The sequence below is a fragment of the Maniola jurtina genome, chromosome 20 (assembly GCF_905333055.1).
Source record: "Maniola jurtina chromosome 20, ilManJurt1.1, whole genome shotgun sequence".
Classification (NCBI taxonomy): Eukaryota; Metazoa; Arthropoda; class Insecta; order Lepidoptera; family Nymphalidae; genus Maniola; species Maniola jurtina.
The window spans coordinates 1,912,398-2,014,103 of record NC_060048.1 but is presented as its reverse complement, the minus strand read 5'-3'; the positions used below and the strand labels follow the sequence as shown (position 1 = coordinate 2,014,103).

At 36.8% G+C, this 101,706-nt stretch overlaps 4 protein-coding genes across 5 annotated transcripts; 2 read left to right on the top strand and 2 right to left on the bottom strand.

Moving 5' to 3' along the window:
• Nucleotides 1-4,664: 4,664 nt before the first annotated feature.
• LOC123875424 (augmin complex subunit dgt3) lies at nt 4,665-17,069 on the top strand. Its single transcript, XM_045921237.1, has 10 exons — nt 4,665-4,930; nt 5,409-5,621; nt 5,742-5,931; nt 11,774-11,949; nt 13,025-13,135; nt 13,481-13,633; nt 14,313-14,490; nt 14,965-15,185; nt 15,927-16,092; nt 16,912-17,069. The coding sequence occupies exons 1-10, from the start codon at nt 4,749-4,751 to the stop codon at nt 17,002-17,004; spliced, it is 1,683 nt and encodes a 560-aa protein (XP_045777193.1). The 5' UTR covers nt 4,665-4,748; the 3' UTR covers nt 17,005-17,069.
• Nucleotides 17,070-19,260: 2,191 nt separating this feature from the next.
• LOC123875427 (A disintegrin and metalloproteinase with thrombospondin motifs adt-1-like) lies at nt 19,261-96,051 on the bottom strand. The gene is made up of 18 exons (XM_045921241.1): nt 95,549-96,051; nt 36,076-36,148; nt 34,831-35,093; nt 33,210-33,957; nt 32,117-32,222; nt 30,974-31,108; nt 30,179-30,285; nt 29,478-29,620; nt 28,774-28,958; nt 28,405-28,468; nt 27,864-27,978; nt 26,959-27,089; nt 26,371-26,474; nt 25,767-25,932; nt 24,800-24,911; nt 23,868-24,016; nt 23,334-23,520; nt 19,261-19,567 (listed from the first exon to the last, which is right to left on the bottom strand). The coding sequence occupies exons 1-18, from the start codon at nt 95,627-95,629 to the stop codon at nt 19,437-19,439; spliced, it is 3,000 nt and encodes a 999-aa protein (XP_045777197.1). The 5' UTR covers nt 95,630-96,051; the 3' UTR covers nt 19,261-19,436.
• LOC123875426 lies at nt 46,590-48,270 on the bottom strand. 2 transcript variants are annotated; one of them, XM_045921239.1, is made up of 2 exons: nt 47,274-48,270; nt 46,590-47,231 (listed from the first exon to the last, which is right to left on the bottom strand). In XM_045921239.1, the coding sequence occupies exons 1-2, from the start codon at nt 47,759-47,761 to the stop codon at nt 46,964-46,966; spliced, it is 756 nt and encodes a 251-aa protein (XP_045777195.1). In that variant the 5' UTR covers nt 47,762-48,270; the 3' UTR covers nt 46,590-46,963. The 2 variants fall into 2 exon arrangements, with proteins under 2 accessions (XP_045777195.1, XP_045777196.1); XM_045921240.1 differs by having other exon boundaries at nt 46,590-47,401; nt 47,486-48,270.
• LOC123875425 lies at nt 52,331-53,951 on the top strand. The gene has a single exon (XM_045921238.1). It carries the CDS (start codon nt 52,451-52,453, stop codon nt 53,672-53,674), a length of 1,224 nt encoding a protein of 407 aa, XP_045777194.1. The 5' UTR covers nt 52,331-52,450; the 3' UTR covers nt 53,675-53,951.
• Nucleotides 96,052-101,706: the final 5,655 nt, after the last annotated feature.

The following is a 101,706-nucleotide window of genomic DNA, read 5'->3' as shown; positions in this document are numbered from 1 at the left end:
GTCTTAAAAATTCACATACAAAAATTTGAGCCCCCGTAATTTTAAAACTACATATTTTTAGAAAAATCTAAAACACCACAGGCACACATATTAGTTTCCAGAATACGTCTGCAAAATTTCATGTACTTTGGTTGCTTAATATTCAAATGAAATTGGAACTACGATTGTATGGAGTAAGTGACGGAGAGAGCCCTGTTAATAGCAATTTAGGGGACGTTGTTATTAAAGACTGGCTGTCAACTGTTAAGATTTTAAACGTTCATGCCTTATTTTTGTTTGTGCAGGATTTGAGACAATATTTTAGACTTTTCGAGCAAGAGTGTAAAAGGTATACGACTTTCAGTAGTGCCAGAAAGTTTATCCACCCAACTATTGGTTATAATTAGAGTTTTTTGACCCATAGAAAATTATTCTCTGTCTTTAATATTGTATCAATTTTAACAATCATTGTATTTGAGGTCGATTAGTCTGGTTCGAAAAAAAAAACTATTTTTTAATACAGTTGCTCAAAAAGTGGCGTATTGCAGGGACGTATAGCGTTCGGGATGTGGGCTATTACATACTCGTGCTTTTTCTTTACCTTTCCCGCACTCGTGCTTTTTCTTTCCCAACTGTCAAAATATTAAAAAGAAAAACCAACCATGAAGTTTTTACTAAAAAAATTCATAGAAGTTTTTATGATTCATGCAAATACGTATATTTCTAAAAAGAAGCTACTAATTTGTTTCAATATCAGATTTAATGAGTTTGGTTAGGTTTCATTTCATTTCATCTCATTAAATTTCATTTTCATTTCATATCAATTAAAAACTTCTACTGAAGACTTGGCTGTATGGGCATAGTTCCCTTTGCCTACCAGAATGGGTGAAGAAAAAAAAAACTCTACTTATATTCTACGGTTGGCGCCATTTTTCAGAAATTTTCTTTGCGAGTTTAGTTGTTGGTTGCCTAAAATGAGTAATTTCTACCCTAGTTTTTTATATCTATTAACAATAAAGTTTTTTTAAATTAAATTAAATTAAGTTAGTTGAGTTTATTGTGTTTTTATTAAATTGCTTCATTTTTTGGCAACTGTATTAAAAATAGTCGTTCAGTACACGTGCGGAACCGTCATTGCAACTCGTTCCGACTGTCAACCCTCGCCTTCAGCTACGCCTCGGCTCGGGTAGACATTTGTCGGAACTCTTTGCAATGACAGCCTTTCCGCACTTGTAATGAAATATACTATATCACCACAGAAATACCAGGCTTTCATAAGGCACGAAGAACTTAAAGAGCTCTTTCCACTTGATAAGGAGTGCATTTGTACAAAACTACGAGTATATGCCGTCTAAAAACAAATATTTAAGCGATTATAGACTTTATTCCATTGGTGTAAGAACTTTTAAAGTGGTTCGTTAGTTGCTAAAATAAACTGGTTAATGGTAAAGGCTTGGACTAGGCGTACTCTATTGTTTTTCTAGCGACGTCTCTTTGCTGTCGAGGATGCTTATGTAGCCTACTTCAACTTTATATTGGATGGGGAGCTTATGTCCATTATGCTGTCTAATAGGCTTTTTTGAAATGGTGCCCCATTTACGTGGAAGAAAAGACGACCAAAGAAAAAGTAGATGGATTGCGTGGACGAGGATATGCGTATAAAAGGGGTGGATGATACGTTGACGGATGACAGAAGAGAGTGGAAGAAGTCAGGAAGAAAAGGAGAAGGTACCCCTTAATATTTACCCTTGGTTTATAGGTTTCAAGGTAGATGAACAATATAGACGATATTACAGGAAGCTGCTGGGCATAAATCTGTGCAATGGAAATCCTTTCCAGATTCGACCTACAATCTACATATTTCCAATAGTTCCAGGGTTCGTCCATATATTGCGTAGACGAAAGTTCGCAAGCGCAGGACTTAGAGTGTGAATAGTAAGGTAGTTGCATGGTGCATCATTACTGACCGAGCGAAGTGAGGTCTCTGCATTTGCGCTTGTCCGTCCGTCTGTCAGAGCCATAACTTCTGAATTACCCAACATAATTTTAGAATTATTATTATTAAACATGTAAACTGATGGCCTTCAGCCGAATATTGCATAAAAAATCTTTATTTTTTCAATCTAGCACTTACGTATGGGTTTGCATGACAACTCCGTAGAATATGGTATGGTATGGTATTTATGGCTGTTTTCATAAAAGCTTTTAAAACTATCACAACCACGTTTTCTGATCAAAAATGCTCCTCCTGAAAGGTAGGTAGATCTTTCTCCAAAATCGTCTGCTATGATAGTGGAACTGTACCCCATAGAAAGCTCGGTCAGCGTTGACGGAAGCGTCGTGAATAGTCTCCGACGCCCACAATGCACATAATGCCCACAATGAGTACTGCTGATAAATACTTTGTTACTTGCTACATACTTGTGAGCTGGACGTGAGAAGTAGGCAAGACACCACTTGTTCGTTTGTGTTCTATAAAAATGCATGTCATTACTGGGTAGGGTCTGACAGATTTTTTATATTAGGTAAGTAGGTATCTAATCTAATAAAATTAATAAACTAATACCTCAAAAACCAAACTAAGTAAGTACTTCGATTATATTTCGGTAGGTATATAGTACCATCTAAATACCTATAACTGAACACAACAAATAAAGTAATTTGTAAGCTAGCTGTGACCAAAACAAACAAACACATTTTTTACCCAACTGCAGCAAAGTAAAAAGGAAGGGTTATGATTTTAGCAGTCTATATATGTATGTGTGCATGTATGTATGCATGTGTGTATTTTTGTATCCAGATTCTGTGTGTTCCACCGTAGCGCCTAAACTACTGGGCCGATTTTGATGAATGAGGTGTCAATCGATTCGTCTTAACTGTCCGGATGTCATAGGCTACATTTTATACGAAAAAATTGACCTAACGGATATTACATGAAAACAAGTGTAAATTAAAAATTTATTACACCCCCGACAAGTGAAGGCATCTTGACAGCTTGACATAAATTTGTCAATTGACATAGTAATATTAAGAACCTAACGGTTATCTAACCTTCTTTTCTACAAGAAAACTAGAAAAGAGCTGATAACTCTTAAACGGCTGAACCAATTTTTTTGGATTATAGCTAAGAACATTCTCGATCGAGCCACCTTTCAAACAAAAAAAAGTAAATTAAAATCGGTTCATTCGTTTAGGCGCTACGATGCCACAGACAGATACACAGATACACAAATACACACGTCAAACTTATAACACCCCTCTTTTTGGGTCGGGGGTTAAAAAGTGGCGGGTCTCCGAATTTTTTTTTTCTATTGTATCGAAAGGGGTGTCAAATGAAAGAGGAGAAAATTCTGAGTTCCTAAATATAAAATATGTACTACAACATTAAAATGAAAAACAATTTTACTATAATAATATTTCAGCATTTATTAAGACGATCGCAGTCGGGTTTTAGTTTTCAACTTTATTTGAGTTTTTCTTTCACAGTTTGTTGTGATGTCTAGCTCGAAAATGAAATATTTCATACCCGAAATATATTGTACCCGAATTATATGTAGGGAAGGAACCCTAAAAATAGCAAGGCCTGGCTCGCATTTGGGAGATTTTTTCTAACCGGCAACCCGACAACCCTGGTCGGAGTAGACTGACCAATCATATGGCCATGCTGTAAAATTCCCGAAACGTAAAAGATCTCGACCTTGAACTGAGATCCCGTTCAAGTGCGAGGGTACATTATAATATTCCAAAACGGAGAGGGGCCTTTGAATTGAATAATGTGTCAATTATTGGTCACTCTCCATTTGTGTTTCTGTCGCAATTGATTTGATATCCACTTTAATTGACGTATCAGAAATAGGTGCATTACTATATTATAAAACTAGCTGATGCCCGCGAGTTCGTTCCCGTGGATATAAGTTTTTAAAAATCCCATGGGAATTCATTGATTTTCCGAGATAAAAAGTAGCCTCTGTGTTAATCCAGGGTATAATCTATCTTCAATCCAAATAGCCAAATCTGTCAACTATTATTTCTTTGACGATATTGATTGACCCCTTAATTATAATAGAGTAGGTAGGTACCTATATTGAATACCTAGGTACATTGTGTATATTCTAGGTCTTACATAAAAACTCCAAAAAACAGGATAAACTCACGTACTTAATTCTTTTACAGTAGGTATGCCCGACTAGTTATCTATTAGAGGTATTTAATTGGTGCATTTACCTGACGATAAACTGAGTAATTAATAATTCAATAATATCCTGTACACACCTACATAAATGAAAATTTGTCCTGTCCACTTTGAACGTAATTAATTATTACATTACCTGTTTATTGTTAGAATACGCTAAACTTCTTTCGCAAAATAAAAAACGTATTTTCGTGTAAATCCGTAAAGCGAAACTAGTAGCGACATCTAGTGAGAAGTTATCAAATTGTTTTCTTTGTCTTTATTTAAATACCTATAATATTAAGATATTTCTAATTAACGTCACAGTAAAAGTCAATACAAATGTAGAATATAAAATAAATAAATAAATTGGGCATTTCTATTATTATTTAAACAAAAAGCAGCCAGCTTGAATTTTGTAAAACTAGGTATGTGCCAAGTTTTTATTACTGAACTGTTACAGTCAAAGTCATTGAACTACTCGTTGACAGTTGACACTGACAGTGACTTTTGTTTGAGTCGTAAAATTCAAAAATCATAACGGAAAGTTGATATTTCTAATTTCTGTGTTTCAGTGAATTTTGGTGTTACAAATATAATGAATGAAAACAGTTATATTAGTGATGAGGAATTCATCCCATTTCTTCGTAGTTTAGGCGTGGAAACTTATAATAAGTCGTTTGAATGGTTGCTGAGTGATCCAGACTATGCAGGTGTTTTGGGGTGGATTTACAATAATTTAGATCAAAACAATGCATTAACTGCTCGAGAAGAATGCAGGTAATCTAAAGTTTAGTTAGAAAAAACTGTTTTTCATAAGCATAATCATATTGAATACAACTATTCAACAAAATATGACACGCAGAAGTCCATAGGAATTTCCATTTTTGAGCAGCAATATACTGAATTCTCCTAGTAATTGAGTTTATAGCAGCGTATTATTGACCTTCTCTCAAAATCTGATGATTGATACTAGTAGTAGTTATGAAGTACTATTCCACAACATTCCCGCCTCAGCATAGCTCTTGCGTAGCTCCCCAATCTTCATCAGGATGGTGAACTTCCTGTTGAATTGATGCAAGTTGTGGCCTTGTTATGAGTAACTACTAATATTTTTATAGAGAACTTCGACTTCTGCGTTTTATCCTGGAAAATCTCACGGCATTTAAAAACTCCTAAATCCACGAAGTTGCAGGCATCATTGTGTATTCAATAAAAAAAAATTGTAATGCAAAATGACTGTTTATGTTCCTTTCAGATACTCTGAACTTGAAAAACAAGGCAAAGTGCTGTCATCAGAGGACTTGGAAGCCAGCTTGCATAATATTCAAAACGAGTTCAAGGGTCTGTGTCTACCAGGAGACCAGGATGGCCTGGCAGACGTTAGACTTGATATCAGTTTGCAGAAACAGAGGCTGGAAATGTTAAACAAACACGATGAAATTCTTAAGGAACTGATACAGGAGAACCAGTAAGTATATTTACAGTTTGCTTTCTTCCCTTCTTCCTTCTTAGGGCTTTTTCTACACTTAGACAGTTTGGCTAATTTTGTTATAGAATAAACCGTTTTGACTTTGATTTTGACTTCCAGAGCAACAAATCAAGAACTCACAATGGAGTTATCAAAACTGTATGCAGCTCAACAGCAAGAGGCAGAGGATGAAGCCTCACTTGGGGAGGAGTGTGTGAAGCTGGCTCAGCATGTGGAGGTCATCACCAGTGACATAGTGGACACTGTTGCTGGTGCCTTAAATGTGTATGGCAGCTGTGCTGGGGATAAGGTATGGGGAAGAAGAGAAATGTGGGTGATGGATGGGCTATAAAGACTGCAAAAGTTCTTCTCTTTATGTTCTATGGGAATTTTGATTAATGTTGGTTCTGATATGTCGGTATAATTAATCAAACCTAGAACCCAGAGCCACTTTTCCTTTAATTAAAAAATAATATGACTTCAGAAATGCTCCTTTGGTGCATTTTAGAAGACTCACCTCTTTTCTTGAATAAAAACAAAATGTATTTGCTTATAATTTTATTTTTTGATTTCTACTAGACTTGCAACGAATATTCGGTTACTATTCGGTATTCGGCCTATTCGGCTGCTTTTATTATATTTGGCTGAATACCGAATATCTACATAATATTATTCGGCCGAATACCGAATACTTAAATAATATATTTTGTCGTTGAGAAATAATTGGTAAAATGAAAAATTAAAATCGATTGATTACGTATAAATTCATATTTTCATTTCTGTTATAATGCATTTAAGTAGTCATTGGTGCATAACACAGGTACATAATTATCTTCTGAATTGGAAAAATGGAGGATTCTATGTATTTGAATTATTGTGGTAATCAAAATTTAGAAGGGTAAGGTTCTCATTTCTTTTATAATCATTTATTAAGGCTATCCTTGTCAACGAGCCCCCGTCGATTTCCTACGTATGATATTATTGTTCTTATCTCTATTTGCCCTGGTTCGTGCATTCTCGGTTCCTAGATCGTGTAGATAAGTAGTGTAGATTGTGATAACCAATTCAAATTGCTGTGATTGGCTGAATTTACCATGTTCTTGCTGCGACAGTGAGTTTGAGCCACTAGCGGAACAATGTTAGCCGGTCAGAAATGATTGCAATTAGTCAACCTGTTTGACGTCCGTGTTCTGTTTTCGATTACAAAAAAGGAAAAAATTGTTGTTGCAATCATCAATTTTAGCAAATAGTGAAAGAGAGTCGGCCAATCAGAGGTCACAACTACCGTCACACTTTCTGTCACACTATGGCAGTAGGCATACCGAGTAATGAAAACAATTTTTCATTCTGTCTAGGTCGAAGTAGGGTTGCCACCTGGCTCTTTTTGATTTACAGGCTACCACCATCAAAAATACGGGGTTTAGATTTGAAGAATTTTGAAAATTTGAAGTATTTGAAGAAATAGGCGGTGGTTCTCTCTGAAATGCATGGAAAGCCTATTTAGATATTTCAGTTTATTTGTAAGTTTTGTATTTTTTCTCTGTATGTTGCCGTGTCTTGATTGGTGAACTGTGTTTGCAATGTGGTTTTAAATAAAAGATTTATTTATTTAAATAGGTTTAAAAAACTCTTAGTGTTGTAAAGCAAAATGTTATACATTTCATGCATACAATCTTTTCATTTCAACTTAAAATTACATTTAATTTGTAATTCCACCTTCACAGTATCAATACTATGGCCGTAGCCAGAAATCGATTGCGGGAGAGGTTTTATCAGGGCCGGAACTGAATCCTGTCATGAGGAAAAAACATTCGCTCAACTTTATGGGCTAATTACCTGGTTAGTGGAATTTCGCCTTTCAATTTGACAGTGAGATAAAATACAACAATAAAAAAGCGCGAGCGCAGTGAGCGTAAGTGTTTTTGGTTCAATACAGAAAAAAATAAAGTGAAAGGGAAACGAGTGTAGCCATAGCAAGATTTTATTTTTAAAGCTTCCTATCCATACTAATATTACGAATACGACAGTATATCTATTTACCTATCTATTTGTTACCCTTTCACGGTCCATCTTCTTTACCAAAATTTTGGTACTTACTATTCAGAGGTAACTTGCATCCCAGACATTTTTTTTTAGGCGGCTTTTTAGCCCGGAAAATCCCCCACGGAATTTTTAAAAATCTAAATTCATGCAAACGAAATTGCGGGGTTTACACCAAGTAATAGAAATTCAAAGCGCGAGTGAAGTGAGCGCGAAATGTTTGATATATTTCCAAAAAAAAATTGGTAAGCAAATGCAAGAAATAGTGTAAGTATTATTTTAGGCTTAGGTTTTTGACGGCTTCCCAGGCGCAGTCGCCATTTCAAAATTTCTGGTCTGGTGGGAGGCTAGTTATATGGTTAGTATGGCCCTAACGGCCAAGAAATTAGACTGCATCATCACTTACCACTAGAAAAGATTAAAGTCACGGGCTAACTTGTATAAAAAAAGGCTTACATCCTCAAACCAAGCCCCGCCGCCTTGACTACGACCATGATCAATATCGAGTGGGTTTCGGCTACGCATTGCCGCAAAAGGAAAATATTCTTTCTACTGGACATTACGTCAGTGTTTGATTTCACCAGCCAGCTCCTGCTGAATTTGTAAAAAACCGGCCAAGTGCGAGTCAGACCCACGCACCGAGGGTTCCGTATTCGGGTATTTTTTCCGACATTTTACTCGTGAAATCAAAAACTGTTATGCATTAAAAAAATATGCATAAAAATAAATAAAAATCTGTTTTAGAATGAACAGGTAAAGCCCTTTCATATGATAACCCACTTGATATATGTAGTTACCTTACTTTGAAAATTGAAAATACTAATACTTGTTCATGAACACATGACAGACGGATAGAAGGACAGATGGACAGACGGAAAGACTGACAGACTGACAGACAACGAAGTGATCCTATAAGAGTTCTTTTTTGCTTTTGAGTTACGGAACCCTAAAAATATTTAGTTTTATTTGCCCCGTATTTTATTTTCATAATTACAGGTTTCTGTATCCTGAAATACGGGGTAACCAGTAAAATACGGGGCCTCTGGCAACCCTATTCGGAAAACACTGTCACATTCAATTTAATGTCAAATATTTTGTTTTCAATTACAGAAAGCTGTATCAATCATTATTACAATATTTTCTTTGTTGTGATTGGCTGAATTTTTGAGTTTCAGCCAATAAACAGACTGTTTGCCAATTAAACGTCATAACAATATAAATGCCAGAAAGTTTAACCAAATAAAACAAACTTAATGAGAACCTAGTGAGAATGCAAACGGCACACAATTTATAATACATATTATGTTAGTCGTATATAATAGATATTATAGTAGTCGTTCACTTTGGTAATAGTCAGATTGTCATCAGTAAAATTGATATTGGTTGATGTATCGTAAATTATTGTTTCGGTGACAAATATTTTTATTATCTATTTATCTTTGAACAGAATGGAATAGAATGAAATGGAATGGAATACAATGATAAATTTTTATTCCTGTAAACTTTTAGGTAAACTTCAAAGTGTTTTTGGATGGTCAGAAAAATTTACCACTGGTTCGGAATGCCGTTCCTACGTTTTCTAGGGTTTCGTACCTCAAAATGAAAAACGGAACTCTTATAGGATCACTTTGTTGTCTATCTCTCTGTCTGTCGTGTGTGTCAAGAAAACCTCTAGGGTACTTCCCGTTGACTCAAAACCATGAAATTTGGCAGGTAACCTAACTGCGTAATTTTGGGTAGTTTTTTTAATCGATAAAGAAAGTTTGCGACATTGTTCAATAAAAAATTTGGATTCCAACTCCTCAATCCTGATGTTGCAGGGGACCTGACTACTAAAGCTAATGGGATTTAAAAAGTTTCGATTATTAATTGATATTGAAGGTATCTATACCAAGTAAACACTTTGTCGTTGACCTCAACCCTGATGCTGTAAGAAATTGCATTCCTAAATCCTGGTGATCCCTCGGGATTTGAAAAGGATAATCCGTTTAAATATTCTTACGTGATACAGAAACAAGTTGCATCCCGGGGACGGGCTATTACGGAGAGGCAACTTTTGTTCTGGGAAATGAAAGGATCGGGATTTTTAAAAACCTAAATCCACGCGAGCGAAGCTGCGGGCATTAGCTAGTTGTAAATATATTTAGAAGCTACTATAAGATAATAGATAAGGTACTTATTTCCTTATATTTTTATTGTATGGCAGCGCGCGGTTTTAAATTATAAATTGCACGTCCTGTCCTTTTCTGTAATACATTTTTTTCTCAATATCTACCGCTTTATCTCATAGCAAGAGTCTGTAAGACATAATACAGTGAAAATAGGCAAAATATACAATTTTTGCAGTTTCCACGTCAGTACCTGTCGAATTTTTCTAACAGTGTAAGCAGCAGAGCTGAGTTTACCATCAAGTGTTGATATGTGGGTGTTCCATAGAAGCTTTGCATCTAACATTATACCGAGAAACACGGGGTTCTCCTTTATTTTCAACATATGATTATTTATCAATGAATTTATGTCATTTAAGGTCCTGGTATTGGGCAGTGTGAATTCAACACACTTAGATTTCTTTGCATTTGGAAGTAAATTGTTAGCAATAAATCAGAGAGTGACCTGTGATATGGCATTACATATAGTATACATTGTCAAAAATTATAATATTAAAGCTGTGCGTATTGCGTGAGGAATAGGTTGCAAGAGAGTTGCAACTTGCAGGGTTTGATGCATGCGCTATTGCCAGCAAACATGAGACATATTTTTATCTACAGGCAACGTCTGAGTAGGTAACGCATACGTCTAACGCAAGTTGAAATGTACCAGTGTATTTAGTTAGACCTATCGACAAGTTTGGAGTTGGGTGCAGTCTAAATGTGGCCCGTGTGTTTAGACTGTCCGTTTCTGTCAGTTTCACGTGTCGTCCCCCGCACTTCACCACCCCGCTTGCACAAATCGAGACAGCACGAAATTTTCAAGATTTCTGGGTGTAATTTCTGGTTTTCGTAGTTCCCACATAATTATAACAATATAAAATATATAACGATAATTTTTTTACTACATAATATTCATTAAATTTTCTAGGTCTGTGGTTTTTCCAAATTTCTTTAAATTGCTTCGTTGTCTAGAAAAACGAGCACAAAGTTGGGCCTTTTTTTAAAGAAAAATACAAATCTTTGAGCCCCTGTAATTTTAAAACTACATATTTTTAGAAAAATCTAAAACACCACAGACACAGATATTCGTTTCTAGACTATGTCTGCAAAATTTCATGGACTTTGGTTGCTTAATATTCAAATGAAATGGGAACTACGATTGTATGGAGTAAGTGACGGAGAGAGCTCTGTTAAGTAGTCATTGGTACATAAAACAGGTACATAATTTAATCATTTTCTGTATTAAACAAGTTAAGAATTTTTCTATGCATTTGAATTATTTTCATAATCAAAATTTAGAAGGGGAAGGTTATGGTGCAGAAAGACTAACTTTTCTGCATTTTTAGGAAGTAGTTTACTTCTTTTTTTCTCGTAGACCATCCCAACTTCAGAGCGATGAGTACATTAGAACAAAACAAAGGAGCGCGAAACAATCACGTCTGTACAAGTTTTTGGCGCTAAAATCCGGCCGAATACTTTTGCCTAATATTCGGCTATTCGGTCAGGGGCCTCGCCGAATATTCGGTATTCGGTATACGGCCGAATATACTATTCGTTGCAAGTCTAATTTCTACACAACATTGTACTGGAATGCTAAATCTCTTGGCGGCATGGCTTTGTCAGTAGGATGGTAACTAGTCACTAGTTGTGGTCATGAGGACGGAAGGATCATCATATTAATCGCGTTATGTACCCATTATTTACATAATGATAAACCCCTACGTTAGGAACAGTTTAAATCACATATTGTTATAGTGCCGCCAAGTGATTTAGCCTGGTATGATGCTGTGTAGAAACCAAAGGGGTCTGGGTTTATTAAAAACTGCCATACCCCTTCAAGGTTAGCCCTCTTCCATCTTAAACTGCATGATGCAGTTACCAGTTACCACAGGTAAGATTGCAGTCAGGGGCTAACTTGTATCTGAATAAAAAAATTGTATTGATTCTGTGACCTGGTTTCAGGAGGCAAGCAAAAGATTCGTCACATACGGCCCCTTTGACTCGTACCAGCAGACAAAGGAGCTGTTCAAGTCACACGTGGACTTGTTCACGTTGCTGAAGTTCGACAGCAAACACAGTGATGGCCTGGACAGTGAGGCCAAACTTGCAGTCATTGAAGCCAAGAGTATGGAGGACAGGTTTGTTGAATAATCGCATCTCAACCTTTAGTGATGTGCACCGGTTTTGAAGCCAGGTTAGGCATTTTACATAGAAACCTATTTATTTGCGAGTCATACTGAAAAATATGTGTTGAGCTATTTACAGCTAGGGTAAGCAGTGCTGTTATGCCTATATTTCACGCCACTGGCGACCTTCCTGACCCTCCAACGAATTTCTTTCTTTGATGACTTCCATGAGTCTGATAAACTTGCTAGTACTTTGACTTTCCTAGCATTTTGACTACATCCCTGGCCTTTTGATGACCTCTCTGGCTCTTTGATAAACTTGCTGGTGTTTTGATGACTCCCTGGCACTTTTACAATCTCCCTGACCTTTTGACAACCTCATTGCTTCAATGAATTCCTTGGCCCTTTGAAGAGCTCCCTGACTTTTCGACAACCACATTGCTTTGATGAATTCCTTGGTCCTTAGATGAACTCAAGGGGGTTGTCATCCAACCTCTTCTGGCATTTTGATGATCAAAATGAAAATCAAAATTTATTTATTTTACAAGGACAGCTTTAGTAGTAGTAGCTCTTATGCTACATCTGTGACTCTACCACCGGTTCAGAATGCAGATTCTACTAAGAAGAGCCGGCAAGAAACTCAGCAGTTGCTCTTTTCAAATCATAAAAAGTTACAATATGTAACAATACACTACGCCATCTTGTGGGCAACTGAAAGTTCAGCCAGGAATTTGTCTTTTAATATTCAACTTTAAAGTTTGAACTTTAAGTTCAATATCTAAAACTAAGGCTATGAATGTTGGATCTTTTTTGCATCACAACATCTAATCATTCTTCTTTTTTTTTCTTGTCTGGCTTTACAAAGATTAGCCAATGTCAAGTTTGTAGTTATTTGTAACACAAGTTTGTTAAACTATACAAGTATGGACCCCGTCTGTGTCGGCGCTCGCCGACATATGCACGGTACCCCCTTAGAGCGCTTTCCAGTCAGTTTTAACAAAAAAAAAAAAACACTCCAAAAAAGCAGAGCACGCCTGCCAGCTAACACCAACACAGACGAAGTCCATTATTCTTCTTAATTATTCAGGTTGTCAGGTGCCATTGCTGCCTACATAGAATCAAAAGCGGACTTATCTGGGGAGCAAGCGAAATTGGCCCTTATTACTAACTACAATGGTGGACATTCCAGTCCATATACGTAAGTTTGTTACTTATTTATAGAAAACTTGCTGATGCCCGCGACTTCGTTCCCGTGGATATAGGTTTTTAAAAATCTCGTGAGAACTCATTCATTTTCCGGGATAAAAAGTAGCCTATGTGTTAATCCAGGGTATAATCTATCTCCATTCCGAATTTCAGCCAAATCCGTCCAGTAGTTTTTGCGTGAAAGAGTAACTGACATTCATACATACATACAAACTTTCACGTTTGCAATATTATTAGGATTAGACGATGCCCGCGACTTTGTCAGTGTGGATTTAGGTTTTTAAAAATCCCGGGGTTGTTTTTTAATTTTAAACAAACACATTTTTTTTAATTTCAGCACACAGGCACCTCACAAATGTGCAATTCAGTTATTGGAACAAGAGGAGTCAATATTGGAGCAACAGATACAGAACGCCATACAGCGCTTTGTGGACAGACGCACCAGTCTCACTGTGGATAGTATAGCTAAATCTACTCTACTTGTTAGAGAGTAAGTTATTATATGTTACTTAAAAATTTTAGTGAGTTACTATAACATATTACTTTTAGTAAGTTACTATACGTTACTTTTAGTAAGTTACTATACGTTACTTTGAGTAAGTTACTATACGTTATTTATAATAAGTTATTACACGTTACTATTGGCAAGTTACTATACTTTTAGAAAGTTGTAAGTTCGTTTTAGTAAGCAGCAAGAGGAGTCAATATTAGACCAATAGTTACGGAACGCCAAACAGCGCTTTGTTGACAGACACTAGTCTCATTGTGGATAGTAAAGCTCTATTTATGAGATTAAAGAGTAAGTTACTTTACATTACTTTTAGTAAATTACTCTACGATACTTTTGGTAAGTTAATATATGTTACTTTTAATAAGTTACTAGACATTAAGTTACTTAGTATACACGTCATAAAGGTTTAAAATGTTCGCTTAACCTTAGATGAAATCTTAACAGGTTTTGAAGATTCCAACATAGGAACCTACACAACTGCATAGCCCTAAATCCTCACTAAGTTTTACCCGCAACTTCGTCCGTTAGGATTTCTCAAAACCCTTTCTTGCTGGTCTTATATGGAAAACCTAAATACAAAATCTTAAGTTTCTAGTAGCTGTCCGCTCTTGTGTCAGTCAGTTTATCTTCTTTTAAACATGTAATTTTGAATTTGCAGACAAATCTACAAAGATCTGACATTTCTCAAAGACGTAATAAACGAGGCAGCCGCAATAGACCGCTTGCTGTACAACGCCCTGCAGCATGAGTTGTATTCTGCTCAAGAACTGTTATGCTTCGCCTCTCACCTAAGAGGGTATTTACTGCAGGAGGCTGACTCTGTTTCTGAGAGAATTGTAAGTATACTACATCCTCCAGCTTGACTCAAAATCATCATCATCATCATCCCATCCCTGGCTTACTACAGAGCCAGTCTCCTCTCAAAGTGAGAAGGGTTTTGGCCATAGTCTACCACGCTGGCTAAGTGCGGATTTGCAGACTTCACACATCTTTGAGAACATTATGGAGAACTCTCAGGCATGCAGGTTTCCTCAAGATGTTTTCCTGCATCATTAAAGAGATATTTAATTACTTAAAACGCACATAACTCCGAAAAATCCCTCCGCGATTTAGATTTTCGAAAATCCCATGGGAACTCATTGATTTTCCGGGATAAAAAGTAGCCTATGTCACAGGTCTTTAACTATATTCTTGCGAAAAATCTCGCCGATCCAATGCTTTAATAAGGCGTGATTGAAGGACAAACCAACAAACTAACAAACAAACACACTTTCGCATTTATTAAAATGGGTCGTGATTTTTTTTTTCAGAAATCAATGGACGATATATGTATGGCACAAGACCAAGCAGAGAATAAGCTGCAAAATTCGGACATCGTGCTCAAAAGTCTATTCTCTATACTAAATGCAGAACCTGTTAGCGACCCGTTGCTACCCATCAAACTTTACAACGATATACGCAGGAACATAGGACAAATGAATGAGGAGATATTATATGGGTATAAGATGAAGGAAGCGGCTATAGAAGAAATGTAAGTAAACTAAGCCTGAGATCTATATAGTGTACTCTACTTGTTAAAACGAGATGGTTATATGCCTGTAGCGCTTTCTCGTTTTAACAGTGTTTTAAGTCTAAGCAAAGTGCTGCAAAAGTCTAAGCAAAGTGCGCTCTATAAATCTCAACGTACCCAGCAGGAAAGATCGATTCATCGAAGAGGATCAAGGGAGCATCGATTTTTAGAAAAATACTGGTTTACGTCCGAAACTTAGCCCGCGTGTTTTGGTTTTTAAAAAATCACTTGGGAACTCTCTGATCTTCCAGGATCACACTAATATTATAAAGGCGAAAGTTTGTATGTGTGTGTGTGTGTGTGTGTGTGTGTGTGTGTATGTTTGTTACTCCTTCACGCAAAAACTACTGGAGGGATTTGGCTGAAATTTGGAATGGAGATAGATAATATCCTGGATTAGCACATAGGCTACTTTTTATCCCGGAAAATCAAAGAGTTCCCACGGGATTTCAAAAAACCTAAATCCACGCGGGCGAAGGCGCGGGCATCGGCTAGTAAAAAATATTGATTGGCCTATGTTACTCTCTAGGTCTTAGCTTAATCCATCCAAAAATTCACGCCGATCCGTTGCTCTTTCGCGGCGTGATTGAAGGACAAACCAACAAGCTCACTTTCGCATCTATAATAATATAGGTAGTGATGCTAAAACCTCATAATTAATATCAATAACCGTATAAAGAAGTTCTGGTCTGAAAATTCCAGCAAAAATCAAGCAGAACCTCTACACAAATTGATTTGGGACGGATGCACCAAACGGCCGAGCTGCCACAAGAGAAGCGTCTCCTCCCTGAAACATGCGTTGACCCAGGAGACCGCAGGAGTTGAAGCCAGGGTGTTAAAGATCAGTGAATCCTTCAATACTGTTAAGGTAAGCTATAATGCATACAATTTGAGAACTCACTCGCCATTTTAGATCTGTGTCAACTGTCATGACAAAAGTACGATTTTAGTCCTTAACTAGCTTATGCCCGCGACTTCGTCCGCGTGGACTACACAAAGTTCAAACCCCTATTTTACCCCCCTTAGGATTTGAATTTTCAAAAATGCTTTCTTAGCACATGTCTACGTCATAATAGTTATCTGCATGCCAAATTTCAGCCTGATCCTTCCTGCAGTTTGAGCTGTGCTTTGGTAGATCAGTCCCCACTGATAATCCCCATGAATGGGGATTAGAGAACTTCTTTTCCACAAATCCCCATTGCTTTTAAATACCATAAAAAAACTAGGGTTAGTTTAAAAGATAACATCAGAATCGACACCAATGTTATTATTATTATCATACTCTTTATTTGTACCCACCACAAGAAGGATTCAGTAATAGAACAAAAAAACACAGACAGAAGGAGGATACAAAAGGCGGCCTTATCGCTAATAAGCGAATCTCTACCTTCTACCTTAAGAATATGAGAATACTAGCTGATGCCCGCGACTTCGTTCGCGTGGATGCAAGTTTTTTAAAATTCCCGTGGGAACTCTTTGATTTTCCGGGATAAAAAGTAGCCTATGTGCTAATCCATGGTATAATCTATCTCCATTCTAAATTTCAGCCGAATCCGTCGAGTAGTTTTTGCGTGAAGGAGTAACAAACATACACACACACACACACACACACACATACAAACTTTCTCCTTTATAATATTAGTGTGATGAAGAAAAACAGATGAGAAATGTTGTTTGTTTGTTACAGAATGGCGATAAAAATAACTTAAGAAAGCTCTGGCAGTGGTTCCTCACAGATCCCACGAAGTTGTTAGCAGCTATAAGGCACGTGAGAAACTAAAGATATACATAATATTGAGCGTATTATTTTATGTAAATTTTTAAAATATAAGTTATAATATTTTATTGGTGTTTGTTTTCCATATGAACTTCTTTTTAATACAAAAGAATAATAATTTTCTTTGATATAATTACTTACCTTTCAATGAATTCACATGGTTTTGCAATAGTCTAGTTGCCAACAGAATCAGTAAGGTAGCATTGTGACTAATTTTGTTAACTAATCTTCAGACTAAAATGACAGATCTAAATGTGCTGCCAGTCCTTTCAAAATGCATCCTGCGAAAAGGATAGCACTAGATTAAAATCTGTCAATTTAGTATAGTTTAGCGATTGTCTAAAACAGAATTAGCCACATTGGCGTCTTTCTGACATTTTTCTCTAAACTAAATTTAGAGTATTTGCATCCTTTTCTTTTTAATATTCCTAAAAAAGGACGGAAATAATTTTAAATGAAAGACTACAAATTTTGGTGCTACTCCACACTATGCTAAAGACTGGCACCTAAAGTCATGAGGTTTGACAGTTTTAAATTAAAAGGTTGTCTATCTTTTTTTTTTAGTACAATGGTAAGAAAATCATGCAAATGTTCTAAATTTTTGTTACTGGTATCAGAATCAGTAGCAGTATCATTATTTTAAAAATAAATAAATAAAAGCATTATCTAACATGTCTTTTGGATGAATAAAAACAACAAAAATCTGTAAAAACTATTTAATAGTAATAATAATATACATAATAGGATAATAGGAAAATATAAAAATAACCCTTAACTAAATAAATACTAAAACAATCACAATTATTACCGTACAGTCGCATAGAAAGCGTAAAATTGACTATACACTTAACAGGGCTCTCTCCGTCACTCGTTTCATACAATCGTAGTTCCATTTTCATTTGAATATTAAGCAACCAAAGTCCATGAAATTTTGCAGACATATTCTAGAAACTAATATCTGTGTCTGTGGTGTTTTAGATTTTTCTAAAAATATGTAAGTAGTTTTAAAATTACAAGGGCTCAAATATTTGTATGAAATTTTTTAAGACCGCGTAACTTTGAAACCGAATATTTTAACAGAAATCTGGAAAACCACAGACATAGATATAAGTTTCTAGAATATGTCTGCAAAATTTCATGGACTTTGGTTGCTTAATATTCAAATGGAATTGGAACTACGATTGTATGAAACGAGTGACGGAGAGAGCCCTCTTAACTATTTACATAAACAACCTAAGTATTCGGAGCACCATTTATATGAGGCAGTTTAAATGATAAATTCGTTAATTTACTGTCACCACCATAACCACCACAATAAAGGACCACAAGTCTTGTGGGATCAAGTGAGCAATTCTGTCAAACAATATTTGAATACTGGCAATCGAAGGTTTGCCCAACCGTATGGCAGCTAAACTGTGCTGCTCTTACCAGTAATTTTTTTTGGTGTTGTAATAAAGGTGGACCCACACTTGCGTATGCGCAAGAACCATCCACACAATGCGAATCGAACACCTAACGATGCATCACTGTCTATATTTGCATATTATGTATGTCACGAAAGCGTGTATCATGTTTGTACTCCCTCTCAAAAACTCACGAACACGTGCATGCCGTGACTTATATAACACTAGCGACCCGCTTGGACAATGTACGGCCAGTGTGGTTATTTTGTATGAAAGTTCTCAGTCGGCCTGATTTCTTCCGACATCATGACCAATTATCGTCATATTTCAACTACACAAAACAAAATAACACTATAGTGTAAACCTTCCTTTTGAACCACTCTATCTATTTATGATAACCGCATTAAAATCCGTTGCGTAGTTTAAAAGATTTAAGCGTACAGAGGGACAGATGACGGGAAGCGACTTTGTTTTATACTATGCACACAAACCGCTCGTGGCTATTACGTACCTTCTTGTAATGCGCGTTGTGTGTAAGGTTCGTGCGCAAGTGTGGATGTGCCATAACGATTTTTTATTCGGTTCATTTTATATCAAAGACTGTTCCTTTAATTTTTGTATTAATCCTTAGAGATGTATTTTTATTAATACTTCATCATCATTGTCATCAACCCATCGCCGCCGGTCCACTACTGAGTACGGGTCTCCTCTCAGAACGAGTAGGGTTTAGCCATAGCCCACAACGCTGGCCAAGTGCGGATTGGCAGACTTCACATATAGTTTCCTCTTCTTTATAGTCGTATTCCTCATTTCTGAGGGCCATACCCCTTTCCATTAAACCTATAATGGTAGGTAGTTCTCTTGGGATAATAATGCGGTGGTTTCCCAGATCCTTCCGCATACAACTCGACTAAGATAACGTAGACTCTTAGGTTAATTAACAGTTATTATCAGATGTTAACGATAATAACTGGGACCGAACGGCTTAACTTGCTCTCTGAGGCTTTTAATAAGTCGTTATTTTCAAAGAATTCAGTCCCAAGTGGGCCGAGGTATTTTCCTCAATAGAGTGTCTTCTGGAGAAATGTGTATAGGATTGGTGAAATCCACTTCGATGTTCTCTGGTATACTCTGAAAGTATGTTATATGTCCTTTGTTGTTATCTGTAAAAGAAAAAGATCGTTCAAGTTAATTTACTAAAAGGGCTTGGAAACATAAGTCAGTATAAAAGGCAAGATTGATAAAGGTTTTCCATACAAAAATTGTCGAAACGGTGAAATTCGTCAAACTGGTAATTCTTGGAGTTAGAAAGTTGACAGTATTGCAGCCGCTATACCTCGGAGACCATGCAAAGCCGCTAATGATCCTGCGCCTGATTTTTCTCCGGTCGTGTCAAATTGCTGACTCATTCAATTGCAGTTTAGATTGAGAGTTAGGATAGAGATAGAGATAGAGTCGTCGTGAGATTGGAATTACGCACTAGACGGGTCATTCTTCGGGAACTTGTTTTTGCTTACAACTGGATTTGAAACAAAGGTGATTTGAAACAGTACCGATTTCTCAGAATGAGAAACCGTTAGCGAATTGGCAACATCGCTTTTCAATCACTTCCCTCCGCCCGCTAACTCGTCAGTTCGCGTCAGTGGCGTAAGACGCGCGGTTGTGGAGTTCTGCGTGCCATGTGACAAAAATCGAGAAAAGTAAGTTTTTAACGATTTTTTACGTTGGCCATATTTTGATAAGGGTTTTGTATTTTGGTTTAAGTTATATATGTTTCCAAAGCTTATTAACTAAAGATTCATTATATATGTTTGATACAATTGATTTCTGTGCATTTGCTTCTTGATTGTGGATTATATACAAACTGGGAGGATTTTTCTTACCGAGGTGATTTGAAACAGGCTGTTTCAACTCTCCTCGTTTTCAATTTTATACCAGACAGAGTAAATAAATAACGGGCAGAAGATATAAATGATGTTTTGGTGATTTAATTTGTTTATTTTGTTTCAGAATGCCTACTGATTATAAAAGAAAGACTGACAGAGGTATGGCGAGTCGCGAAATATATGATCTCGCAGCAGAAGAAGTAACTTTGCGACAGAAAAGTCTACGTGACGCGGCTTCAAGCTATAACCTGAACCATACTTCCCTCTACAGGTATATTAAGAAAAAAAAAGCTTATGAAGCTAACCAAACGGCAACTTCTCCAACGGTTGGATATCCGGAAAAGACTGTTTTTACAGCTGCAGAGGAGAAGGTACTGTGTGAGTATCTTTTAAACTGCGCTGCTGCTAACTTTGGCCTTAGAACTAAGGAAGCCAGAACTTTTGCCTATAGGTTGGCTGTAGAATATAATAAAAAAATTCCTTCTTCTTGGACTAAGCACGAAATGGCTGGAGAGGTTTGGCTTCGATCTTTTATGAAACGTCATCCTGTTCTTTCTCTGAGACTACCTCAACCTACAAGTATCGCTCGAGCTACGAGTTTTAATAGAACAAACGTGGAACTTTTTTTTCAAAATTATACCGCAGTAGTTGACAAACACAAGTTGCAAGGAAAAGATATATGGAACGTTGACGAATCTGGCATTACAACTGTTCAGAGACCAGACCGCGTCATTGCCCGACGAGGACAGAAACAAGTGAGTGCCATGACTTCCGCAGAGAGGGGAACATTGGTTACTATAGCACTAGCAGGGAATGCTCTTGGGAATCACATACCCCCCATGTTCATCTTCCCGCGGAAACGATTTAATGACCATTTTATTCGCGATGGACCTACTGGATCAATTGGCACTGCAAATGGGTCAGGGTGGATGCAAGAAGAAGACTTCTACACATTTCTTAACTTTTTCAAAGACCAAATAAGGCCATCAAAAGAAAATAAAGCACTATTATTATTAGATAACCACGCTTCACACACAGCCATTAAAAACATCGAGTTCTGCAAAGAAAATGGCATCATTCTATTGACGTTTCCACCTCACTGCACCCATAAGTTGCAGCCGATGGACAGAGCCGTTTTTGGTCCAGTGAAAAAGGCAGTTAACACTGCCTGCGACAATTGGATGCGGTCAAATCCCGGAAAAGTAATGTCCATCTATGATATTCCTGGCATAGTTAAAACATCGTTTGACATAGCCGTCACGCCGCGCAATATATCTTCCGGATTCATCCATACTGGACTTTGGCCAGTTAACACTGAAATATTCCAAGAAACCGATTACCTTCCGAGTCAAATTACTGATCGACCTTTGGCAACTTCCGTTAGTCCTGGTCCATCTAGCTCTAGCTTAGTGGGAATTTCAAGAAGTGAAGAACTCGCGCCATGTCCTACTTCTGCCACAAGTGAGGAACGTCCCCTTAGAAACGATATATTACATGATTCTCGTACACCAAGTCCATCAATCTTAAATTTACCAGCTACTCCTCCTCAAATCGGCTACGAAACAGAAGACGTACCCAAGTCTGCAGAAAACCCTAATAAGAATTCACCTGAACTGGCGATATCTGAAGTAATGTTTAATAGTATCACGATGCCTTCGACCACTGAAGATATAATACCTGTAGCATCTACATCACGACATACTTCAGTGACAGCAATTCCTTTCTCACCTGAAACTCTTAGACCCTTGCCTAAAGCCCCACCAAGGAAAGGTAATCAAACAAATAGACGCAAAGTGAAATCCGCTATTTTAACAGACACTCCCGTAAAGGATGAACTAGCTGCAATCGAAGCAGCTAGAACTGCTAAGAAAAAGGTGAAAAGACCTAACTTTGCAGAATCAAAAACAAGAAAGAAATCAAAACCAGGCACTAAAACCAAAAAGATCAAGACTGTCAAGAAGAGAGAACAAAAAGGAAGCGAAGACAGTGCAGAAGAAGAGGAATCCTATTGCCTTTGTTGCTTAGAGCCATTTTCAAACAGCAGGGCCAAAGAAAAATGGGTGCAGTGTCTAGAATGCCACAACTGGGCTCATGAAGCTTGCACTGGTGGGGAACTTTCTTATGTTTGCCACAACTGCTTGTCAGATTGATGTTTTTTATTTTATTAATATTTCTATGTTTGACATTAATTGTGAGATTATTATATATAACTTAAATATTTAAAAGAAATATTGATCAAGACTGATTGTAATACTTAATTAAAGACTGAAAATTAATGATTATTTTATATCAACGATTTAGAAAGTAAAACGTTTTGTTTATCTGATTTTAATTAATGTTACGAAATGGATGTCATGGTACTTTTAACTATTTTAGAAGTTGATTATTTGTCTTAGACCTGTAGTTACCTACTTAACTGGTATAGCAGTGCAAAATTATTAATAAAAACTTTTTTTTCGTACTTGAAAGTTTAATTTTAATAAATACCTTAAAATCATATCATCATTTATATTTTACATCACATAAAACCTCTCAAAAATCATATGTTTCAACTCTCCTCGACCCCTGTTTCATCTTACCTCGGCATGAGGGGAGTTGAAACAAGCTGACTTGTTACGGTTAAGTCAATTTTTCACCACAATATTTAACGTTTACAATTTCTACATGTTAGTCATTGGCACGTGTAAAGAATGACCTATCTATTGATACTAATATCATACGATTACTGTCTTTAATATTTGATGCATCAAACAAAATGTGAAAATTGTTTCAAGTCCCCTCGGTCTCCCCTATACCTAATATTTTGACAATTTCATTGTACACGATTTTTGTTTGAAATTCCTTTTCTACTACTAGCTTAGTAAAATGTTTTTTTTTTTGTAAATGTAAATAGGAAGCAAACAAGCAGGTGGGTCACCTGATATTAAGTGATTACCGCCGGCCTGAACATTAGCAGTACCAGAGGAACCGCCAATGCGTTGGCGGCCTTTCAGGAATTTGTTGGTTTCCACTTTAAATAACTGCATGTTGAAATCTATTTTACCTGTGAAATTGAGTCTCGCAATGATTTCATCCAAATGCTGTCTATCCAATGACGCCTTTACAGTGAGTCTGTCCCGATACAAACTCCGACGGTGTCGCGAGGAACGCCTGGCTTCCTCACTAGTGCGGTTCAGTAGAGGCAGTGTGAACACCATCTCTGATAGGGGAGTTTGATCGGGACCAAATTCCTGAAAAACAAGAATTATTTAAGAAATAATCTTGTTCCCGAAGTGGCTTTCTATTACTGCAATTTTTTATGGTTCCGTACCTCAAAAGGAAAAACGGAACCCTTATAGGATCACTTTGTAGTCTGTCTGTTTGTCCGTCCGTCCGTCCGTCGTGTCTATGAAGATGATCTTGTATGGTCTAAGAACCGATCTTGGCAACTTACCAAGCATTTCCGCCTAACATGTAAGAGTTGTTGGCCTGTGGAAACCAGCCGTCATAACCATTTACAAGGTAGAAACAAATCACGATTGATTTGTCTTGCGATGCGATGTCCAGTATGGTTTGAGAATCGAACTTGGCAACTTACCAAGCATTTGCCGCTAACGCAATAAGAGTTATTAGCTCTTCCACATGATGTGCCCAGAGGAAACCATCCATCATGTCCGTTGACGAGGTAGAACCGATGCGCCACGCGTTCGTCTTGACAGGCTATGCGACATGGGCGGTCGGGATCCTCTGAAAAATATTGGACAAATTATATTTGTTGAATGCGACCATGTGAATAGTAGAAGTAATTGATTAGAGCGAGATATCAGACCCCAGTGAGGTGCAATCTCTCGCTCTCGCTCGGCAGTCGAAGTGGGATAGCGATAAGCAGGTTTTGCATCAAGTAAATATTACGAGTAAATAATCCAGGTATATATTCTCAGCAGGCAATGAAGATGTTATTCGGAGATGGCTATGTTATAAATGTTGGGGTCCCAAAGTGCTACAATGGTGACCTCACGCTGGAAAGCCCAGCATTGGAAGATGATGGAAAAGTTGTTGAAAAAATTGGAGTCGGCAGCAAAAATAAGTCCTGGTTAGGTACCATCAGGGAGTAAACGGGAACCGCTAGTGCCCTTGAATTATTTTGCCTCACGAATAACAGGTAGCTGTTCATGAAACTGACTGCTAATCTTCGCTAATCGGAGAGACATTGGAAGAAAAAGAAGCGACCAACAAGGATGAATATGGGGTCTAAATATGAATATGCAGTTCAAGGTCTTCAAGGACTTCAAAGTCGTTGGGGTAGATGTGTTCTGGAGTGGTGACCATGAACCAGTAAGTTCAACTTGGGGCGACCGGTCAGCCGGACTGATGATCTTGAAAAGGTAGCAGGAAGAAGTAATTGGATGGGAGTGGTGCAGGTCGACCTTGTGTGGTCTATGAAAGGCCTATGAACCTATGAAGCCTAAGAACTCACACCAATGACGCGTCACATAATTTTTATAAAACTTTAAACTTATTATTCGTTACCTAATGCGGGTGATATCTGCATGCCCAACCCTGACAGTCTTCTTACTCTCTCCTTGTATTTTGAGCAGACCATTGTCGCGTACTGGTATGGCGACATTAATTGACTGCAACCCTGAAATTATAGAACAATAGAATTGGTAACTGAAACTATCGAAAGGACGTATGTCACGTAGCTCACGTTAATTTGGAGAGTGAGCTACGAAACTTATAACCTTGTCCCTTTTTCACCGTTCTACTACAGAATAGCGAGAAACCACTCTTATGTGGTCACATACAATCTACTCGTACGAAACGTTTTTGTTTAACGTTTCTGATACCGACCGCTAAGGCGTGGAATGACCTAGCGTCAAATTGAAGAATATTTTGACCCTTGTTAGTGACCTCGAAGCCTCGACGTTTTGTTACAAGTTCCCTAACTGTCGTGAACAGTGACTCTGTCAAGGCAAGAGTGAATAGGCATCTTCTAGGCAAGGGGGCTCATCATTGCTTTTTATTAAGCATAATTGTCGTCAAGCGCAAGCCTTGCAGAAAAGAAAATAGTCGTCTAGGCCCTCTGACCTCAAAACAAATGTCATTACCAGATGTGTCCGTTCTCTATCCGGCTGGCACAGCTGTATAGTTCGTCGTGAGGAGAAACTAACAAGGCGTAGGCTAGAACCGCCCTAAACACATCGATAGTGACACCCACTGCTGGGATGCGCCTTTCTCGCAATAAAAATTGAAAAAAAGTCATCTAGGCCCTCTGATCCTTTGAGCCCACTGGGCGTCGCGCAGGGGAGGCACCGGCGCACGTTCGTAAGAGTTTCCGGAGCCTCTTAATATGCGCTGAGGATGGCCATCGAGGGGGTTTTAGTGGGTACAAATCCCACATAACCCGATCTCTCCTCAAAGAGGTCAGGTATCTTGTGAAGATTTCCCCCCCGTCAACAAAAAAAAAAGGCCCTCTGATCTCAACAAGTATCCTTACTATATGTGTTCGCTCTCTATCCGGCTGGCACAGCTGTATAGTTCGTCGTGAGGAGGAACTAACGAGGCGTAGACCAGAACCGCCCAAAACGCATCGATAGTGACACCCGCTGCTAGGGTGCCATTGCGCGCCGACCGCCCGGCGCCAAGTGCCTGAGGTTTTTGTTCTGAAAAGTAAAAGTTTATTGGGATAATAAACGCAACGCATACATGTTCGTACGCTAAACTTGGCGTTTAGAACGTACGAAGTTACGAACTCAGATGATATCTACGAATCGATTCTTAGCAAAGCTGATGAACAAATAAAACAAACAATGTTGATTTTAATTTGATGTTGGCCGGACCTCTTCTCCAGCCCGCTGGACCGATGACCTGAAGAAGGTGGCGGGGAGCGGGTGGATGAGGAAGGCGGAGGACCGTGTTTGGTGGCGCACTCTTGGAATGGCCTATGCCCAGCAGTGGACGCATACAGGCTGATGGAATGGAATGGACCTCTTTGATCCTCCCCTTGCACCCTCTGAGATCAGTTTTTTGCCTGTGGATCCCCATTATTAACACCATTTAGGTTCCTATCGGCTAAGAAGTTTCGCTTCAAAAATACTTACGATGTAGTGTGCTGTGTCACAGTCTGTACTTGTAAGGCTTCCCATTCACATTCTCCTGCCGTGAGAGAAAACTCTGAGTCCGCATTGACAGTGCAGCTAAACTTCTGGAAGTAGAAAATAATCATAGTATAAAATTACTGCTTCGTGATAGAATTGTGATAAAAACAAATCACTCTCATGTAAAATTTACACATCCGTTGAATTCTCATTTGCAAATCAAATCAGCAATCAATATACTTGCTTTATAAAAAAAAGTTCATAATTTACTATTTACATAAATATTTTTTGCTGAAAAAATTCACAACGCACATAGGAAAGACATCACAATGTTTTCCTAACCGAATTTCATATACTCTGGCGGTCAATTTCAACGAAGTCTAGCCAATATTATAGGTAGTGCCAAGTGTGCAGGTGCACTCTCTATTCCTTAATTTTTAGTTTATGGGATTAAATACCGATAGTAGGTATATGTGCTCGTATTCACTATATTCCCTCACTCTCAGTCCGGTGAGATGGCCCGAGAGAGATCAGGCGCAGGGCTGGCGGTTTTCTGTACTCTACAAGGCACGGGGATGATAAAATATTTACCCTGCAAATACCAGCGATGCAAAACTTAGGGGATAGTGTGGAACAAGAAGTCCCATCAGGTAGGGTCCATCCTCGAGACTTGTATCCTCCGCCGCGCGTGTCGCACCACACTGCGCAGGCGCTGCTTGCATCTGTGACGTCACAATCTCTTATCTAAACCAAGTTATATCTATCCCTTTCCACAGGGAGCATTATGAAGGGGACAGAAATTAGAATTGAATAAGTTCTTAACTTTTTCACGCACTGAACTTATATGTGCTTACTCAACAACAATATCGGCATTCGGAAAATATACTTGTCCTGTCGGCGTCCGTGTTTCCTGCCTAGTATAACTTGAATACCTTTAAGGCAGAGTGAGTAGGCATCTTCTAGTAAAGCGCACTCCAACTTAAACCTCATCGTCGCTCTGTTTCTCAGGCATGATTGTCGTCAAGCGCAAGCCTTACCTATGGTGCTGAAACGTGGACACTGACAAATGGCCTTGTTCACAAATTCAAAGTTGCTCAGCGAGCTATGGAGAGGGCTATGTTAAGAGTTTCACTGAGGGATAAGATCCGAAATGAGGAGATCCGCAGGAGAACCAAGGTCACTGACGTAGCCCAAACTATTAGCAAGCTGAAGTGGCAGTGGGCAGGCCATGCCAGTCGTAGAGGCGATGGCCGTTGGAGCCGGAAAGTCCTTGAGTGGAGACCGCGTTTAAGCGAACGTAGTGTGGGACGCCCTCCAGCACGATGGACCGACGATATAAAGCGGCTGGCGGGAAGTGGCTGATGAGGAAGGCTGAGGACCGGGTGTGGTGGCACTCTATAGGGAAGGCCTATGTCCAACAGTGGACGTCCACAGGCTGATGATGATGATGATGATGATGCAAGCCTTACACACTTCAAAGTACATAAAGTACATACCATCAACATCCAACCTCTGCAGACCAGTTCCAATGAGATCAGGATCCACGTCTCGAGCTCTCACACAAATCTGATCGGCAAATTCCCTCACCGTCATTCTCGGGACATTTTTACACTAAAACCAAAAAAAAATCAACTTAGCCATAATTGTACCGTGTAAAAGGGGCGAATAGGTAATGCGTTGATTGATAAACACATAGAAAAGTGAGTGGAAAAAGAAAATACGTTGTGCCAACCCCATATAGCGTGAGATAAGGTCAAGAAGAAGAAGTTATAACTTTACCACTTGCTTTACCACTAAGATTTTGAACGTTATATCAGCAGCGTCCGTATTTCCTGCTACGTATAACAAGTAAAATACCTTCAAGGTAAAAATAAATAGGCATCTGCTAGCCAAGCGTGCTCCAATCATTGCTTTATATTAAACATGATAAAAGGGATAAAGCATGATTCCCTCCAGCGCAAGTTTATCTTGCAATTAACGTAGAATATAATGATATTCCTATATTTTTTTAATTGCAGGCATTTTGAATTATCTTACCGTGACATGGCAGGATTGATATTTCTTGTCGTGTCCTTGGCAGAAATTTTTACCGTTTTCATGTCTGAAAAAGAGTAAGGAGCCGTACAGATATGCATAATGATGAATTAGCTTCAAAGATATCATATGAGATATTGTTTGGTCTGATGGTATGCTGGCTGAAACATTTTCTGTAGACTCCTGGCAGAGTGAACCAGAGTGAAGAAACCCTCGGTATCCTGAGTCGACATATTCTATCTAGGGTTGGCGTGAAATTAAAGATAATTAATCGTTTCACAGCTAGCTAGCCTACCTACATTCGCTTACCAGTATAAGCCAGTAGGTGAAGCCTCGACGTTTCGTTACCTTAACTGTCGTGAAAAGTCTTACCTCGGCCTAGTACATCTTCTGGTAGCGATAGCCACCCCGGCAGCGGCGGGCGCGTGTTCCTCATCGAGCAAGCATGCGGACGCGCACTCCGACCACCTGGACCAGCGGCCCCAGCTCGCGCTGCCCACTAACACGCCAACTCCCCGCGCGCCGCCGCGCTCCACACATTCACCACCCCTGCAGTACTGTTGGCACACATTACAATAAAAAATACATGACGTATTGGAATAAGGCCTTCTTTGACCTAGCATGTTCTCGAAGAAATATCGGGAATACTATCAGGTCGAGCTCACTAGGTCACGTGCATCAAGATGCAGCTCTTGATTCCCTCGGAACTTATAAGAGAGAGTTTAAATATCAGGAAATATCAGGAATACTAACTTTAGACTGAATTGAACGACGAAAGTAAACCCTTCCAAGTTAGTCCGTTTCCACCTGAGACTGCATCATCACTTATCACCAGGTGAGTTCGCAGTCAAGGGCTAACTTGTAATGGAATAAAAATAAAAAAGTAAACGCCCAAATCTATTATCAAAATATGATCACTACAAAGTTTGATTTATCATTGGTAGAGAAGGCAAATTTTTTAAGCATATTCAATGAGGACTGAATTGTATTTACTCGTATGTCAACGTGTTATTAAAACTCAGATTCAGATTTAATTTTATTCGACGTTTAATATTCGACTTAGTGAAACTTCCTACCATATCTTCACCACATCTGGTCCCTTCGAGCGCAGGATGCGACGTCCAGGTATACCTTTCTCTTTGGCAATGTAAATCTCTGCAAATATCTTCTAAATTCTGCGCACCAGAGTGTCTACTACCACGGCCGTATTTGAGCATACCTAGAACAATTACAAACAAACTAAAAAACCATATTGCCAATTTTTAGTGCACTAAATTGACACTAAAATCGCACTAAAAGCGGTGATAGCCTAGTGGTTATCGGCCAAAATTAAATCCAATCTATCTGTAATCTATACTAATATAATAAAGAGGAAACCTTTGTATTTTTGTATGTTTGTATTGAATGGGCTCAAAAACTACTGGACCAATTTCAAAATTTCTTTTACCATTACTTAGAGGGATTCTTCCGAATCCGTATAGGCTATATTTTATCCCGGAAAATAGAAAAAATAAATGTCCACCCGTGCGAAGCCGGGGCGGGTCGCTAGTCTGTCGATAAGTTACTTAGCAATGTTGTAACTAACTAACTTATCGACAAGTTAAAGATAGTTTGAGCATTAATTTTGGCCGTAAGACGTCGGCCACTTCTTCGGATGTGAATGACAATTTTGCACGTGATATTGAATTTAATTCTTGCTTAGTAAACTAGGGTTTCAAAGAATCGACAGCTTTTACTAGAGTTTCTGTTAGAAATTTTGATAGGGTTAAAAACTTACACTGTTGGTCTGCATCAAATCTTTCACCAGGAAGGATACCTTCTGCGCTATGATCCAACTGTCCTGCCGAGTTACCGTGGTCCAGAAGACATCTAGATTGTGATGTGCTGTAAAGACAACAACAAAAATTATGGAGACCACACATTATTAATTTACATTATAGGTACCTACCAGTTGCAGTAAGTGTTGAGTTTCCCGTAGACTTAGCACATAATCTGCCGGGCGATACAGAACACTCGATTCGGTACGTTATCGTACGATTAGAAGGATTCGGTAAGATATCGTACGATCTGAATCGCTCAGCTGATGTTAAGTGACGGCGTGGTCTTAGTTGGACGCGCTTGTCCAAAAGATGCTTATTGACTCATGATTTGAAGGTAGTCATGAATGAATGAGGTAAATGGTAACCGGAAAAACATCGACCATCCGTGGAATATCGACTAACTAGGCAGAAGATTAGATTTCAAGCATTTATCAAGATGTTACGAAACTGTAGTGCATCTTATATCTGTACAATGATTTTTAACCCCCGACCCAAAAAGAGGGGCGTTATAACTTTGACGTGTGTATCTGTGTATTTGTCTGTGGCAGCGTAGTTCCTAAACGAATGAACCAATTTCAATTTAGTTTTTTTTTGTTTGAAAGGTGGCTTGATCGAGAGTGTTCTTAGCTATAATTGATTAAAATCGGTTCAGCCGTTTGAAAGCATTTTGAAAGTTATCAGCTCTTCTCTAGTTTTCTTATAGAGGTTTTTGTGTCGAGGGTTTTTAGAATAGGTATAATATTTATACGTACTCAAGGAATTTTTGTAGGTAGTTTCTACTGCATTGGGACCAGGTAATTTTGCCGCTTCCAAGAGTAGGGCTCATGATATACGCAGTGGGGTCGCAGCCATTATCAGCTAGAGGACCATCATGACGCATTCCTAAACTGAAAATAATACAAATCAGTAATTAAGTTGGGTTTTTGTTCAGGCCCATGTTCAGGCACAATAAAATAAATATGCCTTTTTGAATATACCTACTTAGTGAGTCTCCGGGTAAGTAATTTAGAGACTATACAAATCACGATTTTAAGCTTATTTCGTGGTTTGACGACATTTTGTATACTGTAGATAACGTGTAACTAGGTACCTAGATTAACTTGGTATTTTTCGGCAGTTTAAAAAACACCAAGTTAATTGTGGTATGTACCCGTTATCTATAATATACAAATCGGACTTCGTCTGTAATGGCGTTTGCTGGCGCGCGCGCTGTGCTTGTTTGGAGTGTTTTTTTTTGTTAAGAGTGGCTGGTTTTTGTGTTAGTTGGTGTTTTTTGGTGGTGGAACTGACTGGGAAGCGCTCTAAAGGGGCGCCGCGCGTATGTCGGCGGGCGCCGGCGCAGACGGAGTCCATACTTGTATAAATTCAATAACTTGAAAATATCACAAACTTGACATTGGCTAATCTGAGTAAAGCCAGATTTAAAGAAAAAAAAAATACAAATCATGGCCAAGGCAAAAATTACTGCTTTGACTTCACCATCATCATCATCGTCACTCCATCTCCGGCTCACTACTGAGCACGGGTCTCCTCTTAGAATGAGAAAGGTTTAGCCATAGCCCACACCCTGGCCAAGTGCAGATTAGCAGACTTCGCAGACCTTTGAGAACACTACGGAGAACTCTCAGGCATCAGGTTTCCTCACGATGTTGGCCTTCATTGGTAAAGCAAATGATATTTAAGGCCGATTCACACCAAGCACGTACACGTAACACGTACGTAGTGATGCGCGTACACCTCTAACACACCGGGTTACGCATTCACGCTTTACGCAAGCGGTGTGCCATGTTTCATACAGTTCCATACGTTACAACGCACTGGTACGCGCTACGTCTACACTTACGCAGCCTGTGTGAACGAGCTATTAATTGCTCACAGAATTGCTTTTGACTTACTTGTGTCCAATTTCATGTGCGACGACATAAACGCTTTCAAAATGTCTTCCTTCGTTTACAGTGCAACTGCTGGTCACCGTGCACATTCCGGCTACAGGAGCTAAACCTACAAAAAAAAAATTATACTGATACAAGTTAGCCATTGACTACAATCCCACTTAATAGTAAGTGATGATGCGGTCTAAGATGGAAGGGTATAAAAAATATTAAGAACTCAAAGTACATTACGACAATTTCGACCAAGATTTCGTGGCTGTTTTGGAGAGCTAATAAGTTCTTAGTGATAAATTATTATTATAAACTTACGAAAATCGATTCGCTTACTAATACTTTTCATGATCATATTTATTGTTGGCAATATAATCAATTTGATACAATAAATAATCCACTTTTGCAATTTGGTGGTTATGGAGCAATGATCATTATTTTTAACTCATCTAAAGATTGGACGCGATGCGAATGAGAGCGTGTCAAAGAATGATACGAAATCAATGTAAGGTTGTACAAAATTTATTTGCCCAATTACTTACCTATGTTTTTTAGTTCTTTTTTACTGATTTCAAATTTCTTAGCTAAATTCTTTTAAGTCTTGAAAAATATTACCCTGTTCACTATTAACCCTACAGAAAAGGATTTTTGTACCTTAACATCTTCCAATTTAGTTAAGAAATATGTACAACAAACGATTTATCCAATGAGGATTATAGTCATACTAGGGGATGCCCGCGACTTCGTCCGCGTGGATTTAGGTTTTTAAAGACCCCGTGGGAACTGTTTGATTTTCCGGGATAAAAAGTAGCCTATGTCCGTCCGCGGGATATAAGCTAACCCTGTACCAAATATCGTCAGAATCGGTTCAACTGTTGGGCCGTGAAAAGGTAGCAGACAGACAGACAGACACACTTTCGCATTTATAATATTAGTATGGATTCCTCATTGCAAAGAGTCGCGACCTATTTCCATTAATTACAGTCATGATGGTAAGAGTACTCTAGGGGATAATAATATGGTGAGGGATGGGGGTTCCCGATACTTCCGCATTACGCAAACGATTAATAGCAACCAAATTATGTAATACCATTGCATTACTTACCTACAACTTGGCTGCTCACTTTTCCATTTTTATTGACGACATACAAATCCAATCCAGTCAATATCAACGCGTGGTCCCAATGCAATGGATCATTATCCCCTGGTGGATTCTCCAAGCGTTGCCACGTACAAAAGTTACTCAAAAACCTATCAATGTCATGAGGTCTCTTCAAATTGGAAGGATCTTCGTGAAGGATCTCTAATCTCTTCAAAATAAAGTTTACTGGCCTTCCCAAACTTGGGTCGTGGTATAGTAGTTGTACTGCATTGATCATGGCTAGTACAAATCTGACTAATTCCCTCTCTGTATCCATTGGAAAGTTAACTGTCATGTGCTTGTATAGATCTCTATCTACGAACACAGCTGTTTCGACGAAAATTGCTGGTAAAACAGCTCTTTTCTGTCTATTTTCTCCCATTACTAGTTTACCCACAAAATCTTGTATAGTTTTATTCCTATGAGCTAAATTTAATTTAAATTGGTCTAAGCTATTCCCATTTGTTATTGTATCTGCTATAATTTCTCGTTTTCTTCTATGCTTAGTCCATGTTTTAGTTTCTTCAGGATGTTCAATGAATGTAATGTTATGTTTCTCAATACAAATGTCTACACCTTCGTCATTTGTATCCTTATTGTGGTCAAAAATAGATTTTTTGACTATGATATGTGGTTTCGAATGTTCGTTGTGGAATCTTTCCGGCAGTGGATGTATATAATAGTAACTATCGTTTGACTTGACCACCCCTCTCTGAAATGTTATAACTTTTTGGATTACGTGAGCAATGAAGCGATGAAGCATAATATTACAACAGATGATAGCAGGCATTGTTACGGTATTTTTACGAAAGATTTCTCGGTTAGTGAAACTATAGATATTTGATTCTACGATTTCAGTATTGTGTTGCCTTATAAAGTTATATCTATTTTCAGATTTGATCGAGAGATAGGTAGTTCTTTATAAATAGCTAGGAACTATATTGAAAAGATGTAAACTGGTAGTCAACTAACTCTACCAACACAACTCTAACAAATAATCTAAGTCAGTATACAAAATATTATGTATGTTTTGAACATTATACTTATTAAACTATATTAGGATTAGGATTTTTAAGAATCCCGTGGGAACTATGATATTCCGGGACAATTAGTACCCTAAGTTCTTTCCTGGGATGAAAGCCATCTCTGTACCTTCAGATTTCAGTAAACAGATGTTCCGTGAAAGCTAACAGATAGATAAACACACTTTTGCATTTATAATATTAGTGTGGGTTAATATGCATTTTTTTCTTCACAGACCCTTGACCCAGCTAGGTTATCTCTTATTTTTTTTTAAAGAATTTTAGCCATGCTTATCATGACTAATACTCGCCTTTCCCCTCCAATTAAGCGTAAAGCTTGTGCCAGGAGTGGGTACGACAATAGTGCAACGGGTGGGGTTTGAACCGCCAACCTTTCGGAATTCAGTCCGCTCCTCAACCGTTGAGCTATCGAGGCTTAAAGGGAAGGTCAAAATAAGAGATGCCTCCGATTGCCATGTCGCGAACTATAGATGAGTCAAGGGTATCTCATTCCTTTGCAACAAAATAATATCATACGAGAACCAAAACTTTACAACACTTACCACATCTTCACAAACATACAAGGCAGCGTGATCGCTCCTAAAATAACACAAATCTAACTCGTCGTCGGTATGCTGGTCCAGACCAGCTTCTGTGCCATTTGACCATCTCTTCAGCAACAAGAACTGTGGATCTAGGAAACTGTTTCTAGGACTTCGTTTTATATTCAAGTGTTTCTTCAAATTAGCTAAATCATCGTTATCGTGCAATAAAGATCTTTTGCGACGTTTTGGTCGCTTCATGTGTGCTATTTCAAACTCTGCATCTGAAAAATATTGATTGATGAGTATAAGGATTTTTATTACGATCTTCGTTATTTCAATTTAAGAGAGGTCTCTCCGTCACTCGCTCCATACAAACGTAGATCCAATTTTCTTAGAATATTAAGCAACCAAAGTCCATGAAATTTTGCAGACATATTCTAGAAACTAATATCTATGCCTGTGGTTTTCCAGATTTCTGTTAAAATATTCGGTTTCAAAGTTACGCGGTCTTAAAAATTCACATACAAATATTTGAGCCCCTGTAATTTTAAAACTGTATCTTTTTAGATAAATCTAAAACACCACAGGCATAGATATGAGTTTCTAAAAAATGTCTGTAAAATTTCATGGACTTTGGTTGCTTAGTATTCAAATGAAATTGTAACTACGATTGTATGGAGCAAGTGACGAAGAGAGCCCTGTTAATTAGTATCGTTAAATTACGCAGCAATAGTCCAACTATAATTTACTCGTATAGTATTAAAAACAATTAAAAACAACAAAATAAGTAAAAATAAAAACAAAAAATAAAAACAAAATAAGTAAAGTTTTTAAATATTGGTTAAGCTTAGAAATAGACATTTGTTTGATTTGTTATTGAAGCAGGTAACCTTCCGAAGCTAAATTTTTAGTTTAATAGCTTTTATTTGATTCTTGCAGATTGAACTGTCAAATGATAGTAAAATTAAAAAGCTGTTGAATAAAATTGTGTAATTACACGAAATATAATTTTACAAGAGGAGCAAAAACTGAATGCAAACGGCTGAAACTTAACCAGTTACTTAGTAACTTATCTAATTGTACCTACCGTTTTGATTGAAATCGAGAACTTTGGACCCAATTTCAGTACAGTTTTAGGTCGTTTTGTTTGGAAATGAGTCTAGATTTGTATTTAGAGAGCCAAAAACGACCTGGTTAAAGAAAAAAATAAAAGTTTGCTATAAAAACCACAAAAAAATTCGCAATATATAGGTAGGTACTTACCTTTATGATTAGCACCAAGTAGGAACACCTTTTCCGTCTCTGACAGATGCTCAAGCAGCTGAATCTTGTGTTCCTGTAACAATGCATTGTATAATTTAAATAAAAATGTTATTTATATGCTAATAGTTTATAATAATTATGATATTTTGTTTTATCTGTTCATCTTTACGATCATACATCAGGAAGCATCAAAGCTGGAAACTGACATTGAGTATCAAAATAGTGGCCAAGTGCAAGTTGCTACGACGCAAGAAGTTCTATTGTAACATCCGCATTATACGTTACTAGAGGATGCCCGCGACTTCGTCCGCGTGTATTTAGGTTTCAAAGATCCCGTGGGAACTGTTTGATTTTCCGGGATAAAAAGTTGCATATGCCAATTACAGGGATGCAAACTACCTCGGTACCAAATTTCATACAAATCGGTTAAGCGGATGGGTTTTTGGGAATCCCGTGGGAACTCTTTGATTTTCCGGCATAAAAAGTAACCTATGTCCGTCCCCGGGATATAACCTAACCCTAAATTTCGTCAGAGTCGGTTAAACTGTTGGGCCGTGAAAAGGTAGCAGACAGACAGACACACTTTCGCATTTATAATATTAGTATGGATTAAGAAGTAAAAGGTCTGCAGGTGTGCAGTAGATAGTTTTACAGCTACCTACAGTTATTAACTCTGATTGGTTGTTAAGCACTCTCAGATTTACTAAAAGAACAGTTGCAAAAATATCACAATAAGCTGTGTGCCTAGTGGGAGATTTTTAACCTATTCGATCGCGTAAAAGTTAACTGCGTTTTGTATGGAATTGAAACAGCGACATCTAGTGACAAGAAGATGGCGCTGTTTCAATTCCATACAAAACGCAGTTAACTTTTACGCGATCGAATAGGTTAAAAATCTCCCACTAGGCACACTGATTATCACAGGTTCCATACTCCCTAGCGTAGGTATAGGTCACTACTCTCATCTACCATCTGTTTAATTTCTATCAACTCTTATAATTTCGTAATTTCTATTAGTTCTACCATACCACTACTACCTCCAATGCATTTACTACTTTAAAAATGCAAAAAAAAAAACATCATGTGATGGCGAAGAAAAGAAGAGAAGAAAAGGCTAAGAAGGCGTGAATGTGGGAAGTGGATGGATGAAGAAGGCAAAGGACTGTGTGATAGCACGCTCTTCGGAAGGCCTATGTAAAGCCGTGGACGCAAACAGGCTGACTAAATTGATTGATTGATTAGTTTTGATACGAGGGGAAAAGTATTGTACGAAAAGTAACATGGAAATAGAACCTCAGGCATTAACCTCGTCGGCCGATTCGACTTGCAGCCAATAACTATTGTTCTACCTGTTATTATCGCCTGCCGAGAAAATGACCTCGACACTTTTTGACAATGGGCATTTTTCACACGGATTCCCGTGCCTAATCGAATCTGATGTTTGGTCCATGTTAAAACTTAACAACGGATAGTTTTTCAGCGATGTAATTGAAGTGACCTTCAAGTCTTTTGGAATTGCACTAACTTAGGATAGGTACGGTAGTTTTTTAAACACTTACCCATTTCTACGCTTTATCGTATTGTTTATAAACCTAACCTCTGATTCACATATTATTTTCTAGATCAACACCTAAATCTTCAGAATCAGGAAATGTTTTAAGTGAAAAATCTTACTCGCAATTTGTTGGGGACTTCCTGAAACATGCTGTTTTTACTCGACTACCCAAAAAAGTGTGTTTCGAACCTCTAGGAGGGTGTTTAACATCCACTAAGTACCTATTGAGAATTTTATTTCCTTTCCCCCGAAAAAAATAATTTGAACCTATGGGTATTTGCACGTCCACTATTCAGATCCGCAGCATGAATTAAACGCTATTGACCTATACTTTGCACCGCAAGCCAGTGTTACAGACATCAAAACTGCTTACGATTATCTCGTCTTGTTCCGTATTTGTTTTACCAAATTATCTTAAACATGGGAACTTCCTTCTTCCTCTGTGTTTAAAATATTTAAGCGTCTAGACGCTTCGATTCAAGAACCGTTTTTGAAGACGCGTTTTCATAAACGGTTCTTAAATCGACGCTGTATAAAAATATTGAAGCTTTTGATGGTGATCCAGGTTTTTTTATGTGGGTAAGGTAACTCTTAGTGGAGGCGTTTACATCCACCGATTATTATTCGCCCCCCTATCGCATTTTTGTAAATAATAAAAGAGAGTTGAGAGTATGGAGAGTGTGCTCAGGAACTTCATTTCAAACAACTCCAGGAACTTGTAAAGGAACAAAGTTGTTCCTTTATGATTTTACCACAGAACAGCTGCAAGAAACCGTAGATTTTGGCATCCTTATAATTATGGTCGACATCCAATCTATTCATACGAAATGTTTTGGCTTCCAGCTTCCGTATTTTCTGCCATCAAGTTCCAGGCAATAATGAATAGGCATCATCTAAGCAAGATAAGCCAGCCTATTCCTCATCATTGAAGCCTATCTGGCAATAAAAAAGGGGTAATGATCCTCAGCAATGAAGAATACAGTGCAGAAGCATCGTCAACGAATGATTAGCACCAATGAGATTAGGTAGGAACCATCATTAAAAAAAAAATTAAAATCTTTTTCAATTTTCAAAGTAAGATAGTATACCAAATTGGGCTTTACCTGTACATTCTAAAACAAATTTTTATTTATTTTTATGTATAATAGTTTTTGATTTATCGTGCAAAATGTCGGAAAAAATACCCGAGTACGGAACCCTCAGTGCGCGAGTCTGACTCGCACTTGGCCGGTTTTTTAGGTAGAACAAGAGACGTATGTATGTCCAGCAGGCTGTGGACGTTTATCGGTACCGATGCTGGGCGGGTCATCGTCTTATCGCGGGTATATTTAGGTATTTCGTTTTACATTACGCAAAATGCGATCATTAATCGCAAATGAGCCAAGATCCCAGCTTCTGTGAAACAATGAAAGTGTTTGGATACGCGCGGTCTGGTTTTACGTAACGACAACATATAAACGGATCGTTTGGCGGATAATTTACTCTTCTTGCTGTATTAGGTATTACTAAATTGCGTTTAGTTGATCAATGCTTTTGATACGGTTGCGAGATGAAGCTGTCATGAGATAGCCTTATCTAATTTTGAACTAATTTATTAGAATAGGTAACTACTAACTAGGTAGGTAGGTTCGACTACGAAGATCGTAGTCGAATCAAGTAAGGATGATTAATTAACAGGGCTCTCTCCGTCACTTACTCAATTTCATTTGAATATTAAGCAACCAAAGTCCATGAAATTTTGCAGACATATTCTAGAAACTAATATCTGTGCCTGTGGTGTTTTAGATTTTTCTAAAAATATGTGGTTTTAAAATTACAGGGGCTCAATGATTTGTATGTGAATTTTTAAGACCGCGTAACTTTGAAAGCAAATATTTTAACGGTTGCTTAATATTCAAATGAAATTGGAACTACGTTTGTATGGAGTGAGTGACGGAGAGACCCCTCTTAAGAACTAATCAATATAAATAGTTCCTGAGATAATCCCCAGAACTAATCATTGATTCCGAAAATTCTGAAATAACGGGGCGGATCAACAAATTCCTGAAAGGCCGGCAATGTAATGGTGTTTCCTGTGGCGCTGTAAATATTCATGGGCGGTAATCACTTACCATCAGGTGACCCGCTTGCTGGTTTGCTAGCTATTACTAGCTATACTTACTATAAGGCGACCGGGGTGGGGACTTCCCTCGCACCCGTACAGCCCGCGCTAACCCGCTGCGGGTGAACGCGGGTGATGTGCCGGTGCAGGTCCCGGCCGCCTCAAACCTCGATTGTCATCTCTTAAACCTGTCATTATCCCTGAGTAGAATAGAATCTGAAAATCTGTCTGTCTGTCTGTCTGCTACCTTTTCACGGCCCAACAGTTAAACCGATTCTGACGAAATTTGGTACAGGGTCAGCTTATATCCCGGGGACGGATATAGGCTACTTTTTATCCCGGAAAATCAAAGAGTTCCCACGGGATTCCTAAAGAACCATCCGCTTAATCGATTTCTATGAATGATACCGAGATAGCTTACGTCCCTGTTATTGACATAGGCAACTTTTTATCCCGGAAAACCAAACAGTTCCCACGGGATCTTTAAAAACCTAAATCCACGCGGACGAAGTCGCGGGCATCCTCTAGTAGAATAAATTTTTATTCAAATTACCTTTTAAATCGTTATAGTCGTGCTATAAATTATATTAATAAAAAACTAGTAATCTGATAGGATTTCATGGGTTATCAAAACACCATCTTAGTGAATCTATCGATATTTAAATCGTGATAGGCACCATCTGTTCCAAGCGTGACGGATTATGAATAGGTGTCACAATGTTCCTTCACTTCAATTGTCAAGGTAAGCCATTGCATCTGACATTACCAGGCGCTATTGTGCACGGAATTTGCCTATAAGTAATGTACCTACCATTTTACCTGTATAGATAGGTGTATGCTTTCAATAAAGGTACCTATAGTATTATTGGGTGTTACTCCTTTGAGGCTATCATAACATCCACTAGGTATACACATAATATGGCATATACGAGGTGTGTTCAAAAAGTACCCGGAATTTTTAAATTTCGCGGGTCTGGAGAGACCGATTGTATGGCATAAGTGTATTATATCTAGGGGGGACTAATTTGAAGGGGACCATATTGATGTAGACGAATAAATAAATATTTTTTTGAAAAAACGAAAATTCCGGGTACTTTTTGAACACACCTCGTATGTGATATCTCTAACTTTTCGGAGGGACTTTGTGTGTTGGCGTTTGCTGACGCGCGTACTCTGCCTTTCTGGAGTGTTTTTTTTTTTTGTTAAAAGTGGCCGGGTTTTGTGTTCTACTGGTGTTTTTGGTGGTGGAACTGTCTGGGAAGCGCTCTAAAGGAGTGGCGTGTGTGTCGGCGAGCGCTGGCACAGACGAAGTCCATACCTACTTATATAGTTTCCCTAACTTGTAAATGATGACTAGTTACAAACTTGACATTGCCAAGCCAGACGAGAGAGAGAAAAAAATCTTTTCGGAGTTATATTATGTGCATTTTATTCAAGCAACTAAAATATCACTTGCTTTAACGGTAAAGAAAAACATCGAAAGGAAACTTGCATGCCTGATAGTTCTTCTTAATGTTCTCAAAGGTTTGACGGCCTCACCACACCGCCCTACTGGCTACTAAGCCGTGTTGCCTAGCAATTTAGCGTTCCAGTACGATGCCTTGTAAAAACCAAAGGAGCATGGGGTTAATGAAAACTGCCATACCCCTTCCAGGTTAGCCCGCTTCCATCGTAGACTGCATTATCACTTACCAGCAGATGAGATTGCAGTCTATGCTAACTTGTATCTGAATTGAAAATAAACAAAAAACTCTAACTATTAAGTATGCAAGAAATGGCATTTAATTAACGAACCTAATCGTCTGTCATAACTCATAACGTTAAAGTTAACAATGCAATCAACGATAAAGAAACATCAAATAACAATAATTCCTTTCCTTCCTCCCTAATAACTCATGAAAACAAAGCGAATTTTGCATACATAATATCTGAAAAATTACACATCCCAACGCCTTTGTGTTAAATTGTAATTAAATTGCAATTAAAGTCAACAAAGGAGTAAGATGTGGGAGATAACACGACAATATGTGAGATTAACGCCTGATTATAAATTTGCTTGTACGATAAACTTTACGGTTGCCTACCACACTTTGACAGGCATATATTATGTAATAGTTTTATAGTATCTTCTTCTTTCATGAAGATAAAACTAGACTAATTGTTACCCGCGACTTCATCCTGGTAGATTTAGGCCTCATTTCCACAAGGGTTTTTTTAACGTCCGTTAAAAAGCGTATCTGCTCACACGTAAAAAAGCGTTGACGTGTGAATATAATATACTTGCTTAAAACGCTCTCGTGTAAATGAGGCCTTAGAATAGAATAGAAATATTATGTCATATTGTGTCATATTCAATCTTTATGCCTTGTAATAAGGAAGAATATGACACATGTCGCCTAACTGGCTCCCTAAAGATCTTCACTATGAATTCAGTATTCGAAATAGGATACAGTTCGCATCCTTCGTGTACAGATCCCTAAAAAGACAATGTTTTAGGGTTCCGTACCTCAAAAGGAACCCTGATAGGATCACTGGTGTCTGTCGTGTCTATCGTGTCTATCAAGAAACCTATGAGGTACTTCCCGCTGACCTAGAATTATGGGCAGGTAGGTTAGTCTTATAGCACAAGTAAAGGGAAAAATCCGAAAACCGTGATTTGTTCTTATCTATACCACAAAAAAAAATTGTTATTTTTTGATATGATTATGATACGGAACCCTTCGTGTGCGAGTACGACTCGCTCTTGACCGGTTTTTTATTTGATTTTTTTTCATTTTTACTTACTAAAAATTAAAGTATCAAGTTAACTAAGATCTTCATAGATTACTACTATACAGTTTTTCTACATAACATGCTAGCATGCCGTATAACGTTAGTCTAATGATTGTCATTAAGATGATCTTTTGCCATGAAATTACAAGAATATTATATTTTTTGCCATGCGTGCAAACATACAGGGTCGAAATAATGAAAACGGCTGGCTTGAATGGGTGCGAGCTGTAATTGTATTATTATCTTGATGTTGGTGCATTTGCTGATAAAATGTTCATTTTATGTAATATACCTAACCGTCACTCAGAAAAACAGGTATTATTTAAATATTTTTATCGAAATATTGGAATGTCCTCCCAAAACTTACGCGAAGAACACAGATTTAATGCGTAGAGGTTATCCGGAGTTTTAATCTAATAAAATCATAACCCTTCCTTTCGGCTTTGCCGTAGTCGGGTAAAAAAGAGGTCACGGCATCGATCCTGGGCACGCACCTCAAACATTACGGGGTTATGTGCGTTTTAAGCAATTAAATATCACAATTATTTATCAATTGCTTTAACGGTGAAGAAAGAGATCGGAACAAGGAAATCTCAAATCAGCATGCCTGAGAGTTCCCCATAATTTTCTCAAAGATGAGTAAAGTGTGTCAATCCGTCAAACCCTTCTCATTCTGAGAGGAAGCCGTGCTCAGTAGTGGCCCAGCAATAGGTTAATCATGATGAATTATGGCTTAGTAATATATCAGTGCATCTTTACGATCACTATTGACTTGAAGAAATATGACCTTATATTTTAAGGTCGCTCCTTTGTTTTGGAATATGGCATTGTTATGAATTTGCGTTTTTTTATCATCTCTTTGATTTTAGCAGTTTCCTTACTGCAAAGCAGGTACTTTTATGTATAGGCAGCTAGTTGATTCGCCCCGGCTTTGCCTGTGTTAGATATATTATTTCTGAATATCTTTTTAGGAAAAGTTAACGCTATGAAAAAAAATCTCTTTTAAGCAAACAAAGGAAAATGAATGTAACTAACTAACTGATAAGGCTTCGTACATCACACTAATATTATAAAGGAGAAAGTTTGTATGTGTGTGTGTGTGTGTGTGTGTGTGTATGTTTGTTACTCCTTCACGCAAAAACTACTGGACGGATTGGGCTGGAATTTAGAATGGAGATAGATTATACCCTGGATTAGCACATAGGCTACTTTTTATCCCGGAAAATCAAAGAGTTCCCACGGGAATTTTAAAAAACCTACATCCACGCGAACGAAGTCGCGGGTATCAGCTAGTTACAAAATCTAGTGAACACTAAAAGCAAATGTTTGTCAGTTAAAAAGCAATTAGTTAGTGTAGTGTGGAAACTAGTGTAGTTTCAACAATTCGCTTAACTGTAACAAAACTACAAATGGGTGCTTTATCACGCAAGCTGGTGCGTCAACATTTATATATTTGTACTAAAACGAGAAAGCTAAGAAGTTTCTATATTACGTTTTTTTTTCTGTCTGGTTTTAAATGTCAAGTTTGTAGTTATTTGTAAAAGTTAGTTAAACTATACAAGTAGGTATGGACCCCGTCTGTGCCGGCGCTCGCCGACATACGCACGGCACCCCCTTAGAGCGCTTTCCAGTCAGTTTTAACAAAAAAAAACACTCCAAAAAGGCAGAACACGCCCGCCAGCTAACACCAACACAGACGAAGTCCTATATTACGTTACGACTAAAACACTGACTGCTAAAACTGCTAACTACAGACTGCTAAAACTTTTTGCTCTATTTCCTACCCTTCTTACTTACCTCACCTACTCGTACTAAAAAATTCCAAAAGAAAAGTGGAGATTATCAATTCGGCGCGGATTTTCGGCGATTTTTTATTTATTTATTTATTTATTAGGACTACAGAAAATTATGATATCGATACATTCTTAAATCTATATATACACACACACACACATTATTAGATACATAACTTATTAATTAGGTGTCACAACTTGTGCAATCTTTATAGCTTTGCAAATCTAAACTAAATATTGAATAGAATCAGGCGTTACTTTGTAATCTAAACTAAGTTTGAACTTTGACTATCTAGGTAATATTTTACTAGTTGATGCCCGCAACTTCGGTCGCGTGGATTTACACAAATGCACTTTGGTGTGTGAATGGGGGGGGGGGGCGATATATATATATTTATAGCGAATTAAGCTTCTGGTTCCTTGTATAGGTACCATGGACTTTCCTTTTGCGTAACGTTTCGCCAGATTTCTGAATGTAGATGGATTATTCGGCTGTTAGATTACTAAATACTTAGTGAAAAAGGGTAAGCAGAAGTATCCGTATCTGTAATTTAAAAATACCCTGCATGAATAGATAGACTTAACTGAATCCGAGCACAACAGTGTTTATACTGTCTCTAATAAACAAAGGAAAAAAGTAAAGTGACACAATTACCTACTTACACGAGCTTCATAATATCACCTAAGAATGAATACAAAAAGGAATTAGATCACACATAATTTCAAACGCATTACATTAGGTTCCTACTTATACGTATTGCTACGGTATTCGGTAAGACATGAGAACACAAAATACCTAGTTGTCTATTCATCTGGCATTATCTCATTCCCATGTAGGAACCTACATTTTAGCCGACTAGATTCATCAAACCCAAAAGGAAGGGTTACGATCACAGTCTTTTTTTTGATAAGTATGTTCCATCGAAGCGCTTAAACTACCGAACCGATTTTGATGAGTGAGGTGTCAATCGATTCGTTCTTATGACCCGGGTGACATATGTTATATTTTGTATGAACAAAATCAAAACGCTAGATTTTTACCTATACGAGTATTTAGAAATGCGTGCTGTTACATCCCTCAACTGCTAGCTAAACAGCTGACCCAGCAGCTACTCTATCTCGACCAGGTGTCAGATCGGGTAAGCTGCCGTCAGTCCGGTCCGACAACTCGTAAAGGTTGCACGTCTATTACTATTTCTTTGGAAACCCAAGTATTTTTCCCAGTGTACTAAAATTCATTATATTATTCTGTGTAAAAACAATTTTATTTTTTTTAAAAACCCTGTCGGATTTTCCGTCGTAACATTGGTGGCAGCGCAAAGGGATTCAAAATACAAATCCCTGGACCCTCCACTGGTCCATATAGTGATCTGTGCATTACAGTGATATCAATAATAAGTGCTACTTGTGCTGTGCTATTCTGTGCTCTGTGTCCATACGTGTTCACTGTTCACCACGAAACCATTGGGGACATCTGCAGTTTCTCCGAAATGCAAACGCCAATAATCGCAATCATCGCCGCCCACGTACTAATGTGAGTCGAGCATTTCGCCTTATCTCAAAGTAAACAATCTCATCCGGTCTCACCTTTTAATATGCCTGTTGATAAAATAAGCCCAGAGTCTGTCGAGCAATCTCCGCTCTTACAAAAGATAACAATAAGGAAAGAATCAAGTATTGAAATGGAACTGAGTGTCTTGTTCAAATTTGTGAAGCCATACGACGGGTGTCGCGAAACGTTAAATTCATTTCTAATAAACTGTGACAATGCCATTTCATTGGCCAGTGACGTTCAAAAACCGATTTTACTTAAGTTTATACTATGTCAACTAAAAGGTAAAGCGGAAATTGCTTGCTCCATAAAGGATTTTACCTGCTGGTTGCAATTAAAAAATTTCCTCAAAGAACAATTCTGTGAGAGGAAACATTACTCACATCTACTAGCAGACCTACAAGAGAGCAAGCAAAGCCCGCTCGAAAATGTCAGCCAATTCGCGCTTAAGGTGGAGACGTGCCTGTCACAACTCTTAACGGAGATTTCACTAACCAATGCCGAACCGGGTCAGTTAGCCGGTCGGACTGCAGCCATGGAGGATCTTGCCCTCCATCATTTCACAATGGGTCTACTCCCTCGCATATCCACGATAGTGAGATGCAGGTCTCCAAAAACCTTAAACGAAGCTATCAATATAGCTGTATCCGAGGAGCGTATTCAACAAACTCTGTATAGGAGGTCCCAGCCTGCTGAGAACAAAGGTAACAAATCCGGGAATTCATTTGCATCCTTTCAGAAATCGAGTTTTGCGCAACGACCCGCTAACTCTCAACCCAATGACACGTCTTCCAAATCCCCAGTGATTTGCAGATACTGCAAATCCGAAGGTCACGTTTTAATGAATTGCAAAAAACGTGAATACAATAATAGCCGTTATCGTAACCCTCAGGCACAAGCACCGGCTCGTAATCCCAACTCATTCTCTAGACCGGGCCCCAGTCGCGTAAATTTCATGCAAGAAGAGAATATCGAGTCTCGTGATGAGGTAGACACTGGTTCTGAGAATGATTATTCCCCAGATCATTTAAACGAATAAAGGTCCCGTCTTGGTGTCGTACGGGACACCAAAAATTCAAAATCGATGCCAAACCCTCTGTATCCATGTCAAAATCCTATGCATCCGTGTTGGGACGTGCACCCGTGACTAAACTCTCTGTATCTGTGAATAAAACCTCTGTATCCGAGTCGAAACCCTCTGTATCCGTGAAGAAAACCTCTGTATCCGACTCAAAACCCTCTGTATCTGTGAATAAAACCTCTGTATCCGAGTCGAAACCCTCTGTATCCGTGAAGAAAACCTCTGTATCCGACTCAAAACCCTCTGTATCTGTGAAAAAACCCTCCGTATCTGTGAAAAAACCCTCCGTATCCGAGTCGAAACTCTCTGTATCTGCGAAAAAACCCTCCGTATCCGAGTCAAACCCCTCTGTATCCGTGAATAAACCCTCTGAATCCGTGAATACAACCTCTGCATCCGTGACAAAACCCTCCGTATCTGCAAAGAAATCCTCTGTATCCGTGAATAAACCCTCTGAATCCGTGAATACAACCTCTGCATCCGTGACAAAACCCTCCGTACCTGCAAAGAAATCCTCTGTATCCAAGTTGAAACCCTCTGTGTCTGTAAAGAAAACCTCTGCATCCGTGACAAAACCCTCCGTGTCCACCTCGCAAGTGAAAATCCAGTCTGAAGTTCGCCGTGAAGAACTCAGATCTCCCAAATCCGATTCTAAATCCCAGAACTTCGATCCTGTAAAGGATTCAAAATCCGACGCCATTAAAGGTAATAAAGTCTTTGAAATTACTACTAATCCAGAGAAAATATTACTCCCGCATATCCTCATCAAGTCCTCTGTTTCAGATATACCTCTTTCATTACTCATTGATTCAGGTTCAGCAATTAGCCTCATTAAATATAATTCAATCCAAACATATCTCACTCTTGTCAAGGAGCAAATCAACCTAAAGGGAATAGATCCTGGTCAAGAGTCAACAAAGACCATGGGCCACTTTAACTTAAAATTACAACCTCTAGATTCCAAACAAAAATCGATCAGCTACAAATTCCATGTCGTAAGAGAAATTGACATACCTTATGATGGCATAATCGGAACTGATATGCTAAACGCTTTTGGGTGTAACATTAATTACACTAAGAACACTCTAAGAATCAATGATGTAAATATAAAGTTACTATTCCACGAACCTGTATATAACATCCCTCCGAGATCTGAAATGGTCATCGAATGCTCTGTCTCAAATCCTGAAATAAAAGAAGGTATCATACAAGACCAAAAACTGGTCAAAGATCTCCTGGTAGCCAATTGCCTAGTCAAGGTCAAAAAGAATAATAGAATAAACTTGACTGTGGTTAATACATCCGAATCTTCTATATCCATAAACTCCAACTTAAATTTTACTCTGAATCCTGTAGAAGTCCAATCATATCCTGAGCAGCAACCTCATTCGCATCCTGTTAATAATATCCAATATCAAGACTCTTATCGCCGTACCCAAGAAGTTCTGAACCAACTTAGAACGTCACATTTAAATTCAGAAGAAGTGAATGCTCTATACAATCTCTGTTCCGAATACTCCGACATCTTCCACCTTCCAGGTGAAATATTAACACACACAAATGCACTAAAGCATTCCATAAAAACCACATCTCAGAATCCAATTCATGCCAAATCCTATCGATTTCCTGAAATCCATAAGGCTGAAGTAAAGAAACAAGTTGACCAAATGCTATCTCAGGGAATAATAGAGCCTTCCAAATCTCCATGGTCAGCCCCCATATGGGTGGTCCCTAAAAAGTTAGATTCATCTGGTCAAAGAAAATGGCGTATTGTCATTGACTATCGTCAACTTAATGACGTGACCATAGGAGATACTTACCCAATACCACAAATCAATGAAATCCTTGACCAACTTGGTTCCAGCAAATATTTCAGTACTCTAGATCTTGCCTCTGGTTTTCACCAAATCCTTGTAGAAGAAGAAGATAAAGAAAAAACTGCTTTTTCAGTTCCTGAAGGTCACTTTCAATTTGCTCGTATGCCATTTGGGCTCAAAAATGCCCCTTCAACATTCCAGAGATTAATGAACGCGACTCTATCCGGTCTCCAAGGGACACGATGTTTCGTGTACCTGGATGACATTGTCCTTTATGGTTATGACCTTGATCAAGCCATAAATAACTTGCGATGTGTTTTCCAACGTCTAAGGGAGTACAACCTTAAGTTACAACCTGACAAGTGCGAGTTCCTGAGGCGAGAGGTTGCCTACCTTGGCCATATAATTACAGAACAAGGCGTAAAACCTAATCCTGAAAAGATAGAAGCCGTAATTAATTTCCCAAGACCAGAAAATCCAAAACACATAAAATCCTTCCTTGGTCTAGTTTCATATTACCGTAGATTCATTCCAGACTTCTCGAAGATCGCCAAACCACTAACTCATTTATTAAAAAAGAATATTCCTTTTGATTGGCAAAACCAACAACAAGTAGCCTTTGATGAATTAAAAACCAAACTCACCTCTGCTCCTGTCTTAATTTATCCCGATTTTACAAAGCCATTTATCCTAACATGTGATGGCTCAAACCATGCAATAGGCTCAGTACTCTCCCAAGGTCCCGTAGGTAGGGAAAGACCAATTGCCTACGCTTCTAGAACGCTAAATAAAAGTGAATGCAATTACAGCACTACGGAGAAGGAACTCCTTGCTATAATTTTCGGCTGTAAAACCTTCCGGCCTTATCTATATGGCCGCAAATTCCAAATTGTAACTGACCATCGCCCATTAAAATGGCTTTTTAATCACAAAGACCCATCCAGTAAACTCCAAAGATGGAGACTCAAACTCGAAGAATATGAGTATGAGATAGTTTACAGAAAAGGTAAACTCAATTCAGCAGCTGATGCCCTGTCTCGATATCCATCTGATTTTCTAAACCCTGTAAATGCAATCAATACTGACGATGCTCGTGGAGAAAATGAAATACCTCCACTAAATCCAATTGCCAATGCTGATCCAACAGAACAACAGCTGGATGATGAACAGCTTATTCCAAGTCCATTGAGTGTTGATCTAGGCTCACTTTCTCCGATTCCTTTTGAACATATAGATTTCGACCTCCCTGGTACTTCTTCAAACCCTGAACCGGAAAGGGATGTTGTCAATAATCCAGAAATTATACTAAACCCATCTACTTCAACCGACTTACCCGTTCTAAATCCTTTAGACTTGGATCTCAGCCTTCCAAACTCTCCATTTAATCCTGAAACCCTATTAAATCCTACTAATTCCAACAGTGAAAATTTACCTGTTAACATACCAAATCCTGTTAATACATCCGGTGAATCCTATTCCGATTATCTGAAAGCAATGTCAAATAAAAATTATAAATATAATACGATTATCCACGAGTATGCCAATAAATTGTTATCCTCTGATTCTAAAACAATTATTGTTCCCACTTCAATTGATCTAGACGAGACAAATCCAAATGTCGAAGAAATCCTCGCCAACAACAACGACAACAGTGAATTCCTAAGTAGGGAAAGAACACTTCATTCATTCATGACTCTAGAATCAAACGATAAACACTACTATTTCCTTTTCACCAAGGCGCATTACTTCGATGATATAACTTATCCTGAATTGTATAAAACTTTACAAAATCTCCGAAATGAATTGCTTCTACAACCTGAGACTCCTAACGAAATTTCAATCTCTGATTTCAAAGACCCTTTTGTAAAATTATCCTATACTAAGTTATATAACATCCTGGCCTATCTATTCCATAACACTAACATCACCATAAAAATCTATAGAAATACCCTAATATATCCAACCCCTAGTGAAATCCCAACTATACTTAGGGAAAATCACGATCTACCCATTGCAGGTCATGTGGGTTCCACAAGAATGTTAAATCGAATAAAAGAAAGATACAGCTGGAAGAACATGAGATCAGATATAGAGAACTATGTTAGAAAATGCACTCAATGCCAATCCAACAAAGCATTACGCCAGATTAACAGGGCTCCAATGCAAATTACATCAACATCCACTGCACCCTTCGAAAGAATTAGCCTGGACATTGTGGGTCCACTACCAGAAGCTGGTAGAATCTCCTTGAAATACATACTTACCCTGCAAGACGATTTAACCAAATTCTCTACAGCTTATCCCATTACCAACATCACTGCTGAAGAATGTCTAGAATGTCTTGTTCACTTCATCTCCCTTTTTGGGTTGCCCAAAATGATTTTGACAGATCAAGGGACGAATTTCACCGCCGAACTCTTTAAAGAAACCTGCAAATTCTTAAAAATCAAACAGATTTGGTCTGCACCCTATCATCCCCAAACTCAAGGCGCTCTTGAGCGAAGTCATTCAACCATCAAGGAATATCTTAAATCCTTCGTAAATGAAAACCAATCAGACTGGCATAAATATATTTATACCGCCATCCTAGCTTATAATACCAATATCCATTGCACTACCAAGTTTTCTCCACATGAATTATTATTCGGCCAAAAACCCTATTTCCCTGATTCTCTTTTTGAACCCAATCCATCGGGGACCTATCACGAATATATTAAAATGCTTCATCATCGATTAAAACTATCACGTGAAAAGGCCCTGGAATATATCGCGAAATCCAAAGAAAGATCCAAACAATATTATGACAGACATTCCCGTCCAGTTGAATACAAAGTAGGTGACATGGTTTATGTAAAGAACCATGCACGCCTACGTAAAGCTCTTTCACCAGTATGGAAAGGACCATATAAAGTAGTTAAGGTCCATGGTAACCATACACTTTCCGTTTTAATTAACCGACGTCATGTTAAACAACATTATGACGAAATAAAGTTGGCAACAACTTAATTTAGTTTAAGATCAGTTTAGTTTAAGTCTATATATTAAGTTTAGCTAAGTACTTACATATTTTAAATTTAAATAAAATATATATATACATATATATATATATATATTAAAAATACATATATTTATATTTCCAGTCCAGCAGTATTATGTCAAGGCATAAAGCACGATGACTACATCGAACAGATTACAAGCAGTCCTGGAATTTATTTTAACCCAATAGGTTCAGTTAAATTAGTTAATGATTATTTACACGTAGTAATACCCATAGATTTAGAATACATAAAACCCCATATTAACAATATCAATAGTGTTTTACATACATCCCAACATCTTTGCACGAAAAGTAATACATTAACCGGTCTTGAATGTCAAAATATATTCCAACCACTCATTCCCATGCTCGAAGATTTGACACGGGATTACCATTCTTTATCGCATCTGATTTCATCCAGAAGTAAAAGGTCAGCATGGATACCTGGTATTGGTATCATTTTTAAACACATCTTCGGTACCATGGATGAAGATGATGCCATCAAATATGGTAATCATCATCATCATCATCATTAAATTTAGTTAAAGAAAACATTCTCATCTCCAGAACAGCTATAATTAATTTTAATGAAACCTTAATCGAAATTAACAGAAACGAAAAACGTCTTAACGACATTATCGAAAATTTGACGTCACATATTAACAATATGACAATTATCACGAATTCAATACTGGCCAAGACCGCTATGCAAGAACTGTTTAGTGCGCTCCAATCAAGTTTGTTAAGTTTATCTTACAGATTAGAGGACATTGTAAACTCTATTTTGTTTGCAAAAACCAATACATTACATCCATCCATCATAACACCGAAGGATCTTTATAATGAATTGGTTACCAATGTAAAACACTTACCTAAATTCTCAGAATTCCCTGTAAATTTGGAATTGTACAATATACATATAATAATCAAACTGTCAGAAATTATATCATGTATCTTAGACAATAAGCTAGTATATACAATTAAGATTCCTCTAGTTTTAATTTCTCCTTTCAATTTATACAAAGTTATTCCAATCCCTGTAGCTCATAATTTTGAAACACCTAGCTCATTTGCCCTAATTGTACCGTCGGCATCCTATATTGCTATGAGCAGGGACAAATCGGAATATTGTATCTTTAATGATTTGAATAGAAATTGTAACCTAATAGTTAAGAATTCATATATATGTCATGAAGTTGCTAAATTTAATATTATGAATGAGCCGATATGTGAAACGGAAATAATTACTAAAGTCATACATTCACTTCCAAATGAATGCAAAATTAATTTTATCTCAGGTATTGTTCATATTTGGCAAAACATTGGAAATAACCAATGGGTTTTTACACATTCTGAACCAACAAAGTTGCACATTGACTGTGAAAATGAAAACTTTGATACCATTCTACTTGGCACAGGGATAGTAACCCTAAAACCAAGATGTAATGGTTATTGTAAAAATACAAAGCTTATTGGCACAACCAATCTCACTATTAAAATAAATAAAATATTTTCAGACTTTAATTTAATTAATGACACTTGCTGTAACCTAACAACGTTTAATAAATTAAACTTTACCTTACCCTTAAGATCCCCTTACTCTCAAATCAATTCTGACAATTTTATGAAATTAAACATCAGAGCAAATGACGCTCTAACCCTAATAAAGGAATTAGATTCCCGAATTAACACCGAATCCATACCGACTCATTCTATTATTTCATATGTTTTTATAAGTTTTTGTATACTATTTATAATTTACTATTTTTGTAATAAGAGATGTTCAACCTTTTATTCAAAATACAGGGTAACCTCTACCCCTACTAATACAGATAACCCGGATAGTAATAATGATATTCCTCTTTCTCAACCACGCTTAAGAATTGTTTAAGTTAGTAAACTTCGCCTTTAAAACGCGTAAGTTTACACTTAACCGGGGGGCTGTTACATCCCTCAACTGCTAGCTAAACAGCTGACCCAGCAGCTACTCTATCTCGACCAGGTGTCAGATCGGGTAAGCTGCCGTCAGTCCGGTCCGACAACTCGTAAAGGTTGCACGTCTATTACTATTTCTTTGGAAACCCAAGTATTTTTCCCAGTGTACTAAAATTCATTATATTATTCTGTGTAAAAACAATTTTATTTTTTTTAAAAACCCTGTCGGATTTTCCGTCGTAACAGTGCGAACAGGCTGGTGTTCTGGTAGGAGTAATAGATAGATAAGAGCCTCAATAGCTCAACCGGTAAAGGAGTGGACTGAAAACCGAAAGGTCGACGGTTCAAACCCCGCCCGTTGCACTATTGTCGTACCTACTCCTAGCACAAGCCTGACGCTTAGTTGGAGAGGAAAGGGGAATATTAGTCATTTAACATGGCTCATATTCTTTTTTTTTAAAATAAATGTATGGTAGCTTGCGCACTATATTCGACTTCTTATATTCGAATATCTCGGATGTACCTCCGATTCAAATCGGATATAGCTATAACTTATAGATGTCAAAGATGTCCACTGAATAGCTTAGATTTGCATCAGAGATCCTGATTAGTGCTAATCAATATTTGAATTCGGCCCAACTTGGGCTTTTTAACCGACTTCCAAAAAAAGGAGGAGGTTCTCAATTCGTCGGAATCTTTTTTTTTATTTTATTTTTATTTTTTATGTATGTTCCCCGATTACTCAAAGACCCCTGGACCGATTTGGAAATTTTTTTTTTGTTTGAAAGGGTATACTGTTTTTGGGTAAGGTCTGACGAAATCACAAACACAATCTTTATGATAAATTATTACACTTTTATTTCATATTTAAATTTATTAACTTTTACATTTGTGTCAAATAAATGTTGTTCCTCTTACGTTAGTATATTTTCGAATGTCGTAGTTTTAAAAACCACTCTTACAGGTAACCTCTCCACGTTTATTAGCCACTCCCCTTTTTATCTTATTGTTATCGGCCAATCCAAATTGTACAATGAATAAACTTAGTGACTAATATACAAATCATCAAGCTCGTTTAACAAATCGTCTAAGTAATAAAGATGTTTTCATCTTATATATTGATTACAAATATTATCCTTTATTATGCTACAATTCATCAACTAAAAACTATAAGAATTTTATATACAGTACGTTTATCGATCAGATGTTGAACAACTTCAGCCAATCAATGACGCCTTCTAATATGATGTTATGATTTGTTATGATTTGAGTGGCGCCAAATATTTAATCAGTAGGTAACTTGTACACGTTTATAGATAATTAATATGGGCCAAGCTTACAGCTCGGCCATCCTGTTTTAAGCGAGTCTCATCGCTTTTAAAAAAAAATTAAAACTTAAGTAACATGTAAACTTCACAACCAAAATGACAAATACTTAGTTCAACAAAACAAAAAAAAATTAAGATAGTAATTAATTAAATTAATATTCTTGCTAACCTTAACTAGAAAGAATATACAGTTTTATTGTTACATTGGTATTGATTATGATTGCAACTTAATTTTAGAGCACTCGCAGCAACCCTTTCCATCCGATATAATTAGAAAATAGCAGACAAACTCAATTCAATTCCAAACTATTTACCCTCGCAACTTTACCTGCCAGTCTACAGTAGCACTCAAATTTAGCCTTTGATCTAAAATTCATTTTTCTGTTCTCTTCCGCTAATATTAAAATAAAAAGATGCAGACACTCTAAATTTATAAATAATTTTTCAAAAATCATAAAGATATCAAAAATTGCGAGACCAGTAGCAACTAAAGGAGGCCTCAATTTAATCAAAGAAGGTAGGTATATGCATAAAGTCCGAAGTATCAATTATAACTCACAAGCCAATATTTTACAGGAACACTCAATAGAGATTTGGGGATGAGCATGTAAAACTAATTACTAAAAACTACTTTAAAGGGTTTCAAGTATCTCAAAATAAATTGTTAAAAGTTCTGTTCCAACTAGACTCTCCTCCCCACTAAAGAATTATATAAGAAAACTGATGAACTATATTATATAAGTCAATTATACAAATTCAAAATATGTCTATTTGTTAGGAAAATACTATTAAAGTCCGTACATACACGCATCACTTTAAAGCTAAATCTCATAAATATGGTACACAAAACGAACATACCTATTATGCTACAATTACATAAAGCTAGGACTAATTATGGTATGAAAACTACCTAGCTCTACTACATAATGTACTTGCCGAAACTCATACTGGAGGAAAAATCTTTTACAAAGTTTAAAGTTTAATCAAACAGTGTCAAACACCATAGATATCTTAGCTAGATGTAGGTATAGTTTGTTAACGAATATAACGTGTTTTGACTTTTTATATTATTGTATAGTCACCATACCTTTAAAGATTATGTTTTCTTCTATATTTATATTTAGAATCGGGAGCGATTCTTAATATGAATACGTGTAAGTGAACTTCTTGTCCTTTTGATAAAATAAACTCTTTAAACTTAAAGTTAATCGCCGCCAGTTCTCGATTTAAATCACAAAACATTTTCATACACTTTCAACGCAATAGTTTTACGCACATATTTTCTTCTTCCCTTCTTATTGGAAAATCGCGGATTCCGAGCCCTGGCGCGTCTCTCTTCTACCGGGATACATATATGATTGTCCTTATTTCCCTCCAGATCCAAATTTTTAATGACCCTTATCCTAGGGTCCACCTCCTTCCTCCTATAGGACTTTTTGTCCATAGCCCGTAACCTCGGGGCTTACTTTTTCGTCCTTTCCTTCCTTGGGACTTTGTGTCCCTGACCCATACCTAGTTTTGGGTCATCCTTTCCCTCATTTGTTCATTTCCAACATCCTTGGATCCTGCAAACATAAAACACTTTGAGTAGACCGTTCATTTAATTTTGTTTCATAAGCATCCATCATAATACAATCCGACCTAAGAGAAGTAATTTTACTTGGTAACCTAAAAAACCTATTATCATTATTATAATTTAGTTTTCTCCAGTTCCGTACCCCTCGAAGGGTGCCTACGAGACCCTATTTTCTAAACCTCTGCTCTCCGTCCGTCTGTCCGTCTGCACGTGCGTCACGGCCTGAACCGTGAACGGCGTATCGTGAACCGTGATAGATAGAGAGTTGAAAGGAACGTGATTACGGATGTATGAAAATCCTATGCCTGGTTGCTTCCAATTCAAACTTTTTCTTTCAATGCAGATTACGCTTCCCATATTTCTTACAATTACCTATTGTTTTTTTTTTTTTTTAGCAAAATCCACATTCTGAAGTAGTAATGGACAATGTTAAACAAACGCCAGGGTACAGTAGTTGCGTCACTTGTGCCTCTTAACCATATAATATCTACATGCAAAAAGAATCTTTGATTTATAATTTCACATGATACTTATATATTTTATTTTAGCCATAATATGCACCATATGGCGTACTTTGTCGTTTCGAGTAACATAAGCAGAACTACCAAATTCGACCCTGGGAACGACACAGTCGCGACTCGCCGCCGAATGATACCTATTAGTTTATCATTAATTCCTTTTCATAGAGAAAAGCGATATCAACATAATAGCAGGAAAAAAAATGAAATAAATATTCCGTTCGATACATCTCTATTCTCTACGACATCAAGATCTCTATCACAAGCTGATCGATCATAAAGATTAGAAGAAAGTAGGTACCTTATACATTATTTTATATGTTAACCGTAATGACCTGCATCTGTTCGATTTTCCTTTATTCGTTTCGTAAAAGATTCATCCTCGTACTGTACATAAGGTCACTGTTGAACATAAACCTTCCCTAGTAAGCACCACACGTACTGTCCTCAGCCTTCCTCATTCAACCCCTGGTTCCTATTGATACAAACCACTAAACCCCCCCCCCCCCCCATCAAATGTGTACCTATCTACATCCATCCATCATACCCAAATGCCGTGCTGGTTGATGTGGTGAGCGACAAAGTGTTAACCTCTTCAATACGTCATGGAACTGTAGGAATAGCCATGGAAGACTTCCAAACCGAACGTTGATATTTTGTGTAAGTGGTCCCACGAGTCAAAAAAAATATTCTTGTCCATAAAGGAACAAGCCACGATATAGATTCTTCTATCGGAACTTAAATATTCCAATCACTGCATGTATTCCAACTAATCAGTTTGCTACTGTATATTTGAAGTTGATAATAAATAAAAATGTTAGCTTAATTAAATTCCTATGATAATTCGATTTTTGGTGCATCAACCAGCTTCACCTATTATGTAAAATTAAATATATATATATTTTTTTTAAAATTACCGGCTGTACATTTTAAACTAACCTAAGCAAAATATACTTCCTTACTAATAACTTAATCTTAAAAATTTTCAAGAGGATCCTTCCGCCTCAAATTAACTCAATGATAAAAATGAACAGGAAACTTTAAATGTTGTAAAATCCAGCCAATGCTTCGTACCTTGCCTTATTAATCCAATAGGTACTTCTTTGGATTTTGTCAAAACAAAATACTTTTACTTGTTGAGTGTATAATAAATAAATAATGTAATAAATCAATTAACTGTTAAAGCTAATAACTTTTACAGAAAGCGAACCTCATGATATCTCTTATGAGTTTTAAGCGTAAAATTACCACGCCGAAAACAAAACATGAGCTGACAGTATTCTTATTTGATATACGTAATCCAGTAATACTATATCTATTTACATAATTCGTAAATATGTATGTATAGTTTGTAAGTTACTATTTCACTTTATGCTGTTTCAATGCTTTAAGTTATTATTTTTATCTTTGTCTCATTTTTTTTAGTTTAGCCTCATTCTATTTTTAAACTTACTATTTCGCTATAATATTTTCAAGTAACCTCATCGAAGACTACACGGTCTTCTGATAACCCAACAAGCATTTATCCAACAGCTATCGCTTTCACCCGAACGGAGGTTCCCTAAAATATACTGATAACAATACCTAGTTGACACATGGATGTACAAGAGCGGCAACAAGCTATGACCCCCTCTAGTCATAACTATATCTTTATGATTGTAACATTTCAAACAGTGAAAGTATGTATAAACGATTTCGTCCATAGGACATGCGCTCTAAAGAATGTTGATATAATTATCAGCAACTAAAAGCTTGAAGAAACTAATAGGTACAACTTGTCTTTGAAGTATGAAAATATGCACATTTATCAAGTATACCAGTTCATCAAACATTAAAGTACGCATTTATAAAATGATAAGTCACTTATTAATCAAGATAACTACCTGTTTATCAAACCTACCCTACCAAATATAAATAACTACTCACCAAATGTAATACTTTATAACTTAAGTAAAAATATGAAACAAATGTGCATCAACCACATACATACACTCTTCAAATTCATCCATTTATCAAAATGTTATATAATATAACCATTCACCAAATCCATTATATACTTAGTTCATTAAATAGTTTAGTCAAACTTTACTCCACTTGCCACGATTGCAAATTTTCCAAAATAATCAGCCGCAAACATTGCAGCTCATCTCACTTGATAATGCATCCCTCCCTCAGAAAAACAGGCATTAGGAATGTCTTTCCAAGACGCGCGAGAGACAGCCACCGTGGCTTTTCGCGAGATTTAATCCAAATTGAACTAATGCCTAAATAAATGATTTAATTAGAGGGCGATTGCTTTTGCAACCTCTAACCGTCCAATCAAACACCGAAAGTATTCAATAATCCGAGACGTAAATAAAAACCCGTCAGAACACCGTATTTAAAAAAAAAAGGAGACAAGAAAAAGATTCCTCCTCGCAATGAGATCGCGTGACATCCAACAAGTGAATTATCGACTTTATTACACAACTTATCCTCAACATGTTTTACATCATTTCCTACAATTGAAATCTTTCTATTTTCAATACCCTAACTACAACTTCATAATCCAACCAAAAATCACACTAGATTTATCCCTCGGTCCCACATCTTTAATGCTTTTTTTTTCTGTTTGGATAACTAAAACAAAAAAAAAATATATACTCATGTTATAAAACGTTGTCAAAGCTTTCCTGAACGCGCTAAATAAGCAAAAACATAAAATCAGGCGAAATGCCAGACCAGCCGAAAAACCTTCAATGCTTAATCAGCCTAAAAAAATTATGATCAATATTCATATTATTATCATGAGATACTACCGGCGCTCCTAAGCGAAATTTATAAGGCACCGCATTTCGATTTTATACGAATAGACTGATCAATTTCGAGAGCACAACAAACGTGGTTTCCTGAGAGTTTTGTTAACTAAATGCATATCGAAACTGAACTATCGCGAAGCGAGTCAAGCGAGCGTGAATTTTTTTTTTAAATATATTTCTGGGATAATGTCATGCCACAAACGCGAGCGTAGTGCAAAGATATTTGCCTAAAATTTCTTTCGTACAACAAAGAAAATAGTATTTTGGTAGTAGGTACTTATTATCGCGCCCTGCCCTAAGGGCAGTACTGTAGGTATATTACCATAAAAAAAAACTTACTCTAATTTTAATAGAACATTTGCCAGGAATTTAACCCGCCAAGCGATGTTAATCCAATAAAAACAAAATCATATTGCATTTAAATGCGGCAGTACACAGTTAATTGCGTGAATACAGGTAAAAAAAAAACCCCGCTGCCCATATACTATACCTACCTACTACTCGTAGTACTCAAATTATTGTGCCAGTATTAAAAGTAAATTAGCTGTTATCTAGCGTGGTAGACTACGGCCTAAACCCTTCTCATTCTGTGAGGAGACACTTGTTGCTCAGTAGTGGGCCGGCCATGGGTTGTTCATGGTGAGCTGTTATCAGCAAAGTTATGTTTGAAACTCAAACATTACGCATTTCAAGTGGTAAAAATAGATAAATAAAAACATTTCTCCTCACTTTTGTAAAAAAAAAAAACACTTATTTATGCACCCCGTATTTGAAACTATCTGACTACCAACCTACCATAATTTTAAATTTAGTTAAAGAATAACCAGATAAGATAAACCTACTTTTACACCCATTTTAGGATTTATATTTCTCAAAATGCTCAATTTATTAACCCTGGTCACTATCACTTTATTACAACGGATCACCTTCATTTTTATCAATTAACATTTTATATCCCCAATCACTTAGTAACCATTACAAGTAGAGACGGATTATTTCACTGGCAGGCGTAAAACGAAAAGCTATTTCATGTAACTTTTTCTAACTTATCCCAAAGCGGTTTACAAAAAATAATAATTTCACAAAACAACATTCAAGATGCCCAATGAGTGCTGTGTGATAATATCGCGTCACTGTGTGCTAGAAAAAGGAAAACATCTATCTATACAATGAATGCAGCAAACGATTGAACCTAAATCCAGAAATTCACCTTCCGTAAAACAAAACCACTATGTGAAAATAAATCCCTATCGTAACTCTTAACCAAACTAATTCGGCACACGATTACAAGTGTGAAGATTGAAATACCACGTTCCGTGAGATATTCACCTGTGAAATCATTTAATGAGAAATAAAACCCCGGCAGGACATAGTAGATACATCCTGAAAACTATTTAAAAGTAACAATAACGCCCATCATTAAGTAAACCACACTTTTTATATTGTTTAACACTACGTTCACTATCTATTCCATTGTACCCACGATACAGGATAACCTAGTGCGGGTACCACCAGACACAGGAAAATTGTACAAGACTGTATTTTGTAAATAAACATTTTTCATTTTTCATTGTAAAATAAGCCTTCTAAATACCTCAATGTTATTTAAACCACAATTTGAAGGTCGATCGCATTTGTATAACCAATATACAAGATGAATTATAAACATGTGGGTAATTCTAGGTATCATAACGTTATATAATTTCCATTCCAACTCGGAGCAAAGCTTTTTAACAAAATGATAACTAAATGTAGAACAAACAAAACGAAAACCCACACAAATAAAAAAAATTACCATTAATGGGTATCAATAAAAATAAAATCATGGAAAGATCCTACCCGTTTATCCAGAAATCCTTTGATGCCATGACTAGGTACTTTGATATATTGAGGCCCAAATATTGGCCTTGTGCTCCAAAATGTCTGTGGTCTACTAGACCTCCACTTCTTTCTCGTTCCTCTGTATATTTCCACTTGTTTCTCTGAGTCGTGAGCGTGACAAGAAAATATTATATTTTCTTGATGTCCCACTTCTGACCTTTTGGGTAAGGTCTGACGAAATCACAAACACAATCTTTATGATAAATTATTACACTTTTATTTCATATTTAAATTTATTAACTTTTACATTTGTGTCAAATAAATGTTGTTCCTCTTACGTTAGTATATTTTCGAATGTCGTAGTTTTAAAAACCACTCTTACAGGTAACCTCTCCACGTTTATTAGCCACTCCCCTTTTTATCTTATTGTTATCGGCCAATCCAAATTGTACAATGAATAAACTTAGTGACTAATATACAAATCATCAAGCTCGTTTAACAAATCGTCTAAGTAATAAAGATGTTTTCATCTTATATATTGATTACAAATATTATCCTTTATTATGCTACAATTCATCAACTAAAAACTATAAGAATTTTATATACAGTACGTTTATCGATCAGATGTTGAACAACTTCAGCCAATCAATGACGCCTTCTAATATGATGTTATGATTTGTTATGATTTGAGTGGCGCCAAATATTTAATCAGTAGGTAACTTGTACACGTTTATAGATAATTAATATGGGCCAAGCTTACACTGTGCAGGTGGTCCCATATAAATTTGGTAAAGATCTGATGAATATCTTCGGAGATGGAGAACAGAACTCCTCAATAGATAGGAGCTAATTGCTCGCGATCAGTGTAATAGCTTAGTAAACAGTAGGGTTTTAACTGGACATACTCGTAGCATATTATAGTACAGTGGGCCACTAAAAATTGTGAAATAAAAAAATTTCAAAAGAAAAATAAAACCGACTTCAAAAACCACAAATGTTTTAATATGCTCGCTCGACTTCATACCTAGGTACATTACACGTGTAGCTAAATAAAAGTTATTTTTTTACTTTTTAGTGTTTGTGGTTTTTGAAGTCGGTTTTATATATCCGTATTTGCACGGATTTGGATCGGAAGAGTGCGTAACCGCTCTAACCGCCCTAAATCTGATAACTGGGTGGTTACATAAGGAACCTAATTAGCTTTTTGTTTGTTTAATTACTGTTGCACTGAGTGACTCGCTCTCATGTAATTGTTGTAATTGTTACGCCCTAATTGTTTACACGACACTATCTTTCTGTACTGTCTGCACTCGGTGACTAAGGCTAAGATCTATAGAGGGCACTTTGACTTTGGTCAAATTCAAATTCAAAATATTTTTATTGAATTAAACTTCTACAAGTGCTTTTGAATCGTCAAAATAATCTACCACTGGTTCGGAATGCCTTTCCTACCGGGAAGAACCAGCAAGAAACTCGGTGGTTGCTCTTTTCAAGTATTCAATTTACAATAATATGCCATACCTACTGTACTATACAAGAAATTGCAGCCCCGTGTATTGCTGGGGCGAGTCAAATCCAAGTTTTTTTGTCATTTATATAATCTTCGATTGTATAATAAGATTTTTTCAGGAGCATACTTTTAATAGATTTTTCAAACTTGTGTAAAGGCAAGTCTAAAATAATTGACTGTGGAATTTTATTATAAAATATTACTTACACTCATTCTCACAAATAGCGGTGTTCAGATTTATTCCTGTAATTGTGATATAAAACCTACCTACCTACCAAACATGATTTTAGGTGAACTGGAACTACCCTATAGGTTTTCGTGACAGACACGGCTCACGGACGGACGGACGGACAGACAGACAGACAACAAAGTGATCCTATAAGGGTTCCGTTTTTTTTTGAGGTACGGAACTCTAAAAACCGACAGACGTAGGGGTCCCAAGGTGCCAGAATGGCGACCTCGCGCCGAAAAGCGCAACGTTGCAAGACCCACCCAATAGGTGGACGGATGACGTCAGGCGAGTTGTAGGGAGCCGCTGTATTCAGGCGGCGCAATACCGTGGCGTGTGGAAGTCCCTACGAGAGATTACTACGTAAGTACTACGCTCAATCCAAAAGCTGAACACTAAAAATATTGTATAGGAGTAGGCGTTACATTGCGGAAGTCCATGATATACAAGGAACCAAAAGTTAAACCAGACAAATCTGTATGGTGCAACATGTAGAATGCGATATGCACCGGCCGCCCTCCCACTACTAAACATGCAGGAAAAGCCAGCCACCATGCAGCACCACACAAATCCCAAAACCAGGAACCCTCAGGAAATGTAGACCTTGAATTTAGGAAATGTAGGAAACATTTCCTAAATTCAAGGTCTACATACATGATACACAATTGCAAAGTGAATTATAGGGAGGTACGAAAAATATTTGAAAGAATTCAACGCGCACAAAGCGACTCCATACCAAAAAACCGGCCAAGTGCGAGTCAGACTCGCGTACTGAGGGTATTTTACTCAGGTATTTTTTCCAACATTTTGCACGATGAATCAAAAACTATTATGCATAAAAATAAATAAAAATCTGTTTTAGAATGTACAGGTAAAGCCTTTTCATATGATACCCACTTCGTATAGTTATCTTACTTTGAAAATTGAAACATATTTTAATTTTTTTTTTAATGATGTGACAAATTCGCGTACCTGTACTTGTGCTATAAGACCTACCTACCTGCCAAATTTCATGAAAGACAGACAGACGGACGGACGGACAAACAACAAAGTAGGATCACTTTGTTGTTAAGGGTTCCGTTTTTCCTTTTAAGTTACGGAACCCTAAAAATGTGTTCTATGATCTTTTTTGTATACGTTAGCTGTTAGTTTTGCAATGCCATAGGCACGTATCAATTCAATGCCCCCTTTGTATAATACATGATCACAAAAACTAAAACATACTGTGTCCAATGCATTGAATACGGTTAGTATATGGAGAGAAAATTAACCGGCTTTGGCAGGAAAGCGCATGTGTCTTGACAATTGTGTCAGCTAGGTTTGTAGATTAATTGATTCAGTAAATAGGGAAGTTACCTACATTGCAGTTGAGTCAGTAAGCTCTGGCCACATTAGGGTTAACGTCAATGCCTAACAACGCCATAATTATCGCGATAATTCCGTTGATAAACAACGCGTTCAACTGAGTTACACTTGAACACCAATTGAATTGGGGTTAAAATCGTCTAATGTGTGGTAACGGTCGTCGCATAATGCCAAACGGCAATTTTTTTTTAAATTTATTACTAGAGGATGCCCGCGACTTCGTCCGCGTGGAATGTAGGTTTTTAAAGATCCCGTGGGAACTCTTTGATTTTCCGGGATAAAGAGTAGGTAGCCTATGTCCGTCCCCGGAATATAAGCTAACCCTGTACCAAATTTCGTCAGAATCGGTTAAACTGTTGGGCCGTGAAAAGGTAGCAGACAGACAGACATTCCGAAAGGCATTCCGAACCAGTGGTAGATGCTTTTGACGATTCAAAAGAATTTGTAAAAGTCTAATTGAATACTTATTTTGAATTTTGAATTTTTTGGAATTTTAGACAGACAGACACACTTTCGCTTTATAATATTAGTACGGATATGGATTATTAGCCTAGTGAGCTATGGTTGTTAACTAAATTATAAAGCTACTAACAGATGGCGCTGCAGTACTTTACGACGTGCTCAATCAGCTTGTTACGTCTGCACTATAAATATAACCGGTCTTATGTGGATGAGTATCATGATTTGTGTATAAACTACAAACAAAGCTACTATATATTAATAATTTTTGAAATTGATACCCTTTCTGGTATCAATAAATAATTATGATAGATGATAATGATAATACAGTGGACCCCCGGTAATCCGACAAACGTTTTGCAGGGCAGTGTCGGACTATCGAATTTGTCGGATTATTGAGTACTGCCTAAGACACCCTATAGTCCGGCGTTTTTTACTAAAGAGTACATTGTAATCCGACAAATTAAAAATCCAACGATAATATTCTTTTTTTTAACTACTTCGCTAACTAATTAATTAATTATTTAAGTTATTATGATATAGTTACCCGCAATTAATTAACCGTGTCTGCTAATGTAACACTTACACTAATACAGATATATATATTCGGGTTACAATCCGGGTATCTATACTAATAAATAAAATTGGAGTGTCTGTCTGTAATTTCGAAATAACTACCTCATATTAAGCTCAAATGGTTATTTGAACGATACCAACACTGAATCACACGTTTTTAAAATTTTTGTCTGTCTGTCTGTCTGTCTGTTTGAAAAGGCTAATCTTCGGAACGGCTGGATCGATTTTGACGGGGTTTTCACAGACAAGTAGAGGATTGATCAGGGAGTAAAATAGGCTACTTTTTTAACCGACTTTCAAAAAGGGAGTTGTGTTTTTCTTCCTATGTACACCGAAATCTCCGAGATTTCTGAACCGATTAGCGTAATTTTTTTTTTAATCGATAGAGGAACTTTGTGACAACTTTCCCACGGGATTTCAGACCCTAAATCCACGCGGGCGAAGCTGCGGGCATCAGCTAGTTTTTAAAATAAGACTGAACAGGCATCTTCTAGGTAAACGCGTCCCATCTTAGGCCACATCATCACTTTCCATCAGGTGTGATTTTGGTCAAGCGCTTGCCTATCCTACTAATATTATGAACGCGAAAGTTTGTACGTATGGATGTATGGATGTTCACGCAAAAACTACTAGACGGATTTGGCTGAAATTTGGAATGTACATAGATTATACCCTGGATTAACACATACGCTACTTTTTATCCCGGAAAATCAATGAAAAAAATGAAAAGAGGAACTAAATATATCAACGCGAGACAGTCAGATACATACCTACCTATTGACTAGTCGATTGAGTTTCGACCAATCTATACATATAATAAAATTGTAGAAAAGTGGTGTCTGTACAATGGAAATATATAAAAAAAAAGTAGCAGGGGTTGTTATTATATCGATGCCGAACCCGAAATTGTAATTAATTTTTTTTTGTCTGTTTGTCTGTTTGTCTGTGTGTTTGTGCACGCTAGTATCAGAAACGGCTTATTCGATTTAGATACGTTTTTCACTAGTATATTGTAGTAAGCTTCACTTAGGATTTAGTGTTTATTTCATGTCAATCGGTTCATAAATAAAAAAGTTATGTCAATTTAAAGAATCACGGCGCCTCGCGCCTGAGCGTCCCTGGCTATATAAAGCGCGAAAAGTCACTATTCCACGCGAACGAAATTGCGGGCACAGCTAGTATCTTAATAGAAGTACAAATCCTTGAAAGTTAGACCATGCTGCACTTAATTTCAATTCCCAATCCACGTTTTTACCGTCAATTATAAAGGCCGATTCATACCAATTGCGTACACGAGACACGTGCGTAGTGACGCGCGTGAACCCCTAACACACCGGGCTACGCATACGTCCACGCTTTACGCAGCGGTGTGCCATGTTTCATACAGTTCCATACATTACAAAGCAATGATACGCGCTACGTCTACGCTTACGCAGCCTGTGTGACCTAGCTATTAATGCACTCGTAGATACCTAACTACTAACTAATTTTGAGAATGTCGCAACAAGCCGCCATTCGGCCCACTCCTGCACCTTGTACCTACTTGTAGTATTGATTACATTAATATTAATTGTGTACCATTTATCCCGTTTAAGGGCTTCACAAAAACTAATATCGAACTTATAACTTATTGTTTATTGATTTGCAGCATTTACCTTTTAGTTTTGTACAATTAAAACCTTATTCGAACTGCCACTGAAAAATAAAAAACCAGCCAAGTGTGAGTTGAACTCATGCTCTCGGGGTTCCGTACGTTGGAAGGATACGTCTCACTATTTTGATGCAAGAATTATCTCTGACCTTAAAATAAATGTAAGTTTGCTATCGCAATTAAAAAAATAAAAAATAAATGTCAATTCAACGATTTTCGGATTTTCACTTTACTTGTGCTGTGAGACCTTGGTTCTTGTCGATTTTTACAGTCAAAATCAATCTACATATAGATAAATTTTATTTGCCTTGTCAAAATATGCGGTCTAAATGTCTGTAATTTCTTTATTGCGTTAACTTAGAAGTTAGAAGTTTTTAGGGTTCCGTACCCAAACCCGAAGGGTGCAAAAGAGACGCTATTGCTATGTCCGTCCGTCTGTCTGTCTACCAGCGGGTTTTATCTCGTGAGCCGAAATAGGTAGAGAGTTGAAATTTTCAAAAAAGTGTATTTCTATGGCCGCTATAAAAACAAGTAGTACTTAATAAAAATTTCAAAATGCCCCCCATGAAAATTAAAAAAAAAATAAGTGTTATTTCTTGTACGATGGTATATCGAATCCTTTGTGTGCAAGTCCGACTCGCACTTGACCGATTTTTCTATTTGAGGTGCGGAACCCTAAAAACTGTCTAACTAATAGAGCGTGTGTGACAATCGTGTCAGCTAAAGGTTTGTAGATTAATTGATTTAGTAGATAGGGCAGTTACTTACCTACATTGCAGTAGGGTCAGTAAGCTCTGGCCACATTAAGATTAACGTCAATGCCCAACAACGCCATAATTATCGCGATAATTTCGCCGATAATTAATCAACGCGTTAAACTGAGTGGCCACACTTGAACGATTAAGAGGGGTCTCTTCGTCACTCGCTCCATACAAACGTAGTTCGTCCTCATTGGAATACTAACCAATCGTACTCAATGGAATTTTGTAGAAACGTTCCGGGAACTAATATCTATCTATGCCTGTGGTTTTCCAGATTTCCGTTGAAATATTCGGTTTCAAAGTTACGCGGTCTTAAAAATTCACATACAACTCTTTGAGCCCCTGTAATTTTAAAACTTCATATTTTTAGAAAAATCTTAAACACCACAGGCACAGATATTAGTTTCTAGAATATGTCTGCATTTCATGGACTTTGGTTGCTTATTATTCAAATGAAATTGCGGCTACGATTGTATGTAGTAACTAGTAAGTGACGGAGAGAGCCCTGTTAACTTCTAATGCCAATTGAATTGGGGTTAAAATCGTCTCATGCCAAACTGTCTATCAAACTAATAGAGACGATAGGTATAATAAAACAAGGTTTGATTGTTCCGCTGTGTGCAGTGATGAAACCCGACGCGGTCGGCCAGACGGCATTGTTAATATTCATGAGTTTAGTTATAACTGGCGAAAGTGTTTGAAATGTAATCGACATTTCGGATCATAAAAATGCATTTGCATCATCACTTACCACCAGGTGAGATTGCAGTCTAGGGCTAACATGTATTTGAATTTAAAAAATCATAATGGCACCAATTCTGTTGTCTTTCTCTAAACTAAATTTAGAGTAGGTATCTGCACCTTTTTCTTTTTAATATTGATAAAAAAGGACGGAACATGAATTTTACATAGGTATATGTATCACACTAATATTATAAAGGCGAAAGTTTGTATGTGTGTGTGTGTGTGTGTGTGTATGTTTGTTACTCCTTCACGCAAAAACTACTGGACGGATTTGGCTGAAATTTGGAATGGAGATAGATAATATCCTGGATTAGCACATAGGCTACTTTTTATCCCGGAAAATCAAAGAGTTCCCACGGGATTTCAAAAAACCTAAATCCACGCGGGCGAAGTCGCGGGCATCGGCTAGTAAAGACTAAATTTTAGTGCACGCTACAAAAAACAATAGACTCGCAATTGGCAGTTAAACTTTAAAGTCACGAGGTTTGAAAGCATGTGTTTGTAATCTTTTTACTAACCCCCGACCCAAAAAGAGGGGTGTTATAAGTTTGACGTGTGTATTTGTATATCTGTCTGTGGCATCGTAGCTCCTAAACTAATGAACCGATTTTAATTTAGTTTTTTTTTTGTTTGAAAGGTGGCTTGATCGAGAGTGTTCTTAGCTATAATCCAAGAAAATCGGTTCAGCCGTTTGAAAATTATTATCAACTCTTTTCTAGTTACTGTAACCTTCACTTGTCGGGGGTGTTATAAATTTTTAATTTACACTTGTATTTATTTCATTAGTAAGAAGAGGATGCGAACATTCCCAGCTGTAGGTATCATAATTGCATACCTATCTATTTTTTTCAGGTTTCCTCACGATGTTTTCCTCCACCATTAAAGCAAGTGATATTTAATTACTTAAGACGCACATGACTCCGAAAAGTTAGAGATGTGTGTCCGGGATCGAACCCCCGACCTCCGATGATAGATACATTCATAGTTCTTATATAACGTCCGTAAACATTACCCTCCTTCTAGTACAGTCGGATAAAAATTAATTAGATACATTGGGATTTACTTATGATCTACGCTAATAGATCTGTCAGTCTGTCAGAGACAGGGAAGCTTTTCAATTTTTTATAAATATGTATAATTGTTGACCTTGTCACTTATTGTTATTAATGTACGTAATGTTTGAACATGTTTTTACTGCATTTATGTGCGTGCACATCAATCACTGTTTAGATACCACATTCACTAAGTAGTCACGGCCAGGGCCAGTTGGGAGTGTCTATGTTCATTTTTAGGGTTCTGTACCTCAAAAGGAAAAACGGAACCCTTATAGGATCACTTTGTTGTCTGTCTGTTTGTCTGTCTGTCAAGAAACCTATAGGGTACTTTCCATTGATCTAGAATCATGAAATTTGGTAGGTAGGTAGGTCTTTTTTATTTATTGTGCAAAATGTTGGAAAAACTACCCGAGTACGGAACCCTCAGTGCGCAAGCCTGACTCACACTTTGCCGGTTTTTTAGAATAGAATAGATTTTTATTCAAGTAGACTTTTACAAGTGCTTTTGAATCGTCTTTTGCTGGACTTCGTCCGTAATTCATATAAGTAGTGGCATTACTCAGGAGTCCTTGTGGTGAAACTGAAATTTTATCAGAGACTTGTTGGTATAGGACGTCGATGGTATAAGATAAGTAAATAGCCGAAGCAATCTTAAGCCCAACAAAAACGTGGTAGGTACGTTTAGGTAAAAAAAAATAATTCAATGCCACTTACAGCAAAATTGTTACAAAATGTTTTAGGAATAAATTTTCTAGATCGATGGAATGCAACGATTGTTAGCAAGGTAAACACTTCGCTAATAGGCTAGTCATTTACGAAACTAACGAATTACTGGACCAGGTTAACCTGAATTAGTTTCGCGTGAATATTTAACGAATATTTACTGTATTATACAAAATTGCACAGCTATGGAGGTAGGTATTTGCTCTTGATAGGGCCTTTTCGCATGGCAAAATTTTCACGCGCGTTATATCTGAACGCACGTCGACAGAGTGGATTGCATTGCGTCTTGTCATGCGTTTGTGATGTGTGCATGAGCTTGTTGAAAAAAATCATTGTATCAACATATTGCTTCCGATATACACACTTATTACTAATCTATTTTTGGACAATTTATACTAGCTGATACCCACGCGTCCGCGTGGATTTAGGTTTTTCGAAATCCCGTGGGAACTCTTGGATTTTCCGGGATAAAAAGAAGCCCATTTGCTAATCCAGGATATTATCTAACTCCATTCCGCAGCCAAATCCGTCTAGTAATTTTTGTGTGAAGGAGTAATACGAAAAATTGATCTAACGGATGTTAGGTACATCAAAAAATTGGTTTTCTCCAAAAAAATTTTTTGCTATTGTATCGAGTGGGATGTCAAATTAAGGAGGGAGAAAATTCTGAGTTCATGAATATAAATGTACTTACTAGTACAACATTAAAATATACCAAACGAGAGAACAAACAATTTTACTATAATATTTCAGCATGGTTTTAGTTTTCAACTTTAAGATGCCCGCCCACGCACTTGAACTGAACTGCAGCTGAACTGCGCGTCGCGTCAGCGCCCCGCACGATATTCTCTCCAGCCGCGACGCGCGGCAGTGACGTACGCGCGTCGCGGCTGGAGAGAATATCGTGCGGGGCGCTGATGCGACGCGCAGTTCCGCTGCAGTTCAGTTCGAGTGCGTGGGCACCTTAATTGTTTTCAAAGCTTTTACGATTCAGCAACTAAAGTAGAATTGTGTGTAGTTTTCTTACGGTTAGATTAGGCTCTAGCTTAACAATCTAGTCCTTAAAACTAGTTCACGAAAATACCAGTTTCTATAATAAATGGTAACATAAACGTACCTAAATCAACACAGGTGCATTGAAATTTGAATCTCAATTCAATAACCACGCTACGTTCACCTAGGGTCTTTATTGGCTCTAATTAGGCTCTACCCGACAACCTTTATGTTGTAGGTACCTACCTACCTACTATAACTCTATCTACGGAAAGAAGTTACTATAAGCAATTTATTGTGTCGTAGTAAGAGTTGTTAGTTATTCTAATGATTAGAGGATCCCCGCGACTTCGTCCGCGTGGATTTTGGTTTTTAAAGATCCTATGGGAACTATTTGATTTTCCAAAGTTGCCTATGTCAATTGCAGGGACGTAAGCTACCTCGGTTCCAAATTTCATGCAAATCGGTTAAGCGAATGGGTATTTAGGAATCCCGTGGGAACTCTTTTCATTCGGGATAAAAAGTAGCCTATGTCCTTTCCAGGGATATAAGCTAACCCTGTACCTTTCGTCAGAATCGGTTAAACTGTTGGGCCGTGAAAAGGTAGCAGACAGGCAGACAGACAGACAGACACACTTTCGCATTTATAATATTAGTATGGATTTTGCTTAGTGAAACTTCAGTACCACTGTACTATTATGTATTCTGAGGCCTCAGGCATTTCGTTAGTTCATTACCTACCATCACTCGAAATATAAAGCATTTGTACTTCAAAGATACCCAACACACGCAAACGCATTTTGCGGCCAGGCCGGTGTTCCAGTAGTAGTAATAGGTGATTGAATCAGTTCGTCTGTATCATCTGTATAGAATGTCCTTGGGTCAAGTTACCTAGCAATTAAAGATTGTTATACCTACCAAGCTGAAGATGCAAAGTGGCCAAGGTTTGAAGATAACAATCGAATATGGATATTCGGTCATAATGTGGTAACATGGACGGACATTACTCAAGCTAACGACTGGTTGTGGCAAATAAATTTATTCTTATCTAAATTACTTATAAATTGTTTAATTAAGACCTATTAACTGTTGTTAGGCATTTACCTCCATAATTTACTTAAGCAACCCCTATTTTGCGAAACGGTTGAATGTGGTTGGTACCACGGACTTGAAGAAGCTAGATATGACAAGCCATCCATCCAGGCTGTAATCCAGGCGTTCCCGAAATTTAAGCCAAGCGCCTATTTTATCTCTGTCAGTTTGTCCCGGAAAATCAAAGAATTTCCAGGGATTTATAAAAACCTAAATCCACGCGGATAAAGCATCATCTAGTACAGCATATAGATTATCCAATTTTTAGGGTTCCGTACCTCAAAAGGAAAACGGAACCCTTATAGGATCACTTTGTTGTCTGTCTGTCCTTCTGTCCGCCTATCGTGTCTGTCAACCTTGACCTAGAATCATGAAAGACAGGTAGGTAGGTCTTATAGAAAAATTTGTGGTTACATCACAATAAAAATGTGTTCATGAACAAATAAATAATTATTATTAGTATTTTCAATTTCCAAAGTAAGATAACTGTACCAGTGGGGTGTCATAATATGAAAGGTACATTCTAAAACAGAGTTTTATTTGTTTTTATGCATAATAGTTTTTGATTTATCGTGCAAAATGACGGAAAAAATACCCGAGAACGGAACCCTCGGTGCGCGAGTCTGACTCGCACTTGGCCGGTTTTTTTCGCATAACTGGACGCTAGATCAGCATCCGCGACAAAAAGTCGCCACGGCTGAATAATTATGTAACTGGCTATAAGTATAGCAGGCGGTGAACAGGTTTCCTTATGCAGTTAATCAGCGGTCAATGACACTTGCTCACTTGCAGATGTGCAACGTTAAGCTGGTGGCACACTCAGTTTGCTACATCCATACTTCCATACTAATATACTAATAATATTATAAATGCTTATAAATGCGAAAGTGTGTCTGTCTGTCTATCTGTCTGTCTGTCTGCTACCTTTTCACGGCCCAACAGTGTAACCGATTCTGACGAAATTTGGTACGGAGTTAGCTTATATCCCGGGGCCGGACATAGGCTACTTTTTACCCCGGAAAATCATAGAGTTCCCACGGGTTTCCTAAAGACCCATCCGCTCAACCGATTTGTATGAAATTTGGTACCGAGGTAGCTTGCGTCCATATTATTGACATAGACAACTTTTTATCCCGAAAAACCAAACAGTTCCCACGGGATTTTCAAAAATCTAAATCCACGCGGACGAAGTCGCGTGCATCCTCTAGTTTTTAAATAAAATAAAAAATAGCGTGCAAACGAGAAGGCGGGTCATCTGGTTTTTAGTGATTACCGCCGCCTATGAACATTTGCAGCACCAGAGGTCGCGCCGCGCCGATGCGTTGCCGGCCTTTCAGGAATATGCCCCTTGAATAATTTATTGAATTGGAGTTTTCATGGTAGCGGGAAGTGGGTGGATGAGGAGGCGGAGACTCGTGTGTGGTGGTGCGCTTTCGGGTGGGCATTTGTCCAACCGTGGACACAAAACAGGCTGATTGATTGATATAATGTGTCTTTGTTTCTTTTTCAGTCACGCTGAAATGGAGCAACGGATCGACATAATTTTTTTTCATGGATATAAATTAAAGACACGAAGATCTCTTCCAGGCAACCCATCCTTAAGAACTTATCGAACTGTAAGACATAGAGTCGCCATGCAACTATACACACATAAGTATACATAAATATACACTCTAATACTTACATACTATAAAATATATAATACTAGATGTTGCCCGCGACTTCACCCGCGTGGATTTAGGTTTTTTAAAAATCCCGTGGGAACTATTTAATTTTCCGGGATAAAAACTTGCCTATGTCAATTTCCGGGACGCAAGCAACCGCTGTACAAAATTTCGTATAAATCAGTTAAACGTATCGGCTTTTAAGTATCCAATGGGAATCGGTTCAACTGTTTAAGACATACTTACGCATTTATAATATTAAGTATGGATTAGTATGGATTTGAATGGATTAGTATGGATTTGTATGGATTAGTGTGGATTATTTTCTTCTTTTGCCTCGGTATACACGCAGCTTTAATCGCTAATAGGAATGCGACGTTTCCTCGCTCTTCCGAACCGCGATCACACGCTTCGTGGACACGCACCGTCATAATCGCAAATCTATTTATCTGTCCGTCTGTCTGTCAAGAAAACCTATAGGATACTTCCCGTTGACCTAGAATTATGAAAGTCGGCAGGTAGGTAGGTCTTATAGCACAAGTAAAGGAAAAATCCGAAAACTGAATTAGTGGTCAAATCAAAAAAAAAAAAAATTAAATCTTTTTACGAAAAAATTAAGTACGTAAAGTAAAAGTAGGTACGTATATCTTGTACCATTGTACAAATGGTACAAGATATATATATATAATGGTACGTATATCTTGTACCATTGTACAAATGGTACAAGATATACGTACGAAATAAAAATGGTACGGAATCCTGCGAGTTCGACTCAAACTTGACTGGTTTTTAAATTCGGTTTAAAGAATTTATTCTCAAAAAGAACACACTGTTCACTTACGTTAAGATTACAATATACATTTCAGTACTTACACAGACGCATGCATTTACACTTTTTTTATATTATACTATATTATTAAAACTGTATCAACCTAATTATTTATTTACTACAATTTAGTCTGACTTATTAACTAATACAATTTTGAGTAATAATTTAATTTACAGATTCTATTTAAACAATATTTTCCACTATATATATTTTTAACCTATTCTTAAACTGACTAATATTTTTAGACTGCTTGACTATATCAGGTATATTATTAAACATATGTACACCCTCACACATAATATTTTTGCTCCCATAGGTTTTTGTTCGTGGTTGCCAAATGTGTATTTTGCTTTTATTTCTAAGATTATGGGTAATAGATCTTTGTTTAAATGTTATATTTGTATGTACATTTTTTGTAGTAATTTTTCTAATGAGTAGGCATGTGTTGTATGTGTATAATTGTTTTATGTTAAGCAGTTTAGTTTGTCTGTATAGGTCTTTAGTTGGTGTTAGGTAATTATAATGAAATAGTGTCTTTATTAGTTTATTTTGGGTTCTTTGCAATTTGTTAATGTGTGTTTGTGCAGCTGATCCCCAGATTTCTATCAAGTACTCCAAATGTGACTTAACAAGGGCGTTGTAAATTACTGTTCGGATTTTGTGTGGGATACAATTTGAGACTTTACGTAATGCTCCGGTGAGTGATGCTAATTTCGAACAAATTTGGTCGATATGAGAGTCCCATATAAGTTTGTCATCTAATATTAGGCCTAGATATTTTTCTTTTTTAGATCTGTTTAAAATATTGTTATTTATCTGAAGTGGTGTGTAATTAGGTATTTTTTTATTTTTGGCACTGAAAATCATGTAAGATGTTTTAGTTGTATTAATTGTAAGTAAATTATGAAGGAACCATTCATTTAATATATCTAGATCCTTTTGTGCTTGTGTTATAACTTCGTGGATAGAATGTGCAAAATAGAAGAGACAAGTATCATCTGCATAGAGTGATAAGTGCCCTGATAAATTTAAGTTTACTATATTATTTACGTATATCAGAAAGAGCAATGGTCCTAAAATTGAGCCCTGTGGGATACCACACTTCACTAATTGGGAGTCGCTTTTATATTTAGAAATTTGTACGATCTGTTGACGGTTGGTAAGGTAAGAAACGAACATATCTAGTGCTGTCCCTGCGATTCCCATGTTACTTAACTTTTGTAATAGCTTTTCATGGCTGACAGTATCAAAAGCTTTTTTTAAATCTATAAATATACCTAAACAAACATGTTTTCGATCTATGTTAGTCTTTATTTTAGTAACTACGTCAATTGCTGCAGAAAGAGTGTTTGATTTGGATCTAAAGCCATACTGCTGTTCTATCAAAAAGTTTTTCGCGTTTAGGTACTCATTCAGTCTGTCATATATTATTTTTTCAAAAATTTTGGACATCACAGGGAGCACTGATATGGGTCTATAATTACTTGGATCTGATTTTGATCCTGCCTTATGAATTGGACTAACTTTTGCAACTTTAAGACTATCAGGAAACACCCCATGTAATAGACATTTGTTAATACAATTCATAAGATCTTTGGCAATAACATGTTTAATACATTTCAGAGTTTTTGGGCTGATTCCATCAATACCGGTGCTCGTATTACTATTTAAATTGTCAATGATTTTAACTACTTCCTTTACATTGCAGGGCCTTAGTTCGCTTAAAATTATATCGTGTTGATAGGTATCTTTATACATTAGGCTATGTATTGAACTTGTATGGTATTTTGAGTGTATGTTATTTGCTAATTGTGTCCCTATTGTCAAGAAAAAGTCATTAAAAGTCTGACAAATCTTATAACCATCTGTTACAGTATCAGTAGCTGTGGTGAGTTTAGGCAGAGTAGTAGTGTTCTTAAGTTTATTCACAGCTAAAGTATTGATGACGTCCCACATCTTTTTTGGTTTATTTTTACACTTATTGAATTCATTATAATAGTAGATTTTCTTAGTATCCCTAATCATGTCATTTACTCTTTTTCTTTCTAAATTATATTTTTTCAATAAGTCTTCATTTTCACTGTCTTTTTTCAAGCTTTTCCAGTAGATATTACGTCTATTAATCCCATCGATAATGCTTTTATTAATCCAGTCTTTCTGTGGTAAGTTTAATATTTTGGTTTTAGTTATTTTATTTTGCGCTACTTGTTCTGTTATATAATTTTCTAGGTAGTGGTAGTTTTCAATTATAGGTTTAGTTTCTGTACAGCTTTTTAGTAGTCCTTCGTAATCCATGGCAGTATACTGAACCCGTTGAAGTGTTTCTGTATTACATTTTGATAATTCCATGTAGATTTGCTTGTGGTCAGATAAAGATGATTCGATGATAGAAAGTGTGAATCTGTTATTATTTAAGTCAGTGCATACGTGGTCTAGGATAGTCTGGGTTGTAGATGTCTCACGTGTACAGTATTCTTTGTCTATTTTATTTATTATATCATATCCAGCTTCTTCTATCATTCTCAAGTAATTCACAGTATTATTATTGGTACCTAAAAGGTCCAAGTTAAAATCACCAAAAGCAATTGTTCTTTTACGTTTTTCCAATTGAGTTGAGTATATTTCCAAAAATTTATTAACGTTGGACTCACCGGGTTTATAGACTCCGCCAATATTTAGTGCAAACTTGTTTAAATATATCCATAAATAGTGATTTCCATTTTCTGTTAATTGCTCCGTTATGTCATATTTAATACTATTATGAATAAACATAGATACGCCACCACCCTTACTGCTTTTTCTATAGTTATATATATGTGTGTAATTTGGTAGCTGGTATAGACGGGCGTCTTGTTCGGATGTAAGCCAAGTCTCGGTAAAGATTAGGATATGAAGTGTCTTCGGTACTGCTTTAAGTATACATTGGATTTCTTCGAATTTACCTGGCTTTCTGATACTTCGTAAATTGGCGTAGAATATTTTTAAAGACTTTGAGCTCGCAGGTAGGTCTTGATATTTCTGAACTAAGTGATGCGTGACATAATGGCTATCTGTGGATATAGGACATGTAGCCAATGAAATATGAACAGTATGTTTTAATCGTTTTTTGACTTTATAATTTTAGGTACTCCCTGTATATATTTAATAACAAGGTCTGTTTCTCCATTGTTTTTGCGTTTTTGTAACTCGTCTGAGAGTTGTTGGAGAAATATCTTCTGAGATGGAGTTTGATCAGCATATAATCGAATGTTGTTAGTCAATTTAGATTTGTTTCGTAGTAATTGTTTAGGTACATCGGTTGATTCAAAGCATACTTTTAATGGTCGATTTTTGCCCAGGTTATACTTTCCAAGCCGCATTGTTTTGATCGGTTTGGGGCAATGCTCAAATAGGGAGGTAATTACCTTAAATGTTTCACAGTCATCATGCTTACGTCGGGTGGCGTAATTCTTGTCGCATATTTCACTTATACCTACCAGCACGACATTTTTCTCTCGCTCGCTCAAATTACTTGTATCCATCGATGCTTGTATCCAAAAATATTATGTTAAAAATTACCAAACTGAAAGTTCAAAACAATTTCGTTGTTCAACAAAGCGAGTCTGCTCACAGGCGTATAGTTTTGTCAACAACATAATTACTCCAAAATTATTTAAGTAGGCTTCAAAAACACGACTTTCGACTGATTGCTAAAGTGACCTATTTGTCTCACGGTGTCTTTGAATGTTATCCGAAATCTGGAAGTTTGCTCGGGTTACATGTTGTCTGAATCCAAATTCAGCATTATCATCATCCGATAGAGACCTACTGCTGAACATACTAGGTCTCTTGTACACGCCACGCCACGCCACGCCACGGTCTATTGCCGCCAAATATTAGAAAGAAAGAAAGAAAATTTGTTTGTTACTAAGTACAATTTGTTTAATATTAATACGTTCAATCTACCTGTTTAAGAAGCTAAATCTGAATAATTTTCATTATTTAAAGCATTAACTTGTAAAATTATCTAATTTTTCCACTCTTGACATTAGCGTTATGTTCTGTTTGTCAAGTCGGCGAATAATTCGGTGTTCACACGCTCTGTGTTCATCACATACCGCAAAGAACGGGAAAACGGTATCTACATGTCATGGTCATGTATTAACTGTAATAATATAAATGTAATCGCTCCGAATATCCGATAAACTAATATTTTTGTATAGTAGAATCTGCATTCCGAATTGGTGCATAAGCATAGCCGGTAGGTTAAGAAATAATAGTTGTTCCTCATGAAACAAATAAATTGTGATTTTAGGGTTTTGTACCCGAAATGCCTGAAGAGTGGCACCCTAGGTACACTTCAGGCACTAGGGACACACCCAAGGTGACATGAGACACTATTACTAAGACACCTTTAGCGGTTTTTATCAGAAACGTTGAATGAGAACGTTGTTTCGTGCGATTAAATATGTTTGATTGCGTCTGCAAGAGAATTAGGTAATTATGTATTCCGTGTAGTACCTACAACTTCGATACCCTGTTCATCGAATGAGCTAATGGGAATGTAAGCAACCGCACGTCATTGTTCGCAAATAATGCACATTATGTAGGTAATAGGTAGGTATAGGTAAGTATAGGTAGGGGAAGGTGGGGCGACACCGGATGGTTAAGGTAAAGACATAATTAATAAATCACTATGTTATTTATTGAGAACTAGCTGATGCCCGCAGCTTCGCCCGCGTGGATTGGTCAGATCCCCTGCAGCATCAGGATTGAGGAGTTGGACTCCAAATTTTTTATGAAACAATGTCGCAAAGTTCCTCTATCGATTAAAAAAAAATGACGCAAATCGGTTCAGAAATTTCGGAGATTTCGGTGTACATAGGTAGAAAAACACAACTCCCTTTTTGAAAGTCGGTTAAAAATGTAGCCTATGTTACTCCCTGGTCAATTCTCTACTTGTCTGTGAAAATCCCGTCAAAATCGGTTCAGCCGTTCCCAAGATTAGCCTTTTCAAACAGACAGACAGACAGACAGACAAAAATTTTAAAAACGTGTGATTCAGTTATAGTATCGTTCAAATAACCATATGACCTTAATATGCAGTAGTTATTTCGAAATTACAGACAGACACTCCAATTTTATTTATTAGTAAGTATAGATAATACTTATACGTATAAACCTTCCCCTTTAATGACTCTACCTATTAATGAAAACCTTATTAAAATCTAATAAATCTAAATAGATCTCTCTCTCCTCAGACTTGGGCGCGATTGGAACCCTCATAGCTTTAGTTTTAAGTTACGTAATTAATTATCACCATAATATCGTGCAAATTTAACAATATCGACCATCAAAAGGAGTACAATTGTACCTACTTTGAATAAATAATTTAGACTTTTGATCTAAGCATATAGAGACGACAGGAAGCGACTTTGTTTTTAACCCCCGACCCAAAAAGAGGGGTGTTATAAGTTTGACGTGTGTATCTGTGTATCTGTGTGTCTGTGTATTTGTGTATCTGTCTGTGGCATCGTAGCGCCTAAACGAATGAACCGATTTTAATTTACTTTTTTTTGTTTGAAAGGTGGCTTGATCGAGAGTATTCTTAGCTATAATCTAAAAAAATTGGTTCAGCCGTTTAAGAGTTATCAGCTCTTTTCTAGTTTTCTTGTAGAAAACAAGGTTAGATAACCGTTAGGTTCATAATATTATGTCAATAGACAAATGTCAAGCTGTCAAGATGGACGTTGCCTAAATACATAATTATTTATTTGAAAATGATGTTTTGGAAAACTCAGATACTTTGGATCGTCGGGGGTGTTATAAATTTTTAATTTACACTTGTATACTAGTAGAGATATGGGTCACCTTATTTGGAAATTCTAACGAACTGATAAAGAAGAGGTTAGCTGTTAACCCGCATTGTGTATCTTCCTTTCACAGTATTATCTTGCAGAGATAGGCCTATGAGAACCGTGTGGAGTCACATCGCAGATAACTTTCAGTGTTACACAATTTGACGTACAGAGAGACATTACTGTGGCGGTTGGACCAGTTTCTGAGATTGTATTGATAAAACCGTGTTTTGTTCTCAAACATAATATGTAGTTAAATAGTGTCCTTTGTAGTTAGTGTTAAGTATAGTTATTGCAAAATAGACTACTTAAGTAATTATGTAATTCCAAATTTAAAATTTTAACTACTTTAAGATTCGAATTTCTTACAAAGTTAATATCTGCTTACTCAAAATTAAAATTGGTAAATGCAAAATTTTTATTTAGCAATTCTAAACAATAATTGAATTTTATCTGCTTGTTTCTTACTAATAGCAAAAAGTTGGACCCGCATACGAAGGGTTCCTTAGTACCATCGTACAAAAAATAGCACTTTTTATTTATTTTAAATTTTTATGGCGACCATTTTGAAAACTTAATTATTTGTTGTTACAGCGGAAATACACATTGTGTGAAAATTTCAACTCTATTTATTACAGTTCACGAGGTACATCCCGCTGACAGACTGAAGGACGGATAACGGAGGCTTAGTAATAGAGTCCGTTGGCATCCTTTGCAAAGGTAGAAAAAATCGCCGTGGGCGTTTTCCTTTTTTTTCGTGACGAAAATCCGTCATGGATACCACCGGCCACGGGGGAGCACAGATCGGACTCCCAGCTGTAAAAACCTTACGAAGTTCCATCCCACCACAAGCACAAGCGACCGACAACGCCTCGTTACTCCGCCAGCGGATGTCCGCCGCAGCAGACCCACCACTGGGACACTACGTGCCCTCAAACACCGTTAGAGGCACGCCAACCAAACCAAGAACCATACTGTGAACAAAGGACCGGGGCGATTCCCTAATGCAACCAAGACAAGTAGAAAACAGTAGTTTGCGAAACGAATCGCCCATTTAACATCGGTTCAACGCCATGGTTCAATCAATCGACTTTGTATAAAAACATCATTAACTCTTCTAAAAATACATTGCGCTAAATAACGGTCAAAGCAGTAGCTAACAAAATAATTTCACTTACTTAAAAGCGTGTCGAATCATTCACAGTAAGTGTTTTTGGAAGACATTTTGTTATTTGGAATAGAAAATAAAGGTTTTTATGCTAATCGAACTATTTTTGTATCGATAAAAAGATTTACAGTAGGTAAGAGTTTGGTTTTCAAAGAAATAAATTATATCTACAGGGTCGTTTGGACAGCCTAGCTTAAATCGTTATTAATTTAATATTATGTCATAATATAATAATTTATTTTGGTGATATAAATATAAAAATAATATTATTACCATCGTTTAACACGATTCGAATAATCATTTAAATTTATTATTGGAATATTCATGAGATTTTATTTAAATGAAGAAATTATAATATCACGTGTTAACAATTTACAATACACATTTATGTAAGGTTTTTTATATGGATAGTATGTATTTTGAAACGCTTTCATTAATATTAAATATTTAATCCTACGACCGCCATTTTGTATATTTGCTCTTTGGCTTTATGCGCGTTATATAATATTAAAGTAGGTAGGTATTCTTTTAAAACTCACATAGGTAATAACTCAGTAAAGTCAGAGGTTCAGAGGTGCGTGCCCTGGATCGAATCCTGGCCTCTTAACTATAGTCTTAAACACTAAGTAATCACCGTTCTTCTTATTAGTGGGTATCATCATCAAAATTCAGTTAAAATATTTTTCAGGGGGGAAGCCCCTCTGAATACATGGAAAAGGAGCCGAAAAAATAAAAATTTTTACCCTAGCATGTGGGGTATCAATGTTTAGGGCTCATTGAGTAGAGTATGAATATATATTTTATTTATTTTCTAAAAAAAATAAGGAAATGGGGGGCTGCCAAAGTTGTTAGTTTTAGACCATGTGACGGGGGATATCTCAAAAACATCTTTACTGACAATTTTGTTTGATAGATTTAAGTTAATAATATGTAATTCTTTATTACCCTTAATAAGTAAAATAAACTTATTACCGACCCACTAATGAGCCCGGGTCTGCTCTCAAAATGAAAAGGGCTGACAATAGTCCAGAAGTGGCAGACATTAGTAGACCGTACCTATACATAATTAGTTGTAATTGTAGCATAGTTAAATGAATTCCAATATCATTTTCGATACAGCTTTCTAGCTGTGCATTGTACGAGGAAGCAAATGTAAATTATCTCGACATCTCATCTCGAAACAATCGTTGCGTATCGTGGAAAGTGGTCGCCGCAAATTTCTAATTTTAGCCTCTCATGCGGTCTTCTTTATTAATGCGTTGTTACTCATTATATTTTATCCATACTAATCCATGCTAATATCCAGACTATACTTACTAATGTTATAAATGCGAAAGTGTGTCTGTCTGTCTGTCTGTCTGCTAGCTTTTCACGACCTATCCGCTTAACCGATTGCGATGAAATATGGTACAAAGATAGCTTGCATCCCAGGGAAGGCATAGGCTACTTTTCATCCCGAGAAATTACAGAGTTCTCACAGGATTTTAAAAAACTTAAATCCACGTGGACTAAATCGCGGGCATTAGCTAGTTAGAATATATAAAAATTTAAGAAAGTGTGTCTGTCTGTTTGCTAGTTTTACATGGTCCATCTATTTAATAACCGATTTTGACGAAAAGACAGGATAATATTATAGCTTACATCCCGGGGACGGACGGAAGCTATTTTTGTCCAGGCAAATCAAAGAGTTTCGGCTTTAAAAAAGCCTAAATCCATGTGGATGAAGTCTAGGGCATCATCTACCTATTTGGTATTGCTTGCATCCTGGTAACTTATAGGCACTACCTTTTGTTCCGGAAAATCAAAGAGTTCCCACGGGGTTTAAAAAAACTTAAATCCACGCGACTGAAATCACAGGCATTGTCTAGTTCACAATAAAATCTTTCTATATACTTAAAACAAAAAAAGTGTGAAATCAAATAGTCTTTATACTTGATTAACTCTACTTATATTTTATTTATAACATGGGATTATAAAACGAATCAGTTTTGCAGATGAATAATGCACATAAAAACAGTGAAAATTAACTAAGTAGGTGACTACTACCTCTTCGTTATTTCTTGTGTACTTATAATATTTTCAATTCAAAAAAATTATAACCCTTCCTTTTGGCTGGATTAGAAAAGTAAGACCTAGTTACTAGTTATAGCTTTAAAATATAATCGTATAAAAATCCATAATAATATTATAATATTTGAAAAAATATGAATATTTGAAAGAATTAAATTACTAAAGTTATGAATATTTTAAGGATTTATTATTACTTTTTTTTATATTCTTTTTTTGAGGAGTTTCTTCCTTTCCGTAAGGCCTTTTTGTATAACTGTAACAGAGCCCTAGCCTCATCCGACAGAGGTTGGGATAGGGCGCCGTTACAGCCGACAATCTGGCGAAGCATGGGAAATCGAGTGAATATCTCCCATCCCTCCGCCTCGTTACGAACATATTCCACTAATAAATGGTGTACGACGTACGTCCTCCGGTGATTTATTATTAGAAAGAAAGAAAGAAAGAAAACTTTTTTTTATTATTACTTCTTGCTTTTACTCACTTACTATTATAACTTACTTACTACTATAATTTTTTATTACTTCCTTATTAGGATTTTTACCTTTGTGTAACAATAACTAGGTAGAGTTTGTTTTCAATGTGTTTTGGTTAATTATAGACAAAAGTATGCGTATTAGGTAAGTATGTAATAAAATGTGACATTAAAAGTTATCAGTGATGTAAAAAAAATATACTTAAACCAGTTAAACAAGTCGTTACAAGATTTTCGCGATAATAATAAAAATATGCTGAAATTGTGGAAAATGACCTAAAAATGAAATGCCAAGGTTTCGTAATATTAGAACTGGATGTTGTTAAAATTTACAAGTATAATAGTTTAGGTATAGGAAACGTTATGTAAAGATTTTAATATTATAATTCCAACCGTGAGCAAATGCCGTGAGCTTTTAACCAGCATGTCAAGTGTTCATTTCAGAAATTGCAAAAGTCACGTCGTCTATTGAACAGATTATCGAACTTACGAAAATATAAGTAACTTAATATTGTAACCCTGCAAACAGCTGATCGCGGAAATGAACCCGTGAAAAATGTGAATTCCCTCGAAGGATCGTTTGAAGCAAAGTGCCACGCGGAGGCACCGTTACTGCGACGCTGCAGCCGCGCTGCTTTTTAAATCCATATTATAAATAATACACGCGTCTGTAGCGCTACACCGCGCTGCGGCCGCGCGTCATTTCATCGATCGAAATTATTTGGATTCACAAAACAGCGTGGTCGCACCGCTGCAGCCACGCTGCCTTCGCGCGGCACTTTTACGGCTTTGAAGGCACTCTAATTTGTCAAGTAGCGAAAACAACGAAATAATCTATGGTGTCTAATTACTATTTAACTTATTTGTCATTTCTCGCCGTCTATCTCTGTATACGCTTAGATCTTTGATATAAATTAATAATTATAAATTAAAATTACTATTAGTTATCGTCGTCAAAAAGACCACCCCTGGTTGCCCCTGGACCAAAAGTGCCCATCAAGCTGGCAGTATTGCCCCGCTGAATGGCGATGGACAACCTTTGGACCAGGTAGGCCCCAGAGCGTGGATCGCAGCCTCTTCCTCCTCAGCCCGCAGACGACGGACTTTTGTCATTTCTTATGATTTTTCCATCACGCTGTAAATTGTAAACAGTTAAAACTTGGTTAAAACGAATAAAAAGAAAGATAAAGGATCTTTGTTTAAGATATCAATGTGTTAGTTAGACTCGTAAGTAAGCTGAAGAATGCGAAAGGGACTCTCAGAATGCAGACAGCACGCCTAAACCCTGAGCCGCGCATGACTTGATTGTGCAAGCCACGCGCCAGCTTTGTTTTCATTTCATGACGCCAATAATAAATTAACAAGAGGGGTCTCTCCGTCACTCGCTCCATACAAACGTAGTTCGTCTCTCATTGAAATACTAACCAATTATACTCAATGGAATTTTGTAGTAACGTTCCGGGAACTAATATCTTTGCCTGTGATTTCCAGATTTCTTTTAAAATAGTCAGTTTCAAAGTTACGTAGTCTTAAAAATTCACATACAAATCTTTGAGCCCCTGTAACATTAGTTTCTAAAATATGTCTGCAAAATTTCATGGATTTTGGTTGCTTAATATTCAAATGAAATTGGAACTACGTTTGTATGAAACGAGTGACGGAGAGAGCCCTCTTAAAGGTATGTGAAGTCTGCCAATCCGTACTTGGCCAGTGTGATGGATTATGGCCTAAGCTCTTCTCATTCTGATAGGAGACCCACGCTGTAGTGACGCTGATCTAACGCTAAACTAATCTAACCTACCACAATAGTGCACACGCTTACAACTTCTAAGATAACTTGTTAAAGGTTAAACTACTAGTTTTGAATTATTGGAAGTAGCAAACTGTGACCTCAGCTTCGAATACCTTTTTGCACTAACTGGGTTAGTGACTTCACTGCAGTAAGCCTGCAGTTGTATTGCAGTTGATCTAACTGCATCGAAACTGGTGATTGACTATCTGTGCAGTCGGCGTGCAGTGACGACTGACGGTATGCAGTATGTACTAACAAATGCAAGCGTTTTGTGTAGTCCACGCGGACAAAGTCGCGGGCATACCGCATAGGTTAGTAATCCTGTATTTTTAAAATTCACAATATATTGCAAATAAAATATCTGACTAACGCTAGAGGTCAACGAACGTTCCGTAAATAGGTCACTCGAAGTTAATGTCACGTCGTAGGTGGGGCATTGACCCGAGCTTTGCACGCTATACAATGCGGGTTTGAATGAAAAATCACCTAAACTACTTAAGATAAGGCAAATGGTTATTGGAATTGGATTGTGTAAAGGTAGTATAATTATAATGCTAATTTTTTGTTAGCGTTACACCCTGTATAAAAACTTAGATTTATATCTAAGTGGAAGAAGAAATGTTCTTAAAATACAGTGACTATAAATAACTTTTAAACTAACGTAACAGTATTATGAAATCAAGTAAGTAGTAGGTATATTATGGCAGAAATCTAAATGAAATCTAAAAAAATGTTTTCCACGACTGGACGATTTTTGCATTTAAAGTGGCCATAAAGAAGTCACGACCCTATCTTAGTTACACTGCTTGATGTTGTATCACGTTGTCTTTGTACCACGACGTAATAAAAAAACCGGCTTAGTGCGAGTCAGACTCGCGCACCGAGGGTTCCGTGCTCGGGTATTTTTTTCGACATTTTGCACGATAGATCAAAAACTATTATGTATAGAAATAAATAAAAATCTGTTTTAGAATGTATAAGGTTAAGTCCTTTCGCATGATACCTCATCTTAGTATAGTAAATTTCCTTTGAAAATTGCTAAATACTAATTATTTGTTCATGAACACATTTTTTTTGTGCTGTAAACAAAATTTCATGGTTTTCGTATTTTCCCCCTTACTGTTATAAGACCTACCTACCTGCCAAATTTCATGATTCTAGGTCAATAGAAAGTACCCTATAAGTTTTCTTGACAGACACGACAGACGGACAGACAGACTGACAACAAAGTGATCCTTTTTTCTTTTTTAACCCCCAACCCAAAAAGAGGGGTGTTATAAGTTTGACGTGCGTATCTGTGTATCTGTCTGTGGCATCGTAGCTCCTAAACTAATGAACCGATTTTAATTTAGTTTTTTCGTTTGCAAGGTGGCTTGATCGAGAGTGTTCTTAGCTATATCCAAGAAAATCGGTTCTGCCGTTTGAAAGTTATCAGCACTTTTCTAGTTACTGTAACCTTCTCTTGTCGGGGGTGTTATAAATTTTTAATTTACACTTGTTTCTTTTGAGATCGGACGACGGAACCCTTAAAAAATCTACAGTAGAAAAGACATTTATAAATTTTATTTTATGCTTTAATTACCAACCAAGAAATCATTCATACTTACATAAGTACCTACTAGTTTTCAAGTACAGTTAAATACCCATTATTTGCTGTAAATTCAAGAAAATGGATGATAACAATACACAAAAAATGTCAAGGTTCGCGAAAAAATTGTGGTAATATAAATTCATATAATGAACAAAGTAAATAATTATAATAATTGTCTATGCTATAAATAACTGGTAATATATAAACCAGGAACTATAGTTGATAATGTAAGAATTTAGATCGGTTTTGATGATTCACTCATCATAATTCAAAATAGCTCTACAAAATCGTGATGATCACGGCCGAAATTAGGACTGAAACCAGGCCTTGATGCTACAAAGGTTCTTAACGCGCCCTGGTGAGAAGAAGCCTACGATAAACTGTTGCATTGTAGTATAATATAATAAAATCAAATCCATACTAATATTATAAATGCGAAAGTGTGTCTGTCTGTCTGTTTGTCTGTCTGTCTGTCTGTCTGTCTGTCTGTCTGTCTGTCTGTCTGTCTGTCTGTCTGTCTGTCTGTCTGTCTGTCTGTCTGTCTGTCTGCTACGTTTTCACGGCCCAACCGCTGAACCAATTTTAATGAAATTTGGTACAGACTTGGGATACATCCCGGGGAAGGACATAGGCTACTTTTTATCCCGGAAAATCAAAGAGTTCCCACGGGACTCCCAAAAACCCATCCGCTTAACCGATTTGTATGAAAGATACCGAGGTAGCTTGCGTCCCGGTAATTGACATAGGCAACTTTTTATCAGTTCCCACGGGATCTTTAAAAAACTAAACCCACGCGGACGAAATCGCGGGCATCCTCTAGTAAAAAATAAATAAAATAAAAAATAGATGATGCCCACAAATTCGTATACCTAAGTGAATTTAGATTTTTTTAAACTCCGTGGCAATTTTTTGATTTTTCGGGTAATTTAGCATCTTTGGAATTCAAATTATCTCTATACGAAATTTCGTCAAAATTGGTTAAATGGATGTTACATGAAAAAGTAACACTTCGCATTAGTATGGATGTAGCATGGATTCTTATGTTGATTTTACCGATCTAAGTGACCGGTAGCGATCTATATTCCAATCTGCATATTGCATAATCTATTATGCTGTAAGAATGCATAATAAATAATTAAATCATTGTTTTCTCTGACCTCTATGCCATAAAGGTAATTTGTTCTATTTATTATATTAAGGTCGAAGAACCAGTATGATATTATAAGCTCCTTGACACAATATGTTTACATTCTGTTCAATTAATAAAACACAAGGCCTATAGATCTTAGTAGATGCGTAACTTTGCTAAGATATAATGTGGAAGATAATAAATAAATAACTTACTTACGACTTTGTTCTTTAATTTAAAGAATGAAAAGCGTTTATTTTGTAAATAGTGCCACTCATGACATTGCCACACAATACATGGTGTAATCAGAAAAATGAAGACAGGCGGTAGTACTGATGATTACTGACTGATAAGGTACCACAAAAAAAAAACGCATTTTTTTTTTAAATCCCGTATTTTTCAAAAGTTCACAATATACTGAAAATAAAACATCTGACTGACGCTAGAGGTCAACGAACGTTACGTAAATAGGCCACTCAGGGTCAATGTCACGTCGTAGGTAGGGGCATTGCCTGGACATAGGCTTCTTTGTGTCCCGGAAAATCCAAGAGGGGAACTCTCGGATTTGTAAAAAACCCTTATCCACACAGATGAAGTCTAATGTATTATTATGTACAGACAGGACTTACAAATTGTCAGTATACAAATAATTCTAGTATTTCACGATGGTTTCTACTAACACACTTGATTCTGACTTCTGCCTTGAGTAAAAATCTTAGACCTGCAACACTCGAGTTGTTTTATTGCCATTTTATGCGAACTAACTGTATAATTGTATACATACTTTACAATTACGACTTAATACAACTTAATCGTTAATTTTAAATTGAGAGGTTCCATCTTTGTGGCAACTCCGTGAGAAAAAAATTGCTAATTAAAATAATAATGGTTTTGATCTCTCTCGCTGCGTCATAAATTCCTCATTGCTGCGGGTTGTGACCCCTTTCGATCTATATTTATACCAAATTCTGTCTGACTGATATATCAAGCTGGAGTTAGAAACATGAAATTTTGACAGTAGGTTCCTTTTATAACGTATGCAGCCACTAAGAACGGATTTTTGGAAATTCAGCCCCTAAAGGGGTTAAATAGGGGATGAAAGTTTGTATGAAAGTCCATCATTTTTCTCTGGGTCTTCGTACTTCGTTGTTTTTATAATCAAGAATTACATGTATTTACCTTCGTATCAAGTACCTACAACTACTAGTTGCGACATTTTGGTTATTAGAGCATTAAAACATTCATATAAAAATTAAAATTAACTTAAAACAATTTCCCTATCTTCAAATCGAAATTCCATATTTCACAAAGTAAAGCATTGCAATAATGTAGGATTACGACACTTCCCTCACTTCTAGGACTTGATTTGGAAAAACTCATTTAATGAGTCGAGGCTATTTAATATACTTACATACAGTCCGTCCAAAATGAGTTCTCACACTTGGGTCAACTGTCATGTCAAAAGAATGATCCACCTTTGAAATAAAGACCGTGCTTTTGACATGATATTTGACACATACCGTTGCAAGTGTAAATTAAAAATTTATAACACCCCGACAAGTGAAGGTTACAGTAACTAGAAAAGAGCTGATGACTTTCAAACGGCTGAATTTCTTGGATTATAGCTAAGAAAACTCTCGATCAAGCCAACTTTCAAACAAAAAAAACTAAATTACAATCGGTTCATTAGTTTAGGAGCTATAATGCCACAGACAGATATACACAGATACACACGTCAAACTTATAACAAAAAGAGGGGTCTTTTTGGGTCTGGGGTTAAAAATGGGGCATGAGATATCATTTTTTACGCATTATACCCAATATTGATGCGTGAAAGCAATCGGCAGTGCTTTCCTAAAAGGCCTAGTCGCATAAAAGATAGTGCAGTAAAATGTTACATGGATAATGTTGCCTGCATCTATATTGTGATCTAGATGATGCGAGCGACTTCGTCCGCGTGTATTTAGATTTTTAAAAATCGCATAGGAACTCTTTGATTCTTCTGAAATATAAATTAGTTTTAGATTTGGATAATAATCCTTTTCAATTGAGACTTTTTTACTGTCCTGTTTTACTATTTGAACCATCGTGAGTGACTGATAACCTTTAAAAATATAAACTAGCTTAAAACTAACTAGTCAGGCGCACCTACTCCAACTAATCATATGATTCCAAATTCAAAGATTTTTGACGTGACAACGTCTTATAATTCTATAGAGCCGGCTGCACGCACGAAAAAACATGACTCATGCGGCGTTACCTTGCTCTGAGGCGTTCCATGTAAGGCTTGAAGTGCAAGCGAGAGCGCGGAACGAGCGACAAAGAAGCACAATCGGCCTTTGTTGTCACGTTCAACTATCGTCAGTAAACCGACTTTACAGACAACCAATTTTTTTTTATTCAATTAGACTTGTACAAGTACCTACATTTGAATCGTCAAAAGCATCTACCACTGGTTCGGAATGCCTTTCTTACCAAGAAGAAGCAGCAAGAAACTCAGCGGTTGCTCTTTTCAAAGATTTGATATACAATATTATGCCATGAATAAAAGTAATTGAAGTTCCGCGCATTGCTGGAGCGAGCTGCAGGTCAAATCCACGCTCTTTTATCATTTACATAATCTTCGTTTGTAAAATACGCTTTTCTCAGGAGCATAGTTTTAATAGATAGAATCCAGCCCAAAGCTATACTAATTTTATAATGTCCTGTTTTTCAAAATGAAATCATGGAAATTATAGTCATATGAATAATTTTCCCACTGTGCTTAGGATGTCGACAATGTCTTGCGAAAAATCTGAACTGGATTTGATTGTAATCTTCCTTTTATACTTAGTGCACTATGTATTGTGAGGATCGGAACTAATTAATATTATAGTATTATTCTGTATTTCTAATGTTTATAGTATGTTTTTTTTAATTTACAGACTAACGCTTGGGTGCAATCAGAATTAGCAAGTGATGATGCAGCCTAAGATGGAGCGCGATTGCCTAGAAGTTGCCTATTCACTCTTGAAAAAAAATTACGAAAAATATCATAAAATTATTCTTGATTCAGAAATAAAATAACAACAACAATAAAACAAAATGTGTTTAATTTCTTGAGTGATTTATGAACAACATACACAATTCGAATTAGCCAAGCTGAAATCGTTCGTTTAAGCCATCATTACCATTGAATACTATTTTCATCGTCAAGTTTTAACAATCGCACCGCAGGACTCCATTAAAATTATGATTAATAAAATATTCCTTAAAAACAATAGCTTTCTGATACTTACGATGCGGCGTAAACATTAGGGTGACATTTTGCAGTGTTCAAGGTTCAACCTTGTAGAATATGACTGGACTGTTACCGAATGAATTGAGTATGACCTAACAGCGGATTCCTTATTGTTAAAACCAGCCATGAACTCAAGTCTCAACGGAAACTAGAATAGAAGGAACCCACGCTCTTACTCTACGTTGCCAAGGAATCACTAAATTATCTAACTCTACTGAATGTGCTAGATTTAGGCACTCCAGCATCATTATCACACTAATATTATAAAGGAGAAAGTTTGTATGTGTGTGTGTGTGTGTGTGTGTGTGTATGTTTGTTACTCCTTCACGCTAAAACTACTGAACGGATTGGGCTGAAATTTAAAATGGAGATAGATTATACCCTGGATTAGCACATAGGCTACTTTTTATCCCGGAAAATCAAAGAGTTCCCACGGGAATTTTAAAAATCTACATCCACGCGAACGAAGTCGCGGGTATCAGCTAGTATATAATAACTCAAAGTTTAAAAAACTCCCGCCACAAAAACCTCTATAAGAAAACTAGAAAAGAGCTGATAACTTTCAAATGGTTAAACCGATTTTCTTCGATTATAGCTAAGAACACTCTCGATCAAGCAATCTTTCAAACAAAAAAAAAAACGATGGGTCAGTTTATATGAAGATAATGATGGTCAAATAAATTGACCCATCGCCGCCGGCCCACGCTGAGTAGGTATATCCTCTCAAAATAAAAAGGGTTTGGGTATTTTTTTTTACCCTTGACCCAAAAGAGGGGTGTTATAAGTTTGACGTATGTATCTGTGTATTTGTCTGTGGCATCGTAGCTCCTAAACGAATGAACCGATTTTGATTTAGTTTTTTTTTTTGTTTGAAAGGTTGCTTGATCGAGAGTGTTCTTAGCTAGAATCGAAGAAAATCGGTTTAACCATTTGAAAGTTATCAACTCTTTTCTAGTTTTCTTATAGAGGTTTTTGTGGCGGGAGTTTTGTAAACTTTGAGTTATTATATCTATGGGCTATAGTCTAGTAGGCTGCACGCTAGCCAAGTGCAGATTGGCAGACTTCACACACCTTTGACAACTTTATGGAAAACTCTCAGGTATGCAGGTGTTTTAGCAACAAAAAAAAACCTAGAAAATACTCCTTATTTTACCAGTTTTCAGTAGTAGGCCGGCAATGGGTTGATCGAGATGATGATTACTATACTATTGTTTTGGAATGCTTAAGTGGTAGATAGGACTGCCGTGTTTTTTTGCATGAATTCACATCATGAATAATTCATGAGTTTATATTCGTCTTAGTTTTGTATCACACTAATATTATAAAGGCGAAAGTTTGTATGTGTGTGTGTGTGTGTGTGTGTGTGTATGTTTGTTACTCCTTCACGCAAAAACTACTGGACGGATTTGGCTGAAATTCGGAATGGAGATAGATAATATCCTGGATTAGCACATAGGCTGCATTTTATCTCGGAAAACCAAAGAGTTCCCACGGGATTTCGAAAAACCTAAATCCACGCGGACGAAGTCGTGAGCGTCAGCTAGTTGAAATATAAAACTATAGAAGTACCTACATAATATTATTAAGTAGGGATATTGAATTTATGTGACATGGGTTCAAAATATAAAATGGTACCTTTACAAGATATGATACCTTTTTAAAAAAAAAGCAGCAAGAATAAAATTTAAAGTATTGATAAAATAACGAAAAAGGTACAAAAGTATTGGGAACTTAAAAAGGTTTGGTTTTGAGATTATCATAATAAATTAGCTAATTCAGTCTGGGTATTTTGGTAATCCTTTTATACTCAAAGGCCGTAGACCATAATCCCTTTTTTAAGCTCGATAAGGGGTAAAATAAAATATATTGTAAAATGTAATAATTACAAGTAGCTGTAGTAACCTCCTACAGGTCTTACGGTACGTAGAATTACTCTAATTAATAATGGCTTTCTAAGTTCACATTGACCTTTAGTAAGGTAAAGGACACTTAAATAAATGTAAACAAACTATTATTTAATCAAACAAACCGATAAAAAATATATCAGGTTTGGATGTTCTAACTCGTTTCGAATAAATACTATGAGACCCGTTTTTACGTAACGATACATTAGTTTTACTAGTATTAAATAATATAAATAGAAATAGTAATAATTAAGTAAGTATAATATTTAATTCATTAGTTGGTACATAGGTAGAAGATGCCTACAACTTCGCATGGATTTAGGTTGTTTAAAAATCCCAAAGAAACTCCGATTTTCTGGGATAAAAACCTAAAATCCGTCTTCGGGATGCAAGCTATCCCGGTACTAGTGTCAAAATCGGTTCAGTAACTTAATATTAGTGGCATGTACTCATTCTTTTTTTGGTCAAAGAGAATAAAATCTAGTTTTTCTGACGTGCAGGGTTGTTTTCCGATTCTCTTTAGGGTGTATATATTTAATTATATTTTTATTAAAAAGCGTAAAAGTAGCGCTAATCCTATACCATCTCGTTATTTTTAAAACCATGAAACTTTTCAAACTTTCAAAAAAGCTTACGTGATAAAAATTAGCGGATATGATTATAATGTGACCTTTGCTTTATAAATAAATTAAAAAAAAAACATACGACTATTAAGCTAATAAGAAGATTCAATTGAAACCATTATCCGACGAATACCCAATATTTTAATTCATTGAATACTTACATAAAATACAGGTTTTAATACATGATGAAGTTGAATTTTTGTTATAAATTCCCAATAGCTTTTTGATAAAAAGCTCTCTTGAAAATGATAACAGAAAAATGTGTTACTTACATCGTCTCTAATCACATGTTCGCTGTCGACTTCAACAAACGAGGTAAAAGCTGCGACCAAAAGCACCCGTTTCCAAAACATCACGATAGTTCACTCAAAACAACAAAAGTTTAAAAAAAGTCATGATAAAACTGGCTGTACGGCTCGTAACCTTTGCCTAATCCAAAGGAAAATAAAAAAAAAGCCTCACACTTTTTCATTAGCTACCGAATACATTTTTTTTTTAAATTTTGAAATATTAGTTTATTAAAATTATCTAGGATCTATCAACTAAACTTTTCCGCCGACCGTAACAATAATTCACACATCTCGACTTTCCCGCGCGAATTTGACAATTAACTTTTTAATTTACAACTGAAGCAAAGAGCTTTTACGTAACTTTCAAACACATGTGAAACTTTTTCTTTTTTAATCGTTAGTTTAAGTTATAAAGTATGTTTTACGAGTGTTATTGATGTTTTTGTTGTAAAATAGAGATTGAAATGTTCTACTCTACGACAGTTCGCGATGTTTCGCGGGCGGCGACTGCGTTTGGTTTGGTGCAAGCGATTTAGAACGCGGTTTAGAAGGGAGGGTTGGTTGGTTGAGATCGATGTAACAAACGCTTGCGAATTTGAAATAATTGCAAATTGCATTGTAATCGAATTAAAGGTGGCGTTTAATGTTTATGAGAAATAATAAGTGGAGATGGCATGAATTTTAAAGTACAATTAAAACAAGTGTAAATTAAAAATTTATAACACCCCCGACAAGTGAAGGTTACAGTAACTAGGAAAGACCGAAAAGACCTGATAACTTTCAAACGGCTGAACTGATTTTCTTGGACTATTCCGCGCCTACGATATAAAGTATCTGAGTTTTCCAAAACATCATTTTCAAATAAATAATTATGTATTTAGGCAACGTCCATCTTGACAGCTTGACATTTGTCAATTGACATAATATTATGAACCTAACGGTTATCTAACCTTCTTTTCTACAAGAAAACTAGAAAAGAGCTGATAACTCTTAAACGGCTGAACCAATTTTTTTGGATTATAGCTAAGAACACTCTCGATCAAGCCACCTTTCAAACAAAAAAAGTAAATTAAAATCGGTTCATTCGTTTAGGCGCTACGATGCCACAGACAGATACACAGATACACAGTTACACAGATACACAGATACACAGACACACAGATACACACGTCAAACTTATAACACCTCTCTTTTTGGGTCGGGGGTTAAAAATCATGTTATGTGTCTACGAGTGACAAGTTGGTGGTACCTAATTACTTAAATTATCGTTTTCCATGGTCTTCCGTTCGTCAGTCACAAATAAAAAACTAAAATTACCGATATTTTGCATAGCTTTATGAGAAATTTTAAGTTAAACTAATCAGTAATTGAAACAAAATCTGGCCTAAATCAATAAATTTAATAAGGGGGAAAATCTATTTTATTACTTAAGCAAGTAAGTATATTATTAAAACATTTATTAACTAAAACTAAAAGTTTAATTAACGTAAATTTTTACTTTTAAACTAGGTTTTTATAACATATGCCACTTTCCATCCATATTCATTCAAAGGTACGAAATAGGTACAAGGTATTTATGTGGTAGGTTCTACTTATTCCGTAATTAGTTTAAAATTGGAATACAATAGGAATCGCCTTCCTCTGAAAATGGGAGAAACAGTGAAAATGTTTCTGCATCAAGAGTTCCGTCTCACACGCAGTGGCGTTGGAACAAAGATGGTGTAGAGACGACTTCTTTGATAAAACTATTTTTTTTCGTTGAATTTATTTTTATGAAACTTCATTTAAGATATATTCAAGCATTGCCTTTTTGTCCTTCATAGCAAGACTCTCTCTCAATCTGTCTCTACTCTCACTCTATGCATAAAAACAAATATTTTTCAAAATAAATATATTAGGTAATTTTAACATCTTCATCATTTAAAATACTGTTTATTAAATTTGCTTTTCACTGTAGGAATAGCAGTCTGAATTGGTGGAGAAACTTGTGAAGAATGCCTGCGATTTGATCCACGTGGATTTTGGTTGTCGAAAATCCTGTGGGAACTCTTTTATTTTCCAGGATAAGAAGTAGCCTATGTTTGCCTACGGCATGAAAGTATCTTTTCTCAAAAGTTAACTTAATATCTTGCTCTTAATAGTTAAATTCCTTCGAAATTCAAAAACGTTTAGCGGATATGCCGTGAAAAAATAACAGACAACACACTTTTATATTATTGGTATGAGTAAGAGGTTTCTCCAAATATACAGATACGAGTATTTCGCTAAAATTAAATAATACTAGCCGATACCCGCGACTTCGCCCGCGTGGATTTAGGTTTTTTTGAAATCCCGTGGGAACTCTTTGATTTTCCGGGATAAAAAGTAGCCTATGTGCTAATCCAGGATATTATCTATCTCCATTCCAAATTTCAGCCAAATCCGTCCGGTAGTTTTTGCATGAAGGAGTAACAAACATACACACACACACACATACAAACTTTCGCCTTTATAATATTATAATGTGAAGTGTGATTAGTCCTCTCCACGCCACCTCCTGTTCCATTGAATAGCAGAGATCTATTCGATATGTCACATGTGGTGTACCAAGCATTGTTAATAAGACCTTTCTCCCAATATACGGATATTTAGCTCGTCTGCACGTACCTGTCACAGAACTCTGACTAAATGATAGAAATGGTATCAGCCAACGACATCTATTCTATGTCATTTTGTTCAAAAAGTGTTCTATGAATCTGTCAGATGACAACTGGCAAATAAAGTTAAAATAAAGCAAAATGTAGAGACTGCAGCCCGCAAAAAGATATTGTTCGAAATGTCTGCCATTGATTCTTTCGTTGCCTCTGCTACTTGATAGATTTTGAAATGGTCCTTCGATTTCACAGAAGTTTTTAAGAGTTCATTTCCGCGATCTGCTGTTTATAGTGTGTAACCCACCCTATAAACTATAAATATATTAGAGTTTTAACAAATTCTTCAAATCTTCACATCTCCCACGAGTATCAAGCTACAAGACTAGTTATTTTTTTGGTACATCTGAACATCTGTCCTAAGCTCAGCTTGCTTGGATATAACGTTGGATGGTTATTCTAAGGGACATTATTTAAACATATTGTATATCCAAATATTTACAAAAATCTATTGCATCCAAAGCACCGTAAATCAAACCATAAAAATAAGTGAATGCGTCATGCTTTTACAATAACGTGCACTGATGTGTCACTGCACATCTAAGTGGCAAAATTCATAATAACCGTCTGTCTCATGTAAAGTTGTAACACAGTTTTTATTATCGCAGCTCGCAGGAGGTAGGGCTTCACATTTATAATGCAAAGTATAATTTTTTGAAAAATAAAGATTTTATATTATTTAACATTTCTATACCTAATAATTCTGTGGTTCTACTGCATAATGAATGTATGTAGCGTACAATTTATTGTACTTATGTATTGGAGCGAATCTTGAAAGAGAAAGGAAACTTGACACTTTTTGCTGCAAATCTGACTGAGAGATGACTCTGATGATATGATGACGAGTATAATAAATTATAGAGTCACTCAGCGGGCGATGGAGAGAGCTATGCTTGGATTTTCTCAACGTGATCAAATCAGAAATGGGGAGATCTGTAGGATAACTAGAGTCTAGTAAGCTGGAAGTAGCGAGCAATAGGCAGGGTACATAGGGATAGACGTTAGAACCCAAGGTCCAGGAATGGCGAGCTCGGACCAGAAAGCGCAGAATTGCATCACTCCCCATTAAGTGGACAGATGACGAGTCACAGGAAACTGAAGGCGTCCAAGACGTGTGGAACTCCCTACAATGCCTACATCCACACATACATACATACAGGCAGTGACGGATTAAGACTACTTGATGCCCTAAGCAATACATGCCTGTGGGCCCCCCTAGAATCGGTCTTTAAACCTTTATCACCTAAAAACATTAGGTTTTTGTAAAATAAGATGATGAGATGTAACGTACTTTAGAAGTGGAGTATAGGTGCGACAACAATAAAAACCAAAGCATAATTTGTTTATTTATTGAAATGCGCCTTGCGGCTTTTCCGAGCATTTAATTCACGCAACACGCGTGAATTTTCAAATTAGTCCTAGAAACTTTTTTTTGGTGTGGGTTTTGGTGAGAGTGAGATGTGATGCCCAAAGGACGGATTTTTTTTGTGCTTCTTCTGGTGTCCCCTCAGACGTGATGCCCTAGGCAATTGCTTAATTTGATTAAGGGTTAATCCGTCACTGCATACAGGTCAAACACATAGCCCTTCTTTTGGACTTCGGGGTAATCGGGTAAAAAATAAGGTTTGCATAGGTTAACTGCCACTGGTTATCTGGTTAACGCGGCCTAGTGACCTAGACGAGAACAAAGGAACAGAATCGAGCATCCATTGTTTATAGGTGTTACAATAATTCCGACCGTCATAAAAGACAAAAGAAACGGTACCACGTTCACGCTCCGGAGAAAGCATCTACATGCATCAGCACTTGCATGGAAAAGTATCCCACCAAAAACGTAAATGTGAAAAAGAACCAAATTCTATATTAAAGAAGTGAGGGTAAGCTTCGCCGATAAAAGCACTGATATTCAGATGGGTGCCAAGTTCAATAGGTCTTTTTACCATTAGGTACCTACTACAAGAATGTAGCTTTGATTGCTTTTAAATCCATACTAATATTATAAATGCGAAAGTGTGTCTGTCTGTCTGTCTGTCTGCTACCTTTTCACGGCCCAATAGTTTAACCGATTGTATCGAAATTTGGTACAAGATTAGCTTATATCCCTGGGACGGACATAGGCTACTTTCTATCCCGAAAGATCAAACAGTTCCCACGGGATCTTCAAAATTTAAAAATCAAATCCACGCGGACAAAGTCGCGGGCATCCTCTAGTAATTAATAAATTTTGTAAAGTATACCTAGCTGAGTCGTGGGCTCTTCTCAGACTTGAGCGAGTTTGGAACTCTCATAGCTTTAGTTTTAAGTTAACGTAATTTTTCTGTGCGAAAGCACAGGGTTCAAAGTCAAAGTGAAAGGCAAAATCATGTATTCAAAATAGGTCCTATTGTACCCCTTTTTAATTGATAATTAATTACGTAAACTTAAAACTAAAGCTACGAGGGTTCCAAACGTGCCCAAGTCTGAGAAGAGCCCACAACAAACTCAGCCGGGTATTCGTTTTAGTTCTTAGTTTTATCAATGGGTTTATTAATTCAGCCAGTCAAGAAACAACCTATCTTTGATTGGTAATCCATAATCCCACTAATAAAACTAAGAACTCTAGTTTTCTATAAAATAACAGACAGAATCCGCTTTCCCAATTGTAATGGAAACAATAAATTACGCAGCAACATCACTTTTACTTGCATTAAATGTAACTTTCGCGTAATGGTCAAACAAACTTTCAGTTTTGTATATCACCCGAATACTAATATAGACTTTTATTATTGACTAGCTTTAGCCGGCGACTTCGACCGCGTGGACTACTCAAACAAACCCATATTTTATCCCATTAGAGGTTGAATTATGTATTGTGAACAATTCTTTCTTAGCGGATGTCTACGTTATAATAGCTGCTATCTGCATGCCTTTCAGCCCGATCCGTGCAGTACCTACCTAGTTTGTTTATTTATAATATATTTAGAGTTTAAACTAGCTTTAGTTTGTGGCATTACTAACTCGATTCTGAGTTTCTTTTTACACATCTCCTTAGGGTTATAAGCACAGTTTTACAATATATCTAATAGTATAATATCGTAAAACTATGGTAATAGCAAATCAGTCAATACTTTCAATATGTCTCTCAAGACCCAGTGATAATTTAATTTAATTTCATATTTTAAAAATATTACTTCCTGAATATTGATATTAACGAAAATATGCGTAGAAATTTATCGCTTGAAAACTTTAAACTTAAGAAACGTGTAAGGAGATTAAGAATTGTATGACAACATTAATTTTGAGACTAAAACTATATTTTCTAGAGCAAAACTTAATAACTACACTCACACTTGCTGAAATTCAACCCTAAAAAATCAAACTGCGTAAATATCCAAAATAAACTGAAAAATTGCAGACCTTTTTGACTAGGTACTTACTTAGGATATATTATTATTACGAATACCTACCTAC

Excerpts from the sequence above, each read along its gene's own strand:
- LOC123875426 (XM_045921239.1), bottom strand. The coding sequence starts at position 47,761 with ATGAGGCTAATTGCTGAACCTGAATCAATGAGTAATGAAAGAGGTATA. Across the intron at positions 47,232-47,273 it reads TTATTCACGGATACAGAGGG|TTTCGACTCGGATACGGAGG; the intron begins GTTTGACTCGGA and ends AGATACAGAGAG.
- LOC123875427 (XM_045921241.1), bottom strand. The coding sequence starts at position 95,629 with ATGTTTTGGAAACGGGTGCTTTTGGTCGCAGCTTTTACCTCGTTTGTT. Across the intron at positions 35,094-36,075 it reads ACTTGGTGCTAATCATAAAG|ATGCAGAGTTTGAAATAGCA; the intron begins GTAAGTACCTAC and ends AATATTTTTCAG. Across the intron at positions 31,109-32,116 it reads GCACATGAAATTGGACACAA|TTTAGGAATGCGTCATGATG; the intron begins GTAAGTCAAAAG and ends TATTATTTTCAG.
- LOC123875424 (XM_045921237.1), top strand. The coding sequence starts at position 4,749 with ATGAATGAAAACAGTTATATTAGTGATGAGGAATTCATCCCATTTCTT. Across the intron at positions 13,634-14,312 it reads TCTACTCTACTTGTTAGAGA|ACAAATCTACAAAGATCTGA; the intron begins GTAAGTTATTAT and ends TTGAATTTGCAG. Across the intron at positions 16,093-16,911 it reads AATCCTTCAATACTGTTAAG|AATGGCGATAAAAATAACTT; the intron begins GTAAGCTATAAT and ends TGTTTGTTACAG.
- LOC123875425 (XM_045921238.1), top strand. The coding sequence starts at position 52,451 with ATGACAATTATCACGAATTCAATACTGGCCAAGACCGCTATGCAAGAA.